This window comes from Aotus nancymaae, unplaced genomic scaffold, assembly GCF_030222135.1.
Source record: "Aotus nancymaae isolate 86718 unplaced genomic scaffold, 86718_ANA_hifiasm-v0.15.2.pri h1tg000020l, whole genome shotgun sequence".
Lineage (NCBI taxonomy): Eukaryota > Metazoa > Chordata > Mammalia > Primates > Aotidae > Aotus > Aotus nancymaae.
The window spans coordinates 41,767,857-41,912,035 of record NW_026988432.1 but is presented as its reverse complement, the minus strand read 5'-3'; the positions used below and the strand labels follow the sequence as shown (position 1 = coordinate 41,912,035).

General features: G+C 38.5%; 4 protein-coding genes across 11 annotated transcripts in view; 2 read left to right on the top strand and 2 right to left on the bottom strand.

The window, feature by feature from the left end:
• Positions 1-44,205: 44,205 nt before the first annotated feature.
• On the top strand, positions 44,206-52,442 carry ZNF397 (zinc finger protein 397). Of its 2 annotated transcripts, none has more exons than XM_012447250.3 (4): positions 44,206-44,263; positions 45,512-46,003; positions 46,276-46,417; positions 48,690-52,442. In XM_012447250.3, exons 2-4 carry the CDS (start codon positions 45,590-45,592, stop codon positions 49,733-49,735), a joined length of 1,602 nt encoding a protein of 533 aa, XP_012302673.1. In that variant the 5' UTR covers positions 44,206-44,263; positions 45,512-45,589; the 3' UTR covers positions 49,736-52,442. The 2 variants fall into 2 exon arrangements, with proteins under 2 accessions (XP_012302673.1, XP_012302671.2); XM_012447248.3 differs by lacking the exon at positions 44,206-44,263 and adding an exon at positions 44,423-44,838.
• Positions 52,443-53,990: 1,548 nt separating this feature from the next.
• Positions 53,991-83,262, bottom strand: ZSCAN30 (zinc finger and SCAN domain containing 30). 6 transcript variants are annotated; one of them, XM_064379271.1, is made up of 5 exons: positions 72,161-74,085; positions 69,304-69,426; positions 66,731-67,242; positions 66,315-66,453; positions 53,991-57,456 (listed from the first exon to the last, which is right to left on the bottom strand). In XM_064379271.1, exons 3-5 carry the CDS (start codon positions 67,136-67,138, stop codon positions 56,525-56,527), a joined length of 1,479 nt encoding a protein of 492 aa, XP_064235341.1. In that variant the 5' UTR covers positions 67,139-67,242; positions 69,304-69,426; positions 72,161-74,085; the 3' UTR covers positions 53,991-56,524. The 6 variants fall into 6 exon arrangements, with proteins under 6 accessions (XP_064235341.1, XP_012302674.2, XP_012302676.2 ...); XM_012447251.2 differs by lacking the exons at positions 69,304-69,426; positions 72,161-74,085 and adding an exon at positions 83,116-83,262; XM_012447253.3 differs by lacking the exons at positions 69,304-69,426; positions 72,161-74,085 and adding an exon at positions 83,163-83,262.
• Positions 83,263-83,365: 103 nt separating this feature from the next.
• On the top strand, positions 83,366-119,535 carry LOC105713492 (zinc finger protein 271-like). The gene is given in 9 exon segments (XM_064378941.1): positions 83,366-83,552; positions 84,073-84,270; positions 105,213-105,404; positions 105,407-105,823; positions 105,826-105,965; positions 105,967-106,753; positions 106,756-106,905; positions 115,625-115,682; positions 119,343-119,535. Coding segments are annotated over 8 exon segments (1,986 nt in total). The 5' UTR covers positions 83,366-83,552; positions 84,073-84,221.
• A 12,693-nt stretch (positions 119,536-132,228) lies between these two features.
• The window catches only part of ZNF24 (zinc finger protein 24), a 12,648-nt gene continuing 697 nt past the window's right edge, over positions 132,229-144,179 (bottom strand). For both annotated transcript variants that reach the window (XM_012447258.3, XM_012447259.3), the window contains exons 2-4: positions 140,586-141,087; positions 140,190-140,337; positions 132,229-137,805 (exon numbers count right to left, since the gene is read on the bottom strand). In XM_012447258.3, the coding sequence (XP_012302681.2) occupies positions 137,267-137,805; positions 140,190-140,337; positions 140,586-141,005 (1,107 nt within the window). In that variant the 5' untranslated portion in view covers positions 141,006-141,087 and the 3' untranslated portion in view covers positions 132,229-137,266. The remainder of the gene's footprint in view (positions 137,806-140,189; positions 140,338-140,585; positions 141,088-144,179) is intronic.

Genomic DNA, 144,179 nt, shown 5'->3' with positions numbered 1-144,179 from the left:
AATCCTCCCACCTCAACCTCCAGAGTAACAGGGACTACAGACATGTCCCACCATACCTGGCTGATTTTTTTTTTTTACTTGTTGGCAGAGACAGGGTCTCGTGATGTTGCCCAGGCCGATCTCAAACTCCTGGCCTCAAGTGATCTTCCCACCCCAGCTTACCAAAGTGCTGGGGTTACAGGAGTGAGCCACCACACGTGGTCATTTTCCAGGGGATTTTAAAAATCACATTCACAATATGCAAGCAATGTCAGATCCTTTTTAAACCTGCAGCTGAAATCAGTTTTTCTTCCAGACTCAGTAGGTTCCTTTTCATAGATAAACATTTCTTTCTAAAAAGATAGAGGTTAAAATCCATAAAGCTGTAGAGGAAAATTAAGTAAAAATATAGTTTATATTACCTAACTGAACACTTGTTCTTCAAATGTGGATTTTTTTTTTTTTTTTTTGGTATCTATTTCTTCTGTCTAAAGAGAAGTTTTGGGTTAATTCTAGCTAGGTTAATTCAATAAGGCATTATGTTAAATCCTTAACAAATGCCTAATTACATATAGGCATTCTGGCCTAATCCTCACAGCATTCTAATGAGTTCTAGTGTTCTATACCACTGTAGGGTGACTACAGTTAACAATAATATATTTTATAGATTCAATAGCTAGGAGGAAGGTATTGAATGTTCCCAATGCAAGGAAATGATAAATGCTTGAGATTATATATATGCTAATTACTCTGATCTGATCACGATATATGTATCAAAACACCACTAAGTACCCCATGAATACATACAATTATAATTTGTCAATTAAAAAAATTTTTCAAAAAAATCAACCATATGCCAGATGATCTATTAAAGATAATCTTTATGGGTAGGCAGTTTCTAAGGAAAAGCAACATGAACATACATACAACATATATACACATATGTGAACATACAAGCAATAAGCACATCTTACCCACTGCCATTATTTCAACCTCCTGCCATTGAGAACCACTAACTGCCAACCTCCCATTGTGATGCTGAAAACTACCCTAAGCAGTACAATAACCAGAGCCCTGGATCTTCACTCCCCAGGCCCTTTCCTTGTACCTTCTGCCCCATCAACACTGCAGCACCCCCCTTAGCATATCCCACCCATCTCCATGACTGACCCAGCCTCCCACCTGCCCAGCCAGCGCTGTTCCCTGCATAGGACACCCTGTGTGAAGCCCTGAGGACTGCACCACTGCAAAGGTCAGGGGTGGAGCTGACACTGGACTCAGACTCTGAAGAGCTGAGTTGGAGCCCCACTTATTAATTGTGTGGCAATTGATTTAACATCCTGAAGCTTCAGTGTCTTTATCTTTAAAATGGGGACAGGATGGATCTCCTCTACTGTCTTCATAGGATTGTAGTGAAGATTTTGTGAGCCTAGTATATGGGAAAGGATTTTCTAAGTGCTAAAGTGATATATACCTCCTTAGAAGTAACCTTTTTAGAGACATAAGGTGGTAAACAATGGTCCAGCTTTATAAATTACAATATAGTGGACAGGTCACTAGCCTGAAAGTCAGGAGATGTGGATCTGGTCTTGTTTCTGCTGGATAACCCTAAGCAAGTTCCTTAACCTCTCTGATCCTTTGTACAGCTTAATGGTGTTACTAAATTTGAAGATCTCTGAAGACCCCTCAAGTACCAATAATCTGTGAGTGTAGAGCAGCATTGTTCAACTGCACATGTGTTAAGTAAGCTTTTAGGAGCCAGCCTGGGAACTGAACTAAACATGTAACATTGCTTATATGGAAAAATGAGTTCTGGGCGCTGACAACTGGCTTACAAGTGAATTTTTGGAACAAAATCAATTCACAATTTGGAGATTGCTTGAGTCACTATGATAGATTTCCATTACAAACAAACAAAAAACTCTGGTGAAGTTAGGAAATATCTCCATGCTGTTCTGGAGTTGATTTTCCACAACATTTGTGCTCTGACACTGGATGAGATTCCGTTTTTAGTTAACCAAACCACCACCATTTCTAAGGATAAAGTGGATTTCCCCTTTGGCACATGATTGTGTGTGTGTGTGTGTGTATGTGTGTGTGTTTGCTCGTGCATGCGCACTGCAGGGGTAGGGGAGGGGACTGAAATAGGATTTTATTTAAAATGTGACATTATATGAAATTATGTTATAAAAAGTGTCCTGAATTTTTTAGAAAAAGAAATCTGCAATAGCGAAACACACTTTTATTGCTAATCTTCATATTTTTTCTTATATTATTCTGACATTACTGTATAAAGTGAAAAAAGAAAGTAGTAGTGTATCTTTTAAAAATTCTAATAAAGGTAATGGGATTATTACTACTCTCTGGAATTAAAAATTTTAATATAAAATTAAAAGACTTCCTTCCTCGATTGCCCTTCTCATAGCAGGGAAGATGCAGACTTACATTAACCCGAGGATCCTGAATGCAGCAGAGAATCTCTGGGCTGACTGCCCCTTCTACAGTGATGACCAGGTAAGAATGTGCTGATGGATGGAATCCGAAAACATAGAAAAGTTAAGTCTCCAATTTGGCTGGCCACATTGATCAAAATTTCAGTGGGGTTATTTTCTTACTACATGAGAGAATCAAACAGTTGTAGTAACCATTTGAGGGTATGAAGGAGGGTGGAGAGATCCTAGGATATTGTTGTCATAGAAGCTTAGGGATATAGAACAAGATCTTATCCTTGCCAAGTTCTGAATGGGGGACAAGCCAGATGGGGGAAGAGCCAACAGACCCAGAAACCTGATTTTAAAATCCCACATAGAGTGGCTCCCATCCAATTTCAGAACCCAGTTCAAGTGCAGCCTCCATTCTGCCAATGGGCCCTGTCTAACACAAGGAGATCTGGAAGAAAAAAAAAAGGCCCTTTTGTTCCTCCTCCAGAATCAAGAATCCAAGGAGCAATGAAAATGTCACAAAGGCAATATAAAGAAATCTCACTATTATGATACTGGAAAATAATTCATTTACCCTACTGTTGATCCATTCCCTTCAAGGTACTAAAGATCCCATGCTCTTCATGCTCCCTACCTCCATCATAAACTTCCATGGCACAAGCCAAGTCTCCCTTAATATTCATGGCAGAAAGCCATTCCATCATGGCCCAACTGATTACAGCTGCTTAAGGGCAGAGGCACCAAATTAGTTTGTTGACATACAGAGGGAAATAATGGATACTGGGGACTCCAAAGTGAGGGGTCATGTAGGAAGGGAGAAATGACTAAAAAGTTACCAATTGGATACAATGTTCACTATTTGGGTGATGGGTACACTAGGAGCCCACATCTCACCATTATACCATATATCCATGTAGCAAACCTGCATATGTAACCCTTGAATGTACAAACATTTTTAAATTTTAAAAAATAAAGGAAAGGTTGTAAGGAAGATCTCATAGCTGTTTTGTTACCTAAATTGATGTGAAGATAGCAAAATTTAAGTGGTAATTTTTAATTATTCTAGAAACAGAAAAACATTCTCCACAGAACACGACTGGAAATAAATCAATGCCTCACAGACACAAAGAAATTCTAACATTCTTTTTCTAAGGTATTAGTTTATTTCTCTATGCTGAATTTTATTCCAGAAAGGATTTGTGGTAATCAGAATGCCTTAAAATCATGTGTTAAAGGCTCTGTTCCTAAAATGGCATTGAATCGTAATTGTCTCTGTAATTTCCTCCTGAGTAGCAGTCATAACCACCCTGGTTTCTGCCATTATAGTCTCTGGAACTGGAACATCCATATCCATATCCATATACACGGCGCCTATAAGCCCAGCTACTTGTGAGGCTGAGGCAGGAGAATAGCTTGAACCCAGGAAGCAGAGGTTGCAAGTGAGCCAAGATTGCGCCACTGCACTCCAGCCTGGGCAGCAGAGTGAGACTCTGTCTCAAAAAAAAAAAAAAAATATATGCATCAAGAGCATGATTATCCAGGGTATTTTCTAATTCAGATCACCAAACTGATTATATTGAATAGTTGCTTTAAAATATTTGTAAATGTCTTCTAATACTGGAAGAAAAAAATATTCTGTTGTGTCTCATAGGATGTCCTTCACAGAGCTTATTAAAAAGATGAAACCTGAAAAAAAAATGACATTGAGTTTGTTCTTCAGGGTAAAACTACTTTGCTCTTGGCATTTCCTGGCACTTCTTATGGGAACTGAAGTCAGGCCAAAGTGTTGCCAAACCAGAGTTGAGAATCTATGGACTGACTGCCCCTCCTACAGTAATGAACAGGTAAGAATGTACTGATGAATGAAATCCCAAAACATAGAAAAGTAAGTCTCTAATTTGGCTGGCCATATTGATCAAATTTCAGTGGGGACATTTTGATATTATAAGAAGAGAGAATCAAACTAAAAGAAACACAGAAAGGGCCTGTTGTTTATCATGGAAAAATTGAGTGTGTATAATAAATAGCTAAAATGCAGTGTTCATCGGCTCATCTTACATGTTCCAAAATTAATGTTTTGGTGGATGGTTTTTAGGATAAAAATAACCACAACCTAAGAAATCACAATTATGAAAACATATTACTCTAAGACATTTTCTCACATATTTTCTTCCTATTGTGAATTAAGCTGTATACACTGTTGAGAAGTTAATGCTTTCCCATTCAACAAAATTTAATGTTCTACTCACTTTGTGGCTTATGATGAGACACACAGATGTTTTTTCCAAAGACATTTTTAAAACATCATATTTCTAAACAAAAATAAAATGAACTATCCATGGTTAGGCTCCAGAAATAGTCCACCACACAGTTTTTCAGAAACAGTGCCAAGAATCTTGGCAGCTAATGTATAAAAGTCATTGTCCTTTTCCCAACCATGGTGTTATTCTGTGTCTCATGTACTTTCCAGAAATTATTACCATCCAGTAGATATTAACATTGTCACCCTCTGACAATATAATGTATTTAGAAATGAAAAATCAAAAACAAAAAAGGTGGGTAATATCATTTTTTCAATTGTCAGACCTCCAATAGGAATCAAATTAGGCCTTCCAAGATTTAGCTGACCGGGCATAATGATAGGCCGGGGGACAGCACTAGATGCTGCTGACCCTCCACAGAAGATCAAAACAGCCCCTTAGGGGAATCTTCATCTTAGTCAATAGATCCTTCTGAGATTAAGACCAAAGCAGGCATTTGTTAAAAATATGATTGCTGGAGGATTTAATGAGCTGATTACAACAAAGATGACACTGAAGTGGCTAGCATGTATTGATCATTGCCATGAGTGAAGCATCATATCCAAGGCTTTATATAAATTAGCTCGTTTAATCCTTACAACAACCCCTTGGGATAGGATTATCAAAGCCATTTTACAAATGGGGAAATAAGCTTGTAATGACTGACTAACTTACCCAAACATACACAGCTAAGAATTAGCAAAGCTGTAATTCAAATTCAGATGGGTCTGTGTGCCAACCTCTTCATTTGCCAGATACACTCTCCACCTAACCTCGGTGCCAGGTGGTCGACCTCTATGAATTACATCTGTGGGTGTTGGTGTCCTGCCTTCTGGATTCCAGTTGATTCATCCAATGAGAGCCAATCAGGAGATCAGAGGCTGGGAGGCTTATCTGGGTTCCCCCACTGTGGCGTCACTTCAAGCTGTCTGTCCCTCAACTGAAGACCACTGTGCTTCCCAAGATGGTGGTCTCTACAAGATTCTCTCCCTCAGCTTCCAGGACCAGTCTCTCTACTCCTTCATCCCTTCAAGACAGAGGCAGTTAACAGCTATACTGTTGGTAGCTCTGAGGTTCTACATCATCCAATGTGATTTCACTCCATCCTTTTATAGTCCCTGAATTAAATCTCTCATAAATTTAAAATAATTTGAATGTATCTGTTGATTCCTGCTGGGACCCTAACTAATATAGTCTGACTCCAGAAATCATGTTCTCAACCACCAGGTTAAACTCCCCACTAAATTATTTGAGAGTCTCAGGTGTTTGTGCTCTAGGATAAACTTAACTAGTCTCCAGTATTACCTTATTATAGCCTTGAACGCCGTGAGGTCCCCTGGAATCAGGGTCTCTGTTAAATCATTTCCTTATATCTTCCCTTTATTACTTTATTTCTTTGTAAATCATATTACATTTTATATTATAGTATGGAATTATCAGTTTAAATATTAATAAATACTTATAAAATCAATAATTTATGATGAAATTCGATCTTTTGGGAAAAAATGGCATGTTTTTCCTTTCTAGGTCTCAATTGTCTAGGACTTAGTTTTCTTTCTTTTGTTAGAATCTAAGTAGTAAAATAAAGACCGCTGTGAATATTTATGTTCAAATTCTTTAGAATATTGAACGGCAAAGTGCCTTCTGCTGTCTCTTCCTCTTTTTTTTTAAGGATAGTGCTCATTGGATTAGGGCCTCATTCTTATAACCTCATTTAAGCCTAACTACCTCTTTAAAGGCCCTACCTCCAAATACAGTCACATTCTAAAGTATACACAGTTTACTCTACAACAGACACATTATAGATTTTGTTGGTTCCAGCTTTTTATTGTTATAACAACGCTGCAATGAATAGCCTTGTAAATATATCTTTGTACATATGTGAGTATATCCATATAACAAACTCCTAGAACTAGAACTGCTGAGTCAAAGGAATACATTTACATACATATTGCCAAATTGCCCCAAATCTGAACCTCCATCAGCAGTGTCTGTGAGCAGTCATTTCCCCTCACATCCAACACATGGCATATTATTGAGCTCTTTTTCATTTTATCCAATCTGTAAGTTAAAAAAAAATACCTCATTTTGATCTGCTGCTTTTAATTATAAGTGATGTTTTCTACAATATGATTTTGTAAGATGATACCATCCTTTTTTTATACACGTTATCATATTTACAGTGATTAAGTGCTTACAGTCTATATATTATTTTAGGGAATTAAGATTACTAAAATATATTTACTTGAGTCTTACAGGCCACTATTGGCACTTTGGTGCCAGTATATCTAATCCAATATAAGGAAGGCCACACATGCTTTCCATAGAGTCTGTTCTAAATTAGTACTTGCTGAACAAAACTGGTCACTGATGGCATTTACTATCAGTTCTTAGTGCTAACAAAACAAGTCCCTAATTATCAGTCCATTGCTGAGCGGTTACATGTCTCTCATTATCTTTAAATTAAGTCGAAGTCTTTTTTCCTCTAGGAATTATTTTCCAGTTGGTATGTAGGCATGACCTAACCTAGTGTTTTCAAATTGGGTTGAAAGAAAAAAAGAAAAACTTTAAACTTATCTGGAAAAGCTGAGCAATTAAATCAAATTTAATTTTTAGCCTAGGACTAGTGCATACTAAACTGTTCTTGTACATCACTATGCTTATAGAGCCTCTGTAAGACATGGTACCAGAGCAGCCTCAAGATAGGAGTCCCTATTGGAAATGGGCATTCAGTATGAACCAGGACAAGTTAAGATGAATAGGCAAGTTGTTGAGAGAAAGATGTTTACTATGGAACATAAAATTTTAAAAAGAAAAATTGTCTGCAAGACTTTAGCATGAGTATATTTATTGGGATGGGGCCCCATAGTGAGGGAGGGAGGAGGAGATCGTTTTTATATTTAATATAACTGTCTATGTTTCCCAAGTGCCTCTTAATAGCAGCAGTAATATTTATGAACAGATACACTAGTCAATTCTGTTTGCCACATGTAAATCTAAAAGTGCATGTTAAGTTTGCCATGTTCCAGGATTTCATCATGTTTTTGGCAAGCGTACGTACACATAAGGAGACCTTTTGTTAAACCACATAACTCTGATCTTGTTTATGAGCTCTAAAATTAAATTATCTTGCATAAATGCTCAGAAGGTAATTTTCATATTAGTCTCAATGATCCACAGTACCACCACAAAAGATTCAGTCACAATTCATTCTGTGACACTGGGCAGCCTGTCGGCTTCATTGGTGGTACAATGTGCTGCTTCATGGGAGTTTCATGACCTACAGACTCTCAGGCATTTGCAGAGGGAAAGAGTAGCTGGAAGCATTTTTGCCAGATCTGTGGCAAGCACATTTACTATCGAATAAAGAAAATATACCACATACCAATGCAATAGAAGGAAGACTATAGTTCAGAGCCTGCAAACTTTTGGGATAAAGGGCCAAATAGTAGCTATTTTAAGTTTTGCAGGCCATGCAGTCTCTGTCACAACTACTAAACTCTGCTTTTGTATCACAAAAACAACCGTAGATAATACATAAATGAACAGGCATAGCAGTGTTTCAGTAAAACTTTATTTACATAAAATGGATGGCAAGCCAGATTTGGCCTGTGTGCCACAGTTTAACAATTCCTGCTTGAGATTATATTGATCCCTCTCTTCTCTGGGATTTTCCTTTGTAAACATACACAGTTACTATGTGTCAGGCCTAACTGAGCTTTTTAAACATAATTCCATCCTCAAAACAACTCTGCTATTATTATCTCCCCAATTTCATAGGTAAGAAAACTAAGGCACAGAGATGTTGAGTAACTTTCATAAGGTTATACAGCCAGTAAGTGGCAGTGCTAGAATTCAAACTCAGGCAATCAGACCTCAGAGACCACAGCTTGCCACCCTCTCCTGTGAGGTTTTAAACTGCGTTACAGTTTGCAAAATTTAATCTACCCTTCCAGGCTCCCCAACTCTGGCTGGTACTCAGAGCAGATTGTTCTTAGGTTCCCAGGTTGACTCTAATGCCTTGTTAGACTTCTAGAAAAGAAATACAAGGAAATTCTGAGGTTTCCAAGTCTACACTGGTATTTGGAGGTTCTCAGGTACCTTGTAATGGACTCTAGAGCTTTATCCAGCACCTTTTCTCCATTTGCTATAAGCCAAGATGTTACTGTGTTCCCAAAGAAATAATTTGAGACAATAATATGCTATCAAAACATGCTATTTAAAAAACAACAGATGACACTAGAAACTTGCCATATTTCAGGTAAAATTAATGACTATAGAAATAAAAATGTAGGCCCTTTCACCACAGGAGGACATAGCGAGAAGGTGCCATCTGTGAACCAGAAAGCAGCTTTCGCCAGACCCAAATATGCAAACACCTTGATCTCAGACTTTCCAACATCCAGAACTGTGAGAAAAAAATATCTGTTGTTTATAAACTAGGAGAGAGAGAGATTTAGGCCAAAGTTCTCCTATAACACAAAAGTATAGTTCATCTGAAAGAAAACAGATGAACTTTGTCATCATAAGTAAGGGGATACTATGGTGAGGTTTGGAATTTATCTCTTGTCAATCTGAATAAACAAATCCTAACTATTGATGTTCTAATAGAACTGAGGACAGGAGTTCAATTTTCAATTGCTGCTTACCTAGCATTCTGCATGACTTGGTCTTCCCTCACCACCCTATTTTACCATCTGGATTTTTCTTTTAATTGACACCACTTTCAGTAGGATTAAAACCACCATCCCAGATAATTAAAGATGAAAGTAAACTGAACATTCCCTTTTGGAACTTGGGAACTCCCTGCGGTTGCCAAAAAAGAACTTGAAATGCTTTAAGATTGAGATTATACATTCAGTCAAATCAGCAATTATAAATTACTAGCTTTGTGCAAGGCTTTAGAACATGAGTAGAATGAGAAAAGAGGTTATTCTCTCAAACAGCCTCTGGGAAAGGGAAGTGGGTGTTTTCACGTCCCATTCATAAAACCTAAGGACAAGTCCATAAACTTCTCTCTGGCCTTTACTGCAGAGCAAAGAAAATCCACTGTTTTCTATTTGTTAAAAAGCTTCAGCTTTTATGTCTTGTGAGAACAGAGACTGCTTGACCCTAAGCGGCCCGCAAATCTTATGCAGGACCTTTTTTGTAAGTTAAAAAACAAAAAAAGATATTTTATCATGCAAATGTGACTTGTCGTTCATTAGAAAACAACACCGTGGTGTTGTGACCTGGGTTCCTAATAAGCTCTGAAGTTTTCATCTAATAGGAAAGATATGAAAGAGTGAAGGAGGAGAAAACATGTGAGGCCTACAATGTGGCAGATGCTGTGCTAGGAAATGTAATATGCATTGTTACACTAAGAAAATAGCTAGCTGTGGCCTGGAGCAGTGGCTCATACCTGTAATCCCAGCACTTTGGGAGACCGAGGTGGGCAGATAACAAGATCAGGGGTTCAAGACCAGCCTGGCCAACATGGTGAAACCCCGTCTCTACTAAAAAAAAATACAAAAATTAGCCGAGTGTGGTAGCAATTGTCTGTAATCCCAACTACTGGGGAGGCTGAGGCAGGAGACTCACTTGAACCCGGGAGGCAGAGGTTGCAGTGAGCCAAGATCGTGCCACTGCACTCCAGCCTGGGCAACAGAGCAAGATTCCATCTCAAAAAAATACACATATTTAAAAAAGAAAGGAAATAGTTGAAAATATTTTCTGCCTTCACTTGTTTTGTTTTGATTTTGAGATGGGGTCTTTTTTTGTTGCCCAGGCTGGTCTCGAACTGCTGGTTCAAAGGATCCTCCAGGCTAAGCCTCCAGAGTGGCAGGGACTGCAGGCATGCACCACCATGCCCCGATATGCCTTCAAGTGTTGAAGATTGCCGATGATAATTTAAAATACTTTCTCATTTAAACTGCTCTCTGGAACATTTTAATTTCATTGGGAAAGCATTTCTTTCTTTTACACTTAACACCCTCATTTAAAGCAGGTGGAGGAAGGCTTCACTTCGAAGTCTCTGTCTTGCTCCAGGTCAAGGATTGTACCTGCCCATTTTGTAACTGCTGTGAGAGCAATGGAAGCTCTGCAGCACTTTTAGTTATCAGGTCCTTCCTTTCCATCTCCCAATCCCCATTATAGACTAATATATTTTTCAATATGAAGGCTCTTGTGTGTTCATGACTGTGATAAATGAAGCATGGCTGAAGTGGCTTTGCAAGCAGCTGGAATATCCCCTGGAGAAGTCATTTACATAATTAAACCTTGGAGCATCTGAACATGGTTCAGACTGTGACCTACTCTTGCATCGGAGGTGCCTCAGAGCAGTGTCGTATCATACACGTTCTGCAGCTGCCTGATCAGCTTCGCTTCTCCATGAAGCCTTCTCATCGTGACCTGGAGAGCTTCTTCAAATACCACCTATGAGCTGCCTTTCCTTCCTATTTCCTACTTTGATTTTACTGAAAACTCACTCTCCTTAACTTAAACTCATTTAATCTTTTCGTTGTTTTCTATGTGCCCTGGATATCAGAGGGATTACTTTAGCTGCTTAATTTTTTAAATAAAGGATATGGGGCTCTGATTATAATCATTTACTGAATACCTAGGAACAAATGTCATACTCTTTGCTCTATTTGGACAATTTTTGTTTTCTTTATACAGATAATTCAGCTTCCTTATATAATCCCTACAGCAACCCAGAGAGGTACATATTACTATCCTTATCGTACAGAAGAGAAATCTGACACTTACAAGTTAAATTAGAAATGGGTTGGACAGTGATTATGATTGAAACCTAAGTTTTGACTCCTGAACCCCCGCTGCTCTTAACCTTTAGGCAATATTGCTCATCAGCTTCTCTTTATTCAAAGTGCCTAACCCAAAACCACACAAATGCATCCTCATAAATTATCTTCAACTATATGTTTAAACTGTATCTTTTTAAATTACTTTTGTAAGGCTACATGTAGATAAGCTAGTTCTCAACATTATTTTGGTTGTGGATGCCATAATTTGACAAACAGTATGAACCCTCCACCCAGACAAAAGCACACATGCCACACATACAACAGGTCTAGATGGCTGCCAAATTTAAGGGCCTCTTTCTGACAGATTAGAATCCTTCTCAGTCACAGGCTAATGTTGCCAGGTCATCTCTCTGCAGAGGTGAACAGCAGGCACTCCCATTGTTTGTTTTTATTTCTAGTGAAATGCAGTGTACCCTTTCCATTACTACACCGTGGCCCATGACACAGGGAGATGGCTCACGATAGACTTTCACGCTGCTGAGTCCCCATGTCTTTAACAATGACATTAAAAACAATGTGATCTTCTATCCCATCAACCTCAGGGAGGTGGTGGTGTTTCGCTATGCCAGTACATTTTTCTCTCCTGTTGAAATAGTATTGACTTGTATATTACAACACATATAATAATAAGGCACAATTTGTTTTCCTAACATAGAAACACTCAGAGAGAAAGGATTTGACAACAGGGCATCAAAAAAAAAAAACTGGAGAAGCCAGATATGAAAGGCAGTCTAGAATTGCATGGTAGTTAAGAGACCAAATTTTGGCTTAAGGTGGCTATGAATTCGAGTTTGGCTGCTACCACATACTTCCTATGTGACCTTGAGCAATTTACTTAACCTCTCTGAGTTTCTTAATCTGTGAAACGGGGACAATACTACGTTCTGCATGGCATGAGTTAATGTTAAATGAGATTTGATGAGAAATACATGGAGCATGTCATAGAGTAAGCACTGAATGATGGGTGCTATTATTATTTTATTGATAAGAACAATTTTCAATGCACTGGCTATCTGGCATGATTATAAAAAAGCTATTCTAGTCAGTAAACATTTTCCACATATATATTTATCATTATTAAAAGTAATATGTAAAATTAAACTGTGGACTTTTGCCTGTACCCAAAAGGAAATTCAATCAATTGAATTACTTCTTTTTATGGAATTAGAACATAATAAAAATGCTTAAAGATGAAATTATATGATTACCCTATCTTTTAATCATTTGGAAAGATTCTCTGGGCCTAGGGTTATAGTAAGAAATATTAATCATCATTATTATATAACAGATAGGAAGAGTACAGAGTAAGAGAGGCTACCTGATGATAAAATATCAATTATTCTTTTACCATAGTAAAATATTCTATGATGTATCCTTTCATTAAGAAGTCATCTGGAAGATTTACTTTTATTGAATTAAAGGTCAAATTGAAAACTAGAGATACCAGGCACTGCTTGAGCAACTTTATGTATTCTCTGTGATCATGTCTCACAACTCCCTAGCAGAATAAAGATTATTATAACTCCTCTATGTTTAAAGCAATTGTGCAGTACACTGTGTAAAGTAACTAGTACACTTATCCCTTTATATCAAAGTAACTAGCACAGTTCTCCTTGGATATTCATGGAGAATATCGCCTGAAAATAGTAAAATCCAAGGATGCTCAAGCCTCTTATAACAAGTGATGTAGTATTTTTTTTTTTTTTTTTTGAGATGGAGTTTTGCTCTTGTCACCCAGGCTGGAGTACAATGGTGCAATCTCAGCTCACTGCAACCTCGCCTTCCAGGGTGCAAGCAATTCTCCAGCCTCAGCCTCCCAAGTAGCTGGAATTATAGGTGGCCACCACCACACCTAGCTAATTTTTGTATTTTTAGTAAAGACAGAGTTTCACCATGGTGGCCAGGCTAGTCTCAAACTCCTGACCTCAGGTGATCCACCTACCTCTGCCTCCCAAAGTGCTCGGATTACAGACATTAGCCACCACGCCTGACCTAGTATTTGCACATAACACATGCATATATACACTTTGTTAAAATAAAATATAAAGAAGAATATCTAAGCAAAAGGTTTTATTTGAGAATATATATAAAAACAGAATTGCAATTCGGGGCATACTTACAGACCAAGGTGGTCATCAGTATGTCCAAAGAACAAAAGAAAAGATTGAGGTTTTATTGGGAAAGAGAAATGTAAAACATTTCGAGAGGAAGTTCATTGGTGCTAATGAGGTTTTTCTGAGCGGATAAGCTGTGATTGGTGAGTGATGGCAGTAAGTAAAGCTCTTAGAGTCAGGACAGGTCCATTCCGCAGCTACTAAAGCTGGTCTTAAGGTTACAGCAGTTCATTTCAGCAGCTGAACTTGCAAGACAGTTCCTGCAGCAGGTACTTTGTGCCCTCAGTGCTTTTTTTCTCTCTTCCATCAACTTCGGTTTAGTTGGATATGACAAGCGTAACTCCAATTTGTATAATCAATTTTCACAACTTTAAATACTCTCTATATTACTTATAATACCTAATACAATGTAAGTGCTATGTAAATAGTTGTCATACTATATGTTTTTTATTTGTATTCTTTTTTATTGTTGAATTTTTTTCCCCAAATATTTTCCATCAGCAATTGGTTAAATCCATGATGAGGAATCCACAGATACAGGAGGGTCAAGTGTAATTAGCACATCAAGATTCCAATCTTGGCCTAACTTCCAAAACCATGTTGTTTCTACCATTCTCTGCTGTCTGCCAAATTGTACAAAGAAAAATATAGAATTTTCAAACCCATGAGGAACTCTGCTAACAAAATGTCTTACTAGCTCCACTATCAATCTGATAAGCTCCTGAGGGGACAAATGACAAAATCTAAAGAATATGTATACAGAATCTGCTCTCTCTAGAATAAAGAGGGAGATTTCAAATTCAGAAAATAGAAGTTAGGAAGTTCAACAAAGGCTGGAGTGGTGGCTCACATCTGTAATCCTACCCCTTTGGTACACAGAGGGTGGAGGATTGCTGAGGCCAAGAGTTTGAGGCCAGCCTCAGCAACAAAGTGAGACCCCCTTCCCTGCAAAAAATACAAAATGAGCCTAGCATGATGATGCGCAGCTGTACTTCCAGCTACTCAGGAAGCTGAGACAGGAGGATTGTTTGAGCCAAAAATTCTAGGTTACAGTGAGCTGTGATCACGCCACTGCACTCAAGCCTGGGCAAAGAGTAAGAACCTGTTTCAAAAAAAGAAAAAGTTCAATAGAACTCTGATCTGAGACAACAATTCAATTCAAAAATACAACACTCCTTTTCTGGTTTATAATGTGGCTTCATATGAACGAGCTGCCATCCTGAACTAATTAAAACATCAGTTGCAAACCAAACTTGGCAATTTGATTACTTACTAATTTAAATAAAGCATTGCAAAGGGCACATGATAACTGTATGCATAAATCATGAGAATTTCTCCAATTTTAATAAATCATATTTTTAGCAGATAAGCCACAGTTAAAAGTTAGTTTATGTGCCAATTAAGGAAGCTATAATCATAAACAATTTGCCTATGCCTGGAATAAAATTTAATCAATTTAGAATCATTTCCTTTTCATCTGTGCAAAGAAAAGAGTAGCAAGTTATCTATGTAATTATGACCAAGTATTTGAAAAAATAAAAAGTATTAGAATTCAAGGACTAGAGTAGAACTCGGCATCAACTGGAAATCCAACATGCCCTAATAATTCAGGCACTTCCATAGGTGCTGCTTAGCCCTTGAAATGTCTCCTGCATAGCCAAGAAGGCTAATGAAAGATAAAGATTTATTACAACTTTTGCTAAGTGTCACAGAACACAGAGAATAATGAAATTCTGTAGATTTAATTGATTTTATTATCTTGATACCCATCTTCTCAAAATGGTACCAGGTCCTTCTGTTGTAGATGTTATCTGACTTAATTTTCCCATTAGAATCAAATTGTTATCAAGAGCCAGAAGTGTAGGTACAGAATGAGGTAAAATGTCTAAAATAATACAAGTTAAGGCTCAGTTAGAAAAGCCAAGAAAACACTTAGATGCTCTGTTTTATTCATGAGACTGTGCTAGAAATCATTGACAGAAATGAACCAGTCAGGAAATCTCAGCCAAAGCCAAAGATTTCTCTAGAATTCAGTCTTCTCTCTTGAGTGTAGCTATATCATGCAACCTAATAATAAAGTCCAGAAACCATATTTTTCATAATTTTATGACAATGCACAGACATGTTCAATGCTATAATGGCTGTATTAATAGAAATCAAAGCATAGCACTCTGTCTCTGAATATAACAGAGGCAATGAAAACTTGCAGCCTAGCCAACTATGCTTAACTTTAAGTAGCAGCAGAATTGAATAGCGTAGGAAACCTCCTCTCATGGTTGCTTAGGCACTCATTTTTCCAGCTCTTAATTTTTCCTTAATTTTCCTTTTTAAGCCACAGAAGCACTAAATAAAATTTGGGAAATAATCAAAAATCATCGCCCATATCCCTGCCATCTTAAAACAGTTACCATTTGTAATATTCTCATAGTAGGCACACAAGGCCTATGTCCAATAGGACATAACCTAGGAGTGGGAGAAGAAGCAGGAAGTAGTCCCTACCCCTCCATTTATACTCACTCATCCCAGGCCCCCTAAATGTTGGAATGGTTCTGCTATGACACCCTTACCTTCTTTTCCCAGATTCAATAGAGTTCTCTAAAGTAGACCACTGGGTTAAAAGTAAACTGACCAACTAATCAACAACAACAGAAAAAAAAAAAAAACCCAAAACTTCATTTTCCAAAGTTATTTGTAAACTAACCTCTTTTGCACACCTGTCATATACTGCCAAAAATTATCATTTGCCAAATTTAAAGTCCTGTGCCATAAGAGGTGATTTGAATTTGCAAAAAGGACAGTAGCATGGGGAGCAGCTGACTTCACTTCTAATCTATACCATCAAAACCCTGCTCTAGGGCCGGGTGCAGTGGCTCACACCTGTAATCTAGCACTTTGGGTGGCTGAGGTGGGCAGATCACCTGATGTCAGAAGTTCGAGACCAGCCTGGAGAACATGGTGAAACCCCCTATCTATTAAAAATATAAAAATTAGGTGGGCGTGGTGGCACACACCTGTAGTCCCAGCTACTGGGGAGGCTGAAGCACAAGAATGGTTTGAATCCAGGAGGCAGAGGTTGCAGTGAACCGAGATCATACCACTGCACTCCAGCTTAGGCTACAGAGCAAGACCCTGCTCTATGAATTAGAGATCATTTTTCTTGCCTGCATTTTGTTTCTTTTTTTTTTTTTTTTTTGAGACTTCATTAGATGAACTTCAATGTCCTTTTTATTTCTAATTTCTATTAACCAACGCAAACCTAACTTTTAAAATGCATTACTTTTTGTTCAAGTTCCTGGAGACTTTTACTGATCCCCCTATTTGGTATACAAATGTTTGGGTGTTGGGTGTTTGTTCTTGACTTTTCATAGTTTATTTGAACTTGAGTCCCTTTTAAGTGAAGAACATTATGGGGAAGAGAACAAAGAAAGAATGAATGGCTTCTCTCTCAAAATATTTATGAAACAAAATGAGACTCACAACCTGACACTTAGCTTTTCTACACCTAGGCAAACAGGGGTCAATATACATCTAGTGCTAATTAAATTAAATATCCAAATACTGGGTTTTCAACAAACACAAATTAAGAAGAGTGAACTATACTACTTACTTGGAATATCAACAACAGCCTAAGTAACAGAATAATAAACCTGGATAAGAAAAATGCTGTGCTTAAGGACTTTCCCTGGTTACATACTGATTACTATCGCAGTTGATGCTGATCAGTGGGGTTTTTCATCCCTAGGGAAAGAATATCTATTTCCATCCCAGGATGCAGACTTTTACTAATGACTACAATTAAAGCCACTGTTCAATTAAGGCTTGAACAGTAGATGGTAACTACATAGTATAACTATTAGCGAGAATTTGGAACATAATCAATGAAACAAAATCAATATTTACCATCCAAATTTTAAGTGACCTCCAAAAAAATGACATGATATTACATAATCTTTACATAATCCTTAATAAATTATGAGAAATTCTTAAATTGTGTTTTATGTAAATTGTTAGCAGAAACATGATTTTCCCTGAGTTTTGCTATTTGGTATAGATCATAACCCTAAGGAAAAACAAAGCCTTCAGTGTTGTTCTTCTCTGGTGGGAAGTTAAATAAGACAGTGCTCAGGAAGGGAACGTCGTATTTGCTCTCCCAACAGAGAACTAGACTGAGATATCCTCACATGCTTCTATCTATAAAATCTAGAATGACAAAGAATTTAAAAAGAAGTCAAACTCAAGAATGTTTAAAAAATTCTACTTAGTGGATTTTTATAGTCAATACAAAATAGTCTTACGGTTCTTTCAGCATATATACTTAAATTCAGCCTATTAAAATAGGATAATATGAATTAAATTTATTAACCAAAATTAGTAGTACATGGTGCTAAAACGATTGGTTGATTCAGTGGCAGTATTTATAAGTACACTATAAATAATCCCCAAACTGGCGATCATCTTCAGAAACTTTAAATTTTTAATGTAGCTCAAGTCTGACTCTAAGCTTTTGGATATTCCATCTTAAGAAGCTCCCATCCCTTATTCCCACTTTCCAGCCCACTATATTATAGAAATATTCTCATGTAGCTTTATTTGTTACATTTATATCTTTATTGCATCCCACTCATCTGCATTTGTACAAGCATTGCAAAAAGATACACAGCAAACTGTTAACATTGGTTATCTAGACTTTGCCTTTTTATCTGGACTGCACTTTTATACTGTATAACTGGATCTGTTATTTATTGCTTAATAAGGCTGGGCGCAGTGGCTCATGGCTGTAATCCCAGCACTTTGGGAGGCCGACGAGAGATCGCTTGAGCTCAGGAGTTCAAGACCAGCCTGGACAACATGGCGAAACCCCATCTCTACCAAAAATACAAAAAATAGTTGGGCATGGTGACATATACCTGTTGTCCCAGCTATTTTTTTTTTTTAATTGCATTTTAGGTTTTGGGGTACATGTGAAAAACATGCAAAGTTGTTGCATAGGTGCATTCATGGCAGTGTGATTTGCTGCCTCCCTCCCCCTCACCCATATCTGGCATTTCTCCCCATGCTATCCCTCCCCAACTCCCCCCTCCGCTGTCCCCCCACTCCCCCGCAACAGACCCCCGTGTATAGTGCTCCCCTCCCTGTGTCCATGTGTTCTCCTTGTTCAACACCCTCCTATGAGTGAGAACATGTGGTGTTTGGTTTTGTGTTCTTGTGTCAGTTTGCTGAGAATGATGGTTTCCAGGTTCATCCATGTCCCTACAAAGGACGCGAACTCCTCATTTTTAATGGCTGCATAATATTCCATGGTGTATATGTGACACATTTTTCCTGTCCAGTCTATCATCGATGGGCATTTGGGTTGGTTCCAGGTCTTTGCTATTGTAAACTGTGCTGCAATGAACATTCGTGTGCATGTGTCCTTAGAGTAGAACGATTTATAATCCTTTGGATATATGCCCAGTAACGGGATTGCTGGGTCAAATGGAATTTCTATTTCTAGGTCCTTGAGGAATCGCCACACTGTTTTCCACAGTGGTTGAACTAATTTACACTCCCACCAACAGTGTAAAAGTGTTCCTATTTCTCCACATCCTCTCCAGCATCTATTTTCTCCAGATTTTTTAATGATCGCCATCCTGACTGGCGTGAGATGGTATCTCAATGTAGTTTTGATTTGCATTTCTCTAATGACCAGTGATGATGAGCATTTTTTCATATGTTTGTTGGCCTCTTGTATGTCTTCTTTTGTAAAGTATCTGTTCATATCCTTCGCCCATTTTTGAATGGGCTTGTTTGTTTTTTTCTTGTAAATCTTTTTTAGCTCGTTGTAAATTCTGGATATCAGCCCTTTGTCAGATGGGTAGGCTGCAAAAATTTTTTCCCATTCTGTTGGTTGCCGATTCACTCTATTGACTGTTTCTTTTGCCGTGCAGAAGCTGTGGAGTTTGATTAGGTCCCATTTGTCTATTTTGGCTTTTGTTGCCAATGCTTTTGGTGTTTTGGTCATAAAGTCCTTGCCTACGCCTATGTCCTGAATGGTTTTGCCTAGGTTTCCTTCTAGTGTTTTTATGGTGTTAGGCCTTATGTTTAAGTCTTTAATCCATCTGGAGTCAATTTTAGTGTAAGGTGTCAGGAATGGATCGAGTTTCTGCTTTCTGCATATGGTTAGCCAGTTTTCCCAACACCACTTATTGAACAGGGAATCCTTTCCCCATTGCTTGTTTTTATCAGGTTTGTCAAAGATCGGGTGGTTGTAGATATGTTGTGTCGCCTCCGACGCCTCTGTTCTGTTCCATTGGTCTATATCTCTGTTTTGGTACCAGCCATGCTGTTTTGATTACCGTAGCCTTGTAGTAGAGTTTGAAGTCCGGTAGTGTGATGCCTCCTGCTTTGTTCTTTGTCCCAGCTATTAAGGAGGCTGAGGTGGGAGGTTCACTTGAGCCCAAGAGGCGGAGATTGCAGTGAGCTGCGATTACACTACTGTACTCTAGCCTGGGCAAGAAAGAGTGACCCAGTCAAAGAAAGAAAAGAGAAAGAGAAAGAGAAGAAAAAGAGAGAAAGAAAAAGAAAGAAAGAAAGAGAAAGAGAGACAGAAAGAAAAAACGGATGGAAAGAAAGGGGAAAAGAATAAACAAAGATTACTGTCTAGCTTTAAAAAACAGTAAATGTAAACATTACCATCTTCACTGCCAAACTGGGAAAAGGAATAACATAAAACAATCCATTGGGGAGTATTCAAATGTACTCGCAAAAGCCAAATATTCATCCAGATTCTAAATAACCAGTCCTTAAAAACTATAGAATAGCAACATTTTTTTTTCTTTTTCCTCAAATGATTTAACCAAATGGAACAATAAATAAACCCATATTCCATGCCAGATAAAATTAAACTGTCGTTCACCTAAAGATCAAGCTTAGGCTAATTAGTAAAAGGGGCCAGACCAGACGGTGATAACCAGCCCACCGGAAAGAGAAGCACATGATTAAGCAAGCAGATGGCCACTTGCAATTTAATGAGCAGACACTTTTTGATTTGGTTTGATGGCCCAGCTAGGGAAGGTCTTTAGCTTAAGCTTTTCCCTTGAGAAGCCTGGATGGCTGGACTCCAGTGATTTGTTCAGGTTAGAGCCCTTTTCCTCCCAGAAATGGCTTCCACAATTCATAAAAACCTTAATGTTTATATCAAACAAGCACAGATCAGGGCTCCATACTCCTTCAGATGGCATGCTAACTTACTCTTTACTTCTGGCCTCTGGAAAGCAGAGTGGAAGGAAAAAAAGTCTTTTTCATCTTCCAGCAATCTCGTTTAAAAAAAAATTAGACAAAATTATATCTTATTTAAATCATTTTAAGATCCACCTCAAGTCAATGTTAGCAATAATTTGTCGACAGCCATATGAAGGTAGAATCAGGCCACAGGATAAGGCCCAAGGATAGAAACAGATGAGCTCAGGAGACAGAAACAAGGTACGGATTTAAAAAGGGGCCATAAACATGCCTTCAAATATTTCTCAATTTTGTTTAAAATTAGCATGTCCTATATCATTTATGATCCGCTCCAAAAGGTCTTCCCTGGAGCGAACTGTCCATACAAATAAAAAAGTGTCTGTTTATTAAATTGCAAGTGGCTATCACATATAATAGAAAGAAATCCCAAATAAAATCATAGATATTTTTGACAAGGTATAAGCAGAATATATACACCTTTAAGTATTTTCTCTTTCATGTAAACATTTATAAAAACCAGGTGAAGAAACAAATGTGTAGAAAGGGAATTATGGTTCAGTCCAGCTATGAGTTTTTCAAGGGGTTGTTGCTCAAAAAGTAATGAAATAAATAAAAACTGGTGGCTTTTAAAGTCAGTCTGAGGTCTTGGGTTTTGTTTTTTGTTTCTTTTTCTAGCTTTATATATATATACAAAGCTAGAGAATGTAAAGAATATAATAATTATATAATATATTATATAATATATTATATATAGTATAAGATGTAATAAATATATATTATATAATGTGTATATTATATTCTTTTTCTAGCTTTATATATGTATGTATATATATGTGTTAAATATTTATATATAAACATATATAAAGCAAGAAAAAGAATGTTTTAAGTGTATAGAAAATACATAATATATGAAATAATATACTACACACATAATAAATATTTAAATATATATTTAATCATGCATATATTTATGGTTCTCTGTATTAATTCCCCTTAAAAATCGAAATTTTCCAAATTATTTCTCCCAGAGTCAATATCCTTTTCATTCACAGCAAGTTCTAAATTGAAGACTCACAAATTAAAACTCAAACCTTTTTTCCCAAATAACTTCACAAACATGTTGAACAGGAAAAGGAAGTTAGAGTTAGGAACTACGAGGCTATAAGAATTTTTCTTTTCTAAAGGATTTGATATGACTGCCAACAATTCCGTGGTTTTAGCTGCTTTCAAAAAAAGGAATGTGATAATAGCTCCTGGGTGGAATAATTTTGGCTGGACTTGATTAAATCTAAGCTTAAAACTTACAGAGAACAGCTTGGACTGCATTTTTTTTTTTTTTTTAAGAAACAGCATTACATTTCATTTTATTTTGTCTTTGCCAGATTTGGGGCCTTTGGGAGTCTGGCACTAGATTAGACACTAACAATGCGAGCTGTAATACCCTGGGTAATATGAGTTACATAACTCTAATCAACACTAATGAGGGTGTGTCTCTCTAAAACCCTGCACGTGTAATTTTGGAAAGGAGTCTTCAACAATTTTAAGGCCCTTTCCTTTCACAAAGGGCTGTCCTATTCAGCTCCCAGAAAGTAGTCATTCCACAAAAGCACTGGGCACACCCAGCTGGTATTTTTGTTTGTATTCTATTGTCTTTTTCTTTTGGTAAATAAATCATCTTACATTCTCTAGAAAAGCATCTACATTTTGCATCCAGTATCTTAAACTTTGTTCTTGACATTTTTCTGGTGACTTCAGGACACATGATTTTAATAACACAGGTGAGAATTTTAGAATACTAAAAAAAAACAACTATATGTTAGAAAGCCCCTCAATTCTTTGTTTTAAAAAATCTAATACAAATAATATTAAATATTAAATATTGTTCCATGAATTTCTGGTTCCAGGACAAGATGGATTTTTCCCCACTCCTTCTGCTAAGTTCAGTGAGAATCTCTGGATATTATATATTAAATACACATAAAAAGACTCTGAAAGGTAGAACAAAAAAAGCAGTCCATCTATGGACCTCATGATCCAAGAAGGATGCAGTGGTAAGTTTCCTGAGTTTTCTTTTTCTTCACATATTCCAGACTTAGAGCTGGAAAAGCCAGTAACTCAGAAATGCCAAACAGCCCAGAAACAAACAAACAAAATCTCTCAAGAAAAGCACACACTCTCTAGTCAAAAGACCTAGAAGAAGCAAACCAGAAGGAGAGAAAACTTTTTTAGACAGTAACTACTCTACTCCAACCAAATACCATGAAAAAAATGTGAACACCGTCAAGCCCCATTAGCAAAGGCCAAAGAGCAAATGAGAAGCCTACACTTCCACCCACATCCAACTGTAATAACGTATCACTCCCTCTGCCAAGCCTGTGTCAGAGAAGAATAAGAGGGGAGCTGGGACTTTCATCCCTGCTTGACAGTAACAAGATGCTCTTCTCCCTACTCAGGTAGTTTCAGAGAAGGCTGAGTGAAAAGCCTGGACTTTCACCACCACCCAGAGTTGATGACGCCCACTCCCTCCACAATACAGCATCAGTGGTGGCCACCTGGAGAACAGTAACAAGATGCCCCTCCCTGTCCCAGCCAGTGTGGTGTCAGCAGAGGTCCAGAAAGAAAACGGAACTCCCATCTCTATCCATTAGTAACAAGACAGACTCTCCAACCTGGGTGTCAGCAAATGCCAAGTGGGGAACCTGGACTCCAACTCCAATATGGCAGTAACGAGGTGGTACTACTCTTGCCCCACCAATGTGATTTCATAGGAGGCCTGCTGAAAATACAAGAGGTAAATAGGATCCAGAGTAGTCTCATAACAAAATACCTAAAATGTGCTGGATATAATTGAAAATCACTCATCATACCAAAAAATCACTCATCATACCCTCATCATACCAAGAACCAGGAAAATCTCAACTTGAATGGGAAAAGATAATCAAGTCACTGACACTGAAATGATACAAATGTTGGAATTATCTCACAAGAATTTTAAAACAGCCATCACAAAAATGGCTAACTACCGACTTGAAACAAATGAAAAATACAAATGAAATAAAGCAAGTCTCAGCAAAGAAACAGAAGATATAAAGAAGAACAAAATTGAAATTTTAGAACTGAAAAATACATAACAAAAATTTTAAAACTCACCAAATGGACTGAACAGCAGAATGGGGAGGACAGATTAAACAATCAGTGAATTTGAAGATAGAGCAATAGAAATTACCAATTTACCAATCTGAACAACAAAGAGAAAATAGACTGAAAAAAATACGAAGAGAATTTAAGAATTTGTGGGACTATAACAAAAGCTGTAACATTGATGTAACTTTGGTCTGAGAAGGAAAGAGAAAAAAGGGCAGAACTGAAAAGGTAGTTTTTAAATGTATGCCTAAAAATTTCCCAAAGTTGGCAAAAGACATAAACGTACAGATTCAAGAACATAAATAAACTGTAAACAGAATAAACACAGAGAAATCTACGCCATGACACAGAATGGTCAAACTAAAAACTAAAGATGAAGAAAGTCTTGAAAGCAACGACAGTAAAAAACATCTTACCTATTTTGGGTGGTGAGTGGAAGGCAGTGGAAGAAATAATTTCATTGTCAGCAGATTTATCCAGTAAAAATAACCTTCAAAAATGAACTGATACTCTCATTTTGCTCATGCATCATTTCTTGACTTACTCCACATCTTTCTTTTGTTGTTTGAGAATCTTTAAGACAGTTGTTCTTAAATCTTTGTCTAGTAGATCTGCCATCAGATCTTTTTCAGGGACAGTTTCTGTTTATTTTTTAAATGAGCAAAACTTTCCTGCTTCTTTGTTTTCCTTGTGATTTTGTTGTTGTCAAAAATTGGATGTTCAAATCAAATAACTCTGAAAATCATATTCTTCCTTTGCTATTTTTCTGCCATTGTTTCTGTTATTCTTTTTGTTTTTCTGATTGTTGTAGGCTCTTTCGGTGCCTTTTTCTAAGCATGTGTGGTCACTTTCTAATTGTGCTCATATATCCAGTTGCTTTTGAATGCTCCAGTCTTTAATATCTGGCTCCCAAAAGGGAAAAATGAGAAAAATGCAGGAGTAGGGAAAATAGAGAAATGGCCCCTTACATCCCCTGGATGTCACTTCAGTCAGAAGGCGAAAGGTTTGCAACAATGCGGGAGGTGTAGCAGAAGCAGCAACAATGGAGTGAGGTGATCAAAAGCAGCACTCAGCAATCAAGAGCACAGATCCCCCATATTTGGAGGACAGGGTCCTTTTTGTCCTCCCTGGCTTCCACAAGCTATGTGCAAGCTGCTCCAGGAATACATAACTATCATAGGACTGGAGGTGAAGGATAGGTAACTGTTACTGTCCTAAGAGCTGAAATTGATTTAACTTAACAGCAGTTTACTTGTGTAAGCCATTCTGTAGACATTGTAAGCCTTCAATAGATGCCAGAGTTCCAAAAATATTTACATCAGATTCTGCCAGTGCAGTTACTGTCAGATTCCTGACTTTTTACACTGCCATCTTCCCAGAATCCTCCTAGTCTTAAAATTGTACTCTTTAATGAGATCTAACTCTTTACCCAGTTTCCCCAATTGCTACAACTTATGGTTAAATAAGATGGTTATATAAAGTATATAGATGTTTACATCTTATGTGCATCTTCTCCAATGACAAAACCACTGGGGAAAACTTGATAAAGGGTACATAGGACTTCTCTACCATTTTTGCAGCTACCTATGAATCTTTAGTTATCTCAAAAATAAAACAAAAAACAAACAGAAAAAAAAAACTTGCCAAAATTGAAATTCAGGCTCTATCACTGTCTGTGTGAACTTGGGCTCATTAACCAATCTGTGCCTTGGTTTGGTCATCCATAAAATAACAATGTCTACCAAATTATGGTAATAAATAACTGAAATAACAGATCAAAAGAAAAACTGTTTAATTAGATCCCAGTTGTCACTTTTTGCTTTCGTTGCAATTGCTTTTGGCATCTTCATCATGAAATCTTTACCTGTGCCTATGTCTTGAATGATACTGTCTAGGTTGTCTTCCAGGGTTTTTATAGTTTTGGGTTTTACGTTTAAGTCTTTAATCCATTTCCAGTTAATTTTTGTAAATGGTGTAAGGAAGGGGTCCAGTTTCAATCTTCTGCATATGGCTAGCCAGTTTTCCCTGCACCATTCATTGAATAGGGAATCCTTTCCCCATTGCTTGTTTTTGTCTGGTTTGTCAAAGATCAGATACTTGTAGGTGTGTCTTGTTTCTGGGTTCTCTACTCTGTTCCATTGGTCTATGTGTCTGTTTTGTACTAGTACCATGCTGTTTCTGGTTGCTGTAGCCCTGTAGTATAGTTTCAAGTTGGATAGTGTGATGCCTCCAGCTTTTTTCTTTGTGCTTAAGATTGCCTTGGCTTGTTTGTTGTTCCATATGACTTTTAAAATAGTTTTCTCTAGATCTGTGAAGAATGCCAATAGTAGTTTAATAGTAATATCATTGAGTCTATAAATTGCTTTGGGCAATACGGTCATTTTAATAATACTGATTCTTCCTATCCTTACTGATATGACTTTTAAAATAGTTTTCTCTAGATCTGTGAAGAATGCCAATAGTAGTTTAATAGTAATATCATTGAGTCTATAAATTGCTCTGGGCAATAGGGCCATTTTAATAACACTGATTCTTCCTATCCATGAGCATGGGATGTTTTTCCATTTCTTTGTGTCTTCTCTGTTTTCTTTGAGCAGTGTTTTGTAGTTCTCCTTGTAGAGATCTTTCACCTCCCTAGTTAGCTGTATTATTATGTATTTTATTGCTTTTGTGGCAATTGTGAATGGGAGTTTATTCTTGATTTGTCTCATGGCTTGACTGTTGTTGGTATATAGGAATGCTAGTAGTTTTGGCACATTAATTTTATATGCTGAGACTTTGCTGAAGTTGTTATTATTAAAAAATCAAAAGATAACAGATACTAGTGAGATTGTGGAGAAAAGGGAAAGCTTATGAACTGTTGGCAGGACTGTAAATGTGGAAGACAGTGTGGTGATTCCTTAAAGACCTAAAGACAGAAATACCATTCAACCTAGCAATACCATTACTGGGATCCCACTATACCCAAAGGAATATAAGTCATTCTACCATAAAGACACATGCAATCGTATGCTTACTGCAGCACTATTCACAATAGCAAAGACATGGAAGCTACCCAAATGCCCATCAATGATAGACTGGATAAAGAAAATATGTAGTACATATACATCATGGAATACTATGCATCCATAAAAAAGAACAAGATCATGTCCTTTGCAGGGACATGGATGGAGCTGGAGATCATTATCCTTAGCAAACTAACAGAGGAACAAGAAACCAAATACCATATATTCTCACTTATAAGTGGAAGCTAAATGATGACAACACATGGACACATAGAGGGGGACAACACAAACTGGGGCCTTTTGGAGGGTGAAGGGTAGGAGGAGGGAGAAGATTAGGAAAAATAACTAATGGGTACTAGGCTTAATACCTGGGTGATAAAATAATCTGCATGACAAACCCCATGACAGAAGTTTACCTATGTAACAAATCTCCACTTGTACCCTTGAATTTAAAATAAAAGTTAAAAAATAAAATAAATAAAAAACAAAAAGAAAAAGAAAAGAAAAGAAAAGAAAAGTCATTCTGTGAGTACTAAGTGATTACTCTTATATCTGTGTTTTTCCTATGTTGTATAGTGGGCAGGATCAATCCTTCTTTCAATCTTTGATTCATGTGCAAATTATACAACTATTATCCAGCACCTATATGACTAATAAAATGTTTTCATCATCTCTCCAACACATCTTAGAAAACATTGTCCTTCAGGATAAACACAAAAGGACTGGACACTGAGTCTACCAAGGTGCAGGCACAGGCAGGCTTATCATCTGACTTTTTTCACACCTTACCTTAATGATAAAAATATGCCTACCAAAGCACAGGATGCTTACAACTCCATGTTATTCATCAAACAAAAGCAAACAAAAACCATATTAATGTTTAATAGATCAAAAGCTGATTAGGAAAACTGGCACATATATAGCCAGACAAATCCAGAGAAAAAGAATAAAATATGAAGCCAAGAAATAAGTCAAGCATATATGGGGAGTTAGTATATGAAAAGGATGTCATCTGAAATTAATGGGGGAAAGATAAACTATTTAATAAATGGCATTGTAATAATCAGATAGCCACCTAGAAAAATACAAATGTTACACCCACATTCTATATCAGGACAAATTCTAAATGGGTTTTACATCTAAGTCTTTAATCCATTTCCAGTTAATTTTCATGAAATTAATATCCATTTCCAGTTAATTTTTGTGAAATTAGACGTGAAAATATAACAATAAAAGTGCTAGAAGAATATAGAATTTTTTAAATAATCTTGAAGTAAGGAAGACTTTTCTAACCACGACACAAAATAAGAAGTCATAGAAGAAACAAATGATAAAATTCACTATATGAAAATCAAAAAGTTCTGCATGGTAAAAACAAAACAAACAAAAACAAATCCAAAAAACAAAAAATAAGTGAGGAAAAAAATACTCGTATAACACAGTAACAGAAGATCAATAATCTTATTTTTTTAAATGCATATTACTATTTCTTATAACATTGCTTATAATAGCAAAATATTAGAAACAACCTAAATTTTCATCACTAGGAGGCTGATTGAATGAATAAATTATGGTTTAATAAATTATATGTTATAGAATATTAGGCAATTGTAACAAAACTGAGAAAGCTCTTTAAGTAAATAATATGGAAAGATCTTTAGGTATATTATTAGCTTTCTAAAAAGCAAAGTGAAAATCGGGTGTATAGTATGCTACCTTTTGCGTAAAAGGGGTAAAATACAGAAACATATTTTTTGATTGCTTATGTAGACATAAAGAAACTCTAATATGATTTATAATAAACCAATTATGTTGGCTATCCAGAGGGTAGGCAGGTAAGTGGGAAATGAATAGGTAATTATAATTTTTCATCTTATACCTTTTGCAATTTTTTGAACCATTAAAAACTTATCTGTTCAAAAATTGGATTAAAAACAATATTTAAGCAGATGAGGAAAATATCATTTTATTCATTTTAACCTCCACTAAAAAACATCCCAAGAGATTCTTTTTTAAGACTGAAAATATTCTGGAAAACACCTTCTAATCAGGGACCAGGAGACTTAGGATACTACAATAAGCCCCTGGATTAAAATGCTGAAAGATGACTTCCCATTCAGCTGTCTGAGAAATTAGTTAAAATTTACTTTAAATATGAACAATGGGTTGGGTGCAGTATCTCATGCCTATAATCCCAGCACTTTGGGAGGCTGAGGTGGAAAGATTGTTTGAGCCCAGGAGTTCAAGACCAGTCTGGACAATATGACAAGACTCCGTATCTACAAAAAATACAAAAATTAGCTAAGTGTGGTGGCACATACCTCTGATCCCAGATACTTGGGAGGCTGAGGAAGAAGGATCCTTGAGCCCAGAAGGCGGAAGCTGCAGTGAGTCATGATTGTGCCACCGTACTCCTGCCTAGGTGACAGGGTGAGACCTTGTCTAAAAAAAAAGTAATGATAAAGTAACGTGAAACATGAACACCATGTAATGTTTTGCAAATCTTAAAGGCATTAACAATTGAACCATATAAAATTCTGAGACCTAGCAATGCCATACTCTATTAAAGGGACATAAAATATAAGAAAAAGATAACAATTAAGGTAGGCAATTGTCAGGGAGAGAAAAAGGCTTTGCAGTAGACAGGTGACTAGTAGAAAAATATCAAAGATCTGCAGTTCATTACAGGTGTAACTAAAGTTTGAGAAAAGTATTCCAGCAGTTCATTATATGTGTGAACTCTGTGTGTGTGTGCTTATTTGTTCATTTATTTATTTATTGTATTCATTTATTCATTCCAAATTGGCAACTTTTCCTTTCATTTTAAATACACAAATTAAAAGCAGAAGGAAATTATATTCCCAAAAGTTATAGACCTACAGATATAAAAATTGACTTAGAGGCTGGGAGCCCTGGCTCACACCTGTAATCTCAGTGTTACTGGTGGAGGGTGTCCAGGTTCTTGGTGTCTTGAACAAAGAATTGGACAAAATGCACAAACAAAGCAAGGAAACAATGAATCAACAAAAGCAGAGATTTATTGAAAACAAAAGTATACTCCACAGGGCAGGAATGGGCTCAAGCATAGGGACTCAACAGTCTGGTTACAGAATTTTCTGGGGTTTAAATACCCACTAGAAATTTCCTATTGGTTACTTGGTGTACACCCTATGTAAATGAATCAGTTCTAGTGGGTGCAGAAAGTGGCCAATCAGAGGCTGAAGTGAAGTTACAAAGTTACATCCTATGCAAATGTCTGATTGGTTGTGGAAAGCAACCAATCAGAGGCTTAAGTAAAATTACAAAGTTATACTCCTATGCAAATGACTTGGCCCATGACCAGCCTGATTGGTTGCAGGAGGGGACCAATCAGAGATACTTTCAATTTTTCATCTGCCAGGCAGAAAAGCAGCAGCAATGCAAAGGGAATAGCCTCTGGTCCTTTTATTACTTGGGCATGAAATTTGGGGTTTTCCTTTTGATTTACTTCTAAGAAGTCAGTGTGAATTGGCCTTAGGTTCCCCCGCTCCAGATCCTATTCTCCTGCCTCACCAGCACTTTGGGAGGCCAAGGCAGGCAGATCACTTGAGGTTAGGAGTTCAAGACCAACCTGGTCAACATGGCGGAATCCTGTCTCTACAAAAAGATACAAAAATTAGCCAGATGTGGTGGCACATGCCTGTAATCCCAGCTGCTCTGGAGGCTGAGGCATGAGAATCGCTTGAACCCAGGAGATGGAGGTTGCAGTGAGCCAAGATCACACCACTGCACTCCAGCCTAGGTTACAGAGTGAGACTGTCTCAAAATATATATATATACATTTAGAGCAGCAGTCTTTACAGAACATTAAACTAAATTATAAGATGGGAGACAGCATAATTATAATATTGATAAGTGACCACACAAAGCAAACATTATCATTCCTAAAACAATGAATATTAAGTCCAGAGAGGTTATAAACATACACTTTCTTAACAGTCATTTGTGCCTAAGCTTTAGTTATTAAGTTAAATTATTTACATCTAAACCATGGAAAGAATTAACAATTTTTTCTGAAATATTTTTCTTCAAAAGAAGCAAGAAAAGGAAATTTTACAATGAGTAACATAAGCTTTGGATGGAAATCTGACAATATAAAATTGGATTTTAAATTTTTTGTGGGGCTGGGCACGGTGGCTCACGCCTGAGGTCCTCAGCACTTTGGGAGGCTGAGGCAGGTGGATTATGAGGTTAGGAGATTGAGACCAGCTTGGCCAACATGGTGAAACTCCATCTCTACTAAAAATACACAAATTAGCCGGGCATGGTGGCACATGCACTTGTAATCCCAGCTGCTCAGGAAGCTGAGGCAGGAGAATCACTTGAACTTGGGAGGTGGAGGTGGCAGTGAGCCAAGATCACACCACTGCACTCCAGCCTGGGTGACGAGTAAGACTGTTTCAAAAAAAAAAAAGGTTTGTGGAAGTTGTAAATTTAAGTCTGTATTTGTCAGCTATAAAGTAGCCTACAAATTAAAAAATATTTACATTAATCTGGTGATATGGTTTGGCTGTATCTCCACTCAAATCTCATCTTGAATTGTAGTTCCAATAATCCCCACATGTCATGGGAGGGCCCCAGTGGGAGGTAATTGAATCATGGGGGCAGTTAACCCCACACAGTTCTCACAATAGAAATGAGTTCTCATGAGATCTGATGGCTTTACAAAGGGCTTTGCCCTCTTTGCTTGAAACCTCTCATTCCTGCCATCATGTGAAAAACATTGTGTTTGCTTTCCTTTCTTCAATGATTGTAAGTTTCCTGAGGTCTCCCCAGCCATGTAGAACTGTGAGTCAATTAGACCTCTTTCCTTTATAAATTAACCAGTCTTGGGCAGTTCTTTATAGCAGCATGAGAATGCACTAACATATCTGGTTTGTCTTTTATTTTCCATAATCCAAGTTGGGGTTCAGAGTTCTTCCTCAGTTCTCCCCAAGCACTCTACATATACTGTACCTTCTTTTGTTGTTCTAGAATACTCTTGATGTCTCTGTCTCAGCCTAGATGGATTCTAGAGGGCCAGACCCTGTATCTTTTATTTACAGTTGACCCTTAAATAAAAAAAAAAAAAAAATTTGAACTGTGTGAGTCTGTTTATATGTGGATTTCTTCAACCTTTTCCACCCCTGAGATAGCAAGACGAACCCCTCCACTTCTTTTTACTCCTCAGCCTACTCAACATGAAGATGAGAAGACTGAAGACCTTTATGATGATACCCTTCCACTTAATGGATACTAAATATATTTATCTTCCTTACGATTTTCTTTTTTTTTTTTTTTTTTTTTTTTTTTTTTTTTTGAGACGGAGTCTCGCTCTTGTTACCCAGGCTGGAGTGCAATGGCGCGATCTCGGCTCACTGCAACCTCCGCCTCCTGGGTTCAGGCAATTCTCCTGCCTCAGCCTCCTAAGTAGCTGGGATTACAGGCACGCGCCACCGTGCCCAGCTAATTTTTTTTGTATTAGTAGAGACGGGGTTTCACAATGTTGACCAGGATGGTCTCGATCTCTTGACCTCGTGATCCACCCGCCTCGGCCTCCCAAAGTGCTGGGATTACAGGCTTGAGCCACCGCGCCCGGCCACGATTTTCTTAATAACATTTTCTTTTCTCTAGCTTACTTTATTATAAGAATATAGTATGTAATCATATAACATACAAAATAGGTGTCAATCAACTGTTTATGTTATGGGCAAGGCTTGCGGTCAACAGTAGGCTATCCATAGTTAAGTTTGGGGGAAGTCAAAAGTTATATGTGGGCTGGGGCACAGTGGCTCATGCCTATAATCCCAGCACTTTGGGAGGCTGAGGTCAAGGCATGAGGAGCACTTGAAGCCAGGAGTCAAGCAAGACCAGCCTGAGCAACTTAGTGAGACTCCTCTACCACCACCCCACATAATATATATGTATATATGCTAGCCTGGCCTGGTGGTGCACACCTATAATCCAAATTACTCAGGAAGTTGAGGCAGGGGGATCATTTGAGCCTGGGAGTTCGAGGTTGCAGTGAGCTATGGTAATGCCACTGCACTCCAGCACTCCAGCCTGGATAACAGAGTGAGATCCTGTCTAAAAAAAAAAAAAAAAAAAAAAGATATGCAGATTTTTTTTTTTTTTGAAACAGGGTCTGTCTTTGTCACCCAGGCTGGAGTGTGGTGGCATGATCTCGGCTCACTGCAGCCTCTACCTCCCAGGCTCAGGTGATTCTCCCACCTCAGCTTCCTGAGTAGCTGGGACTACAGGCATGCGCCACCATGCCCAGATAATTTTTTGTATTTTTAGGAGAGATGGGGTGTTGCTATGTTGCCCTTGCTGGTCCTGAGCTCATGGACTTAAGCAATCCTCCCACTTCAGCCTCCCAGAGTGCTGGGATTACAGGTGTGAACCACCACGCCCAGCCTATATGCAGATTTTTTGCCTACATGCAATGCATGAGTTCCCCTAACCCCCAAGTTGTTCAAAGGTCAACTGGTACTGTAGTACTCACAGAACGTAGTAGAGTGCCTGGCTCATTGATGCTTAATAAAGATTTTTGTATTTAATTAAGTATTCAAAACTTAAGACATAGTAATACTTTGTATATAAATGACATTTTAAATAGCCAACATTTTCATTTAGGCCAAAGTTATTTTGTTTTCATACACACCATCACTTAAAAAGTGATACTGAATTTATAAGTCTAAATAAGCATAAGAGAAATTCAGCCTTAGGAGATTCACTTTAAAATTCTAGTAAACAAATTCTTCAGGGCTAATTTTCTTTCTCTATTCATATAACTCAAAAGCAGCTGTAATAAAATTTATTGTTTGTTTTGTTTGTTTGTTTGTTTGTTTTGAGATGAAGTTTCACTCTTGTTGCCCAAGCTGGTGCAATCTCGGCTTACTGCAACCATCACTTCCCAGGTTCAAGTGATTCTCCTGCCTCAGTCTCCCAAGTAGCTGGGATTACAGGTGCACGCCACCAGGCTCAACTAATTTTTTTGTATTTTTAGTATAAACGGGGTTTCACCATGTTAGCCAGGTTAGTCTCAAACTCCTGACCTCAGGTGATCGCCTGCCTCGGCCTCCCAAAGTGCTGGGCTTACAGGTGTGAGCTGCTACATCCGGCCATAAAACTTATTCTTTTACAGCATCTTTGTATTCAAGTATTTTGTAGAAAGTATTCGAGATTATTTGGTACCTTAGGATGTTATATAATTTTTATTTTTAATTAAAATATTTGATAAATCCTTTAGACATTTAAAATCCAAATTTCTATGTTTAGAAATTATGTGTTACTGGGAATGAGAAATTACACTGCAGACTTCACCAGGATCCTTCTGAACTTGCCCCACTTTAAATGGCCAACAGGTGGCAGCATGTTCTAGGGAAATATCTCAAGAATCCTGCAACAGTCTTTGTGACGAAAAACAGTCACAGAACTGCCACCAGAACTCTTGGACTGTGGAATGCAGGGTAAAGAAAAATCTATTTATTCTACTGGTTCCAGTCAAACTATTTCTAAAGCAGTAGAGGTCATTGTATGGTTTCAACCATTTTACAATTAGATTCAATATCACCACTAATTATCACCTGCTTGTTAATGCATAATAATGGGTGTAATATAACACAAAATAGCAAGTTTCCTGACAAGCTAGAGAGGACAGAAGAAAAAGCTAAAAGAATCTTGGGAATATGACATATTGAAAAATGCTTAAGTAATCTGGAACACTTATTATCTGCACATTTAATGACCTTTCAGTCTAATAAACATGATTAATATGTGATTATTTTTTACTGTTTATAATACTAACCCTTTATATATAACTACATTATTCACATAGATACTATTAATAGTAATACACTCAAATAACTATAAGAACTAGTGAGGATTTTTAGGCTAATTCATGTATTCATTCTTTGTACAAGTAAATTCTGTAAAAACTGAAAAATTTATCCTGTGAAATAGATTGACATTCAATATCATATATTTTACTATACCTGTAGGATGTTATTAGTATGGGGTCCTTTTGTAGACTAATATACACAAGTAAAAATTATGGTAAAATTGTAGGCAAGTTAGATTAGAAAGATACTCACTTGTTTATTTTATTCAGTTTGGTTAGATTTGTTCATTAGCAAAATGCATTCACTTGTGTATTTTCTTAATTTTACTCTGCTATGTTGTCATGCTTACCTACACAAACTGTTAATTAATTGTACCTTCAATTTTGAAGCTTTAAGAGATCTTGACATTGCCTGTATTTAAAGAGCCTTTGAGTCCCTACTTTTGATGCAGTTTCCTAGGATATTGAGAAATCAGTTGCTATTTAAACATTGACTAGACTTGTCTAACTTCAAATAATTTACTTGAGACTTGTTTAAAATTATATTAGCCTCTAAGCTTAGAAATGTGTCAAGTAGGAGTCAGGTTATGACCTCATACTTCAAATGAAACTTGAAGACTTTGTTGGCTCTCATCTTCTCATTTACAGCTTCAGCTAGTCCTCACTGGTGGCTCTCTGGCAGCGCAGCACTGGGAGATGTACAATCAGGAAACATCACTCTAGTTCTATTGTACAGTTCACTTAGATGATGAATGTTGAACCACTCATTAAATTTTTCTGTACCCCAATCGTACGTAAACAGTATAAACATTTGTTAAATGTTTGTCAAAGTGATGACAACGATGATATGACTTTGGTTTTTTAAGAAATCAAAAAAAGGATATTTACCAAATAAAGAGCTAAATGTTAATGAAAAGTTCCTTTTATGGATAATTTCTAAAAATGAGTAATTTTAATTTTAAAAAGAAATTAACAGTATGCTCAAAGTGCTTTGCCAGGTCCTGAGAAGACTAACACAAATATGTCAAGAGGAGCATGGGCTGGGCACAGTGGCTCACACCTGTAATCCCAGCACTTTGGGAGGCAGAGGTTGAGCCCAGGAGATCAACACCAGCCTGGGCAATATGGCAAAAACCCATTTCTACATATGTGTGTGTGTGTGTGTGTGTGTGTGTATGTGTGTATATATATGTGTATATATATATGTATAAGCTGGGTGTGGTGTCTCACGCCTATAGTCCCAGCTACTTCAGAGGCTGATGTGGGAGGATTGCTTGAGCTGGTGAGGTGGAAGTTGCAGTAAGCAGAGATCATGCCACTGTATGCAGCCTGGGCAACAGAGTAAGACCCTGTTTTAAATAAATAAATAAATAAGTCAAGAGGAGCACATCATAACAGAGCCCTTCCTATGGAGCTGAAGAAGGTTTCACGAGGAAGATAACATAATCTGGACTGAAGGATGCTGATAATTTCAATCAAAAGCAAAAAGATTATTAAAAATAATATTCAGAGCAAATCCAAGGAAGATGGACAAAATGGGATGAGAGAAATGGCATATCACCTTTGGTGCCTGAGTATGTGGGGTGGACAATGGGTACAGGTCAGGAGAAGGAAGATGTTGGATTGTACAGCAAGGGTATGTACCCTACGTTCAGTGGACATGGCAAAGCAGCAAATATTTATAAAATAGCATGATTACATAATCGAATTCATATTAAGACTCTGGTAGCGATCCGAAAGATGCATTGGAGTAAGAGAAGACCTAGGACTAAAAAGTTATTACAGGAAAGACAACAAAGACCAGAATTGAAACAGTAGGAAGAAAAAGAAGACAAATTTGAGCTATTTCAAATGATGCTTCAATAGGACCACAGTTAGAGAATGGCCAATTTTTCTGGTCCCCTACACTGTCTCTAAAATTTCTAGTTAGTCTTGAAATTTTAAGGCAAAAAGGAAAGTTAAGAAAGTAATGTAATTATTCAATATAATAATTCTTAATAACAGCTCATCATTAATAATAAAATTTAAGATAGAGGAAGGTAGTCAAATTGGATTTGGTCACATGAATGTTGAGGCATTGGTGAATTATTCAGAACAGATGCTCACACATATTGGATATTAAGATTTAGGACTTAGTAGACAAGTCAGGGTTGGAAGTACAAATTTGGGGATAGTTTATGCATAAGTAGAAGAATGAAATCACTGCCAGAGAATATATGGAGAAGAGAACAGTGTTGAAGAATACCTCAACAGAAGGAAGCAAGCAGAAAAGAGGAGGCAGTTGTAAGGCAAAGGTGTGGATGGAGAGGCAGAGAAAGAATAGTGCCCGAGAATCTGAAAAAACGGACAAGCTATCAACAGTGATAAATGCTAAAGGGCAGGAAGGCTAAGGACTGAGCTATCATTATGTTCAAGGATTCAACTTCAGTGGGCTGGTAAGAGGAAAGTGGATTGCCTCAGGTTGAATAGTAAATGAGAAGTGAGTTTGTATCGTTATTTCCATACTTCCATAATTTCCAAAAATCACACTTTGTGTGAAAGTAAATTATAGCCTTAAGAACACTCATTATATTAAGAGTGTTCAATATATTCTCTAAAGAGATGGAAATGTGTGACATAATTAGAATGTGCAAAAATGTGATAACTCTGGCTCTTGAAGAGGTAAGCTTCAGCTATCTAAAATGAACATCTCATTTCCTCAACAGCAATGTCCAAAATACATTTCTGTTTTTAATTTTTTTAATACTGTACTTAATGCATGAGCACCAACAGAAGAAATAGAAAACCACCATAGCCAGTGGGAGATATATCTAGAATCTGCAAATCAAAGGATAAAAACTGCAATACTCAAAAGATTCCAAGAAAATAGTATTTTATCTTAATGTCTATTTTTCACAGTACTAAATTAAACAGCACTCTTACATTAATCTTAACACTAGTGTTCTTTAATTCATTTGTTAAAAAACAAACCAAACAGGATTTCTGATCCTGTTTTGATCTTAGAAGTAGATAAGGACACTATCTATATTAAACTGAACTCAAATCCAAACTACTGTCAAATACTTTTTGGTATTCCAAATTTGGTAAACATTGGCCAGGCATGGTGGGTCACACCTGTAATCTCAACATTTTGGGAGGCTGAGGCAGGCTGATTTCTGAGCCCTTTTGGTATCTGCCTGATACCAGTTGGGTCAACATGGTGAGACCCCCATCTCTACAAAAAAAATTACAAAAATTATCCAGGCATGGAGGTATGCACCTGTCATCTCAACTATTCAGGAGCTGAGGTAGGGGATCAATTGAGCAGATTGACAGAGTAAGACTATGTCTCTAAAATAAAAAAATAAAAAATAAGTCCATTAAAGTCACTCAGTGAGGCCCTGGTTGGTGCCTTAGAGTGGGAATCACAATAAACTATAAGGATAAATGTAGAGATATTTTTATCAGATTTAGTCTCTGCTGTAGCCAAAGAATGGTACATGTAGACATTTACACATAATTGTTTAATGGATGGATCAGAATCCACATCTGTTTGACCCTAAAGCCTGTACTCTGTCTACCATATCACAGTTTCCTAAACTAATTGATACTAAGAATCATCTGGGGTATTTGCTAAAAAATAGATAGAACCCCCCTAGGTGTTCTGATTAAAGGCCTAGAAATGTTTATTTTTAATAACGACCCTAAATAATTATTACCATTGGGCATATCCAAACCTGCAGAAAGGTTCCTTCTTCTGCTCTCCACATTCTCCCCACCGACTCAATACCTCCTCCCACAAATACCAATACACATTTACTAGGCATTGTTCTAAATGTATTGATTCACTTGATGCTCACAACTACCTTATGAGGTAGACACGATAATTATCCTAATTTTTCAGAAGAAGAAACTGAGGTATACAGAGTTTATGAAACTTGTACAAGGTCACAGAGCTAAGAATTAAGAGAACAGAGATTTGAACCAGACTTTCTCCAGAACCTGAACTTTTAATCATTATATTATTCTGTCCATACTCACTTATCCCTTCCTCCCCAAGGTGCTAGCCCCAAAAGTTCCCTTTGGATAATAATTTCCGCCACTGGTGATGAAAGTTAATTTACTGTCTCTGTATACTTGTTTACAATTTCAAACTGATAGATTATAAATAAAGGAAGTCCCACAAGAAGGTATTCAATTGGATCTTTTAAATATAACCAAAAGAAGTAGCCATTTATAAGAAAAGTATTACTGCAGCAGTATAATCCCAGTCACAAAAATATAATATAAAATATGTAAAATAATTTTTAAAAGGTAGACATATCCAGAAAGATAAGCAAATTACGTCGTACCACCTGAAAGATAGTTTAAAATAAAACTATATTTGGCATTTAGGAGGCTTGAAGGTAATTTGGGGGAATATATAAATTAGTTATTCATTTACCACTATGTTGCCAAGCAAGATTAAAAGAAAGAAATTTCTTATTAGACACTGTCAAACAGAAGTCCAATGAATATTCAATAAATTCACAAGCCCAATGAATAATTCAATTAAAATCTAAATCTCCTTTTAATAATGATAGCTACACCAAAAGAATTTAGGCAAATAATACAAGCTCAAGGCAACCAGATTAGATTTTTAAACACATCCACCTTATCACATATAATAGGTATAATAAAATGAGGTGAATGTCTTTTATCACCCAATTCCTACAGCTTTTTTTTTAATGCTTTTTCTCCAGATGCTCAACTTTCCTACCCACAAAACTATGAGAACATGTATTTAGGCACTGCCTTTTTTTAAAAAAAAAGTTCTTAGAATATATCTATGTATCATTGTTGAATTCTCCCTAAGGCAGAACAGGATCCCATTGGAAGATCTTTCTGAAGTGGCTGACAGATTAAGAGCTGGGGTGGGAGCCCTGTCAAATGATTTATCATTGTGGCTAGCCTGTAAAAAGTAAAATAGTAATAACAACCTACCTGAAGCTTTAACTCTGTTCTATACATGATAGATACAAGAATGAATGTCGTGAGAAACCTCAAAGGCTTTCTTTGACATCAGCAGCAAACAGAAACAATTTAGTAACTAAGGCCTTTGTTTACTGTTTTGGACACTACAAATAAGCAGTGTCTTGCTCTGTTAATACATCCTATTATCTGTCTCTGAAAAATACAACTGCTAAATTAATGACATCATGGAAGAGCCATAGAATACAATAGTACAGTAACTGTTCTTGATATTCTGTAATTGATGATGTGGTAGCTTATAGTCACTGGCCAGTGCTGGAGGCTCCAAGTTGTTTACACCTCTACCATCCTGTGTTTTCTCAGGCACTCAGAAATCTTACTACAAACCCTCCAACCACTAGCCTCAATATGTGTGTTTTGCTTCCTGCCTGCACATCTCCACTTTGCAACTAACTGCTACTATAGCAATAAAGTCTTAGCTTCAGTTCCTTTCTCTCCCACTCATTCTCACTCTCCCTACTTCTCCCTGCAAGTGGTCCCATGACATACCATGCATCTAATCCTCTAGAACTGTGAGTAATAAATTATTCTTGTAAAGGCAATTGCCTCTGTGTTTGTCATATTACCATACCTGATAAAAACAAACCCTGGGTTCATATTAAAATAGTCTAGGCATATTAGTTAAAATGTTCCTATCTATATACTCCATTTCATTTAATGCTTCAAAAACTATCACTAGTTTTTGCATCAATAGTCTTTCTTGTATATATGTATTATATATTCATTCATTTATTTATCAAAATATTCACACAATGCTAGGCCATGCAGGAAAGACAGCCATGGAAGACAAAACCCTTGCCCTCGTGGAATTTATACTCTAGGAATTACAGTGATGAGTGAGGTGAAAGAGCATATATTTTACTTCATTTGAATCCCTACTTTTCTTCTCAGTGTTTCACATATACAAATGTTCCATAATATTTGCTGAATAAGAAAATGATTTGGCTAGGCATGGTAGCTCATATCTGTAATCCCAGCACTTTGGGAGGCTGAGATAACAAGATCACTTGAGCCCTGGAGTTTAAGACCATCCTGGGCAATATACTGAGATCTTGTCTCTATGAAAAAAAATTTTTTTCTATAAAAAATAAAAATAAAAGAAAGTGATTCATTTCCCTTGTGCATCAGAAGCCATTTTCTCTATCCTTTTTTTTTTTTTTTTTTTTTTGAGACGGAGTTTCGCTCTTGTTACCCAGGCTGGAGTGCAATGGCGCAATCTCGGCTCACCGCAACCTCCGCCCCCTGGGTTCAGGCAATTTTCCTGCCTCAGCCTCCTGAGTAGCTGGGATTACAGGCACACGCCACTATGCCCAGCTAATTTTTTGTATTTTTAGTAGAGACGGGGTTTCACCATGTTGACGAGGATGGTCTCGATCTCTTGACCTCGTGATCCACCCACCTCGGCCTCCCAATGTGCTGGAATTACAGGCGTGAGCCACCGCGCCCGGCCTTCTCTATCCTTTATTATTGAATAGTTATTTACAGTTAAGAGACTTCCAATGGGCTTATCTCACTTGTTGAATATCATGAAGTAGATCAATGTTATATGATACAGTAATTCAAGCAGTTGGACTTCACTGAATGAACAACCTTACTCACTAATCACTGATAATGGCTGGGGCCAACATTATTTAACACCTGTCATACATATCACTAAAAAAAAAAAGAAACAAAAATTAAGAACATCTGAAGGAGGAGAAAAACATTATACTTCTCTACCCTTCATTCAATAATTTAGCAAATATTTTCCTATTAAAGCAGACTGGGTACGTGTGAGATTGGAGGTAGGGGAAGATGAAGGGAATGATTTCTGGGGCATTGATATAATCAAGAACACTGAAAGTTATATAAGTCATGGAAATTGTTGGCTAAGGCCCTTAAGGGGCCCTAAGGAGGCTCTAAGGCCCTACAGCCCTATGGGGTAGTTACTATCTCAGTGGGAATTTAAACTATGTCCCAGAAATTAGCTCTAAATCTCTAGTCTACATCTTTTTGCAAGTAATTATTAATATTTTGTATTTTAAACATATGTAACATAAGGAAGGATAGGAGTCTGGATTTTTTCTCCGTGTCTCACTTTCTTACCTATACAAGGGAATCAGCTTACCTGCTGAAGTACACATTACTGTTGCACACTCAACATTCATCTATTTATCTCCCTTTTCCGCTTTTTTAACACAACCCTAATTTCATGCACTTTCCCCAGAGTGTCTGTGTCCTTTAGGAGAGAGTGGCCTTCTCCTTAGCCCTGGGATATAAATTTCAATTATCCTAATCCCACCATGGAGGCCTTTCTCCCCCCGCCACCCCACCTTCCAGCAGGCATGAGGGAGAAATCTGCTGGGGGAAAAGACTAAGGATAGTCTTATAAAGGGGCAGAAGATAAGGGTGTTCCCCTTCATTGTCTCTGAACATTATCTGTAATCTGGAACTGAGGGAATCACTTTAGGACCATAAAGGAAGCCAGACTAGAGAACAACACACTTAAAGATGGCAGAGCCAAAAGAAGGAAGAAACCTGTGTCCTTGACAATATTGTCCAGACACAGAGTAACCAACCCTGGTAATGACTTTATCTCTATGCATCTAGCTATTAGGATTTGTTTTAAAAAGACTTAAACAATAAGGACGTTTAGTAAGGTTCCTGTTACTGCAACCAAAAGCATTTCAACTGATAGGCCTTTTCTCTTTCAATACTTTCACCCTTACATAGTAGGTTTCTCGATATAACAAGGGGTGTTAGGTTGGATAACTGCCAAAATTTCCTCCCATGCTCAAGCTGCTTAATGTCTATTTTCCTTTTCCACCAATCTAGTCCTTCTGTCATGAATACTGCAGAAGTATGTAATGCCAGTTCCAGACTTAGGCTTTAAGAGAATTAGCATCTTTCCTCCTCCTTCACTCTCTTGCAAGCCAGTCACCATGTAAGAAAGCTTAGGCCAAACTCCTGAATGGAGCGAGTCCTTATGGAGAAGAATCAAGTTAGCTCTAGCTAAGAGGCAGCACCAAGACTTCAGCAATGTGAGTGAAGCCATCTTAGACCTTCCACCCCAGTTAAGTGAAGATAGCTACCTCATAAAGCAGAGACTAGCCATCTCTGCTAAGCCCTGCCTAAATTTCTGGCTACAGAACTGTGAGCAATAAAACATCTGCTGTTTTTAGTCACTAAGTCTAGAAGTAGTTCATTATGAAGCAATTGATAATTTATAAACAAATTAATATTATTTGGTTTTTTGCTTTGTAAAATTGCTATAGTCATTTCACAATGATAAAGAATTATTTAGTGAGTCACTAATAGCTTTGAATGCTAATAAATATTTTTCTCAAATATGTGTGTTTTAACAGCCTTGGCTCATAAAAGAGAATTTGTTTCTATGTATATAACGCCTTGTTATTATCCTATGCGCATTTTTAAAAAAATAACATTTTAAAAATATGTAACATTTAAACAAGTAAAATATAACATTTTAAAAATAAATACAAATAAATGGGAAACGATTTGCAACTGAGTTGTTATCCTAACAAGCAAAAAATTGTCACAAATAAAAAAAAAATTTTTAACCCCTTAATTTTTTAAATGGAAAAAGCCATCTCTGAAGAATCATAAATGGTAAATAAACATGAAGGGGGACCATCTTAAGCTCACAAAGTTAAAACATAAGGCATCATCTTTCACCGACTAAATGGCCAAAGAAAAATTTAAACAGTAAGACTTAATACCAGCAAGCTTCCATTGAAAGAATGGGAAGACCCTGCGATAGACTCCTGGAGTCAATGACACCAGTCTCCTTCAACTATGGGGACGTGGGCGTCCCTGGTCACAAGCTGCCTGACTTTGGGCGCTGTCTACAGCTGTAAATTGGGGATGATATAGCCACGCCACAGAGCGGCTGTAAAGACTCAAGTGATACTCACAGGCAAGAGCAATGTAAGTGACTGTTGAGCCTGTTCATCCTTGCGTTTACTTTTGTCAGAGATCCCGGAAAAGAACTGGAATTACAGGAAAATCTGAATATTTTAATGGTAAATTGGGAGTGGGATTCGGGAATGACTTGACACCAACAATGGTGGGTGGCGGCGGGAGAAGAATAGGGAGGGGACTGCCTAGGCGGGTTGCGGAGCCCTCCGGGTTCGGCCGCTCACAAGGACCCCGCCTCCTGGTTCATCCTCGCCTGGGCTTAGAGGTTCCGCGGGACTAGCTGCCGCCGGGAGTAGGCGGTGGGAACAATAGAGCCTGTGACTCTGATTGGCTACCTGAGGCTGAGGGGCGGGGCGGCGGAGGCTGCGGAGGGCGCGAGAGCGGAACACTGCGACAGGCACTTCCGGTCTTTGTGGCTTGCAGCTAGGGGTCGGCGGCTCATTCCCTGGCCGCTCCTGGGCTTCGCGGTGAGGGACGCGGGCCCCTAGGAGGAGGGAACGGTGGGAGGGAGCGCCGGCCGGACAGTGGAGGAGCCCAGCTCCTTGGCTTGCCCATCCCAAGGTCGCGGGCCCTTAGCCAGCGCAGCGTCTCCAAGGGACTGGGGGACTTAGAGGAGGCCAGCACTCAAACCCCTGCTTTCCAGGGGAAAACGCAGTTCCCCTGACTGCGTGACTTCGCAAATGCTCCGGGTTTAACCGAGGATATAAAAATAGAAGGGCTACTTAGGGCAGCCCGACTGGTTAATAAACCACAAATTTGTAGGCTACATATTCTAATTAATCTAAAGTTAACCATAGTGTGAGGAATGAATTTTATTCATCTGTCCTGACAAACTCAAGGGGATACACTCCTGTCGATATCTCACCATCCTAAAATCTGGTCAAGTTTGGTCTATGTCACAAAATTTAATACATCAATATTTGTTACCATATTTTGCTTTTGAACATTTTTACTCCTTGGATATTCTAAGCTTTTTCAGAGCTGATGTTGATCATTTTGCTTCTTTTGGGTATGTGATACCTATCGTGTTTTTGAACACATGGTAAGCATTTTACAGATACTTCTTGGTTCTTGGTCAATTCCTCAGTAGACTCTCATTCATAAGCAAAAACCTTAACCTAATGCTCAGTAAGTGCCTCAGTGTTGAAGTAATTCAGTAAACACCAAATGTGATCAAATACCCAATATTTGATACCTCAACTCATGTTCAATGTGAACTTAAAAATGTTACTACCTTAAATGAAAATTTAACATTACCTACTTTAGGTAGAAAGTAACTAAAAATAAACGTTTAAAATCAGTATTACTAAATTCTGCCTAAATATTGTTACCCTTGGAAGTCTGATTCTGAAGCCTGTATTTTATTTAAAAGAGAATTCTACAAGTTTTATTAATACATACATGTCAAAGATAGATTTTTCTCCTTGATACAATCAGAATCAAAAGATAATTGGAAATTTTCTCACTGTGACTGATGTTAATGTTGCCTTCACACTGGCATCTAAAATAGTTATGTCTATTAGTGGTAGGAATTCTTCATAATGGGAGACACTGATTGAGGTTAATGATTTTTAGTTTGTCATCTCATTATTGTTTTAATGATAGCCCCAAATCTGCTCCCTTTCAATATATTAGTAAAGTTACTCATCTTTATTATTGCAAGTTGTTAGAGATTTTTTTGATTGCTGTAAGTTAACTGCTTTTATATTCTTCAGGAAAGAAGAGATCACTCACACTCCTCAAGCACAGAATCCAGTTGTACTGAGCTTTTTCCTAAGCTCTTTCAGCCAAGAATGGCTGTGGAATCTGGAGTGATTTCAACCCTGATACCTCAGGATCCTCAGGAACAAGAACTAATACTAGTGAAAGTAGAAGATAACTTTTCCTGGGATGAGAAATTTAAGCAGAATGAGAGTACTCAATCCTGCCAAGAATTGTTTCGTCAGCAATTCAGAAAGTTTTGCTACCAGGAGACACCTGGGCCCCGGGAGGCTCTGAGCAGACTCCAGGAGCTTTGCTATCAGTGGCTAATGCCAGAGTTGCACACAAAGGAGCAGATCTTAGAATTGCTGGTACTAGAGCAGTTCCTGAGCATTCTGCCTGAGGAGCTGCAGATCTGGGTTCAGCAACATAATCCAAAAAGCGGCGAGGAAGCTGTGACCCTGTTGGAGGATTTGGAGAAGGAGTTTGATGACCCAGGGCAGCAGGTGGGAACAGAGAAAAGTGATGTATTGTGGGAAAGGGAGTTTACAGCCTGGAGCATGTAATGGTATCGTAACAGTAGGATAAAAAATTTTATGTCTCTACTGAACCCTAACCTGAAGTGACTAATAGAGCTATACCTGTCTGTACCCTTGAATGGTCTTTTCCCCCTGTCCTTCATCCCTGTAGATGTCCTCACTGACCTCTTTGAGATTTTTACTAAGCAAGTTTCCCTAGGAATTTTCTCACAAAACTAATCATATTTTACTGATTTCAGGTCCCAGGTAGTCCACAGGGACCAGCAGTGCCATGGAAGGATTTAACATGTCTCAGAGCATCCCAAGAATCAACAAACATCCACCTCCAGCCCTTACAGACACAGCTGAAATCCTGGAAACCGTGCCTTTCCCCTAAAAGTGGTGAGGAATAGGAAGTCATCTGGAAACTCTTGACACTTAGGCCTCTGTTTTTGAGAATACAGAATTAATTGCACGTGACAAACTCACCACATGTGAGCATCACCTTTATTATTCTAAACCAGAGGTGCTCACTTTAGCAGCTTGGTATTCAGCACCCTTCATGAATTGCTGTCAGTTCTCCTGTGTCAGTTTCCCTGTTATTCATTCACTTATTTCATTATTTTATAACTTTATAAAATGTTAATACACGTCTGGTACTGTGGTAGGCCCTGGGTCTCTGGTCTTAAAGAGGTTTCAGGTCTGGGTGGTGACAGACAAGTAAAAAGGCAATTGCAATGTAGTGCAGTAAATTATAGAATAAAAGTAGGCACTGGGTACTGTTGGAGTGCATCTAAAGGCACCTAACCCAATCTTAGAGGATCAAGGAATACTTCCTGAAGGAAGAAAATCTAAGCTAAGACTTGAAGAGTAGGAGAAAACTTATGAGTAAATAGGTGGGAGGAGGAGTAGCCCAAGTAAAGGCCATACCATCCCAAAGGTGGGAGAATACAACCCATTCTGGAAATTGCAGGTAGTTAAATTTGACTTGAATGGAGAATTGATGGGGGAAAGGTGGTAAGAGAAGAACCAGAGAGGAAAATAGGATCCAGGTCCCTCCTTTATGTCGTGCTAATTTGTTTGTTTAGTTTCTTAAGTGCAGTGCGGTGCAGTTGAAGGATTTTGGACAAGAGAGTGACATAGTTTGATTTGTAGTTTAGAACTTAGCTGCAAATGAAGAATCATATGAGGAAGGCAAGAGTGTAGTCCTGTTAGACTGCTGTAATCCAAGTGACCACAGTGTATTCAATCAATATGTGTTATGGTGAGGGGTGGAGAACATAAAAGCTGACTCCTGTTCATCAGCATTTGTTTTTTATTTTTTTTATTTTTTATTTTTTGAGACGGAGTCTCACTCTGTTGCCAGACACCAGGCTGGAGTGCAGTGACACGATCTCAGCTCACTGCAACCTCCGCTTCCTGGGTTCAAGCAATTCTCCTGCCTCAGCCTCCCGAGTGGCTGGGACTACAGGCATGCACCACCACGCCCAGCTAATTTTTGTATTTATTAGTAGAGACGGGGTTTCACCATGTTGGCTAGGATGGTCTCAATCTCTTGACCTCGTGATCCACCCAACTCGGCCTCCCAAAGTGCTGGGATTACACTGTGCCCGGCCTCATCAGCATTTAAATTGCATTGCAACATCTGGTAATTGTTAAAACTATAGTGTCACGGAGAGGAATTAAGGATGATACTGAGGTTTCAGTCTTTAACAATCTGGTTAATGGTAGTGCTGTTCATGTAAATGAGAAAACATAAGGAAAAACAAATACATCTGATGATGTGTTTAGGTTGGTACATTTTGTTGCTTGTTAAATATTCAAAAGTAAAATGCCCAATTAGCATAAGACTCTAGAGCCTAATAAAATAGGGATAAAATTGGGGATCTGGGCAGACATTAGCCAGATAATAGCTTACAATATAAGTTGTAATGGAAGCCAAGGGTAGAGAGTTTGTAAAATAAGGTTACCTGAGAGCCCAAAACAGAAGCTGGAGGAACGCTTGTGTTTGAATGATTTACCCTAGAATCTAAAAGTGAACAGCCACAGAAATCAGGCTAGTATCACTGAAAGAGAATGTCTCTAGAAGGAAGGTGTGATCCTCAGTGTCAGTGCTACAGAGAGATTAAGTAATAATCCAGAAAGTACCCATTGGATTGAAGAGCTATGAAGTTAGTGACCTTGATGACAGTAATATCAGTGGAAGTAGGGCACGGGGACACAGTAAGACAGAAACCAGATTGTAGAATGGGGATCCTTTCACTTGAAAGGCTGCAGACAACTCTTTGAAGAAACCACTATGAATGAGAGTGAGTGAGGTTGCTTAAGAGAGAGATGTAGGCAAGAAGGTTGATTTGAAAATGTGAGACACAAGCTTATTTAAAAGCTGATGAACAGGAGTCGGTTGAGAAAAAGGTTGTAAATAGAAAAATATTACAGGAAATTGATCAATTGATGTCTCAAAAGAGGCAAGAAAGGATGAAATTCAAAGTGTAGATGTAGACTATTATTAGATAAGAAGAGAGACTCTCTTTTGGCCAACTGAAAAAAAAAAAGAGATACTGGAGGACAGTAACATCTTTGTAGGTAGAAGCTTCTGTTTTCCCTCATGTAGAAAGTATTGAGAGTGACTAGAGAAATGTAATATCTATTTTTTTGCTATTTATTGTTTCAGATTGTGAGAACAATGAAACAGCAACAAAGGAGGACATCTCAGAAGAATCACAGGGACTCCCTCAAGAACCTTCATTTGGAGGAATTAGTGAGCATGAAAGCAGTTTAGAATGGAAGCAAGGAAGTGCTACAGGGGAGAAACTAAGATCTCCTTCCCAAGGGGGCAGTTTTAGTCAGGTGATCTTCACAAACACATCTCTAGGAAAGAGAGACCTTTATGATGAGGCTGAACGATGCTTGATTCTAACTACAAACTCTATAATGTGTCAGAAAGTTCCTCCTGAAGAGAGACCTTATAGATGTGATGTATGTGGGCACAGCTTCAAGCAGCATTCCTCTCTAACACAACATCAGAGAATCCATACTGGAGAAAAGCCCTATAAATGTAACCAGTGTGGGAAGGCATTTAGTTTGAGGTCCTATCTTATTATTCATCAGAGAATTCATAGCGGTGAGAAAGCATATGAATGTAGTGAATGTGGGAAAGCTTTCAATCAGAGCTCAGCCCTCATTCGACATCGGAAAATCCATACTGGTGAGAAAGCTTGTAAATGTAACGAGTGTGGCAAAGCATTCAGTCAAAGTTCATATCTCATTATACATCAAAGAATTCACACTGGTGAGAAACCTTATGAGTGTAATGAGTGTGGGAAAACCTTTAGCCAGAGCTCAAAGCTGATCAGACATCAGCGAATTCACACAGGGGAGAGACCCTATGAATGTAATGAATGTGGAAAAGCTTTCAGGCAGAGCTCAGAGCTGATTACTCATCAGAGAATACACAGTGGAGAGAAACCCTATGAATGTAATGAATGTGGAAAAGCCTTCAGTTTGAGCTCAAACCTTATCAGACATCAGAGAATTCATAGTGGAGAGGAACCTTATCAGTGTAATGAATGTGGCAAAACCTTCAAAAGGAGCTCAGCCCTCGTTCAGCATCAGAGAATTCATTCTGGGGATGAAGCTTATATATGTAATCAATGTGGGAAGGCTTTCAGGCACAGATCAGTCCTTATGCGCCATCAGAGAGTCCACACTATAAAGTAACTTGTGAATACTGTAAATAGTGTAAACAGTTAAATTTTTGTGTTTGTTAGTCAAAAGAGTTTACTTTAGAGCTAAATGCCATAAAAATTATAAAATACTAGGTCTTGAGTCTAGCTTGCTTTGTGTAGCATTTCCCAGTGCTAAAGTGTTCCTTGAAAGCTTTTCCTGTGACTAATCAGAAGACAGAAGAATCATTACTTTCAGCTCTTTTCTTATCATTAGGAATACTCAGGAAATATGAAAAATGGGAATGTAACATTGAAACCTCATTTTCTATGAAAATGTCATGAAAAGGATATAGCAACCCAAGCTCTGTCACTGCATCTGATTGTTAGTGTACCAGCTTAGGGCGCTGGTGTGGACCACGCGAGGCACTTTGTCTCAGGAACTAAAAAAAAAAAAAATTACTGACCTAATAAAGAACAATGACAAAGCAGCAAGAAAGTTGGGGAAATGGCTTCATCAATGATATGTTGAGCCCAAGGCAGTCCAGGAATTAGATAGGCATGAGAAGAAAGAATATAAATTAATTTACCCAAAGGTTATTTTTGAGTAGCTACTTTATGCCAGGGACTAGAAATACAGTGGAAAACAAGACTGTAATCTCTAGAGTCTAATGGGCAAGGCAGCCCAACAGGCAGTGATAGTGGAATGGTCAGTGCTATGAGACCTTTAGGGGCACCTGACTCAGCCTTGGATAAGGAAATGGGGGAAATGGCCTGAAGGATGAGGAGGAGTTAGCCAAGGTGGTAGGCCAGGGAAGAAGCTTCCCAGTAAAGAACAACAGCCAAAGGCCAGAAACAAAAGTGTGGAGCATTCCTTGAGCTCCTGTTGTAGTGATGTCTTATCTGTCAGAGAATTCTGAGTCTGGGTCTGGCCAGACTCTTAAGCAGTGCCAATGGAGAACTTCCTGTTAACAGACAAAACCTGGAGCCCTTGGACCACAGGGTAGTCAGGAGCTTTGTCTTGGTTTATGTGACCCCAGAGAAAGGGCAAGTATGTGGTTTCCTTTCCCAATCTGTAGGCGAGCCTAGAACTTCCATGACGGTAGTGGTGGGAATGAAGGTGGGAAAGAGCCCAGCCTATACCTCAAGAGTCTGTTAGTGTTAAGACTCCCTCTCCCAGCCTTAAGATTCTCCATTGATTCTAAAGACAGTATCAGATTTCTTCTAATTCCAAGGCTCTGGATCAGAAGCTGCCATATCATTTGTTTCTGGGGCTATATCCCCACAAATCCTAGTATATTCCCGAGAGAATATGGAAAAAAACAGATGGCATCATTTGGAAAAGATTTAAGATATTAAAATACATAGTAAGAGCTACTCAACTCTTATTTTCCTCCTTTTCCACAAAGACCTGAACAAACTGAAAAGGTAGGACATTAAGTAGGAATTGTATATTGCAAAAGGGAAATACTCTTTATGTAAGAAAGCTCTTCTGTATGTCAGTAAGAAATGTAATAAGTCAAGCACAGTGGCTCACATGTATAATCCCAGCACTTTGGGAGACCAAGGCTGGAGGATTGCTTGAGACCAGGAGTTCAAGACCAGCCTGGGCAGCATAGCGAAAACCCCATCTCTACAAAAAATAAATCTGCCAGGTATGGTTATGCATGCCTGTAGTCCCAACTACTTGGGAGGCTGAGGTGAGAGGTTTGCTTGAGCCCTGGATGTCAAGACTGCAGTGAGTTGAGATCACACCACTGCACTCCAGCCTGGGAGACAGAGCAAGGCCCTATTTCCAAACCAAAAAAAGGAAAAAAAGAAATGTAATAGATACTTGCTAAGGGCTTTGTATACACTTATTAATGTTATTTCTCATCACAGTGCATATGTAGCAGATGAGGAAAGGAAGGCTAAAGGTCATATATCTATAAAGTGGGGAAGTCAGAATTTGAACTCAGAACCTGACTGTCGAGCCACTTCAGTATACTGTCTCCCCATCAGAGAGTTCCAGTAGAAAAAAAATGCTACTTAAAAGTAGGAAAATCACAAAATAAGTGCCAATGAACAATATATAAATGTTCAACCTCACTACAGTTAAAATGTATATTAAAGCAAGAGTTGAGATGATACTTTTCTTTATAAAACTGACAGGGATTCAGGGACATTGGGACTCTAATGCTGTTGGTAAGACATGAATACATACTGTCTCTGGCAATCAATACCAGAAGCCTTAAGCATTGCCTTTTCACTTTGTACCTGGAGATGTATATTTCAGAAACCATCATGATTGTATGCAAAATCCTAAAAGCTGTTAAAACTAATTTCAACAGGCTGGGTGCAGTGGCTCACCCCTGTAATCCCAGCACTTTGGGAGGCCAAGGCAGGTGGATCACCTGAGGTCAGGAGTTCGAGACCAGCCTGACCAATATGGTGAAACTCTGTCTCTACTAAAAATACAAAAAAAATTAGCCGGGCGTGGTGGGATGCGCCTGTAGTCCTAGCTACTCGGGAGGCTGAGATGAGAATTGCTTGAATCCGGGAGGCGGAGGTTGCAGTAAGCCGAGATTGTACCACTGTACTCCAGCCTGGGTAACAGAGCAAGACTCTGTCTCAGAAAAAAACAAAACTGATGTCAATTAATATTAAATGAAGTATTCATGATATATTGTTAAGTAAAAATATTACAAGACAATATGTACAATATGATCCCATGTAAAATACATATTTATGCATTAAAAATACTGAAAATATGTAAACTCAAAGTACTATACTGGTTATCTCTGGGTGCTGAGGTTGTAGGTGATGTAATTTTTCTCTGGTGTTTTTCTGTGTGTTTTCCAAATTTTTCTATAGTAAATATCTAATACTCTTAAAATTAGGAGGAAAAGTGAATGGAAGCCCAGGATACTTGAGAAAATATTTTAAAAGGCACTTGCTGGCTGGCACAGTGGCTCACACCTGTAATCCCAATTCTTTGGGAGGCCAAGGCGGGCAGATCACCTGAGGCCAGGAGTTTGAGACCAGCCTGACCAACATGGAGAAACTCCATCTCTACTAAAAATACAACATTAGCTGGATGTAGTGGTGCATGCCTGTAATCCCAGCTACTCAGGAGGCTGAGGCAGGAGAATTGCTTGCACCTGGGGAGGCTGAGGTTGCAGTGAACTGAGATTGCACCATTGCACTCCAGCCTGGGCAACAAGAGCAAAACTCTGTCTAAAAAAAAAAAAAAAAACTTGCTTTTCATAGCATCTCTGTCTCTTCCAAGTCTCAGAAAATTAGCTAACTTGTTAACTCTAATCCTTTCATCATTGGTAAAATGACAATGGCAAACATATCCATCTCACACATAGTATATTAAAAAGACTACAAATTATAAATCCTGGTGCAAAAGCAATTACGTGCCTGAAAGATTTACAGTTCAGAAAAGCAATAGCTTTGAAGCGGAGATCTTTGAAGGTCTTTTATTATTAGAGCTTTTCCATGTATTCTGTAGCCATAAGCAAGTCACCTTCCAACTCTAGACCCTCACTTTAAAGGAGCTGATGTATTCAACATTCCATTTTTTATGAAATGGAAGGGGGACCAATATAAGGTGAATGTCAAAGGAAATTTTTTCTTCCTTCACCACTCATTCTTGGAAGAAAAGTAATTCATGCCTTTCCCTTCTGCTCAGGGCTGTCCTGTTTCTTTTGGTATAGAAGCAGCCTGGGGAGTAATAATGTCTACCTTAAATGAATCTTAAACAGATTTTAGAAGATAATGTGCAATTTAGGCAATAACATTGGTTTCCTGCCTTTCCCCTTCTTCCTCATTTCCATAGCCTGCAACTAACACATCCAGCTGAAAGGATTGGAAATTTAAAGCAAATCTGACCCTCATCTCTCTGAGCTCATTGAGAACCTGCTGAGGGAGAAGGAAGTCATGGCAGGTCCACAGGTCTAAGTTTGGTCTTTCTCAGCAATTAGTGTTGAAGATTCCAATCTGGTGCATATGGCCACCTCCTCTAAAGGGACGAGAGAGTCCTCATTCTGGTGGACATAGGATGTGTTTATGTTTAAAGAGGCCCTTTTTGCTCTCATTCCCATTGTCTTTCAACAACAACTAAATCTCAGATGCCCCCTCACTTTGGTTAACCGCAGTCCCAGAGACTGGCTATTTTAGTTTCCTGACATTTTTTGGCCCAGGAAATAGAAACTGAGAACACCAATTCCCTGTCTTCTTCCCACAACCTCTTCCCCATCCTCCTATCATTAGCTCCATTCATGTTATTGTGTTCCCTATTCCTGAGTGAATAATTTCAAAGCAAATTTTTAAAACTCAAGTTTTATTACATCTTGCATTACATTCTAATAATAAACAGTTGACATATACACTCAAAAGTGTAAATTTTTAAATTAGTTACCAAAAATTATTTAATAAAGTTTTACTAAAAATAACAGGATTGGGAAAAATAAACACAAATAGACAGTACTCCAAAATGTTAACGTTTCTATGGGCAGTGAGATTGGGGGTGATTTACACTTTCTCATTTTCTGTATTACCAACATTTAGAATTCACAATCAGGAGAGAAACCTATTAAATGATATTTAAAACATTAAATCTGATTGTCACCTATAGGGAAAGGCAACTCACTATCCATTTGAAGGATCCCTTTAGAATTCTGATCTACCTCACTTGATAACTGCACAACCTTTAGACACAAAGGGAGTGAACTGTCCCCCGAATTTCACCTCCCCTGTTAACCCACAACTGCAGTGATATGGTTTGGCTCTGTGTTCCCACACAAATCTAATCTTGAATTGTAATCCCCAGGTGTTGAGGGAGGGACTTGGTGGGAGACGATTGGATCACAGGGGCAGACTTCCCCCTTGCTGTTCTCATGATAGTAAGTGAATTCTCATGAGATGTGGTTTTTTGGTAAGTGCCTGGCATTTCCCCTGCACTCACTCTCTCTCTCTCGCCACCTTGTGAAGAAGGTGCCTGCTTCCCCTTCACCTTCAGCCATGATTTAAGTTTCCTGAGGCCTCCCCAGCCCTGCAGAACTATGAGCCAATTAAACTCTGTTGTTTATAAATTACTAAGTCTGAGGTAGTATCTTTATAGCAGTGTGAAAATGGAAGTGATCATTACTAATGGAAGTAATACAAGCAGTGATAACAAGTCTTCTTTAGAAATGACACCATCTAGAAGGACATCTTAGTAAAGGAATCAAACTTTCTGTTAGGTAATTAATTGCCCTCAGCAATTGTGGGCTAATTAAAAATGCCAAAATAAAAATTAGCAGAGAGACTTACAGGCAGAGGTTATAGCACATACAATGAAGATAAGATAGGATCTGGAGACACCCCTTCATCAGGACTCTTCTCTGCAGCAGGAATTAGTTACCATAAAGCCTGGCTCAGAATCCCCATGTGTTTGTTTCCCTCTTCCTACTTAGAATCACTGAGTTGGGGAGCCTATCCTAGACCTAACGTGACCTATGAGACCCTAAAGTGCTCATAATTAGTGTGGTGAGAGATTCCGGTGCATCTTATGGGAAAAGGCATGCACACAGGGAAAGAATGTGTATCAGAGGCCAGAGAGACAGTGGGGACTGGAGTGTGTCTCATGACTCTGGGACTCAGGAAGTGGGAAGCATAAAGGAACACAGTGATCTGCGGGCATGTATACACATAGGGAAAGAATGCATATCAGAGGCCAGAGAGACAGTGGGGACTAGAGTGTTTGTGTCTCATGACTCTGGGACTCAGGAAGTGGGAAGCATAAAGAAACACAGTGATCTGCCTTCCCAGGCTCCACTATTACCCATTCCCTGTCCCCTCCCCTCCTTACCAGGCTTGCAGACCCTGAGCTATTATACTTGAGGGCAGTAAATATTTGTTGAATTACTCCCTCAGATTCCTTAAAAAAAAATTAAGTCTATGACAATTTCTGCAGTAGAATCGTGATGAAGGGGTGTCTCTAGATCCTGTTCTTCTCTTTTCCCCTGCTCTTACTACCTTCTACCCACCTTTAGGTCTAACTGAGATGTCATCATATCCAGGAAGTCTTTAGTGATTCATAGACCAGGTTTAGGTATCTCTGCCATGTACTTTGACAGAACCCTGCATTTTTCCTACCAAAGCGTTTATCACACTTTACTGTAATTACTGTTCAGTATATATGCATATCCTTAGCCCTTAACTCTTGGAGGGCAATGACCATGTTCACCTCAATGCATAGCACATAGCAGGTGCTCAATAAACAAGTAGACCTGCATTGACCTCAGCAGGAAACTCAGGGTTGAGGAGAGAACTGGCAAGGGGCAGAATGAGGCAGCATTCCTTAGGTACTATTTAAGTGCCTCAGATACTATTAAACTAATAGCATAATTCAGTATTTCACAATCTCTCAATCCAACATTTCAGATAGTTGAATAACTCTCAACACATGCCTCCACCTGCCAAAATACAAATGCTCTTTCCAGGTATATTTGCCATCTTATAAGATGCTCTTTCAAGATCTCTGTCCCAATCCTGACACTACTGTGAAGGTACCCAGTGAAAATTGTATGAGTTGGCAGAGAGTGGAGTAAAGGGCATACTGATTAGTCTCATCTGGAAATGGGTTAGGCATTTCACAGAAATACCTACCATTCTTTTTGGAGAAGACCTGGGTAAAATTTTTCTTCCATTCGGCACGTCAATAATCATAACATCTTTGTGTGGATGTCCTCTTGGAGTACTGAACTGGGCTGGAAGGACAGAAGTCCTGCTCTCAGGAAACTTCTATTTTCTGTGGAGTCTCACCCCTACAGTGAATTCCTTGCATTTCACAATTGTACAACTCTTACCCACAGAGTTAAACTCTGGTGTGTGTTCTCTGATGCTGCATAAGGCCTGATCTATGCCTAAATGTTTTCCTACATTCACTACATTCATAAGGCTTCTCTCCAGTGTGAATTCTCTGGTGCTGGGTGAGGGCTGAGCTCTGATTGAAGGATTTTCCACATTCATTACATTCATAAGGTTTCTCTCCAGTGTGAATTCTTTGATGTTCAATAAGGATAGAGCTCCTACCAAAAGCCTTACCACACTCAATACATTCATAGCCTTTATCTCCTGTGTGAATTTTCTTATGCTGAATAAGGGCTGAGCTCCGGCTGAAGGCTTTCCCACATTCTCCACATTCATAAGGCTTCTCTCCAGTGTGGATTCTCCGGTGCCTGATGAGCTCTGAGCTGCCCCTGAAGGCTTTTCCACATTCACAACATTCATAAGGTTTTTCACCACTATGAATTCTCTTATGTCTAACAAGATCTGAGCTCAAACTGAAGGCTTTGCCACATTCTTTACATGCATAAGGTCTCTCTCCAGTATGAATTCTCTGATGTCTGATCAGCTTTGAGCTCTGGCAAAAAGCCTTCCCACAGTCAAAGCACTCATAGAACTTTTCCCCAGTGTGAACTCTCTGTTGTGTAATATCATTTGAATTCATACTGAAACTTACTTCACTCTCATGAGATTCAAGGACACTGTGTTCTGTGGGGATTCTTTTGTTAAAGGTTGCCAGAGTGAAATGTCTTTCCTGCGAAGGAAGCTGACTGATTTTGTTCCCTGCAGCATTTCCCTTTTGCTTCTTAGAGTTGTCCAGACCTCCCAAAGCTTCTTCAACTATCTGTTCGGAAGGTGTTTCCCCAGGAAGTTTTCCTGGAGATATCATAGCTGCTGAGGCTACACATTCAATAATTTCTTGCTTTGCCATCAACACTTTGCCAGCCACCATCTTGCCATCTACAAATGTGAATAGAAACCGCAGGTAGCATTTACTTCCCATGACAGAAGAAAGGAAACTATTGTAGCAGGAACAGAAAATAAACCTGATGAAATAGATATTTACCTATTAAAAGGACAATTCTCAAAACTAGATTCCCAATCTAGAATTCAGAGAAGTAGCCTGGGGTAGCAAAATATGGCCCCCTCGGACAGTAATGTAGACAAAGAAATGAATTAGTATTGGAGAAGAGGGATAGTGAACAAAATAACAGTTAGAGGAAACAGTGACAAACAGGAGTATTGGTGATAAACCAGGAAGCTAGGAGACAATCCTGGGTTAGAGAGGATGCATTTTTAGATAATGAGATAATGGGGGTAAAAAGTAAAAAGAAATGATCAGGATAAAGAAAGATATCTAAGAGGCTTAAATCTGTGGTCTCCCAGCAACATCGGAGAGCAGAAGATATGATTAAGAAACACTCTGAGAGTTAGCACTGAACAGAGGTAGTGGGCAGGAACTAGAAAGCATTAAGGCAATTTCAGATTCTGATAGGTTTCAAATAAATCAAATCATTATAAGCAAATAGAATAAGACACAGACCCAGAGAAAAGACATACAGGTTCCTGACTCATTATTGAGTCAAGTGGGAATTTTTTTTAACATTAAAAAATTTTTTCACTTAAATCATCCAGTGATTCTTTTGTAAGAATCTTATAGTTTTACTTCTTAAAATGTATAAGTGGCCAAAGAAAGGGATGGAGACAACTCCTTCTTTGAGCATTTATACATAAAAACATGACTGCCCAGAGCCAAATCTTCTGGCTCTCACACAACACGCCCCATCTCTAGTAGTCTCCTGTTATGAGTTACTGGAAATCTGTCTTGATAACTACAGTAACTCATAATAGGAGGCTACTAGAGATGGAGCATATTATATCAGCCATCTACTGGTTATATCTAGGGATTTCTAGTGACTAGAAATGGCTGATATAACTTGAATTATTTTATTCTGAAAAAACTGTTAAGTTGGTCTCATCTTCCCAAAAGTCCTCTAAATGTATATGCATTTTATAGATCACGAAACAAGCTCAGAGAAGCTAAGTGAGGCCATAGAATTAATAATTGTTGGATTTAGGATTCAAATAAACATTCTTAACATCAAAACTTGCAATCTTTATGCTATCTGCCTTCCCTATTGGAAGGATACAGGGCCATAGTTGCACTGAAATGAAATGTAACTTAAAAATCATTTAAATTTGGCTTTGTAAAAGCATTATATTTTTATATAAAAATGAATACCTATTTCTGATATTGAGTTCACAACACTTCAAACACAACAATAAAGCATCACAGTTGATACCTGACAAAAGGAGAGGACTGTCTGGCTTCCCATTTCCCCATTCCTTACCAGAAATTAAACACACACAACATCACCTCTAAAATTCATACTGCCCTTAAATTTTAGATAGAAATTTGAATTATTCAGTTTCACTTATTCAAAAAGAAAACATTTATGAAAAAATATGCTTGTATACAATAAAGGCATAAAAATTAAAAGTACCAAATAGGTTAAAGTCAGAGACCTGATAACCTAATGAGAAATTTTCTAAAAGTAATAAATAGGTAAAATTATTAAGAGTACCAAATATAGGGTATAAAGTGACAATATAATTGTGTAAGGACAAAATTAAAGGCAATGAAAATCAGAAAAGCAATGTAACTTATCTCACTTTAAATATATCTTCAAATTCTATAACTACATGAAGTCAAATTATGAGACCAGAGAAAAACTAACCTCAGATGTATACATCAGGAAGACATCAAGATTTTTATTTGTTCAACTATATATTTATTATTATATTAAAAAATCAGAATAGATAGCTAACTAGAGTAATTCTTAGAAAAGACAAATAGAGATTACAAGCAGAAGCTGGGTGTAGTGGCTCACACCTGTAATCCCAGCACTTTTGGAGGCTGAGGCAGGCAGATCACTTGAGGCCAGTGGAGTCCAAGATCAACCTGGCCAATTGGCAAAACGCTATCTCTACTAAAAATAGAAAAATTAGCTAGGCATGGTGGTGCATGCCTATATTCCCAGCTACTCAGGTGGCTGAGGCATGAGATTCACTTGAACCTGGGATGTGGAGGTTGCAGTGAGCCAAGATCATGCCACTGCATAACAGAAAGATACTGTCTCAAAAACAAAGAAAGAAAAAGAAAGATTACAATAAGAAATGATCACTTGATTATTTAGAAATACTGGCATAGAGATAACCCAACGAATCCAATTAATATATCCCAAGAATGAAAACTGATTCATAATCAAGCCCAAGTCTGGAGGCCGGAGGGTGGGGTACAAATGTATAGAAGGCTCTTTGGAGAAGAAATAAAGTACAGGTTTCTCTGTTAGAAGAGCTCTTCTGTTTTTGTTTGTTTGTTTGTTTTTAACAGTCTTACTCTGTCACTCAGGCTGGAGTTTAGGGTACAATTATGTCACTGCAGCCTTGAAATCCTGGACTCAAGGGATCCTCCCCCCTCAGACTCCCCAGTTAACTAGGAGTACAGGTGCACATCATTCCACCTAGTTAATTTTTTAAATTTTTTGTAGACATGGGGTCTTGCCAGGTTGCCCAGACTGGTCTCGAACTGCTGGGCTCAAGCAATCCTCCTGGCTCAGCCTCCCAAAGTGCTGGGACTACAGGCATGAGCCACCACACGCAGCTAGCTATTCTCTTTAACACACCTCCTGTTCTTCCCACTTGTTCTCTGGGGTGGCTCCTCAGTGAGTTCTGCCAGCTCAGCACTTCAGTGAGCAATTCCATCCTGTTTGGTTTAAAATCCTTTTAACTAGGGATGTGGTCTTCAATTGCACATTGAGGAGTATATGCTTTTAGCCTGAATGCTATGTCAGTGATGCCACTGCTCACCTAGTTCCCCTTTACCAATATGATGTCTCCTTCCCTCAGCCACTGTGAATTTTGGCTTCCTATGATCTGAATGTCTCTGTCCCCCAAAAATTCATATGTTGAAGTCCTAACCCCCAAGGTAATGGTATTAGGGAGTATGGCCTTTTGGAAGGTGACTGGGTCTTGAGGGCTTAGTGCCCATTTTATAAGGGCCTAGGGTGCTCATTTGCCCCTTCCACCATGTGAGGACACATGAAAAGGTGCCATCAATGAGAAAGTGGGACCTCACCAAATACCAAATCTGCTAGCACCTTGAACTTCTCAGCCTCCAGAACTGTAAGAAGTAAATCTGTGTTGTTACGAGCCACTTGGTTGACGGCATTTTGTTATAGCAATCCTAACGGACTAAAACAGCTCCTAACTACACAGAAGTGCTTCCTTCTGTAGAGAGTTACCCTGGCTGATGACAGCCACTTGGCCCAGGAAATACCTTCCTCCCTCATTGCCCCATCTCTGCCTCAAGAAGAGACAATTCTGCAGTGCAATTATGCTTCAGAGGACCATGAAACACTCCAAGGATTAGACCAAGGCTAGATTGTAACTGAGACCACATCATTGCTTGCTCTTTTCCCTTCCTAATGCTGCTTCTCTCCCTCCATTACAGATTTTTCCTGAAGAACACATCCTCAATAAATCGCCTGCACCCAAATCTCCATCTCAGGCTCTACTTCTGGCAAGGCAAACTATAAAGCTAGTGAAACACCTACAAGAAACTTATAACTCAAGGTTGTAAAAATGGCATGATGACTCTTACAATCATGTCACAGTGGGCCCCTCCAGCAACTTAAACCTCATGATCTAGGTGAAAGCTATAAAAGGATCCACATTAATTCTTCAGAGGTAGGGCTGACTAGGACTTTAAGACTGAAAAGAGACTAGCATAAGGGAGACTTAAGAGGAACCCAGTCAAGGCCATTCATGACCATGGGACCAGGCATAAACGGAGAATGAGTAAACCTTGCTAAGGCCAAGGACACTGGAAAGATAGAACCACTATTACTGATAAGGTGACTGAATCAACAACATACTGCCACTATGAAGTAATAAACAAATAAAAAGTTATAAAATATAACAGATAAGAGTTGGGGGGGTGAATATATTTTAAATCAATCAGATCCTCATTAGAGTATTTTATTTTGTCTTGATCCCCAAACTTCAAATGAATGTGGAGAAACTGAAGCATGTCCAGAGAAAAGCAGCAAGATATCCAGACAGACAGAACACAAACGGGATCAGAGGGAGTGAGAGACTTAGTTAAAACAAGATCAAAGTGCCATGTACTCACTCCATTCAAGTATAAATTGTGTTTTATGAGGACTCTGTAAACAAACAAAATAAAGTGGATTCTTAATAAATTAAAGCTGGGAGTATTTCATATGGAGATAAGAAAGAAGTTTAATACAGTAAGTTTGCTAGGGCTTCCATAACAAAATACCACAAAATGGGTGGTAAACAATAGAAATCTCTTTTCTCACAATTCTAGAGGCTAGAAGTCCAAGATCAAGGTGTTAGCAGGTTTGATTTCTTCTGAGGCCAATCTCTCTCCTTGGCTTGCAGATGATAGCCACTTTTTTTTGTTTTGTTTTGTTTTTTGTTTTTGAGACAGTCTCACTCTGTCACTCAGGCTGGAATGCAGTGGTGTAATCTTGGCTCACTGCAACCTCCATTTTCCGGGCTCAGGTGATCCTCCTGTCTCAGTCTTCCAAGTAGCTGGGACTATAGGCATGCACCACCACGCCCGGCTAATTTTTGTATTTTTAGTAAAGATGGGGTTTCACAGTGGTCTCGAACTCCTGACCTCAAGTGATCTGCCTGCCTCAACCTCCCAAAGTGCTGGGATTACAAGCATGAGCCACTGCACCCAGCCACAGATGGCCACTTTCTTTCTAGGTCCCACAAGATCAACCCTTGGTCTGTGTTGTGCCCTAATCTTTTCTTTTAAGGACATCAATTATTTTGGATTAAGCCTACCCTAATGATCTCATTTTAACCTTTATAAAGGTCCTATGTCTAAAAAAATACAGTCATACTCTAAGGTTCTGGGTGGGGGTTAGAGCTTCAATATACGAATTTTGGAGGGACACAACTCATCCAGTAATAACAATATGAAAAAGTCCAAGAGGCACTTAAGAAATTACCACAGTCTTTGTTCCTCAAGATCTTAAAAAAAGAAAGTAGAAATAATCTACCTAAATGATTTCAACATTTACCTGATTTAAGACAGGGGACTTCATGAGATGAATTTTCTTTTCTTTAAATTTAAGTTCCAGGATACATGTGCAGGACGTGCAGGTTTGTCACATAGGTAAATGTGTGCCATGGTGGTTTGCTGCACCTATCAACCCATCACCTAGGTATTAAGCCCACATGTATTAGCTATTTATCCTGATGCTTTATCTCCCACCCCCATTGGCCCAGTGTGTGTTGTTCCCCTCCCTGTTTCCATGTTCTCTCACTGTTCAGTTCCCACTTACAAGTGAGAACATGTGGTGTTTGGTTTTCTGTTCCTGTGTTAGTTCCCTGAGGATAATGGCTTCAAGCTCCATCTACGTCCCTGCAAAGGACGCAATCTCATTCCTGTTTATGGCTGCATAGTATTCCATGGCGTATACATACTACATTTTCTTTATCCAGTCTATCATTGATGGGCATTTGGGTTGATTCCATGTCTTTGCTATTGTGAATAATGCTGCAATGAACTATACATGCATGTATCTTTATAATAAGATAATTTATATTCCTTTGAATATATATCCAGTAATGGATCAAATGGTATTTCTGGATCAAATGGTATTTCTGGCTCTAGGTCTTTGAGGAATCGCCACATTGTCTTCCACAATTACTGAACTAATTTACATTCATACCAACACTGTAAAAGTGTTCCTACTTCTCCACAGCATTGCAAGCATCTGCTCTTTCTTGACTTTTTAATAATCGCCATTCTGAGTGCTGTGAGATTGTTTCTCATTATGGTCTTGATTTGCATTTCTCTAATGATCAGTGATGTTGAGCTATTTTTCATGTTTATTGGTGCATAAATGTCTTCTTTTGAGAAGTCTCTATTCATGTTCTTTGCCCACTTTTTAATGGGGTTGTTTGGTTTTGTCTTGTACATCTGTTTAAGTTTCTTGTAGATCCTGGATATTAGACCTTCGTTACATAGATTGCAAAAATATTTTCCCATTCTGTAGGTTATCTGTTCACTCTGATACTAGTTTCTTTTGCTGTGCAGAAGCTCTTTAGTATAATTACATCCCATTTGTCAATTTTTGCTTCTGTTAGAATTGTTTTTGACATTTTTATCATGAAATCTTTGCCCATGCCTATGCCCTGAATGGTATTACCTAGATTTTCTTCTAGGGATTTCATAGTTTTAGGTTTTATATTTAAGTCTTTAGTCCATCTTGAGTTAATTTTTGTATAAGGTGTAAAGGAGGGATCCAGTTTCAATTTTCTGTGTATTGCTAGTCAGTTTTCCTATCACCATTTATTAAATAGGGAATCCTTTCCCCACTGCTTTTGTCAGGTTTGCGAAATATCGACTGGTTGTAGATGTGCAGTCTTATTTCTCAGATTTCTACTCTGTTCTATTGGTCTGTGTCTGTTTTTGTACCAGTACCATGCCGTTTGGGTTATGGTAGCCTCATAATACAAATTGAAGGCAGGTGGCATGATGCCTCCAGCTTTGTTCTTTTGCTTAGGATTATCTTAGCTATAAGGGTTGTTTTTTGGTTCCATATAGATTTTAAAGTAGTTTTTTTTTTTTCCAATTCTGTGAAGAATGTTAATGGTAGTTTAATGGGAATGGCATTGAATCTACAAATTACTTTGGGCAGTATGGCCATTTTCATGATATGATTCTTCCTATCCATGAGCGTGGAATGTTTCTCCACTTGTTTGTGTCCTCTCTGGTTTCCTTGAGCAGCAGTTTGTAGTCTTCCTTAAAGAGGCCCTTCACCTCCCTTGTTAGCTGTATTCCTAGGTATTTTATTCTCTTTGTAGCAATTGTGATTGGGAGTTAATCATGATTTGGCTCTATACTTGTCTATTGTTGTACAGGTGTGCAGTATAGGCATAGAGATATAAGAATCTCTGTATATAGAAATGATTGTGATTTTTGTACATTGATTTTGTATACTGAGACTTTGCTGCAGTTGCTTATTGGCTTAAGAAGCTTTGGGGCTGAGACAATGGGGTTTTCTAGAAGACATAGAATCATGTTATCTGCAAAGAGAGACAGTCTGACTTCCTCCTTGGCCTCTTTTGAGATGAATTTTCAAAACCCATTTTAATGTAGCACCTGCTTGGTTCTGAAGATACTTAAGAAGGCCTGCTTGACTAATGGTAGTATCAGGGTACGATGCCTAGGGAAGATTGGGAGGGAGTTTACCAGAAGAATGCAGTGGATGGATGATAAGGATTCCTTTGATGAACTGCTGAGGTCCAGCATCTGGCCCTTGGGCTTATGTCCACATATACCTAATTTTATCATCATACAAAAAATAAATTTATCTTTTGGGGTAGATGCTCATTAACCAAGCCCACGAAACTCAGTAATAAAACCAGAATGAGAATTAATGAGTAATGTAACCATCACATGGACCACACTGAATGAGGGCATTTTCTTATTATAGCTAAGCTTATGGGAAGTTAATAAAATTGCTTAGTTAAGACAAAATCAGAAGCGTAGTCAGATGTAACAAAAGATTAATGAGAACAAGGTAATACGCCTAATTTATCTGCTGCCCATAAGGATGATTTTGCCAATAACATAATCAAAGTCTTTTCAGTTCTAATCCTTGGCATCTGTGACAGCTATCAATTTATTGCCTCAGTTTCAAATTTACGCTTCATTGTCCTGTATGTGATAGTGGAACATTTGCCAGATGGCATGATGTCAGCTTTATCAATAGAGGGGGTTGCAGACGAACTGGAAGAAAGGACCTTTCTTCCTGGTTCTGGCATGTTCTTTGTGTTTGTCTCTGTAGCACATGGGACACCTAGCAGTGGACACCCCAGTGATTTCCAAAGACACCATCCCTATGGGTAGCTTCCCAGTGAGTTCTATACCAGGTCACCTCCCTATGAGGAGCTTCTAGCACCCCAGAGTGTGGCTCCTCAATGAGTTCTACCAGCTTAGCACTGCAGTGGCATCTCCATCCACTGGGCTATAGCTGTGCCCTCTCCAGCAAGGCCTGGATCTCAGCCCTGACAGGGAAGGGGAAGTTGTGGCACCCTCCTGCAGATTTGTTCCTACCTTGTATGTTCTGCTTCAGTCCTAGAGACACTCTATATCTATTATTCCTATATTCTTTGGAATTTGACTTTCTGTTATAACACTTAGCAATTAATAATTCTTAATATTAAACTTTCCCTGTTCAAGTGATTATGTGGTTTCTATTACTGATACAGTATTCATGTCCATCTTAGGGACTGCCTTGCCAATTAAGCCAAAATTAAATAACAGAATATTGATCTTTGAATATTATGGATATTTAGCCAGGCATGGTGGTGTACAACTGTAGTCCTAGCTACTCTAGAGGCTGAAGCAGGAGGATCACTTGAACCCAGGGTTTCAAGGCTGCTGCTGCAATGAGCTGTGGTTGTACCACTGCACTCCAGCCTGAGTGACAGAGTGAGACTTCATCTCAAAAAAAAAAAAAAGAGAGAAAAAATTAATTATGGGTATTATAGAATTTTACTAAAGACTTTAATTGTTAACCCAAAGTTATAAATGATTCTTGAATTTCAGATTCTAAGCATAGACAAAGGAAGACTATTTCTAGGCAAAGAAGCTTTTCCACAATACTTGGTGATAACCACAAGTGGCTGTCATTAAGAATGAACCATGCCACAGACTGACAGTTCTCACCTCCATCCTCAACCCCAAATGGACTGGGGCTTCTCACCTCTCTCCTGGAAAGCCTCGGGCTCCTGAGTCTCACTCTTGCACTGCTTCTGTAAGGGCTTCAGCGGGCTATTCAGAGACTTCAGTGCTCCTGTGGATGTCATTTCCTGCCAGACCATTTCTTGGCCATGAGCCGTGTCCTAGGAGTAATCAAGTACCAGCACTATCATTCTGAGGATACACAAGTAGAAAACTCCTAGAGCAACAGGGCAGCATAAGAAGAATCAAAAACTCATTCAAATGATTACAGAAAAAAAAATAGGACTTAAGAACCCTAGTGACTTGAACCCAACGAGTGAATACTTAATAACCCAAAAGAAAGAAAATGTGTAATTACCTGAGAGCTGAGTCAATGCCCCAATCACAATGTATTACCCATTACTTACAATAAATCAAACAAAAATGTCTACTTCTTACCTGTTGCCTTGGCTCATCGAGTTCTTTTTCCAACTCCTCCAGCATAGTCACGGCTTCCTCTCCATTCTCTGGCCGATGCTCTCGCACCCAAGCTTTCAGCTCCTCAGGAAGGATGGTCAGGAACTGCTCCAGCACCAGCAGCTCCAGGATCTGTTCCTTGGAGTGCACCTCTGGCCTCAACCACTGACAGCAAAGGTCTCGGAGCCGGCTCAGAGCTTCCCGAGGGCCAGTGGAGTCAGAGTAACTAAACTGCCTGAACTGCTGCCGTAATATCTCTTGGCTCCAGGAGTTTCCCTGAAGGCCAAAGTCCTGGCCCCAAACATAATTTTCTTCTTCAACCTTGACAACTAGAAGTCCTTCCTGTTCTTCTGGGGCACGGTAGGCCAAGACCGTGGCCTCTCCTGACATTCTGCGCAGAGACAGTCTGAAAAGCCTGCCCAGGTGAGGCAGGGAGGAGATAAGAGATTTGCGTCTGAGAGATTTCTTCTGAATTCCAACTCTTCAGGATGCTCCTGAGGGTGGACAATGCTCCTGTTACACAGGGAAAATATGCACTTGGAATATAAATACAAGTTTTTGAAGGCCAGTTGCCAGGGAGCATAGCACTGTACAGAAAACTAACAGGGGGCTTCCACATAAATAATACATTTATAGATGATTCAGGATTTTTTCAGGATGTGAAAGAGAAAGTGTGAGTATGGATAAAATCAATTTGACCTTTAGTAATACTGTTAGGAACAACACTAGGGATAATAAAATAGTGCTTGTAGATTATAGAAAGCAAGAATAACACTATAGTATATGATTACATCTCAGAAATAACCACCATTTTATTGAGCACTAGCTAGATACTTAACATAAACTTTATATGCTTTTCCTAACTCTATAAGACAATCAAAATTATGCCCATTTTCCTAACGGGGCTACTGAAAGTCATAAGTTGACCAAAGACACACAGCCAGTGGACAGCAGAACTGGGCTGCAACCAAAGTCTTTAGCTGTTTCTATTATGTTATGGGGCATCCCAAAAGAAGGGAACTCACACTTAATAAGCACCTACTATGGACCAGGCACTTTATAAATACTGTTTTACTGGAGCTTAACAATAACACCATAAGGCATTATCATCTCAATTTTACAAATGAGGAAACTAAGTTTCCCGAAAGCCAAGTAATTTGTCCAAGCCTACAAACTGGTGAATAGCAAAGTCGAGGCATAAACCCAGGTTGCTCAACTCTACAGCACTTGCTCTTTTTATTTATTTTTATTACAGAATGGGTTGATGTCCAGGACAATCTTGGTGGATACTAAATTAGAAATGATGGTGAAATGTCAGGAAGGGACCACGGAGAATGGGCAAGGTCAATGTACAAACAAGGAAAAATTATTGAGTCACAAGGTTCTGAAACAGCACAAAGAAAAATGGATTCTTTCAACAAATACTTGAGCATTTACTGTGTGCTATGCAGTGTATTAAAGAGAAGTCTCAGAATTAAAATATCTGTCCCAAATGACTCTTAGTTTAGTATTGGAAAGCAATAGGTAAACACAGTGATAAATCCAAGGACAGAGGTAAGTAGTCAAGGTAGCAGAAGGGAAAGATGGCTGACCAAGACCAAGGAGAGAGGGATGGGAAGAGCCAGAAAGAGCTGCCTGGAGACATCTCAGCAGAGTCTGATAAGAGTGAGCTAAGTGAGATGGAGAGGAAGGTCACTCAGGCAAAGAGAACAGTAGGTATGAGAGAATGTGGCCCACTGAGAAAACTGAAGGTAGTTTGGGGAGACGAGACTAATGGTTGTCATTTCTGACTATGGCTCAAAATCAGCCATGGAACATAAACCCCAAGACAGACTTCCTGGATCAGAATCTCCATGAGTGGGGCTTTAATAAGTGCCACAAGAGCTTCTGATGAGCAGTCAGGTTAAGAACCCTGCACCAGAGCCTGAGCATAGTTAATGAATGGTGAGAGAGGAGGTCTAAAAGGTTGTGCTACAGAGTTTGCATTTGATTCCCACCGCCACAGTGATGGCTGGAAGGTCTGTGTGCCCACCCATAGAGTGGTGTGGAGAAGACATGGGAAGGGGTTTGTTTCAACCATTCAGGAGAAAGACAGTGAGAGACTGAGCCATAGGAGGCAAAAGATAAAAAGATGGGTGATTTGACTGGACTTGACACACTATATAAGGGTTGGAAGAGAGAGGGGTACAGGACTTAAGTTTGTGGCTGGCTCTGGTGGCTGGAGGATGATGGTGCTATTTGCTGAGCTATTCATTAAGAAAGTTAGATCAGAGATGCCTACAAAGCAGCGTCTCCTAAATGGTGCTTTGCCAAATATTAATAGATTTTTTCATACACATTGAACACAAGAAATCTGGGGATATTTTTCCTTTTAATTTTTTAGTGTAAAATACTAGAGACCAAGCATGGTGGCTCATGCCTGTAATCCCAGCACTTTAGGAGGCCAAAGGCAGGAGGATCACTTGAGTCCAGGAGATTGAGACCAGCCTGGGCAACATAGTGAGATCCCATCCCCACAAAACATTTACAAATTAGCCAGGTGTAGTGGTACTCACCTGTGGTCCCAGCTACTCAGGAGGCTGAAGTGAGAGGATTGCTTGAGCCTGTGAGGTCGAGGCTACAGTAAGCATGATTGCTTTACTGAACTACAGCCTGAGTGACAGTGTGAGACCCTGTCCCTATTGAAAAAAAAAAAAAAGAAAAATACTAAACACATTTTTTTAGTTCTTATTATGTGACAATAGACATTTAAGAAATTTCGTATCTTTTTTTTTTTTTAAATGGAGTCTCGCTCTGTCACCAGGCTGGAGTGCATTGGCTCAATCTTGGCTCACTGCAATCTCCACCTCCTGGGTTCGAGCCATTCTCCTGCTTCAGCCTCCAGAGTAGCTTGGATTACAGGTGTGCACCACCACACCCAGCTAATTTTTCTATTTTTAGTAGAGACAGAGTTTCACCATGTTGGCCAGGATGGTCTCGATCTCTTGACCTCATGATCCACCTGCCTCAACCTCCCAAAGTGCTGGGATGACAGGCATGAGCCACCATGCCCAGCCATTTCATGGTATCTTACTCTGAGTAGAGTAATAGGAAAACAAGTTTTTTTAAATAAAATTTTGTGATAATCAATGCATTGTCAGATCTGTGCATGGATGTGTACATAGCATTTCTCAAGAGCTACATCACATTAATGTGCATTCTTCACTTAGTGACCATTAGTCTATGTTATGTCCCTTGCCTTTTAATGTTTGTGATATTATTCAATTTTTAATGTAAATATTATGCCTCACCAACTAGTCCTCCATGGGTGTGTGGCTGAGGGAAGATCTTGGTCATAAAGACTCATCTCTGCTCCCTCCCCATCTCCTTCACAGGTTCACCCTCTGCCACATCAGTCCATCAGGTGAACCCTAAGTCTTCTATTTTCACTCTCTACTTTCCTCCTAGGCAACTTCATTCTAACCTTTGGTTACCATTCAGTCTAGACCTCCCATCTGAGCTCCTGATCTATTTACCCACGGTTTCTCACTCCCATCATAACTACTCTTGAATTTCTCAAAAGGACCTCAAACTTGGCACATGCATAACCAATTCATGATTCTTCCCTGCTCCTCTCCCAATGGTCTTTCTCAAGAAGTAGGAACATCCATCTGGCTGCATACCCAGAAACATGGAAGCATCCCTAACATGGTCCTTTCCCCCACCTCTTTCCTTCCTTTAAATCCTGTTGATTTTATTTCCTCTTCCAAAATCTGCCCTTCCCCATCTCTGCCACCATCTTCATCCCAGCAACTATCCTGTCACACTGCACAAAAACTCACCAACTGGCTTCCCACATTCACTCAGTCCCCATCAGTCTGTTATCTACATTGTAACCAGAGTGATCTTTACACATTGTAAACCTGATCACATTCTTCTCACCAGTTTTTTAAAAGTAAAAACAAAAACCTTCTAACCAAGGTGAGCTTAGGTACAGCCCTTCCCTTTGGGAGAAAGTGAGTCCCCAGTCCTCATCCAAGCAACCCAGATGGAACCTCCAGGGTACTTTTGGCCAATCCTGACTGCAGCAGCATCACTATTATTATAATGTACCTGTATTACAACGTCATGTAACAGATACATAATTTGTTCCAGGTCATGTGGCTTGTAAGTGATGCAGTCTGGAACGTTCTGAAACCAAATAATCTGACTCCAGAGTCCTTACTTAGACGCCTACTCTGCTAAAATGCTTTTTCACATTTGGACTCCCCACCAAATCAAAGAACCCTTCAGAAGAGGGCCTTTGTTTTCCTCACATTTGATATTTGAGTGCCTATTTGTGCCAGGTGCTGAGCGAAGAGTTATAAACAAGACAGTGTCTTTGCCATTACAGAACTTAAAAACAGTAGGGAGAGGCAGACGTTAAACAGAAAGCATACATAATTACGCCTGTAATCCCAGCACTTTGGGAGGCCGAGGCGGGTGGATCACGAGGTCAAGAGATCGAGATCATCCTGGCCAACATGTTGAAACTCCGTCTCTATTAAAAATACAAAAAAATTAGCTGGGCGTGGTGGCGCGCCTGTAGTCCCAGCTACTCGGGAGGCTGAGGCAGGAGAATTGCTTGAACCCGGGAGGCGGAGGTTGGAGTGAGCCGAGGTCGCGCCACCGCACTCCAGCCTGGCGCCTGGTTACAGAGTGAGACTCTGTCTCAAAAAAAAAAAAAAATTTCCTCACGGACTCTGCCCTTGAGCTGCGCCTGGCCGCGTGCTGAATGCTGACGCAGAAGGAGGAGAGCCACGGGTTTCCAGCGTAGGAAGCAGCAGGATCCAGGGCACAGCGGAGCAGGGTTCAGGGCACTTGGAATTGGCCCAGCATTTTGGCTGGCCAGAAACTAGGCTAAGGCGTTGGTTAGAGTGAGTTAGGTTGTGGAGAGTGTCAAATACCAGGCTCAGATGTTAGAAATGCATTGAATCATCAGTGCAGGCTATTCACATATAACATGGCTAGAACAGTGTTCAGGGCGGTGTCTATACCGTGTAGAGTGGATTAAAGGGCAAAAGAGATGAAAGAATACAGGTGACACGTGAATTTAGCAAAATGTAGTATCTGTTAAAATATGATTGAAAATAGGGCTGACATCGTAATAAAATCTGTGAAAATATGATTGAAAAAGGGATGACATCGCCATGGGAGGTCTTTTGGAAAATAAACGGGATTGTGAAATACTGTTTTGGAATAGGGGGAGGAAAAGGAGTTAGAAGAGGAGCTGCTCAGAAGGAGCACCCAGATGGTTCAAACATCATAAAAGCTACGATGTTTCAGGAGAGGGAACAGGTGACTAGCAGATGCTGCAGAAAGCCAAAAGAGGGTAAGAACTAAGCTGATGCTGGAATTAGGGGGAATGGCAGGAGGACAAGAGAGAGATGTTACCTGTGGACAGTCCTTTCCAGTGGTTCAGAAGAGTTGGTAGACTGAAAATAGACAATAATCTCTTTTAAGAATTGTGATACTGCAAGAAAGGAAAAAGGATACTGATTGAACTAAGCAAAAGGATTGAAAGTATTCTTTTTTAAAAGGGTAGTGGAGGCCTAATTAAATTTGTAGAAAAAAGGGTAAAGTTGAGTAGGGACAAGAAATTGAAGATGGGTGAAAAGAGAGCCAGCTGATGGGGAGGGAATGAGACCAGATAGGCTGGTGAAGTTGTCTCAGAAAAGAAGGGAGAGATTTGTTCCTGAATAGGAGGAAAATGGAAGGTGAGTGAGGACAGAAATACTGCAAGAGAGAAGTTGAAGATGTTTATGTCAGATGACTCTGACCACAAGGTGTTAATCAGATGTTACACTTGAGCCAGACCTTGAAGAATGTTACAACCAATGACTGAAAGAGACAACTAGGTATTTCAAGTTATGTTCTATATCTACTATCCAATATGGAAGCCATTAACCACATATGGCTATGTGTAGAAAACAGCCTGTTTTCTACATGGCATGACAACAGTAATGCCATCTTGAAGTGAAACCATCATAACAACCAATGTTTCACTCTTGTATAGCAAGGCATTCCCCCAGCAAGGTCAAGAAACAATGCCTCTAGGATAGATACCTCTCAAAAAGAAACAATACCTGTGGCATACAAAACCCCTCATAAAAATGCTTATCTAACTTTCTCACTGGTCAGAGTTTTGCAAGAGGATCTCAGACATGACCAGCTGTATATGTTTTACCAAAAAAAAAAGCTTGCTATAGGAAGAATACTTTCTGCAGGGCAGATATGGAGATCCATCATCTTAAGTCCCTACTAAATGTTTCTTTCTGAGAAGCTAAATTTGTCAACTCAGCTACCTAAACCTTTGGGGGCAGGTTTACATATACTTGCTTAATTGATATATGGCTGATAGGAACTGAGGAGTAAAATTTTCATTTCATTGAATTTTAATTAATTTACATTTAAATTGCCACATGGGATTAGTGGTTCCATAGTGGACAGTGAAGCTAGCCTATACTGGTTAAAAACCCAATGAGTGAAATGAACAAAGTAAACACAGCAGATTTCTAATGAAGCAGATCAAATAATGAGTGGACAAAAAAAAAGACTATAAAATTGTCTTCTATGTAAAAAGTCCATAAGGTTTATACACAGAGCATACTCAATTTGTTCATTTCCGTAAAGGATCTAGCAACACAGTTTTTTATGTAAGTACCCAATTTCCCCATTTTTAATGAACAAATAAATACCAATACCTGCTAACACTGTGGGGTGGGGAGAGGAGAGTGATACATACCTGAGAAAATTAGTGACTTCAATAATAAACACTTCTCTATGATTTATTTTCTTTTTAAAAATGTATTAACATCTGAATAATGCATGTACTTTAGATAATAAAGTATCAACTTTGGTCAATTAATTTTGACAAATATATCAATGAAAGATGTTAATTTAAAGAAATGCATGTGAAGGTATATGGGATGTCTCTGTACTATCTTTGCAATAATAGATAAATTGAATTTTAAAATATCTTAATAAAAAGAAGGCAGGAATGGGGTAACAGGGAACAAATACCTTTTCTATCCTTCTTTACTGTGGGGCTTCAATAAATTGTTAGATTTACACACTATATCCTCTCTATCTCTTATTTGCTTATTTTTATTTTTGTTTCTCATTTGCATATTTACCACCTATTTTCCAGATTACTAATTCTTTCTTCAGTGATAATGTGCTTTTAAATATATTTCTGTAATTGAATTTTAAATTCAGAATTTCTCTTTGGTTCAAATTCATATTCATTTTATTTTACTTTATTTATTTTTTGAGACTGGGTCTCACTCTCTTGCCCAGACTGGAGTGCAGTGGCATGGTGTCAGCCCACTGCAACCTCCACCTCCCAGGCTCAAGCCATTCTCCCGTCTCAGTCTCCTAAGTAGCTGGGATTACAGGCACAAGCCTCTGCTGCCTGGCTAATTTTTTGTATTTTTAGTAGAGACAGGTTTCACCATGTTGGCCAGGCTGGTCTTGAACTCCTCACCTCAAATGATTCATCCACCTCGGTCTCCCAAAGTGTTGGGATTACAGGCGCGAGCCATCGTGCCCAGCCCATAGCCATCATTTTAGAAAGGTTTTTTTTTTTTAGATGGAGTCTCACTCTGTGGCCCAGGCTGGAGTGCAGTGGTGTGATCTCGGCTCACTCCAATCTCAGCTTCCCGGGGTTCAAGTAATTCTCCTGCCTCAGCCTCCCAAGTAGCTGGTATTACAGGCGTGTGCCACTATGCCAAGTTAATTTTTGTATTTTTAGTAGAGATGGGGTGTCACCATGTTGGCCAGGCTGGTCTCAAACTCCTGACCTCAAATGATCTGCCCACTTCGGCCTCCCAAAGTGCTGGGATTACAGGTGTGAGCCACCGCACCCCGCCCATTTTAGAAATATTTTTATGGTAAAACACACATGCATTAAATTTCCCATTTTAACCATTTTTAAGTGTACACTTCTATATTAGTCCGTTTTCACACTGCTGATAAAGACATACTCGAGACTGGGCAATTTACAAAAGAAAGAGATTTAATTGGACTTACAGTTCCACATAGCTGGGAAGGTCTCACAAACATGGTGGAAGGTGAAAGACGTGTCTCACATGACAGCAGCAAGAGGGAGAACAAGAGCCAAGCAAAATGGGTTTCCCCTTCTCTAACCATCACATTTAGTGAGTGAATTTTACAAAAGGTTTGCTTTTCTGTCATGTATTTAATATACTTGGTATTTGTTTTGTGTGCAGTTATGAGGCAGGGATCTAAAATAACTATTTCTAGATCAATAACTAATTATCTGTGAATCACTTATTGAATTGTCCTTCTTATCCACACTGGTCTTCATGCCAGGTCACTCACCTACATTATTCACCTTTGAGCCCACACATAGTGTTGTGATGAAGATGGCTACAGGCTATTCCATCCATCTATAAAGTTAGCATATGAATGATAAAGAATACATAAAGACTACAGGTCACTCAATATTCTTACCAAGCTTATGCTTTTCTAGTAAGCTCACCTTTGCACAAAGTTTATTTCAAGCCATCTCCTCAAGCATTATTCTCCTCATCCCTCATTCTTAAATGATGATATAACCGCCTTCTTCCCAATGAACTGGAACAACCTCAGTTTCCCACTAACCTACCTGAGCTTGCAACCATTCTCTCCTACCATCTTAGTATAGAAGGGTCACTCATTCTTCCACTTGTACCTTGGATCCCATCTCCTTCCTCATCATTCATATGCTGTCAACTGTTCATTCTCTTCCTGTGTCATCTACTCTCTCTCATGGATTCTTCCTGCTATCGTTTACACATTTACACATTACATATCTTTCCTATCTTAAAAGTTATCAAGCCACCAACCAAGCAAATAAACCATACCTAAACTCCACTATTATCCTATTTCTCATTTTCTTTTATTCATAACTGACTTATTGAAGTTGGCCTATACATTCTCTATTTCCAGATATCCCATTTTCTTCTCATGCTGGTTCTCTTCAAAGTTTGTTTTTTGTCACAAAGAGGTGCTGGATTTTGTCAAATGCTGTCTCTGCATATTTTGTCCTTTTTTCTGTTGCTATGGATTTGGTTGATTTTTAAACTGATGCTCAGATACATTCCTGGAATAAATTTCACTTGGTCATGGTGTAAAATCATTTTTTATACTTTACTGAATTCAGTTTACTAGTATTTTGTCAAGAATAAGAGATATCCTGTAGTTTATGTTTCTTGTGATGTATTTGACTGATTTGGATATTTGGATATCAAAGTAATACTGGCCTCATGAAATAAGGTGTTCCTTCCTCTTGTTTTGGGGAGGGGGAGAATTTGTGAAGAACTGGTATTAGTTCATCATTAAATGTTGGGTAGAATTCACCTGTGAAGCCCATGGGCTTTTCCTGTGTTTTTTTTTTTTTTTTTTTTTTAATTACTAATCAATCTCTTTGTTATACATCTATTCTCATTTTCTATTTCTTCTTTAGTCAGTTTTCTGTCTCCATGGCATGTCAGAGACCTTCATGGCAGCCCCTCCCATCACAGGCCTGGAGGCCTAGGAGGAATAAATGGTTTTGTGGGTAGGGCCCAAGGATCCCCTGCTGTGTGCAGCCTAGGGACTTGTTGCCCTGCATCTTAGCTGCTCCAGCCATGGCTGAAAGGGGCCAACATAGAGTGCAATGGCTTTGGAGAGTGCAAGCTGCAAGCCTTGGCAGCTTCCATGTGGTGTTGAGCCTGTGGACACACAGAAGTCGAGAATTGAGGTTTGGGAACCTCCACCTAGATTTTAGAGGATGTATGAAATGCCTGGGTGTCCAGGCAAAAGTTTGCTTCAGAGGCAGAGCCCTCATGGAGAATCTCTGCTAGAGCAGCGTGGAAGGGAAATGTGGGGTCAGAGTCCCCAAACAGAGTCCCCACTGGGGCACTGCCTAGTGGAGCTGTGAGAAGAGGGCCATTGTCCTCCAGACTCCAGAATGTTAGATCCACTGCTTGCACCATGCACCTGGAAAAGCCACAGACAATCAACACTAGCCCATGAAAGCAGCCAGGAGGGGTGCTGTACCCTGCAAAGCCACAGGGGCAGAGCTGCCCATGGCCATGGAAGCCAACCTCTTACATCAGTGTGCCCTGGATGTGAGACATTAAGTCAAAGGAGATCATTCCAGAGCTTTAAGATTTGACTGCCCCACTGGATTTCAGACATGCATGGGGCCTGTAGCTTCTTTGTTTTGGCTAATTTCTCCCACTTGGAATAGGTGTATTTACCTGGTGTCTGTATCCCCATCATATCTAGGAAGTAACTAACTTGCTTTTGATTTTACAGGCTCATAGGCAGAAGGGATTTGCCTTGTTGCAGATAAGACTTCAGATTTGAACTTTTGGGTTCATGCTGGAATGAGCTAAGACTTCCGGGGACTGTTGGAAAGGCATGATCATGTTTTGAAATGTGAGGACATGAGATTTGGGAAGGGCCAGGGGCAAAATGATATGATTTGGCTGTGTCACCACCCAAATTTCATCTTGAATTGTAGGTGCCCATAATCCCCATATATTGTGGGAGGAACCTGGTAGGAGGTAACTGAATCACAAGGGCAGCTACCTCCATGCCATTCTTACGACAGTGAGTTCTCACAAGATTTGATGGTTTTATAAGGGGCTTTTCCCCTTTTGCTTGGCACTTCTCTTTCCTGCCACCATGTAAGTTTCTTGAAGTCTCCTCAGCCAAGCTGAACTGTGAGTCAATTAAACCTCCTTCCTTTATAAATTCCCCAGTCTCAGATAGTTCCTTTTTTTTTTTTTTTTTAACGGAGTCTCGCTCTGTCACCAGGCTGGTGCAGTGGCATGATCTCGGCTATGGCAACCTCCAACTCCCTGGTTCAAGTGATTCTCCTGCCTCAGCCTCCCAAGTAGCTGGCATTACAGGTGCATGCCACCACGACAGGCTAATTTTTGCATTTTTAGTAGACACGGGCTTTCACCATGTTGGCCAGGATGGTCTCAATCTCCTGATCTCATGATCTGCCCACCACAGCTTCCCAAAGTGCTAGGATTACAGGTGTGAGCCACCATGCCTGGCCCTCAGGTATGTCTTTATTAGCAGCATGAGAAGAGACCAATAAAGTAGGCTATACCATCTAGGTTTGTGTATGTACACTCTATGATGTTTGCACAAAAACAAAAGCACCTAATGATGCATTTCTCAGAATGTATCCTGATCATTAAGCAAAAGATGACTACTTCCTTCCTTCTGCTGTTTTGCTGTTGTTGTGTTTAAATTTGCTCTCATTTTTAAAGTTTCTTAAGGTGGAATCTTAGGTTTAGATTATTTTTCTTTTCTAATATAGACATATTAGAGCTATAAATTTTCCTCTAACCATTGCTTTTGCAGCATCCCATAAAATATTATATGTTGTATTTCACTTTTATTCAGTTTAAAGAATTTTCTAATTTCTCTTATGATTTCTTCTTTGGATCTTGGGTTATTTACATTATGTGATTTAATTTCCGAATATTTATGGAATTCTCAAATTATGCTGACTCAATATGCCCTCTGAGTCAGTGGAATCTTCACTCTCCTCAACCTCTTGGTCTAGACAAAACCACAATTATAGACAGAGAATTCAATACTCATCTTTCAATAATTACTTTTAAAATTAGAAGGAAATCAGCAAAGTATATACTAAACTTCTATAATACCATTAACCAACCAACAGTAATCAAATAGTCGACACAATAGCAGAATATGTTAATATATCCTTCTCAAATGTGCATGGAACGTTTATGAAGACAGACCATGTTTTGGGCCACTGAGTCTCAACAGAGTTGAAAGGATTCAACTTGTATACAGTATGTTCTTTGACCACAATAAAATTAATTTAGAAATTAATATCAAAAAATCTCTAGAAAACCCCCCAAATACTTAGAAACTGAAATAATCAAAGTTCAAAATATTCTTAATTGAATGAAAATAAAAACACATCAGAATTTGCGAGATGCTGCTAAGGCACTACTTAGGGGAAAATTTATAGCACTGAATTTCTATAATACAAAATAAGAAATATCACAAATCAGAGACCTCAACTTCCACTTAAAATAACCAGAAAAAGAAAAGCAAATTAAACCCAAAGCAAGGAGAAAAAAGGAAATAATAAGGGGCAAAGTGGAAATTAATGGACTAGAAGACGAAAGACAGTTTTAAAATATCAACAAATGAAAGCTGGTTCTTTGTAAAGATGAAACTGACAAACTAGCCTATCTGACAAGGGGAAATGGGAGAGGATACAAATTACTAATAGCAAGAATAAAAGAGGTAACATCACTGTCCTTTTTGTAACAGATACAAAAAGGACAAGCTAATATTATAAATAACTTTATACCAACTTATTCAAAATTGGCTGATTCTTTAAATGATACAATACTAAAGCCTACTCTAGAAGAAATATATAACCTAAATAGCCCCATATCTACTAAACTGAATTGTAATTTAAAACCTTCCCACAAAAAAAAAACTCTAGGTCCAGATAGGTTCATTGTGAATTCTGCCAAATATTTAAGGAAGAAATGATACCAATACTGTACAGATTCTACAACAATACTGAAAACAATGGGATGCTTTTTGAATTATTCTTTGAGGACCACATTATCCTGATCCCAAAACTAGACAAAGACATTACAAGAAAATTACAGGCCAATATTCTTCATGAAAAATTCAACAATATATAAAAAGAATAATACATCACAGTGAAGCAGAGTTTTTCACAGGAATGCAGGTTTGGTTTAACGTTCAAAAATCAATCATTGTAAATTACCACATTAAGAAACTGTCTTCTTATAAGATATAGAAAAGACATTTGACAAAATCCACCCACATCCTACATTCCTGATATAAATTCTCACCAAACTAGAATTAGAAAAAAACTTCCTCAATCTGATAAAGGGTATCAACCAAAAAAAAAACCACAGCTAACAGAGAAAGACAGGATACTTAACACTTTAAAAAAAGACAAAGATCTTCACTTAAGATTCGAAAAAAGACAAAGATTTCCACCTTCTTCATTTCTACTGAACATTGATATATAAAGATCAATTTTACTTCTTTTCCAATTTGAATGCCTTTCCTCACCTCCCTTTTCCTGCTTTATTGCACTGAAAATAAGAAAGGCATCCAAATTGGAAAGGAAGGAGTAAAATTGATCTTGTATGTAGAATATCTGATAGAATCTACAAAAAAAGCTACTAGAACTAATAAGCGAATTTAACAAAGTTGCAGGATACAAGATTAATATACAATAATCAATTGTATTTCTCTATATTGCCAAGAAACAATCAGAAATTAAAATAAAAGAAAAATATAATAGCATCAAAATATATTAAATACTTAGGAATAGATCTGTCAAAAGTTATGAAAGATCTGTACAATATTAAAAAGAACTATGAAATATTGGTGAGAGATATTAAGGAAGACCTAAAGAAATTGAGAAAAATATTGTGTTCACGGATCAGATGACTAAATATTGCTTTAACATGTCAATTCTCCCCAAATTAATCTGCAGATTCAATCCAATCCCAATCAAAATCTCAGCTAGCTTCTTGGTAGAAGTTGACAACTGATTCAAAATTGATATAGAAATGCAACGGACCTAGAATAACCAAAACAACAAAATTAGAGGTTTCACATTACCTAATTTCAAGCCTTATTATAAAGCTAGAGTAATCAAGCATGGTATTGGACTAAAGACAGACAAGTAGATTAATGAAAAATAGCCCAGAAGTAGACCCACACATATATGGATAATTGATTTTTGACAAATCTTAAAGAAAACCCAGAGAAGAAAGAAATGGCACAGAACAAGTGAATATCCATGTACCAAAAAATATAACAATAACAACTTTACCCTAAATCTCAGAGTTATATGGGTACAAAAAAATTAATTCAAGATGGATCAGGGACCAAAATGTAAAACCTAAAACTCCTGCAAGAAATCTTAGTGACCTTATTTTAGGCAAAGATTTCTCAAATATGATACCAAAAGCATGATCCATAAAAGAGCCAATTGATAAACTGTGCTTTATCAAAACTTAAAATTGATACTGTTCAAAAAATACTATTAACAGAAAGAAAACTGAAGGCACAATATAGTTGCAAAGAATTTTTTTTTTTTTTTTTTTTTTTTTGTGAGACAGGGTCCCACTCTGTTGCTGGAGTACAGTGGCATGATCACCACTCACTGCAAGCTCCACCTTCTGGGCTCAAGCGATCCTCCCACCTCAGCCTCCCCAGTAACTGGGACCACAGGCACCCACCACCACATCCAACAATTTTTGTATTCTGGGTAGAGAAAGGGTTTCCCCATGTTGCCCACATTGGTCTCCAACTCCTGGACACAGGACGTCCATCTGCATCAGCCTACCAAAGTGCGGGGATTACAGGCTTGAGCCACGGCGCCTGGCCACAAAGCATATATTTGAACAAAAGACTGGTGTCCAGAAGGGACAAAAGATTTGTACAGTTACTTTACCAAAGAATATATACAGATGGCATATAAGCACATTACAAAATGCTAAATATCATTAGTCAGTATGGAAATACAAATTGAAACCACAATGAGATAAACAGTGAGTTGGTAAGGATGTAAAGGAACAGGAACTCTCATGTACTCATATTATGAATGCAAAATGATACAGCTACTCTGAAAAATAGTGTGGCAGTTTCTTAAAGCATTAAATGTATAGCTGTCGTGAGAGAGGGGGAAAAAGCGTGTGTCTACATAAAGACATGTGTACAGGAACGTTCTTAGCTTTATTTGTAACAACAAAAACCTGGACTAACCAAAATGCCCATGAACTGGTGATTAGATTAACAAATTGCGGTATATACATACAATAGAATATTATTCAGGAACAAAAAGTAACTAATTGATACACACAGCAATATAGATAAATCTCAAAATAAATGCTTAGTTGATATAAGCCTGACAAAAAAAAAGAGAGTGCATTCTGTATGATTCCATTTAAATAAATCTCTAGAAGATGCAAACTAATCTCTAGTAACAGCTGACTAGCAGATGGGGTGTTGAGAGAGAGGCATTACCAAGAGGCAGTAGAAAATTTTGGGGGTTTAGATGTGTTTATTATTTTGATTGTAGTGATAACTTCACAGCTGTATCCGTTTAACAAAATTTATCAGATTATAGCTTTTAAATATTTGCTGTTTATGTCAGTTATACCTCAACAAATCTGTTTTGTTTTTGTTTTTTGGGGGTTTTTTTTGAGACAGAGTCTTGCTCTGTCGCCCAGGGTGGAGTGCAGTGGCACGATCTGAGCTCACTGCAACCTCTGCCTCCTGGATTCAAGTGATTCTCCTGCCTCAGCCTCCCAAGTAGCTGGAATTCGCACGCCACACACCAAACTAATTTTTGTATTTTTAGTAGAGACGGGGGTTTCACCATGTTGGCCAGCCTGGTCTCGAACTCCTGACCAGAGGTGATCTGCCTGCCTCAGCCTCCCAAAGTGCTGGGATTACAGGCGTGAGCCACCGCACCCGGCCAAAAATAAAGCTCGTTTGTTTGTTTTTGTTTTTTAAGTATCTGCACTCCCCACTTGGGAGGACTGGACTCAAGTTCCCACCTCTCTTTCCCCTTACGGTTATATTAAGGTCTCGTTCATACATCCCTAAACTTCATATATCCCAACAGGGACTTGGGCTGGGCCAGGAAGCCCTCTTCTTCCACCTCAACTACTACTTAGCCACCCACCATTTTCTCAAAGCTATTCCTTTCCCCACCCGACAGTTTAATCCAAGTCACATGTCACATTGGTCTCAAACCAGAAGTAAGGTCCCAACTCCTCATTTCCCAAAATATTTCCATGAACACAGCAATATCCTTTCCTACTCTGATTACCCCGCACCCTCCATTTCGAGTCCTTATCATCCTCATCAATGAGAATTGTACTAGCAAGCAAATCTTAAATAGACCTCATGCCCTTTCTAGATTGCAAAGTAGATAAAAATCCAGCTCTTCGTTAATTCAGGGATTAATTATTGAGGATCATTTATTTATTGGGCAGTGGTTCTCAATATGTGATCCCAGGACCAACAGCTTCAGGATCACCTGAGAACCTGGGCTCCCACCGCCGCCTCCCCCCACTACTAAATCAGCAACTCAGGAGTTGTAGCACTCAGTATTTTAACAAGGTCTCCAGGTAATTCTGATGCGCGCCACTCTTCTGGGGGTGCAAAAAAACAGAGAGTACAGGAAGAAAGTTAGAATGAAAGCACATCTACGAATCAGGTAAGCGATAGGGGGAGGGGTGGTTATTTTTTAAATGATAACTAATTAAGAACTCGTATGTAGTCAGAAAACCTACCCTGCCCCAGAGAGCTTTCCCGAAAGATAATGGATTCCGATATTCGCCTCAAGAACCGGCAGACAGAGCAGCAAGGGATCTGTCGCTGGCCAAGCACGTCCCTGGCTAAGGCACTGCTAGGGGCAGCTCCCGGCTGTTCAGGGTTAATTCTCGGCAACCCTCCCCCACCCGGTGCCCCAACACCGCCCTGCGCCTGCGCTAAGATGCGCCATAGAGCTGAGCACTCCTCCCAGATTCCTAGAGCGGACAGGGCAAAGGCGGGTTGGCCGGGTGTGAGGTTTCACAGCGGTCCGGAGACCACATCGAGGTACGATGACGTCGGCTCGCGGATAGCCCAGGAATTAGGGGTGATCTTGCCTAACAAGCGGCCTCACAGCCAGGAAACTGCGCCGTTTTTCGAGACCTTGGAAAGTGATGGCCGCCGGGATCGCTCCCAGGCACGTAGAGCCTATCGGTTCTCGGCCTAGTGTTCGGTTGGTCCCCAGTCAGCCTGCTGGCCTTGGATGCAACCAAACAATGCCGGAAACTCTGTGGGGTTGGTGGAGTCACCAAGCGTGGTGCATCCACGCGAATCAGCCGACCGTACTGGGAAAGAGCCACATGAATTTGTGAGTGTTGGAAAAAGCAAAAGAGGGGAAGAAAAATGATCAATAGTGTCATTTTTTGATAGGAAGGGCAGCGTATGTCTTAGTGTTAACCACTAGAATCCATTGTAAAATTCCCTCCTCTGCGCTATCTTTCCAGTTACACATTTGTGTTTGTAGTATTAACCCGTAATTTTGTTTGAACATCTCTAGACTTCGAATGGGGAATATGTGTCTTAAGTGGGGTAATCCCTGGCTCTTGGATTATAGGGAGGAAACCTAATATGTTCTGAGATAAAAGCAACTGGAAGTCAAATGAGATTTTGCTTTCTCCTTCTTTTATATCTTGAGGATTTTTGGTGGTCTGTTTCAGAGATTACATCTCTAGTCAGCACATTGATTCCCTTCCAAGCCCAGTGGTGCCCAGTTGCCTCCAGGTCCCAGACCTTTAAGCGGACAAGAAAAGCTTACAAAGGAAATGGTAATTCTCCACTTGCTCTCTGAGGTATCCAGTTGCAGCCCATGGAGATCCAGTTCAATTATGAATCTCAGGAACATCACCTTCTGTCAGGTGAGCGTCAGGGTATTATATCTTTCTTAGTGGTTTTGGCAGGGTGGGGAGGATGAGGGGGTGTCACCTGTGCTAGTGTCTTCGAATGATTCCCCTTAACTCGGTTAGGCAGTATTACCCCTTTAGTGCACCAGGCATAGTCACATGACTTTATTTCAAAATCTGGCAATCAAATTCTCATGCAGCTCCCTCCACTTTTTTGAGACCCCAAAGTCATTCGATTTCCCCTGTATAATGGCCTCATTACCTATCTGTTAGTTTTGGTCATTTTTCTTATCTACTGTAGGGGCATAGTTAAAAGTTCTGGAGTCTGACAACCTGGATTCAATAGTAGTTTTGTCACTTAACTAGCTACAGTAAGTTACTCGTATATTTTATGATTCTGTTTCCTCACTTTACAAGTGTATAGTAAGTCATACCTTGAAGTTATTTTGAGATTTGTATCTCTATATTACTCCAGAATAAAGAACCCCAGAATTTAGTGAGCTAAAACATCAGACTTTTTAAACCACATTATTTCTTATGGTTCTGTAGGTCATCAACTTGAGCTGGGTTCACCTGGGCAATTTTTTTTTTCTCTTGATCTTTTCTGGGGTTACTTATGCGGTCATTTCAGGACTGGCTATACTGGGGCCAGGGTCTAAGATGGTCTCAGTCACATTGTCACAATGTCTGACTGTTGGTGCTAGCTATGACTTGAGTCCACATGTCTTCAGCAGGCAACCCTGGACTTTTTCACAGAACAGCTTGTTTCCAGTCAAAGAGAAGGCAAGCTCTCCAATATATAGCACTTTTCATACCTATGTTTGTGTTTCATCTGTTAATGTCTCATTGGCCAAAGCAGGTCATATGACCAGTTCTAAAGTCATTGTAGAAGGAGACTACACAAGGATATATGTACTGGGAGATAGGATTCACTGGGGTACGTTAATACTACAACAGGCCAGTTGCAGTGGCTCATGCCTGTAATCCCAACACTTTGGGAGACTGAGGCAGGAGGAATACTTGAAGCCAGGAGTTAAGGGCAAGCCTGAGCAACAAAGTGAGACCCCATTTCTATAAAAATTTACGTAATAGCCAGGCATGGTGGTACCTCTAGTCCCAGCAATTTGGGAGGCTGAGGTGGGAGGACTGCTTGAGCCCAGGAGTTCAGAGACAGCAGTGCACCACTGCACTCCAGCCTGGGTGACAGAGTAAAATCCTGTCTCTAAAAAACACCAATAAAAAACTAAAGAAAATCCTAATGTAAAACTCTGAGCACAGACTTTGCTTACAGAAAATTCTTTATAATTGGTAGCCACTATTATTTTATGTAAGATAATTTTGATCTCAGCTTTGTTCAGATGTTCTGTAGGGTCTCATTTCCACATCATATGTTACTTCTTTTTGGTTTGTCCTCTCATTGCTGCTGTTTTTCCTGAGTCACCTTCCATTGTCCCTTTTTTCACTCTAGATATTCTGCTTCTTTTTAGTCTTAGAGCATCTTTATTTATTTTTTTTTTTAGTTTTTCTCTCCTGTATCTAGAACTTGTCCTTCCTTAATAATCTAAGACATCTAGCTCTTATCTTTCCTGAGAATCACTGCAGAATTGCACTTCCTCCTTGCAGTTTTACATAAATTGATATACTTAGTCCTTGTGTTTATGTCTCTTAGAGTATGTATAAAATAACATTTTATTATAGAGTAATACAGTTATACTGAAGTCAATTTGTAAAGTATAGGAGAACACAAAACAAAATTTAAATAGCCTTCAGCTCTACCCTCTAGAAATAGTCACTGCTAACATTCATATATCCTTAAAATCATTTTTCTAATGAATTCACCAAATATTTGTTATTGATAAATGTTTGCTAATTAATAAGATCATACCTTATTAATTACTAACCATATAATATGATGATTATTTATTAAGGTTTTGCCCTGTGCCAATAACTGTTCTAAGTGCTGGTGATATAGCAGTGAACTGAACACACAAGGCCTTTGCTGTCAAAGTGCTTACATGCTAGTGGAGGGAAGGAGAAAATAAATGAATGTTCATTATATTATCAGATAATGATAACGGTTATGGAGAAATTAAACCAGGGTATATCAGTCAGGATTCTAGCAGGAAACAGATGGCTCATTCTAGTGCAGTAATTCGAAATTTGATGAAGAGGATGGGGATGATTACAGAAAGCAAGGGATGCAGAACAGTCTTGGGTCAAACAACACTGGGAAGCAGTTACTACCTGTAGATCTTCAGGGACAAGGGGAAAGATTGATTACCAGGTCCTGGAGTATAGTTGTAGAATTTAGCCACCTGATAGGAGCTCTGGCCTTTGCTAAAAGGCTCAGCTACTGGCCCAGCAAGGAGATAGCCAGGATGTAGGGTGACCAGTTCATCCCAGTTTGCCTGGAATTTACCACTGAAAGCTGCAATAGCCCCTTCAGTTTTAGGCAAACCAGTACAGTTAGTCACTCTACTGTTTTCCCACTTGGGTCCAAATCTACTTGCATACCAGAGGGCATGGAACCCCAGGTGATGCAGTCCATCAATATCAATCTCCTGGGGCACAGAGCAGGGTGAAGAGTAGATCTGGAGGGGTGAAAGGAGGATATTCATTACAGTCTATCACTTTTATCCTGCAATATCCACCCCAACATAGCAGAAAAACAGAGTTCCTTAAGCTGTCATTTCATTTCAGGTTGACATAATTAAATCATATTCCCATCTGAAGCCTGGAATTTAACTGCCACTAGTGCTCTTCATATAAAATGGTGAGGGATAGGGGAAAAAGACATAATTACAGCTCCTGTTTTTGCTATTCACAAAGCCTAAGCTGATAATCCTAATTATCTTCTTTCATTATCCATTTTATATCTCCCTTACTCTCTGTCAGCACCTCAGTGCTTTCCTGGATGATCTGAGTCCTCAGTAATGCTGCTTCTTTCAGGCTGCTTCAGTGTGCTATTGACTAGGCCTATTAGACATGAGAGGACTAAGACGTATCCCAGTGAATCCTTGAGTTCCAGACATATTCTTTCTTGCCCTTCTATGTAGCAGCAATCAGTTCCCCCTTGGTAACTGGGATCAGTTATCCTGGCCAGTAAAGTGATCCCTTCTATGTTGGTTCAGCAGCATGAGGATCCCAAAATGACCAGGAGACAGTTTCATCTTTGAATTTAACAAAATCATGACTTCGTTCCATGGTGGAAACATTTCTCCTTTGAGCACTAGAACTTCAAACTCAGCATGCCCACAATTACAGGTATAGTAAGCAAAAATAATACAAGCAAATTATTAGGTCTCTAATAAGACGACCATTCTCACTCCTCCTCCACCCTTGGTTCCTGTACCTGTGTATGTATTCTGGCCATGGAGAAAAAAACAATATTTATTGTCCTTTGGTTTAAGGCATGTATTGCATCTATATGACCACACCCCAGATTTACAGGGTGTTGTGTTTTTGGCTAGGTGGCACCATAACTGAGCCTTAGCAGATCATTCTACGTATTTCTGGATGATGGGGCATATGGCAAGACCTGTGAATTACATGTATGTGAACTCACTGCTATACTTTCTTTCCTGAAAAATGAGTTATTTGGAGGCAGCTTGGTATCAAATACCTGGTAATAAACATAACCTTAAATAAATGCAAATTTGTATCTGGACTAAGTATTTAATATTTTGTAAACAAATTGCTGCTCTCTTTTTGATAGAAGTGGTTCAGTGTGGTGAATCTGCCCCCATTTCCAGGGAATGGTACCTTTTTTAGGGGCTTGGTTTTGCCCTTGGCTGTTAGCTGCTTGGGTACATAGCAGTTGTGTTAGGCATATCAGCCTTCATGAGGGGAGGTCGATATTGTTGAGCCCATGTAGAGTTTTCATTCCCACTGCCATGACTACTTTGTACATGAGCCTATTGGATAAGCATTGGAAAAGAAGCTCATTGAAATTCATAAAGTAGATTACCATGTCTGTCTGATGGAAAGGCTTTTCCACAGTGGATACCCTTTTGTGAGGATTCACATGGGACACAAATATATTCATATTCATTGCCCATTCTGGGAATTCCATCCTCATACTTTTCCCCCAGAATCTTTGCTTCTTGTCCTCCAATCTTGTTCTTTCCAGGTACCTAAATAATCAAATAACCCATTAGTCACTACCCATGAATCTATATAAACGTGTATCTTAGACTATGTTACCTTTGATGAAAAGTGGACAAGTAGGTACATACGTGAAATTCTGCCCACTGGGAGGATTTGCCTTCACCAGTGTGTCTGAGGCCACTTCTGAGTGGGGATGTAAGTGAAACCTATTTACTTTTGGCTAGTGCTCCCCCATCTGTAAACCAGTTCTATAATTTTTCCTCAGCTGTTAACTGGTAATAGGGAATTCCCATGAGACCATGAATATAAACTGAGGGGGAGAGGTAGTGAAGCAATAGGACCAGGTACTATGGAATCCTAGTCACTTGTGTATGGAATTTACTTGTCTTCTAGACTTTTTTTTTGTAATGGAATGTTGACTTGTGTGTGATTTGGTGGAATAACTAACAACCAATACACAATGAGCAGTCTGTAATGTGTAGTCATTTGGTGCTCTGTGTTCAAGTGTGAAATCTCTATCAGTGCCCAATAGTAAGCCAGGATCTGCTTTTCTTATAGAAAAGTGTTGCTGACAGAAGAAGATGTAGCCTTCCTCCAGGGTGGTCCTCTATGGAGGCTTGTGAGAGGCTCTATACAGCATCCATGACTGCCACCGGCACTTCCAATACCACTAGTTATCCTGGGTAATAAGAGTCTCACTCAAAAGTAGCAACTTTACAGGTTAATTAAATTGGTCATTTCAGCTCACTGAGCTGTGATGTCTGTTACCTCAAAAATGCAGAGGCGCTGCAGGTCTTGCATCTCCCTGCAATGGTAACATTTGGGTAGAGCTATAAATGAAGTGAGAAAACAAGCAATATGACTATCTGAGAGTGTTCCAAGAAGAGGGAGTAGTAAATGCCAGAGGCTCCTATATATATCAGGAACAGAGGGAACCCAGGGTGGACAGGTATTAGGGGTGGCAGTGGAATGAAATGAGGGCAGAGAGAAAGAAAGGGACCAGATCATATGGAACATTATAAACCATAGTAAGGACTTAGAATTTTATTCACAGTATAATAGGAAGCCATTGGGGTTCTTTATACAGGATGATGAGGAAGGTAAGTTAGAAGTGTTTCAAGAAGAAAATAATCAACTATTCAAAACAATCCAGAATAAGATTGAGAATTGACCATTGGATTTGTCAAGATAGAGCCTTTTAGGGACTTTACAGTTTTGATGGAGTTTCAGAGATAAAAGCCCGATGACAATCGACTAAAAAGAGAATAGACTAAATGATGGTTACTGCATAGAACAATGAACTCTTCATACATACTCCTGATGGAAGTCTAAATTGGTTCAACTACTTTGGAAATACCTAGTTGAAACCCAAACAAGTCAAAACTATATAAATTTGATATAACTTATAGTTTATATAACCTAGAGGAACATTTGCATATGTGTACCAAGATAGCTATACAAGCATATTCATAACAGCATTGTTAATAATAGCAAAATGTTGTTTATTGAAGGAGATTAGGTAAATAAGTTGTGGTATATGTTACACTGTAGTGGTGTGAACATGAATGGACTACAGCTACACACATTAACATGGGTGGATCTTCCAGGCATAATATTGAGCAAACAAAGCAAGCCACAGAATGCATGTATAATTCCATAAATATATAAATTTCAAAAACATCCTATGTAAGTCTGTTAGTGCTACCATAACAAAACATCATTTACTGGGTGGCTAAAACAACAGAAATTTGTTTTCTCACAGTCCTGGAGGCTGAAAGTCCAAAATCAAGGGACCAGCAGAGTTGGTTTCTCCTGAGGCCTCTCTCCATGGCTTGCACATGACTTTTCTCTGCATGTGGGAAGTGGCTTTTGTCCACAGACATGCCTCCTGGTGTCACCATGTCCACTACCCTCACAAGCAAAACATAGAATCTTTATATCAACACCCTTCTCCCAATTTCCTTCCAGTCCCTCCCCATCCCTAGGCTACCATTGATATGCTTTCTGTCACTACATATTTAATTTGGCTTCTCTAACATTTCATATAAATGGAATCATACTTGCCTGCCTTCTTTAGTTCAGCATAATGTTTTTGAGATTCATCCATATTGTTGCTTTATCAGTAATTCTTTTTTATTGCCAAATACTCCATTGTATGTCTATATCACAATTTGTTTATTGATTCACTTGATGATGAACATTTGTATTGTTTACATATCTGGCTGTTTTATTAATAAAGCTGCTCTAAACATTTGTGTATAAGTCCTTGTGTGGATATACATTTTCATTTCTCTTGAGTAAATATTAATATCTAGAAGTAGAATTGCTGGGTTGCATGATAAGAATATGTTTAACTTTATTAAAAGCTGCCAGAATTTTCTAAAATAGCTACACCATCTTGTATTTTCACCAGCAATGTTTGAGAGTGTCAGTTGGTCCACAGACTAGTCAGTATTTGGCCATTACTATGTTAGATGTATTGTTAGTAATGGGTATTTACCAGTAGCTCCTTGAGGTTGAATTTCTATTTCCCTGATAACTAGTGATGCTGAACATTTTGTCATATGCTTACTAACTATTCATATAACTTATTTTGTGAACTATCTATTCTAATATTTTGTTCTTTTGAGTTGTATTATTTTTGAGGTGTAAAAGTTCTTTGTATATTGTAGATATACAATCATCAAATATATGCTTTGTGAATATTTTCTCCCAATCTGTAGCTTGACTTTTTTCTTAGTAATGTCTTTTGAAGAATAGAAGTTTATAACTTTCATGAAGTTTAACTTTTTTTTTTTTTTTTTTTTTTTTTTTTTTATTGCATTTTAGGTTTTGGGGTACATGTGAAAAACATGCAAGGTTGTTGCCTAGGTGCATACGTGGCAGTGTGATTTGCTGCCTTCCTCCCCTTCACCCATATCTGGCATTTCTCCCCATGCTATCCCTCCCCAATTCCCCACCCCCCCGCTGTCCCCCCCACTCCCCCACAACAGACCCCCATGTATAGTGCTCCCCTCCCTGTGTCCATGTGTTCTCCTTGTTCAACACCCGCCTATGAGTGAGAACATGTGGTGTTTGATTTTGTGTTCTTGTGTCAGTTTGCTGAGAATGATGTTTTCCAGGTTCATCCATGTCCCTGCAAAAGACCTGGAACCAACCCAAATGCCCATCGATGATAGACTGGACAGGAAAAATGTGGCACATATACACCATGGAATATTATGCAGCCATTAACTTTTATTTTATGATTCATGCTTTTGGTGTCCTAATACCCTTGTCTGTCCCCAAATTATGGTCATCTGTGCTTTCTTCTAGAAATTGTATACGTTTAGCTTTAATGTTTGGATTTATGTTACATTTCTAATTAATTTTTGTGTATAGTGTGAGGAAAAAGTTGGGGTTCATTTTTGTCATTAAGATAGCAATTTTTGGATTCAAGATGGCCGCTTAGGAGGAACTCGGGAATGCAGCTCCGAGAGAAAGCACAGAGGGTGAGTGGACGCCGTATTTCCAGACTGATTTTTACTGCCCACAGACCAGGAGATTCACACGCAGAGAAGCCACAAGGGTCGCCAGCGCCGCTGGCGCCGCTGGCTTGAACGGCGCAGCCGCTGGGCCGGCACCCTGAGGCAACGGCTCACTGTACAAAGTGAGAGAGTCTGAGTCCCCTATAAGCCAGCAAGGGGAGCTGAAACGGGGAGCCAGGCCAGCGCCACGAATCTCAGAGCCGCGGCTTTAGCCAACGCAGCGGCTCCGGAGGCAGATCAGATGAGACGGTGTCCCCTCTTACCCAGCAAGAAGACCTGAAACACAACTGAAACCGGGACGGTCCAGCTCTGTGGAGGAGGGGCGTTCTCCATAGGCACCCTGCTGTTCTCTACCAAAGCAATCCGCCACTACAGAGACTCCGTCACTACAGGGGCGGGCCAACATATCGGAAGCAGTTCTAACTACACCCAGAAGTTCACACGGAAGCTGGGTGGAGCCCACAGCAGCTTAGCGAAGCCTCTGCAACCTGAGTGTGACTAGGCTGCCACCTTGTGGGCAGCGAAAACAGCAACCGCACAGGGGAACATCATAAAACCGTAACTCCCTGGGACAGAACACCTGGGGGGAAGAGCAGGGGGTTTATGAGTTCAGCCACAGCAGACTTAAAATTACCAAAATCAGAAAGACAACAACTACAAAGTCAACAGGTGGATAAATCCACAAAGATGGGAAGAAACCAGCGCAAAAAGGATGAAAACACCCAAAACCAGAACACTTCTCCTCCTACAAGGGATCACAACTTCTCACCAGCAAGGGAACAAGACTGGATGGAGAATGAGTGTGATGAAATGACAGAATCAGCTTTCAGAAAGTGGATAATAAGAAACTTCCGTGAGCTAAAAGAACATGTTCTAACCCAATGCAAAGAAACTAAGAACCTTGAAAAAAGACTTGACGAAATGCTAACAAGAATGGACAACTTAGAGAGGAATATGAGCGAATTGATGGAGCTGAAAAACACAACACGAGAACTTCGTGAAGCATGCACAAGTTTCAACAGCCGAATTGACCAAGCAGAAGAAAGGATATCAGAGGTCGAAGATCAACTCAATGAAATAAAACGAGAAGGCAAGATTAGAGAAAACAGGGTAAAAAGGAATGAACAAAGTCAACAAGAAATATGGGACTATGTGAAAAGACCTAATCTACGTTTGATAGGTGTACCTGAATGTGACGAAGAGAATGCATCCAAGCTGGAAAATACTCTTCAGGATATTATCCAGGAAAACTTCCCCAACCTAACAAGGCAGGCCGAGATTCAAGTCCAGGAAATACAGAGAACACCACAAAGATACTCCTCTAGAAGAGCAACCCCAAGACACATAATCATCAGATTCACCAGGGTTGAAATGAAGGAGAAAATACTAAGGGCAGCCAGAGAGAAAGGTCGGGTTACCCACAAAGGGAAGCCCATCAGACTCACTGCAGATCTCTCAGCAGAAACCCTACAGGCCAGAAGAGAGTGGGGCCCGATATTCAACATCCTTAAGGAAAAGAACTTTCAACCCAGAATTTCGTATCCAGCCAAACTAAGCTTCATAAGTGAAGGAAAAATAAAATCCTTTGTGAACAAGCAAGAACTCAGAGAGTTCATCACCACCAGACCAGCTCTACAAGAGCTCCTGAAGGAGGCACTACACATAGAAAAGAACAACCAGTACCAGCCACTCCAAAAACACACGAAAAGGTAAAGAGCATCAACACAATGAAGAATCTGCATCAACCAAAGGGCAAAACAGCCACCTAGCACCAAAATGACAGGATTGAATTCACACATAACAATATTAACCCTAAATGTAAACGGACTAAATGCCCCAATCAAAAGACACAGACTGGCAAATTGGATAAAAAGCCAAAACCCATCAGTGTGCTGTATCCAGGAAACCCATCTCGCATGCAAGGATACACAAAGGCTCAAAATAAAGGGATGGAGGAAGATTTACCAAGCAAATGGAGAGCAGAAAAAAGCAGGAGTTGCAATTCTCATCTCTGATAAAATAGACTTTAAAGCAACAAAGATCAAAAGAGACAAAGAAGGACATTACATAATGGTAAAAGGATCAATGCAGCAAGAAGAGCTAACGATCCTAAATATATATGCACCTAATACAGGAGCACCCAGATACATAAGGCAAGTTCTTAAAGACTTACAAAGAGACTTAGACTCCCACACAATAATAGTGGGAGACTTCAACACACCATTGTCAATATTAGACAGATCAACGAGACAGAAAATTAACAAGGATATCCAGGACTTGAACTCAGACCTGGAACAAGCAAACCTAATAGACATTTACAGAACTCTCCACCCCAAATCCACAGAATATACATTCTTCTCAGCACCACATCACACCTACTCTAAAATTGACCACATAATCGGAAGTAAATCACTCCTCAGCAAATGCAAAAGAACGGAAACCATAACAAACAGTCTCTCAGACCACAGTGCAATCAAGTTAGAACTCAGAATTCAGAAACCAACCCAGAACCGCACAGCCTCATGGAAAATGAACAACTTTCTCCTGAATGTTGACTGGATAAACAATGAAATGAAGGCAGAAATAAAGACGTTCTTCGAAACCAATGAGAATGAAGACACCACATACCAGAATCTCTGGGACACATTTAAAGCAGTCTCTAGAGGAAAATATATAGCAATAAGTGCCCACATGAGAAGAAAGGAGAGATCTAAAATTGACACCCTATCGTCAAAATTGAAAGAGCTAGAGGAGCAAGATCAAAAAAACTCAAAACCTAGCAGAAGACAAGAAATAACTAAGATCAAAGCAGAATTGAAGGAGATAGAGACACGAAAAACCCTTCAAAAAATCAATAAATCCAGGAGCTGGTTTTTTGAAAAGATCAACAAAATAGACAGACCACTAGCCAGACTAATAAAAAAGAAAAGAGAGAATAATCAAATAGATGCAATAAAAAACGACAAAGGGGATATCACCACAGATTCCACAAAAATTCAAACCATCATCAGAGATTATTACAAACAACTCTTTGCACATAAATTAGAAAACCTGGAGGAAATGGATAAATTCCTGGACAGCTGCCTCCTGCCAAGCCTAAACCAGGAAGAAGTCGAAACCCTGAATAGACCAATAACAAGGTCTGAAGTCGAGGCAGCAATTAAGAGCCTACCACCCAAAAAAAGCCCAGGTCCAGATGGGTTCACAGCCGAATTCTACCAGACATACAAAGAGGAACTGATACCATTCCTACTGAAACTATTCCAAATAATCCAAAAAGAGGGAATCCTTCCCAAATCATTTTATGAGACCAACATCATCCTGATACCAAAACCTGGCAGAGACTCAACAAGAAAAGAAAACTACAGGCCAATATCCATGATGAACATAGATGCAAAAATCTTCAATAAAATAATGGCAAGCCGATTACAACAGCACATCAAAAAGCTTATCCACCATGATCAAGTAGGATTCATCCCGGGGATGCAAGGCTGGTTCAATATACGCAAGTCTATAAATGTAATTCACCACATAAACAGAACCAAAGACAAAAACCACATGATTATCTCAATTGATGCAGAGAAGGCCTTCGACAAAATTCAACAGCCCTTTATGCTAAAAACCCTCAATAAACTAGGTATCGATGGAACGTATCTCAAAATAATAAAAGCTATTTACGACAAACCGACAGCCAATATCATACTGAACGGGCAAAAACTGGAAGCATTCCCTTTGAAATCTGGCACTAGACAAGGATGCCCTCTCTCACCACTCCTATTCAATATAGTACTGGAAATTCTAGCCAGAGCAATCAGGCAAGAAAAAGAAATAAAGGGTATTCAATTAGGAAAGGAGGAAGTCAAATTGTCTCTATTTGCAGACGACATGATTGTATATCTAGAAGACCCCCTCATCTCAGCCCAAAAGCTCCTGAAACTGATAAGCAACTTCAGCAAAGTCTCAGGATACAAAATCAATGTGCAAAAATCACAAGCGTTCCTATACACCAATAACAGACTTAAAGAGAGCCAAATCAAGAACGAACTGCCATTCACAATCGCTACAAAGAGAATAAAATACCTAGGAATACAACTAACAAGGAATGTAAAGGACCTCTTCAAGGAGAACTACAAATCACTGCTCAACGAAATAAGAGAGGACACAAACAGATGGAGAAACATTCCATGTTCATGGTTAGGAAGAATTAATATCGTGAAAATGGCCATACTGCCCAAAGTAATATACAGATTCAATGCTATCCCCATCAAGTTACCAATGACCTTCTTCACAGAACTGGAAAAAACCACCTTAAACTTCATATGGAACCAAAAGAGAGCCCGCATAGCCAAGTCAATTCTAAGCAAAAAGAACAAAGCAGGAGGCATCACACTACCAGACATCAAACTCTACTACAAGGCTACAGTAATCAAAACAGCATGGTACTGGTACCAAAACAGAGATATAGACCAATGGAACAGAACAGAGGCGTCGGAGGCAACACAACATATTTACAACCACCTGATCTTTGACAAACCTGATAAAAACAAGCAATGGGGAAAGGATTCCCTGTTCAATAAGTGGTGTTGGGAAAACTGGCTAGCCATATGCAGAAAGCAGAAACTGGACCCCTTCCTGACACCTTACACTAAAATTGACTCCAGATGGATTAAAGACTTAAACATAAGACCTAACACCATAAAAACACTAGAAGGAAACCTAGGCAAAACCATTCAGGACATAGGCGTAGGCAAGGACTTCATGACCAAAACACCAAAAGCATTGGCAACAAAAGCCAAAATAGACAAATGGGACCTAATCAAACTCCACAGCTTCTGCACAGCAAAAGAAACAGTCAATAGAGTGAATCGGCAACCAACAGAATGGGAAAAAATTTTTGCAGCCTACCCATCTGACAAAGGGCTGATATCCAGAATTTACAACGAGCTAAAAAAGATTTACAAGAAAAAAACAAACAAGCCCATTCAAAAGTGGGCGAAGGACATGAACAGATACTTTACAAAAGAAGACATACATGAGGCCAACAAGCATATGAAAAAATGCTCATCATCACTGGCCATTAGAGAAATGCAAATCAAAACTACATTGAGATACCATCTCACACCAGTTAGAATGGCAATCATTAAAAAATCTGGAGACAACAGATGCTGGAGAGGATGTGGAGAAATAGGAACACTTTTACACTGTTGGTGGGAGTGTAAATTAGTTCAACCATTGTGGAAAACAGTGTGGCGATTCCTCAAGGACCTAGAAATAGAAATTCCATTTGACCCAGCAATCCCATTACTGGGCATATATCCAAAGGATTATAAATCGTTCTACTATAAGGACACATGCACACGAATGTTCATTGCAGCACAGTTTACAATAGCAAAGACCTGGAACCAACCCAAATGCCCATCGATGATAGAATGGACAGGAAAAATGTGGCACATATACACCATAGAATACTATGCAGCCATTAAAAACGAGGAGTTCGCGTCCTTTGTAGGGACATGGATGAACCTGGAAACCATCATTCTCAGCAAACTGACACAAGAACACAAAATCAAACACCACATGTTCTCACTCATAGGCGGGTGTTGAACAAGGAGAACACATGGACACAGGGAGGGGAGCACTATACATGGGGGTCTGTTGTGGGGGAGTGGGGGGGACAGCGGGGGGTGGGGAATTGGGGAGGGATAGCATGGGGAGAAATGCCAGATATGGGTGAAGGGGAGGAAGGCAGCAAATCACACTGCCACGTATGCACCTAAGCAACAACCTTGCATGTTTTTCACATGTACCCCAAAACCTAAAATGCAATAAAAAAATAAATAAATAAATAAATAAATAAATAAATAAATAAAAAAAAGATAGCAATTTTTTTTTTGAGATGGAGTCCCACTCTGTCACCAGGCTGGAGTGCAATGGAGTGATCTCAGCTCACTGCAACCTCCGCCTCCTGGGTTCAAGTGATTCTCCTGCCTTGTCTCCCAAGTAACTGGGACTATAGGCATGCACCACCACGCCCAGCTAATTTTTTTGTTTTTAGTAGAGATGGGGTTTCACCATCTTGGCCAGGATGGTCTCCATCTCTTGACCTTGTGATCTGCCCACCTCATTCTCCTAATGTGCTGGAATTACAGATGTAAGCCACTGCACCTGGCCTGTGATATCTACTTCAAACACTTTTGTTTTGCTTGTTTGTTCATTTGTTTTTGGAGACAGCCTGGAGTGCCGTGGTGAGATCACGGCTCACCACAGCCTCAACCTCCTAGGCTCAAGAGATTCTCCTACCTCAGCTTCCCAAGTAGCTAGGACTACAGGGGTGTGCCGCCACACCCGGCTAATCTTTATATTTTTGTAAAGACAGGGTTTCACCATGTTGCCCAAGCTGATCTTGAACTCTTGTACTCAAGCGATCTACCTGTCTCAGCCTCCCAAAGGGCTGGGATTACAGGCATGAGCCACTATGCCTGGCTTAATTTCAGCACTTTTTGTTGAAAAGAGGTTATCCTTTCGATATTGAATTACCTTGCCACCTTTGTTGAAGATCAGTTGTATATACCGTTTTGGATCTATTTCTGCAATCTGTTCTGTTCCATTAATAAGATGTCTGTACTTACGCCATTGCCACCCTGCCTTGATTATTGTAGCTTTAGAGTAAAGCTTGAAATCTGGTAGTGTCACTACGCCAGTTTTGTTCTTCTTTCTCAAAATTGTTTAGCATCTTCTGTGCCTTTCTACATAAAGTTTAAAATCAATTTCTGTTCCCCCAGTGGGCAGGTGGATGCATACCTGCCTCCAAAGGCCAAGGGAGCTGAGAGGCCACATAAAGAGGCTAACAAATCCAGTTTCCTAGAAAGAATCATTTACTAGAGATGAAGAGAAGTCGTGTCTGAGGCGGCCACAAGATCGTGGATCCCCACCCTCATCCTCTAGAAAGCCCTGTTTATGTAGCAAGCTTTTTTTTTTGATAAAACATGTAGCTCCTCATGTCTCAGACGCTCTTAAAAACTCTGGCCACTGGGGAAGTTAGATAAGCATCTTTATGAGGGGTTATCCATGCCACAGGCAATGTTTCTTTATGAGGGGTTATCTATGCTTCAGGAATACCTTGGTATACAGGAGTCAAACAGGTCATTATGGTGGTTCCACTTCAAGATAGTATTACTCTTACCATGTAACAAGCTGTTTTCTTTGAGTTTGTCAGTTTGTACAAAAACAGGCCTGCTGGGATTTTGATTGGCATTGCTTTGAATCTATAGATCAGTTTAGGGAGAATTACCATCTAACAATATTAAATCTTCATATTTATAAGTAATTGTATATTCATGTTCTTTTTTAGTTTCTTTGAGCAGTTTTTTAGTTTTCATTATGCAAATGTACATATTTTGTTAAATTTCTAAGTATTTCATTTTGGAGTGCAAATAAAAAATGTTTTAGACTGTTAATTGCTTGCATATATAAATACAGTTGGATTTTGTATTCTGTTCTAATAAACTCATTTAAAAGTTCTCATTGCTTTTTTGTGATAGTTAGGGATTTTTCTTTGTATGTGGTGTGTAGTCTCTAAAGACAGTATAACTGTTTTCTTTCCTATTTGTGTGTGTCAGTTATTTTTCATGTCTTATTTCATCGGCTAGGAATGTTGAGTAAAAGTGGTACAATATTGAAGAGGAGTGATTAAGAGTGGGTATCCTTGCTTTATGCCCTAATTTCTAGGAGAAAGGCATTTAGTATTCAGCCATTAACTATGTTCACTGTAGGTTTTTCTTTGCTTTTTATTGAAATAGTCAATTTGAACATAATAGATATGCTTCGAATTAAATGTACCAGCTTCTTATTTTGTTTTCTTTGTTTTTTATTCCATCTATTTCATTTTTTCCTTTTTGTCCAATTTTAGATTATCAGGTTTTTGCACTTTTTCTTATTATTTATACATTCTTCTATTATTTTAATGGTTACCTCATCCCAACCTTCCTCACATGTGATTCTGTGAAAGAATTAAGGCCCAATGCGATCAGGCTCTTATACATCTAATATGGTATTAACTGTGTACCATCATTGGAGAATTAAGAAAATAGTCACTCATTTCATCTTCTGTTTCATTATCTTTTGGAACTCTGGTTGAAAAAGGCTGCCTTAGATATTAGAACATATACATTGGATTTATTACAGTTTAACTTACTACTTCTAAGACAATGCAGAGACCCTATAATATTGTAGTTCTACTTATCCTCCTCCTCTTGTGCTGTTTTGCCAAATATTTTAATTTTATGGATTTTATAAACTCCACAAAGTATTCATATTGCTTTAATCAGTAAGTACACATTTAGATTGACCCACATACTTTACTTTTTCCAGTGCTCTTCATTCCTGCTTTACCTTACTTGCATCTGGGATATTTTTTCTTCTTGAAGAATTCCCTTTAGTATTTATTTTAGTGCAGGTATATTTTTTAAAACCTTTCTTGGTTTTTGTTTAACTGAAAATAACTTTAACTTTTCTTTCAGGCATTTTATCTTATTATGCAAGTCTAGGTTGGCACTTCTTTTCATTCAGCACTTGGCAGATGACATTCCATTATCTTCTGGTTTTCATCATTTCTATTGAAGTTAGTATTGAGAGAGAATTCTCCATGGGCTCTTTTACGTCTGCACCTATTAGAAGCAAAGGAATTGCCTGCATTTGTTCTGTACTGTTTTTTAAGAATGTTGTATGGCAAGCAACCTTTGAATATAGGGATAGTGTCTCCCTCTGAAGCGGAGGACAGGTGCCCTTTTAAAAATTTGGATGTCCTTACCTCAGGGTTCCTATCCTGCAACACAACTTACTACATGTGTCACCTTGTGGTATTTAGGGTCAGGAAGGCAAATACTGCTTTTCTGTCTAATGCTGTTGCTGTGAGTAATAAACTGTCCTTTGTTTCTTATCTAGGATTCTCATGTCTTCTGCCAAGGGCTGTGAAACTGCAGTAGATTGAGTTGTTAGCTTGCAAGTAGGGTAAAATCCCAGATTTTTCAGTTTTTGATAGTGTTGGTAATAAGGATGGGATGCCAACAGAGACATGACTTTCTGGAAGAGGAAGTATAAGGCCCTGAAAGACTCTTTAACAGATTTTGAGGGAAGTCCATGAGAATTAGTAGTGAACATATTTACCAAATTGTATGGTCAACAGAGCAATAAATGTTTTTTCATTTTATTGCCTATTAATGAGTAGGAATTCAGGAGGTGGTTGTAAACTAAATCGAGGAAGCATGTTCAAAGACAGGTATCTAAATGGTGCCCTGATTGTTGCTAACTCTCCTCCAGGGGACCTTCAATTTAGTGGTCAGCCTCAGGTGTGTGCCATTGTAATAAATAGCAATTAAGATTCATATTGGGTGGACAAAAGTTTCCACCCACTTTTAGACAGTTACGAGATATGTAGCTACACTGAACATGAAAGGAGGAAAATTGATGAACACTATGGACAGAAACCAGGCGGATTGTTAGAACTTTGGCTCGGTTAGTTGCTTAAAGATTAAGGAAGAACGGAAATAGCTGAGCCATCTTACTACTTAGCCCCTCCTGTAGTCTGTTATGCCAACCTTAGATCCCTTTGAGGATGACAGTAAAAGTGATTTCACAGTTCTTTTGCAGTGGTTCTAAGGTGTGGTAGAGGAACTTTGGCACCTTAGAACTGAGGAGGCTTTCCCTCAGACAGACAAAACTCCCGTGATATGACAAGATATTAGCTCATATCCAGGCTCTTAGAGCTTCAGACTGGAATTACATTGCTGATGAAAATGGCCAACTTGATATGAAGAATTAGATAAATTCTCAAGAGTAATTTGAAAAACTCTATTAACCCCTATGTTAAAGCCAAGCAAGAATTTAAGAGGTGTTATCTTGTCAGTAGGGTAGCCAATGCTACCTTTAAAAAGATTCACCACTATGCAGGTCAAGCTTGAGTCAACAAGAGTCATAAACCCTGAAGCTCCAACCAGAAACAGTATGGCTGTGGTTTTTAAATCAAGAGGCCATAAAGCAGAAACAAATAGTGTCAGTAATGAATGATACCTTGCCACCTACTACAGGCTTTGGTTAACCAATAACATTAGATAAGTTCATTTGGTTTACCTGCAAGCAGCCATCACCTCACTTGAAACCAAAAGTAAAATATGCCTTATATACTGATTCAGAATCTTTTTTCCTTTTGTGCTCTCTGATTCTGTCCAATTCCTTATCCTGAACTCAGATGCTTTGAGGAGAAATACGACTGGGATGGCACTGAGGTCTTCCTGTCTCTAAGGGGCACTGGAAGCCATAACCTACCTATTCAAATACTGTGGGAAGCTTCAGGAAGAGGAAGGAATGAAACTTAGTCTCTATTAAATACAGGATCCCAAGTTGCCATTCTGGTCAGTCCACTGTATGGTGGAAGCATCTGAATTCACCTAATGGGATTTGTGCAGGGTTCAGCAGAGGGGAGGCTAAGACGGTTTGTCAGTGGGGCTTTTTAGGCCAATTCAGTGTCCTGTTGTTACTGCTTCTACATCTGAATGTTTAGTAGGTACTGGTTCTTGTATTTCAGTATCACTTAAGTACCAGAGAGTATCCTCCCTATTGGGAAGAACTGCATATAGAAAAGTGCTAGAAGTCCTTTGGGACCCCTCACAAACCTAATGACTCCTTTGAGCTAGTATTTATTTATGAGTAATGATTCTGCTAATTGGAGCCACTGGCAAAAGGGGAAGAAGCCTTCACTTAGAAGTACCCCTTTAGGTTTTAGACTTTTCACCCTAATTGAATGTGTTTTCAGCTCTCCAGACCATTTTTAGTCTGACAGTGATAAGCTTTTTGTAATAAACACCACTCAACAATGGACTGATAGTCAAGAAATTCAATGGAAACTGGTGCTGTGGCATAGGCCTGTAATACTAGCTACTCAGAAGGCTAAGGTGGGAGGATTGTTTGAGCTCAGGAGTTTGAGATCAGCCTGGGCAACCGAAAGAGACTGCATCTCAAAAAAAAGAAGAAAAAGAAATTCAGTAAAACTTTCATGTGCCCTGCCATCATAGATATCTGGTATTGTTGAATATAGGAGTGGTTCCTCAAATGTCAACTCAAAGATATCTGACTTTTTCTGGTTCACACTCCTTAGTAAGGAAGTTTGTTCACTGAATATGGCTGTTGCCAGATAGGGATTATGTCTTCTTGGTCACTTCTGTAGAAATAACCAGGAGGAAAGAGGTAGAAATTTATTATAGACCTGATTTTGAAAATTTAAGATTCTATTCTGACCATTCTTGTGCATGATGTTTCTTTCTTTCCCCTAATGGCAGTCCCTGGCTAGCCTGGTTGGTAGGTAACCCCTCCCAGTTACCTAGCCAAAATGGAGCTTATAAGGTTCAAATTTAATTCTGGTCCAGCTATCTGGATTCTTTTGTTGGATAGCATGTCCTAAATCATAAAGATAATGATGACTCAGTTGAGTGCACTGCTTGTCAAGTACACTTACAGTGGCTCATATAGACCATAGCAAAATATATTTTCTTAAACTAATTTTCAGAGTGATTTATATTCTCACTTTGTAGTCTGTGTTTAATACTACAAATTATCGTATACAAATATAGATCTCTTTTTTTTCCATAATTCAACAATTTTATTTACATTGGTATGTGAAAGGAAAATAAATCTCTGGACCCCAAAATCACTAAGCTAGGAGGAAAAGTCAAGCTGTGAACTCCTTAGGACAAACCTGCCTCCCATCATACCTCTGCTCACTGAAAGAAATGCATATCTGACTGCTTCCTTTGGAAAGGCTAATCAGAATCTCAAAAGAATGCAACCCTTTATCTCATATCTGCCTATGATCTGGAAGCCCCCCTCCCTGCTTTGAGTTGTCCCTCCTTTTAGATAGAACCAGTGTATATTTGACATATATTGATTGATGTCTCAGGTCTTCCTAAAATGTATAAAACCAAACTGTGCCCTGACTACCTTGGGCACATGTCATCAGGACCTTCTGAGGCTATGTCATGGGTATGTCCTTAGCCTTGGCAAAATAAAATTTCTAAATTTACTGAGACCCATCTCAGATATTTGAGGTTCACAGGTATATTAATTTTTAAAAATAACTAATACATGGAAGTGATAAAAGAGTCAAGCATTGGCTGGGCGTGGTGGCTCATGCCTGTAATTCCAGCACCTTGGGAGGTCGAGGTGGGTAGATCACTTGAGGTCAGAGATCGAGACCAGCCTCGCCAACATGGTGAAACCCTGTCTCTACTAAAAATACAAAAATTAGCCAGGTATGGTGGTGCATGCCTGTAGTACCAGCTACCTGGGAGGCTGAGGCCGGAGAACCACTTGAACCTGGGAAATGGAGGTTGCAGTGAGTTGAGACCACACCACTGCACTCCCACCTGAGTGACAGAGACTCTGTCTAAAGAAAGAAAAGTCAAGCATTCTAAAAGTGTATGCAATAGAAAGTTTCTCTGAATTCCTCATACCCCTGACCATAAGACTCCCAGTTTTCTTCAGGTGTAATTGTGGTTATCATTTTCCTGAGTATTCTTTTTAAAGACATTCATATGGGCAGAACTAGGATGGCCCTCCATTTGGGTGAAAATATAAACCATAAATTTCATAGTAAGATGGAAGGTATGCAACATTATCCCATTTGGAAAGCTATAGATGTTTTCACATAGTAATTTCAAGTAGTTGTATGAAAACTCAGTATCGAACCGATTACTGTACTTAAGGACTAGGATCATTCTTGTTTGTGGCTTTGTTATGTAAGGTATTGAGAACATAGTACATGCTCCACTGGTGTGTTAACAGTCAATCTTGTACCATTTCCAAAAATTGATAGAGAAGATGCAAACAGAGTAATTGAAGGATTTTCTTTTTTTTTTTGTTTTTCTTTTTCTCTTTTTTGTTAATATACTTTTAGCCCAGATTGCTGGGTAGTGTTAGATAAAGCCCAACCAACTTATCTTTTTCAAGATTCACACTGCCTGCCTTATATATGTTAATAAAATGCTTATGTATTAGCTCTAATTTAGTCACAATTTACTAATCACTAATTAGGTTTCAGTATTCCCAGATCTCCTGTGACAAACATACAGAGCATATCTGGTATATCACTTGTATAAATGTTTAATGTGATCCATTACTTGCTGAATCTTTCTAGGTTTCCTCTCAGAGGGTAAATTTCATTTTTTGGAACACTCATACTGTGATAATATAGGTAAATACTGATCTGTGTCCCCTGAAACTTTCTTACAGTATAGAGAACACATTCCATTTGGATTTTGTTTATTGTTCCAGATGGTGAGACCAAGACCAAGATTGGAAAGCCAGCTTCAGAGGAGGAAATTACAGCAAAAATTGAACCATTGACAGAAGAGTCTAGCAGTCTCAGAGAGAATGTTCTCCAGGATTCTGAAGGCAGAGAATTCTGTGAATTTGGGTATAAATTAAATGAAAAATATCAGAACATCTTTAAAGAAAAACCACAAAACGTGACAAATGTGGGCAAAGCTTTGTTTTTAGTACAAGCCTTTTTAGGCATCAGAGAACCCACTGTGAGAAACCTTATGAATGTGATAAGTGTGGAAAAGCCTTTAGTGTGAGCTCAGCCCTGGTTCTGCATCAGAGAAGTCATACTGGGGAGAAACCCTATCCTTGTAATTTGTGTATTAAAAGTTTCCGTCGGAGCTCAGACCTTATTAAACACCAAAGAGTCCACACCAGTGAGAAACCTTATAAATGTGATGAGTGTAGGAAAGCCTTCAGTCAGAGTTCAGATCTCATACATCAGAGAATCCACACAGAAGAAAAACCCAATCAATGCAGTCATTGTAGTAAAAGTTTTAGCCAGTGCTCGGGTCTGGTGAAACATCAGAGAATCCATACTGGAGAGACGCCTTATGCTTGTAACCATGTAACAAATATTTTGGTCAGAGTTCTAATGTGATAAAACATCAAAGAATCCACACTGTGGAGAAACCATATAAATGTGATGTGTGTGGGAAAGCCTTCAGTCAGAGCTCAGATCTTATTCTGCATCAGAGAATCTACAACTGGGGAGAAACCATATCCATGTAATCAGTGTGGCAAAAGTTTCAGTCAGAATTCAGACTTTATTAAACATCGAAGGGTCCACACTGGAGAGAAACCCTATAAATGTCATGAATATGGGAAAGCTTTTAATCAGAGCTCAGTCCTTATTTTACATGAGAGAATTCATATTGGAGAGAAACCCTATCCCTGTGATCAATGTAGCAAAATCTTCAGAAGACTTTCAGATCTTATTAATCATCAACGAATTCACACTGGAGAGAGGCCTTACCCATGTAATCAGTGCAATGAAATGTTTTGTCGAAGATCAGATCTTGTTAAACATCACAGAATTCATACAGGTGAGAAACCCTATGAATGTGATGAATGTGGGAAAGCCTTTAGTCAGAGCTCCAACCTCATTCTTCATCAGAGAATCCACACTGGAGAGAAACCTTATCCCTGTAGTGATTGTACTAAAAGCTTTAGTCACGGCCCAGATCTTGTTAAGCATCAAAGAATACACACTGGAGAGAAACCATATGCATGTAATGAGTGTGATAAAAGATATAGTCAAAACTCAGACCTCACTAAACATCAGAGAGTACACTCTGGTGAAAAGCCTTATCATTGTAATAGTTGTGAGAAAGCCTTCAGTAAGAGTTTTGACCTTATTCTTCATCAGAGACTCCACACTGGAGAAAAACCATATCCGTGCACACAGTGCAGCAAAAGGTTCAGTCACAACTCATACCTCATTAAACATCAGAGAATCCACACTAGGGAAAAACCATATAAATGTAATGAGTGCAGGAGCCTTTCAGCCAGTGCTCAGCTCTTACCCTACACCAGAGAATCCACACTGGTGAGAAACCAAATCCATGTGATGAATGTAGCAAAAGCTTTAGTCGGCACTCTGATCTCATTAACCATTGAAAAATACACACTGGTGAAAAGCCGTGTAAGTGTGATGCATGTGGGAAAGCCTTTAGCACATGCACAGATCTAACTGAATACTAGAAAATCCATGGTAGGGAGAAACACTAGTATATTCAGTACAGAAGTTTTAGCCAACTCTTTGAACTTACTAATCATGAGGATGACCATTGTGGGGAATACCGTCAAAATGTGATGAATGTGAGAAAACCTTTAGTGTATTTGTCACCTCTATTCAGTACCAGAGATACCATACCAAGAAAAAATCTAATGAATGCTGTTGATTATTGATGAGTATGAAAAAGGTTTTAATCAGTGTTGAACCCTTACACTACATTAAAACCACACTGGAGCCAGACATGGTGGCTCACTACTGTAATCCCAGCACTTTGGGAGGAAGAGGTGGAAGCATCACTTGAGCCCAGGATTTTGAGGCTGCAGTGAGCTATGATCACACCATTGCACTCCAGCCTGAGCAACAGAGAAAGACTCTATTTTTTAAAAACACTAATACCACACTGGGGAGAAAACTTTAATTCAGTTTTTATAATGAAAGTTTAACTCAGAGCTCAGACATTACTAAAATTAAAAATTCTCCAGCTTGGCCAATATGTTGAAACCCTGTCTCTACCAAAAAATACAAAAATTAGCTGGGCATGGTAGCATGTGCCTGTAGTCCCAGCTATTCCAGGGGCTGAGGCATAAGAATCACTTGAACCTAGGAGGTGGAGGTTGCAATGAGCCAAGATCCACCACTGTACTCCAGCCTAGGCGACAGAGTGTGACTCTATCTCAAAAAAAAAAAGAAAAAGAAAAACTCTTGAGTCCTGTTAGTTGTGGAAAAACCTTCAATGTAAGTAAAATTTTTACTGAATGTCAGTATACAACAATAAAAACAAACTTTTATCTTTTCTATAATATTGTAAAAGCTCTAGTCTTATTCAGACATAGCCTACAGGAGGAGAGTTGTATTATTGTAAGATATCTGTAACAATATTAATGCAGAACTTATCAAATATTGTAAAAATCAGTGTGGGGAGGTAGTCAGAACTCAGAAGGAAAGCATTATTGTTACAATCTCAAACGTTTAGAGAGCCTAAATCAATTGCATATCAGAAATTATTTTAGATAATGTAGGGAAAACTTAAATCACCTCTATATCCGAACTGGCATTTATCATAATATGACACCCCTGACAGCTAGAGCCTTACTATATGCTAATGCTAGATATCTATTTTTAAATTCCCTGTGTGTAAACATGCTATACTATTCTGATATTAAACTTGCTAAATACATAATTGCAGTGCCCCTTGTTCTCAGAAGTTTTTTTTTTTTTTTGCTTTTAGTTTTGGGGGATCTAGTTTTCCAAGTGCACATTAGTTTGTTCGAGTTCTTGTAATGTGCACAGCAAATTTAGATTTATTTTGCTTTGAATAATGCAGCCCATAAGCTTTATTGGTTTGAAAGTTCTTCACTACCATTTAGTCACAGCTTCTAAACATATAAAACAGGATCTTTAAAAATTATTTCCATATGTCAAAGTGTAGAGATTTTTCTATCAGGATTTATCTTGTCATCTATAGATTGAACAAAAAGTGGTGGATGTGATATTGTGATTTATAATAAGAAACATATATTTGGTTTTCATCCCCTGGTACAGAGCTCCTAAAACACTTGAAATTTCCTGAGTAGTAAGAGTAATTAAGATGACAAGCCCCTTTAGCCACATCTGAGTTTATATTAATGAGATGACTTTTGGAAAGAGAAAACCACAGGATGGGGGTTAGTTACCAGGGGAACTAACCATGTAATTAGAGGTTTGGAACTTTCAGATCAACTCCACCCTACCTTGCCCTCTAGGTGGAGAGAGGCTGGAGACTGAATTCAGTCACCAATGGCCAGTGATTTAATCATTTATGCCTACATGATGTGGCCTTCATAAAAACCTAAAGGACAGGATTTAGAGAACTTCCAGGTTGAACCTGTGGAGGTACTAGGAGGGTGACATACGTAAGGAGGGCGTGGAAGGAAGCTCAATGTTCTTCCCACACACCTTGCCTTATGCATCTCTTTCTTCTGACTGATCCTTGGTTGTATTCTTTTACAAAGATCTAGTAAATAAACTTTTCCTACATTCTATAAGTCATTCTAGCTAATGTTGGGGACCAGCCCAGACACAACCTAGGAAGTAACGAGGGTCGGCAGAGACAAATTAAGAGACAAGAGTAAGAGTGCATAAAGTTGGGCTCCCAGGGGGCAGACGCAAGTAGGAGGATGCAAAGGCCCTGAGCACTAGTGACTCACACTACTGAGTATTTAACCAAAGAAGCATGTGCTCAGGGATGTGGGGGATGAAAAGGAAGCGAAGCATCAAACTGATGATCTATAGCTGTAGCGGTTTGGCATTTCCTTTGAAGGTATAAAGCATACTCTACTTTAGATACAATCAGTAAACAGATGGGGAAAAGGCTGCAGCTAGAGCCAGCAAGTCTGACCACATTCTGGTGCTTCAAATAGGTCTTCCTTGCTTTGAGAATGGAGAATGGTCTTCCATTAACTCCCATCCTGTGCCAGATAAGCAGGTCATGCGTCAGCCATTTTTTCCCAACAGCTAATGCTCACACTCAAAGGGGATTGTAGGAACCTTGGATTATATTATAGCCAGTTGGTCAGAAGTACCAGTGAAAACATGGACATGAGATTGGTGTCTGAAATGAAGATTAGTGTCCAAAACTGACACAATTGGTATCAGTTGTGGAACTGAGCCCTTAACCTGAAGCATCTATGCTGATCTGATTCCAGGTAGATAGTGTCAAAATTTAATTATGGGCACTTGGAGAATTGCTTGGTATGGGGGAACCTCATACACATGTGGTATCAGAAATGTTGTGAGTATAGAGAAGATAATAAGTTTTTCCTACACAGTAGTTACAGTACCTACATGATTAATTTGTATGGTATATTCTGTTTTAAAATAAAAAGACTTTGATATTTTTTCAAGTGGCAACATTAGATTTTTTTATTTCTGACATACATACTGAAAACAGGCAACATACATGCAAAGTTTTCCAGTGAAAAATAGAAATAGTTTGAAAAAATAATTCAAATTGTCTTTCTGATAAGTTCTGCTATTAAATAATACTACAATGTTGTTTACTTTGTCCCCCATAATTGTCCAATTAATATTTAATTTAATAGACATTGTTAAATTCTATTATTTTCTTAGGAGTGTGATGCTAAGGCAAGGCATTTTGGGAGGTTTTATAGTACATAAAAAGAATATACTATCTCTTCCAATAAAGTGTATATTCTATAGTGATAGAGACTAAAATGTATAGAAAACACATGGCTTGATGTAATCATAAAGGTAGGACATGCTTGTAAGAGCTCAGAGAAGTCGGGGTTCAATTCTGATTAGAAAAAAAAAAGAAAGCTTTGTGGAACTCCTGAAATTTGAGCTTTGAAGGATGAGAATAGAGGCATAAAGTCAGGGAGGGAATAATCAACAAAGGCACAGAAAGAAGTGCAAGAAATGTGGAGTATGGTGGTTATCATTTATTCAATAAATATTCAGTATCAGGCACTGTACTGGGTCGTGCTGAAGAAGGGTAGCGGAAGGGCCTCTGCCCTCAAGAAGCTCACAGAAATTATGATGCATTATGAAAATGTTTATTGAAACATACATTTCAAAGGGTAATAAGGTAGAAATGAAAATCAAGTGAGAAAAAGACTAAAATTGTGATGCTAAACCAGCATGCACTTTAATTTTCTAGGCTGTAGCTCATCTCTAAAACAAAAGTACTTGGTGTGGTTGGACTAGATTTCATGTTTCTGCATTTTATTCTCAAAGTAATGAAAAGTCATTAAGGTCTTTGAATGATCTTCCTGCTTTAAAAAGAGTCTCAGATTAAAAGGGGGAGAGAAACAGCAGAAAGGAAACCTATTTTTAAAGTCTAGAAGTAAAATCATGAGGTCCAGAAGTAGAAAAGCTAGAAGTTATTGACATGATGATAGGTTGAGAAGTAGGTAAGAGAAAGGTAAAATTTATTATCTGTTCTTTGGAGAATTTAAAAAGCAAGAAAAATAGGATGGTTTCTAAATCTCTTTTTGAAGTTTAGCTATCTCTCCTGAGAATACATTTTAAGAGCTTACTACACAGTTCTCTTTTCAATGTCCTACAGGTAAACTCAGATTCATGAACTTAACACACACATCCATGATTTCTTCCTCCTGAATTCCCTATCTTTATGAATTACACTACTAAACACCTTGTCATCCATGTAAAATAACTGATAATCAACCTACACTCCTGACCTTCAGTTTTCCAAATCTAGTTGCTTACTAGGTCTTAGAAATGAGTTGCAAATTGCAAAAATTGAACAACTGTATATATATATATATATTCTTATATATTGTGGAAGGGAAATGCAGAGAATTGGGCGTGACACTTTATGCCAGTTGATTCCTCCAGGCATTTGCTGATTCTTGAACTGACAGGGCAAAGGGCCAAGAAATCTATTCAAAGAATGCTGGAAGGTTAAATGAAACTCAGCCAACTCATACTAGGGAGGAAAAATTAGAGTATAAATTGTGCCAAGTAGGTGGTGTCCTTGTAAACACTCCACATTCTCAATGTAAACATTATATGGCTACACCCCAAGAGAGGATAAAACCTGTGTGACGAAGTCTTAAAAAGACTGAATGCAATGTCAAGTAAGGTCAGCCTTTTAGTGAAGTAAGTTATCTTCCCCTAATCTGCCTACCAGCTAGAAAAGAGGAAAGGGTGAATTCTCTCTGGAGGATGGCTATCCAGATTCTGCAATTTTTCATGCACAGTGTGATCAATCAAAAATTACCAAAGCCATTAGAGTCAGAGACATCAATATGAACTCATATATACATTTTATGTACACACACAGATGTATATGCAGAAACAATTATAGAACATAGATCTATATGTATGTTAGTATATATACATACACTACCTAGCTCTTGGAGAGGATCTAGAAGCAATGACACCCTAGTATCAATGAGCATAACCAGACCTTGGTTTCTAAATATTCTCCAAATAAAAGGAACCAGGGCTCCATTGAGAAATGGCTGGTTCTAGGGCTAGGGCAGGGAAAATGCAAGATGAGCCTAGAGCATCTGGTAGTAAAGAAAGTAGGTAAGAGCTCAAAAAACAAAAGGATAGGGGCATGTCAAAGGAACGTAGGAGCTAAACTGAAGGAGTTCTCAAGGCCAAATAAGTATACATGCGTCCATACTGATAAATAGTTATGAGAGAAGAGACAACTCTTCCTTATGGAAAAATTCCAAATTGTATATTTAGATCTCTCCTTCTCCAGAGGAAGCTGGACCTGTTGACTTACTTCCAAAAAAAAGAAAGTATGTAAAAGGAAAAACTAACTACAGTGAAGAAATCTGACAAAAACTACCTTAAGGCAGGGCTTATCAACATTAGCACTGTTTATATTTTGGGTCAGATAATTCTTTGCTGTGGGGAGCGCTGTCCTGTGGATTTATTCGATATCTGATACTATCTCTGGCATCTATGCATTAGATACCAGTAGCAACCCTCCTCCAGTTAGGACACTCAGCCAAAAACATCTACAGCCACTGCCGAACATCCCCTAATGGGCTTCTCACCTGCCTAAGATGCACTACCTAGAGGATAATAGCACCAGTGAGTGATGTTATGTGAATATTATGTACCACTTGGTATGATGTTACAAGAAAGTCACTTCAAACTGTAGTCTTCTTTTTAAAAACCTATAATCCCCAAATTAACTAAAATCAGATATAAAAGAGGGCATGTTACTTCTGTAATTTCAAAAATAAAAAGGATTAGAAGAAACTGCTAAGAATAATTGTACACCACAAACTGGAATAACCTATAAATAGACAAAATCCTAGAAACACATAGCCTTCCAATGAATTGTGAAAAAGTAGAAAATCTGAATAGAACTATGACTAGTAAGATTAAATCAGTAATCAAATGCCTATGACCCAAAAATAGCCCATGACCAGGTGGCTTCACTGGTGAATTCTATAAAATAAAGAAGTAACACCAACTTTATTAAACTCCTACAAAATATTACAAAGGAGGAACAATTCCAAATTCATTTTATGAAGCCAGCATTAAACTGATACCACACCAGACAAAGACACCACTACAAGAAAACTACAGATCAATATCCCCCATCAACAAAATGCTAGAAAACACAATCCAATAACATTTTAAAATAATTATACAGCATGTTCAAGTAAGAGTTATTTTTGAAATTCAGAATGGTTCAACATACAAAAATCAATCAAGGTAATACATCACAGTAACAGAATAAAGGGAAAAAGTATGATTAACTCAACTGATGCAGAAAAAGCTGACAAAATTCAACACCTTTATGATACAGTCAACAAACAAGGAATAGAAGAAGACTACCTCATATAGTAAAGGCCATATTAAAAAAAAAAACCCTACAGTAAACATCATAATGGTGAAAGACTGAAAGCTTTTTCTCTAAGAGAAACCATATGAGAATGCCTGCTTTCACCACTTCAACATAATACTTAAAGTCCTAGGCAGATCAATTTAGCAAATAAAAGAAATAAAAGGCATCCAAATTGGAAAGGAGGATGTAAAATTATCTCTATTTGCAGGTGACATAATCTTACATGCAGAAAACCCTTAAGATTACGCACACACACACACGAACTAATAAGTGAATTCAGCAGGATACAAAATCAACACCTAAAAATCAGTTACATTTCTATATACTGACAATGAACAATCTAAAAAGGAAATGAAGCCAACAATTTCATTTACAATACCATCAAAAAGACTAAAATACTTAGCAATAAACTTAACCAAGTAAATTAATGACTTGTTCCCTGAAAACTACAAAAGATTGCTGAAAAACATTAAAGAAGGCACATATAGATGGGAAGACATCCTATGTTCAAAGTACCCAAAGAAATCTACAGCTTCTATGCAGTCCCTATCAAAATTCCAATGACAATTTTTGCTTAAATAGAAAAACTAAAATTCATGTGGAACTTAAAGGGATCTCGAATAGCCAAAACAATCTTGAGAAGCAATAAAGTTGGAGGTCTCACACTGCTGATTTCAAAACATACTATAGCCAGGCATGGTGATGCATACATATAGTCCAAGGTACTCAGGAGGCTGAGGTAGGATGATCCCTTGAGGCTGGGAGTTTGAGAATAGCCTGGTCAACAGAGTGAGACCCCAGTCTTTGGGAAAAAAAAAATACAAAGCCACAGTAATCAAAATAGTGTGATACTGGCATAAAGACAGACACTTGAGGAAGACAAGAAACTTTTAATCTGAGGAATGTTAACCTTGTTTAAATTATCAGGCTCAAATAGGCATTGAAATGTGAAAGTAGTCACCTTTTACTCTACCCTTGACCTAACTCATTATTTAAAAGTTGCCTGCTATCGGGACTCTAGACTGTCAGCACCAAGTAGCCATAAATTAAGCTAACAATGCTGTATGCTGGACACCATAGCTCATACCCTGTAGTTCAACAATGTATAGCCAATTTCTGTAAACCAATGAGAATTCCTGAAACACAACTTTTGTTAAGTTGCTTTCTCTTTTGATTCATCCTTTTTTTTTTTTTCTTTTAAAGACTTGAGTCTCTCCTTTGCTCTCTGAAGCACTTCCCAGTGGTTCCCAAATTCCAGTCCTCAACCTTGGCCCAAATAAACTCTCTACATTATTAATTTTGCCCACTTTCTTCCTTCAGGTCAATACACATAGACCAATGAAATAGAATAGAGAGCCTAGAAATAAACCCTCCCATACATGATGAAATTATTTTTGGCAAGGGTGTTAAAACCATCCAATGAGGAAAGGACCATCTTCTCAACAAATAGAATTGGGAAGACTGCATAGTCACATGTAAAAGAATGAAGTTGGACCCTTACGATATGCTATATACAAAAATTAACAACAACAAAAAATGGATCAAAGACCTAAACATGAGAGCTACAAATATAAAGCTCTTACAAGAAAATGGGGAAACCTTCATGACATTGGATTTGGCAGTAATTCATTGGGTATGACAGTAAAAGTACAGGCAACAACAAAACCCAATTTAAAAAATGGGCAAATGGCTTGAATTGCAAAGAAGGTATATAAATGGTCAATAATCACATGACAAGATGCTCAACATCCTTAATCATTAGGAAAGTGCATCTTCCATAATTTTTTTTTTTTTGATACAGAATATCACTCTGCTACCCAGGCTGGAGTGCAATGGTGCAATCTCGGCTCACTGCAACCTCTGCCTCATGGGTTCAAGCGATTCTCATGCCTCAGCCTCCCAAATAGCTGGGATTGCAGATCTGCACCACCATGCCTAGCTCATTTTTGTATTTTTTAGTAAAGAAAAGGTTTGCTATGTTGGCTGGTCTAGTCTTGAAATCCTGGCCTCATGTGATCCACCTGCCTTGGGCCCCCAAAGTACTAGAATTACCAGTGTGAGCCATTGTGCTTGGCCGTTTTAGTCTTATTATACTTGGTGTGATTATTTACATAAAGTACAGCAAGAATAATTATTTGCCATATAGAATCCTTTCTTTAAAAAAATTGGTTTGGCTGGAACTTTATTCCATAGGAATCTCTGGTTAGGCTTTTTAAAGCCTTGAGCCCCATCTTGGATGTATTTGAACCTACAAATACTTGTATGAATTGGGTGAACTCCTTTTCTTTCAAGGTCTTATAATAATTTGGTGTCTCCTGGACCTGTTGGAAAGTGACATTCTTTTCCACAGGTCAGAAGCCCTGCACAGGGACTACACAGACAAAATATGAGACCAGTTTCTCCAAGGAGCTTTTATTAGTTCTCTAAGTAAACCCCAATTTTTAAAAGCAATCTGAAAGCATGCTATTCCAGTCAAAGCCTTAATAAAACAAAATAAAAAGTGTCTCTAATTGTGCCTGTTACAAAAGAAGACAGATTCTTATTGCACTTAGGCAAACAACTGTATTGCCACAAATTAAGAATACTCACAAATAGTTTTCAAATTCTAGAGAAATCAGCTAGAGAGAAAGAAATATGTTCCAAATTTTGCTTACAGAAGTATACTCAATTATTAAAAGCTGTAAATAGCTCAAAAGAGAAAAGTTTTCTTGATTCTGAAAAACAACAAAAAGGATCAGCAATATTTTAAATGAAAAGGTCAAAGAAAGATTATTTCAGTGTTTTTGTTGTTTTGAAACAGGACCTGGCTGTGTCACTCAGACCAGAGTGCAGTGGTGTGATCACAGCTCACTGTAGCCTCAACCTCTTGGGCTCAAACAATACTCCTCCTTTAGCCTCTCAAGTAGCTGGGACCACAGGCATACACCACTATGCCCAGATTTTTGATTGATTGATTGTAGAGACAGGGTCTCCCTATATTGCTCAGGCTGGTCTTGAACTACTGGTCTCAAACTCCAGTGATCCTCTGGCCTCAGCCTCCCAAAGTGCTGGGATTACAGGCATGAGCCACTGTGCCCAGCCTATTTTGATCTTCTACTAGGTAAATCCAGACATTTAACTCTTGTTCTGCCCAATATTGGGCCAACAGTCCTCATGAACACATCAGCTCTCTATGCAGTCCTGGAAGTTCTTTGTTTTTGTTTTTTTTCTATTTCAATGGCACAATCTCTAAAGTTATGAGAAACCTTCATTCAAGAGCACCCAGGAGAATTTTAAAGCTGATTATAAACCACCTCTTGAAAAGGATCAAGACAATTATCTGTGGATGACAAAAGTATTAGGACAGCCACAGTTAAAGACACAATTAACAAGGAAATCTGGCCATCTCTGTGGCACACAAAAATTTCACATCGCCGTAATTATTACTGATAATGAGTATTGAGACATATCAGAATTATAGGACTCACCACAATTTTGGAACACATATTATTAACATATTTATATGAATATGACCCAAAGAAAGTTAAATACCATTTTATATTTGACAGTGTTTTCTATATGATCTTAATATACCAACTAAGCTCAATATGTCTTTTTTTGGACTTCAGAGGACCTAATACTTAATTAGGAACAAAAAAAACAGACTTAATTTAGAAATTGATCTTGGAAAGTGTCTTCCAGGCTTCAACCTTCCCCAGTCAAGCTGACGATGGAAAACCCATACTATACAAGGAGAATCTAAGTCCCTATAAGTCATTAAATCAGTCAGCAAGAGATTTTACAACCTCCAGCATTAGGCAAGGACAACAGTCCAGAGGAAGCAGCTCTAGGAGACAAGACCTCCAGCCCCTTCTCCTTAAGAATAAGGAGGGTAAAATCTCTCAGGGGGAATGAAACAGAGTAGGGGTGGGATTCAGCCAACCCCCACCAATGTATTTTTTCACGTATACCTGCTGACCAGACCTTACAAGTATTGTGAAGAAACTAAGATAGGCAGCATTCCACCATAAATCTTACTCAAGGTATCATATCTGCTGATTGTGGGACCTTGAAAAAACAAAATAAGCAGCATCCCAACATAAATCTCACTCAAAGGAGTTAACCTTATCACCCACATGTGCACAAAACCAGAAGAATAACCAATCTTTGACCCATGCTTCATTATAATACTAAAATTCCTGTCCAAGGAGGGGCTTATCTGCCCTTTTATGATCATATGTGTTACCAAGATTTCTTACTGTATCTGCACACACTGCCTTCTACCCTGCACATATAGTGACACTCACCTACCTCATGGATTCTGCATGCCACTCTCCTTAAGACACCACAATGCACTCCCCTAGGGGAGTCAGCCCAAGAACATTTTCCTGTTCTGTCACTCTTATGCCCAACCTTTCTGGGGATAAGTCTTAATAAACCTTATCTAAGAAAAGTTTGCCTAGCCTCATCTTCATTTCTATTACTAATTTTTATTGAGAGCCAAGAACCCCATGTTTGTAACAATAATTTCACTCCAAAATACATAAAGTTTAAATTGACAAAACTAAAAGAAGAAATAATTCTATAATCCTAGCGGGAGACTTTCACAATTCTCACATTTGTCTATTTTATATATTTATTATCATGACCTCTACACACTGAAACAGCTCTCACATTTGTAAAAGATAGAACAAACAGAAAAAAAATTCTAAGGAATTACAGTTTAAGTGGACAATTTGGTTAACAAAATGGCATCATTGATGTATAGATAATAGTGCAACCAACAATTGCAGAAAACTTTTTCTTTTTAGGTGCACAGAGAAAATTTACCAAAACTTAGCATGTACTGGTTCATAAAGCAAGCTACAATAAATCTCATCAGATGGAAATCATTTAGAGTAGTGCTGTCCAGTAGGCTTTTTTTTTCTTGGTCCTATTTATATTGTTGAATACAGTAGTCACTGTAGTCAACACAGTAATCACTAGCCAGATGTGGTTATTGAACACTAATATATGACTAGTGTGGCTTATGAACTAAATTTCATTTCTAATTAGTTCAAATAGCCACATGTGGTTAGTGGCTATCCTATTAGACAGCACAGACTCAGCATATATTTAGGCAATCACACAAACTCTCACACATATGCAATGTAAATAATCCACAGGTCAAAGAAGTAAGCACGATAGAAATTAGACTATATTTTATCAGAATGATAGTAAAAATTGTGGTATACAACTAAAGTCCTGATTAAAGATAAATGTATAGTATTTAGCGTATGTATTAGGGAAAAAAGGAAGATTTCCTCTCTCAAGACCAGAAGAAGCCTGGTTTTCCCTAGAATTCTCCTCACCAGGGCAAGTACACCTCAGGACATCCTCCAGGCCTTTGTCAGGTAGTTACTGCTGAGCCTTTCAGTATCATTAAAAGGAATCTCTCTCCAACAGTTAGCATTCACTTCTCTGGCAAATTGAATCTAACTATCTACAATATGATAAAATATATATTTATCACTTACATTGCACTCCTTTACACAAGGTACTTGTTATTTGTAAAGATGGTTTTCATTTAATTTCATTTGGTCTGCTTACCCAATAATATAACTAATTACACAGGATCAGTCAAAATTCCAGACTGCCAGTTAGTCTAGGTGGCCCCACAGGAAGCTCCAAAGTCATGAGAACTTTCCTTCCCAGTAAGCCATGCTATAGGGAAATAAGTGGCTATATAAACCAGGGGTTAACAAACTATTTAGGAAGGCCAGATAGCCAATTGTTTTGTAAATAAAAAGTTTTAATGGAACATAGTCATGCCCGTTTGTTTATATATCATCTAAGGCTGATTTCTGCTACAATGGCAGAGTTAAATACTTGGAACAGAAACTATATGGCCCTCAAAGTTGAAAATATTTACTATCGAGAGAGATCCAAGATGGCTGATCACTAGCAGCTCGGGCACCTAGCTCCCAGTGAAAGCGCAGAGAACGAGAGGACACCACATTTTCAGACGAATATTTGTTGCTCACGGACCAAGAGATTCCCAGCAGAAGAGCCCCACGGGTCGCCAGGGCAACTCTTGTGGCCGGTGCGGCAGTTTAACTGGTGCCTTAGAGCGGCAGTTCTTGGTGCAGAGTCTGGAGATTCCCGGGCAGAAAAGCACCATCAATCTTAACACCGCTGTTTTGGCCGGCGCAGTGGATTGCTCAGATTTCGGCGCTGGGAATTAAAAAGTTGGACGGCCGCTTGGAGACCTAGTTAGAAAGTCGGTAATTACAAAGACGACAGAGGGATAAATATATAATGAAGGGAAGAAAGCAGCCTAAAAAGGCAGAGAATACTCAAAATCAGAGTGCCTCTGCCTCTACAGGGGATCGCAATTCCTCATCAGTAACGGAACAAGGCTTAATGGAGAACGAGTGTGTTCCAATAACAGAAGCAGGTTTCAAAATGTGGGTGATAAGAAACTTCCGTGAATTAAAAGAACTTGTTCTAACCCAATGCAAAGAAACTAAGAACCTTGAAAAAAGGTTTGATGAAATGCTAACGAGAATGGACAATTTAGAGAGGAACATAAGTGAATTGATGGAGCTGAAAAACACAACACGAGAACTTCGTGAAGTATGCACAAGTTTAAACAGTCGAATTGATCAAGCAGAAGAAAGGATATCAGAAGTCGAGGACCAGCTCAGTGAAATGAAACGAGAAGACAAGATTGGAGAAAAAAGGATAAAAAGGAATGAGCAAAGCCTCCAGGAAATATGAGACTATGTGAAAAGACCTAATTTAAGTTTGATAGGTGTACCTGAATGTGATGAAGAGAATGAATCCAAGTTGGAAAATACTCTTCAGGATATCATTCAGGAAAACTTTCCCAAGCTAGCAAGGCAGGGTAATATTCAACTCCAGGTAATACAGAGAACACCACAAAGATATTCTTCAAGAAGACCAACCCCAAGGCACATAATTGCCAGATTTATTAGGGTTGAAATGAAGGAGAAAATACTAAGGGCAGCCAGAGAGAAAGGTCAGGTTACCCATAAAGGGAAACCTATCAGACTTACAGCAGATCTCTCAGCAGAAACCCTACAAGCTAGAAAAGAGTGGGGACCAATATTTAACATCCTTAAAGAAAAGAACTTTCAACCCAGAATTTCCTATCCAGCCAAACTAAGCTTTATGAGCGAAGGAAAAATTAAATCTTTTGCGAACAAACAGGTACTTAGAGAGTTCACCACCACCAGGCCTGCTTTACAAGAGCTTCTGAAAGAAGCACTATACATATAAAGGAACAACCAATATCAGCCTTTCCAAAAATATATCAAAAAGCAAGAACATTAACACAATGAAAAATTTACATCAACTAATGGGCAAAACAGCCAGCTAGCATCAAATACCAGTATTAAACTTATATATATTCTAATTGGATAAAAAGCCAAAACCCATCGGTATGCTGCATCCAGACTCATCTTACATGCAACAATACACAAAGACTCAAAACAAAGAGAAGGAGGAAGATTTACCAACCAAACAGAGAGTAAAAATAAATAAACAAAAAGCAGGAAATGCAATTCTCGCCTCTGATAAAGTAGACTTTAAAGCAACAAAGATCAAAAGAGGCAAAGAAGGACATTACATAATGGCAAAAGGATTAATGTAACAAGAAGAGCTAACGATTCTGTAGATCAACGAGACAGAAAATTAACAAGGACATTCAGGACTTGAACTCAGACCCGGAACAAGTAAACTTAATAAACATTTATAGAACTCTCCACTTCAAATACACAAAACATACATTACCACCTCACACTTATTCCAAAAGTGACTACATAATTGGAAGTAAATCACTCCTCAGTAATCGCATAGCATATCATAGGTTTAAATGAAATATTGGTTGGCTGTTTATTTGTTATTTTCTTCCCTTATTTTTTCCTGACTACATCATTAAGTATAATTATCGGTATAAAAGAGGTTTTCAAAACTCATTACTAAATTGCATTCTAGCCTGGGCAAGAAAGCAATACTCCCATTCTCTCTCTCTTTTTCTCTTTCTTTTTCCTCCTCTTCTTCATTCTTTTTTTTCTTTCTTTCTTTCTTAAAAAAAAAAAAATCTATCATGTCCTCTTCCATCTCATCTCTTTTCTGCCTTCCTCCTCTGCTGCATCTCTCTAACTGTTCTTTCTTTTCTGCAAAAAAAAAAAAAAAAAAAAAAGCTGTTTCCAACCTAGCATTTCAGTAACTCTTCTTGGAAGTGGTTGAGATAATGCCTTATATTACTCAAGAATTAATTATAATCAGTACTATAACTGAATGGACTTCCAGACTTCCAAGTCAGTCTTTGAGATATATATATATATATATATATATATATATATATATATATATATACACACACACACATATATATATGAACTTAAACAAAAAAAAAAGAAAATATTTACTATCATGTCCTTTAGAGAAAATGTTTGCTGATCCCTGATCTAAATGAGAATTTCCTTCTTTTTAAGATGTTTTACTGATTTCCTGCTGTATTAATGATAGCTTATTGTAAAAAAAAAAAAAGAAAGAAAGAAAAAATAACATGTAAAAGAATAAAGATAAAAGTCACTTATTGCCAGAAGCCTACTTAGCAAATTGTATCTATAATGGTAAACTAATTTTTTTCCTATCATTATGTTACATTTTACATGTCCATAACATAGCTCTATAACATCATTTTAAATTATTTCTATAATGAGTGGATGTTAGTAATTACTTTCCTGGTATTCCTCTTTCCCCTTCCCTGACCCAAGCTTTCTCAATAATCACACCTGCCCTGATTTTCCTTTAAATAATTTTCTCTCTTCCTTTTTGAGGCATTAAGTTTTGTTAACTTTGAATTTTGTTTGACAATTTCAAAATTATATAAAAATTTAAAGAATAATATCCTTTACCCAGAGTCCTCAAATGTTAACATTTTACCATATTTACTTTATAATTCTCTACCAACTCACTCTAATGTGTGGGGATCCCCCACCAGCGTAGAGGCCCCTCCGTGTCTCCGCCATGACGGGGTTTGAGCCCAGACACGTCTCTCTCCACTGGGTGCAGTCGAGTGAGGTGGCTACAGGAAGACGTGGGAAATGTTAAGCTTGCAGAGAGTCACTCTCAGTTCACTGCTTCTAAGGCATGACTGAAGTAATGCCAGATTATTGTTTTTCTCCTGAAGTCAATGTTCTGGGCTAGTTCTATGACTCTATTTACCCGTAGCCACAGAAACATTGAGATCATTCACTGAATCACTACAAAATTGTTCCCCTCCTGATTTATTGCTTGCCCACCTGTCTTAACGTCATTTTCTGTAACAATGGATAAGAGGACAAGAATCTTTTGTGACCTTTAGGTAAACTTGTATGTTGCTGCCTTCCTTGGTTATTTTGTACTTTCTTCGGTTACTTTGTAACTTTCTGTTCTTTCCCCCTGATAATGATTCTGTAAGAAGACTGACGTCAGTCACTGTATGTAAAATCATATATAAGAACATGTGCACAAAGAATAAATCGCTGATCTGAGCATATCTCTTATCAGACCTCCAGACCCATTTCTCTATCTCTCTTCTCTTCCGCGCACTCTCTCTTCCAGGTATTAGGACCCTCTTGCTGGTCAAGAGATCCTTGGCAGAAGTGCCGATCTCACGGCCAACAACACTAATGTACTTACCTATCTAGACATATATCTATATATAATACATCTAGACATATTACTATACCTATTACTCTTGCATATACCTATCTAGGCATATTATATATATAATATGTACATATATATACATCATATATGTATAATTTTGGAGGGGAGAAAATGCATACACATTTATTTAACATGTATACATGGGGAGAATCACAGAGTGATTGCCCCACATATATAGTATCTTTGTCTGAATTATTTAAGAGTAAGTTGCAGACACTATGCCCCTTTGACATTTAAGTAGAATAAGATGGGAGAGCATTTTGAGCAGAGAAGTGACATGGTCTAACTATGTGATCTGGGGGCTGTTTTGAGAACTGAGTGAAGTAGGGCAGCTAGGGAAGCAGGGAGGCTATTAGCCTGAGCAACTGGAAAGACAAATTTACCATTTTCTAAGCTGATGAAGACTAAAGGAGGGCATGTTTGGGGAGGAAATTTGCTTCTGGGTATATTAGGTTTAATATGCCTAGTTAGTCATGGTGCCAAAGCCAGTTTATAAGGCTCCTTATGTTTTCAGGGCCAGAGTTTTCTGCTCTTATGACACTGATGATTCTCTAAGATTACACCTTCCACCCCTGAGGTTGCTGACTCCCACTTGATTGCTGGTCTGCCACTCATCCTGTGCTGTTTTCTTGGAGCCTGACCTCCTCAGTGATTGCTGCTGGAGAGGCTGAATGGTGCAACCTGGAAGTGCAGAGTAGTTGATGCTCTGTGGTGTAAACCGACCAAATGAAGAGGGGAGTCTGCCGAGAAGTGTTCTTTTTCTTCCTCACCCCATAGTAAGGTAAGATGCAGTACTATTGTTCACACAGCTTGTGTCTTGAAAATGATCAGTGAGACTAAGCAAACAACCGTGACTTTAGAAGTTGCAGACAGCTCAGTAACACTAATATTTGCTCTCTCTCCTTCCCTGCTTCACCTCCCATTGCTTTTCTTGAATTGCATCACCTCAATAATGTCTTAGTAATAAGATTTTGTCTTAGGCCCTATTTTCTTAGAAATCTAGACTAACGCAGGTATTGTAACCGGGTGTCCCAGTTTCTTGGCCTCCCCTGCCCCAGGAATTGGGGGAGAGGCCCTGGAGGTGCGATGGGCTTACCGTTCCTATAAATATCACAGACCTAAAGAGTTTTGCCCAGAGCGATTTATTAGGCAGAGAGAGAGAGAGAAATCGAGATCACAGACCCAAAGAGTTTTGCAGAGAGCGATTTATTAAGCAGAGAGAGAGAGACCCACCCTGTTGTGGGAGGGGATCCCAGAGAAGGAAATCCACGCAGGTAAGGTGCAGTGGAGTTTTAGCTTTGAAGTTATTCCTGCCCCATTCATGTTCTTGTTCAATGAGAGGAGTTCTTTCAGACTTCCTCTGGAGTGATTGATCTTTGAGTCTAATCCTAGATTGGTTGCTTGGGCTCACAATAGAGCCCCTCCTTCCAGGGCTTTTGGAGGTCTTTTTAAACAAAGAAGCACGCCTGAAACTTTACGTAGCCCGGGCGGGAAAGTTAGACAAAGAACTCTAGGTTCCTGGATGTGGAGGTGGATGGAGTCATGGCCCTGGGAAGTTCTTGCCATTGAAACCACGCCCCTTGTGGACCCGGGAAGAAAAGTTAATGTAGTACCTCAGTATCATAGTGGAGGTGTTTAGTAGTCAAAGGGATATGTAAGTCTGAAGCTCAGAGATGTCTCTAGGCTGGGGATATAGATTTTGGAGTTGTGGATAGTATTTAACAACATAAGACTAGATGAGATCAACTAGGAGGCGGATATAGATAGAAAAGAGATCTGAACACTGAGCCCTCAAGCACCCCAATATGTAGAAAGAAGTCCAGAGAGATGAGGAAATACCAGCATTGAGATTGAGAAGAAACAGCTCATGAGGTAGAGGGAAATCAAGAGTGTTATTCTGGAAGCCGAACTAAAATATGTCAATTATACAAAATACTCTTGATTGCTAAGCAATATAAGTCTGAGAAATGACAATTGGAATCATCAACACTGAGGTTATCAAACTTGGCTAGAACTCTATGTTGAGAAAAAATTGTATAATATATAGTAATGTCACACCTCTCATTCCTGATATAATTTGTATCTTCTTTTTCTCCTGATCAATTTGGCTAGAAGTTTATCAATTTATTTTTACAAGATAGCTTTTGGTTTAGAGTATAGAAATTCATTTTTTGCTCTTCTTTTTCTGTTTCCTATTTTACTGATTTCCAATCTAATCTTTATTTCCGTCCCTCTCTTTACCTTGGGTTTGGGTTTAATTTATACTTATTCTATCTTATTAAGGTGGAAGCTGAGGTAATTGAGAACTTTTTTGCTTTACTGCTATAAATTTCCCTTTCAGTAATACTTTAGCTGTACCCCATAGATGATTATGAAGTTAATGATGATGATAATGATTTTAATATATATTTTGTTAAGAACTGTTTTAGGTTCACAGCAAAATTGAGCAGAAGGTACAGATATTTCCCACATATGCCCTACCCCCACACATTCGTAGCCTCCTCCATTGTCAACATCCCCCACCAGAGTGGTATAGTTGTTACAACTGATGAACCTACATTAACACTACATTATCACCCCAAATCCATAATTTACATTAGGGTTCACCTTTGGTGTTGTACACTACAAGGGTTTGGACAAATTTATAATGACATATATCTGAGTATAGATGAATCCACAAAGCACAGAGAATTTTTAGGACAGTAAAACTACTGTATATAGTATCATGGTAGATAGATGAATCCGCAAAGCACAGATAATTTTTAGGATGGAATTCATGTGCATTGTGTATTCATCTCCCTCCCCTCTACCAAGCCCTGCAACCACTGATCTTTTAGATGTCTCCAGAGTTTTGATTTTCCTGAATGTTATATAATTGGAATCATACAGTATGTATCCCTTTCATACTGGCTTCTTTCACTTAATAATATGCATTTACATTTCCTCTGTGTTTTTTCATGGCTTGATAGCCTATTTCTTTTTAGCACTAAATAATATCCCACTGTCTAGATATGCCATAGTTTATTTACCCATTCACTTACCAAAGGACATTTTGGTTGCTTCCAAGTTTTGATCATTATGAATAAAACTGCTGTAACATCCATGTGTAGGTTTTTGTGTAAACATGGTTTTCAACTCCTTTGGGTAAATACCAAGAATCACAATTGCTTAATTGTATGCTAAGAGTTTATTGAAAGTTATTTTTTTTTAACCATGAATGGCTGTTGGATTTTGTAAAATGTTTTTTCTGCATCTGCTGATACGTACGTGTGATTTTTCTTTTTCAGTCTGACAAAGTGCTTTACATTAATCTGTTTTTGAATACTGAACCTGTTTTGCATACCTGGGATAAATCCCACTTGGTTGTGTATAATTATACATTGTTGAAGATTTTTGCAGCTATGCTCATGAGAGATATTGGTTTGCAGTTTTTTTGTAATGTCTTTAGTTTTGTTATTAGGGTGATGCTGGCCTCGTGGAATGAGTTAGGAAGTTTCTCTTTTCTTCTGTCTTCTGAAAGAGATAGTAAAGAATTGTTATAATTTATTTCCTAAATATTTGACAGAATTTTCCAGTGCACTCATGTGAGCCTAATGCTTTCTGTTTTAGAAGGTTTTAAGTATTGATTCAATATCTTTAATAGATATAGGCTTGTTCAAGTTGTTTATTTCTTCTTGTGTGAGTTTTAGCAGATTGTGTCTTTCAAGGAATTGGTCCATTTCAGTTTGGTTATCAAATTTTGGGGCACAGAGTTCTTCACAGTATTCATTTATTATCCTTTTAATGTCTGTGAGATCTGTAGTCATAACCCCTCTTTTATTTCTGACAATAGTAATTTATGCCCTCTCTTTTTTCCCTAGTTAGCCTGCCTAGAGAGGCTTATTGATTTTGGCTTTTTCAAGAAAACTTTTGGTTTCATTGACTTTCTCTGTTGATTTATTGCTTTCAATTTCATTGATTTCTGCTCTAATTTTTATTATTTCTTTTCTTCTGCTTACTTCGGATTTAAATTCCTCTAGTTTCCGAAGTTGGAAGCTTAGATGATTGATTTTAGATTGTTCTTCTTTTCTAATATTCATTCAATGCTATAAATTCCCCTCTACGTCCTGGTTTGACTGCATCCCACACATTTTTGGTAAGTTCTGTGTTCATTTTTATTTAGTTCAAAATATATTTTGAGATTTCTTCTTTGACCCATGTGTTATTTAAAAATGTATTGTTTAATCGCCAAGTATTTTGAGATTTCCTAACTATATTTATTACTGATTTCTAGTTTAATTCCATTGTGGTCTGAGAGCAGACATTGTATGATTTCTACTCTTGTAAACTTGTTAACGTGTTTTGTGGCCTAGAAAGTGGTCTATCTTGGTGAATATTCCATGTGAACTTGAGAAGAATGTGTATTCTGCCATGTTAGGTGAAATGGTATATAGATGTTCATTGTATCCAGTTGTTGATGGTGTTGTTGAGTTCAACTATATCCTTACCTATTTTCTGCCTGCTGGATCTGTTCATGTCTGATGTAGGGACATTGAAGTCTCTAACTATCATGGTGGATTCATCTATTTCTCCTTGCAGTGTCATCAGTTTTTGCTTCATGTATTTTGACACTGTTGTCAGACACATACATGTTAAGAATTGTTATGTCTTCTAGGATAATTAATCCATCTATCATTATGTAATACTCCTGTTATCCCTGATACTTTTCCTTGTTTTGATGTCTGCATTGTCTGAAATTAATATAGATGCTTCCACTTTTATTTGATTAATAATAATATGATATATATCTCTCTATCCATTTACTTTTAATCTGTTTTGGGAGTTCTATTTTAATCTATTTGGGAGGTGGTAGGAAAAATTTTAGAGGAAAAATTAAAAAGATAGTTATAGGAAATAGTTACCAAACTTCTTGGAAGGCTGGGGGGTTGCATAGCTTCATTAAAAGGTTTGGCTGAAGGCAGCTGAATTCTCTTAAAAGCTTAGGACATAAATACATAGTAATATAGAGGAGTTTATCTAAATAGCTTGTTTACTCAGGTGGTCCTAATATCAACCTTTGATCTTACGCGCACAAAAGGTGGGGGCTGCTCTGGGGGGGAGGGGGGAGTGGTGTTGGCAAAGTTAATTAACCAAAGTTAATTACTCAAGACCTTTGTCATTTAATCTGTACTAAATCAATGTGAACTTTGCCAGCTGGTCAGGGCCATGGCTTCTAACTCTTTACTAGACCCTTCTCAGTATTGGTGAGTGGCCTGGAACCTTAGCTGGGCTGATGGGACAAATATCTGTGTCAGTGTACATTATTCATTCATCGTGCAAGCCTGGGTCTGTGGGTCGGACCCTGGCAATCTATTTTTGTTTTTATATTTAAGGTGGGTTGCATTGCTTGCAGACAATATGTACTTGGATATTGTTTTTTGATCCACTCTGACAATCTCTTTCAGTTGATGCATTTCAACCATTGATATTTCAAAGTGATTATTGAAATACTTGAATTACTATATTTGTTATTGTTTTCTATTTGTTACCCCTTTTTTGGTTACTATTTTTGTCTTCTACTCTTTCTATGCCTCTTGTGATTTTTTTTTTTTTTTTTTTTTTTTTTTTTAATGTGTGGTCTCACTATCTTGCCTGGCTGGTCTCAAACTCCTGTATCTAAGTGATCCTGCTACCTCAGCCACCTGAGTAGCTGGCTCATGGGTCTTGTGATTTTATTTTATTTATTTATTTTTTGAGACAGAGTCTCACTCTGTTACCCAAGCTGGAGTGCACTGGCACGATCTCGGCTCACTGCCACCTCCACCTCCTAGGTTCAAGCAATTCTCCTGTCTCAGCTGGGTCTACAGACATAAGCCACCATGCCCAGCTAATTTTTTGTATTTTTAGTAGAGACGGGGTTTCACCATTTTGGCCAAGCTGGTCTTGAACTCCTAACCTTGTGATCTGCCCACCTCGGCCTCCCAAAGTGCTGGGATTACAGGCATGAGCCACCGCACCCAGCTGGGTCTTGTAATTTTAACTGAGCATTTCATATGATGCCATTTACTCTTTCGTTGTGTATTTTAACTTTATTTAGTGTTTGCCCTTAAGTTTGCAATGTACATTCACAATTAATCCAAGTTCACTTTCAAATAACACTGTATCACTTTATAAGCAGTACAAGTACCTTATAAAAACAAAGTAATCCTAATTCCTCCCTCCCATCCCTTTTATCACTGGTGTCATGAATTTCACTTATATATAAGCATTCTAATGTAGGTGTTTTATTGCAATAAATTTCCATCTAAGTAGTTTTAGCTGCATCCCATAGATTAAAATATTTTTCCATGTCTCCACTCTCTCCTCTTCTTTGGGTACTCCAGTTACTATTATGCATAGGCTTCTGAAAGTTGTAACACAGATTTTTGATGCTATATTTTTTTCATTTTGGATAGTTTCTATTGCTACATCATAATTTTTTCTTATGTTTACTCTATTAATCTAATCCTGTGCATTTTTTTAAAAAAATCTCAGACATTGTAGTTTTCATCTCTAGAAGTTTAATTTGGTTACTTTTTATGCCTTCTCTACTTAACATGCTTAATATTGTCCCTAGTTTCTTGATCATAGGAAATACAGTTGTAATTGTTTTAACATGTTCTCTACTAATTATTTGTCTTTTTCTGGGTCAGTTTTGATTATCTTTCATATTATTTTGAGTTATTTTCCTGCTTCTTTGCATGACCGATTTTGAATTGGATACCAAACATGTGTATTGTGTCTTGTTGTGTGTTGGGTATTTTAAAAATACACACATGTACACATGTTCATGTCCAATTTAGGGGCATTGTACTCTTGAGCTTTCTTCTGGGATGTGTTTATCTTCTCAGGTCTTGCTTTTAAGTTTTTACGCGGTGTTTAGCATTTATTTTTCTCCACAAAGTAGGCAAGATCCTTCCCTAATACTCTAACCCAGAGTTTCTCAACCTTAGCACTACTGCCATTTGGGGCTCTTTGTTATAAACTGTAGGCTACTTAGTAACATTTCTGGTCTCTACCTACTAGATGCCAGTAGTGCCCATCTTCCCTGGTTGTGAAAACCAAAAATTTCTCCTGGGGGACAAAATTGCCCTTGAGAATCACTGCCCTGATGCTCTATGAATTGTGAGGTTTTCTACTCTGGCTGATGTTACCATTCCTGTCCCTTCGTGAGTTCCAGTGATTTTTCCCTCTAATCCTTTTGGATAGTTCTTTCCCCAAACTCAGGTAGTCTTACATATATGTGCTTGTTAAGTACTCAACTGAATACTTGAGAGGGACTCTGCAGATCTCCACTGTTCTCTTTCTGTGCACTTATCTCCTCTCTGGTACTCTGCCTTGCAAAAGCTGGTCACTTGGCCTCCAGAACTCCTTGCTCCACCTTCTCAACTTAAGAAAATTGCCAGTATCTGCCTGAGTCCTCTCTCTCCATGCTGTAGCCTGGAACCTCTCCCCAGGCAAGTAAATGGGCAATTCAAGTTTGCTTCTTTTTTTCTCTCTCATGAATCGTATCTTCCCATTCTTTGTCTATGTCTGCTATATTTTGTATATTTGTTCAGGCAGATCTGATCCCTATACTCCATCTTGGCCTGTAGGTTTTTGTGTGAGTGATAAAAACAGCGTATCTATATGTTAATTAGACAAGTTCATAAGACAGAAAAAACTGATAATGTGAAAAAGGTGAGGATTATTGAGTATGTCTTTGAGTAGGTGTGAGAAGACAGCTTGGATCCAGTGGAGAGATTAGCCTTAGGCAGCAGATGTAAAGTTCAGAGGAAAGAAGGAAGCCATAAGGTTAACAAACCAACATATAGACACAGATTTTTTATTTTCTAAATATATATTTGTTGTAAATAATGGTGTGATATAGATGGGGAGAGGTATATAGATGTTAGAACACTTATATAGGTGTGTAGAGAACAGAAAATGTTAATGGGATGTTATTAGGATTATGGACTCGGGTGACTTTTTGGGTGATTTTTATTTCTAAACAACTTTTCCTATTACCTTTATAAGAAAATATGCAAAGTAACATTTTAAGAATTTAGATAAACTAGATGGAGATTTTGTTTTGTTCAGCTGTTCTCAGCACCTTGTGACATTACTCATTTGCTCAAAACCTCTAATGGTCTCCCATTACATTAAAAGAAAAGTTCTATCAATAGCTAACCAGATCCTCCATGATCCAGCTTTTCCCTGCCACTGTCACATTTATCTTTTTGGCTTCACCTACTCCCCCTCACGTTCATTCTGCTCTAGCCATACTTGCCTCTTTGCTTTCTTGAACAAATGAGGCATCGCTCCCACATCAAGTTGCTTTGCAATTGTTGTTTCCATACCTGGAACATTCTCCAGTCTCATGGCTTGCTTCCTTATACTATCTTTTCTCCAATGTCACTTTCTCAGTGAAACCTTCCCTGGCCAATCTATCTAAATTGCAGTATCTTTCCTTCTTGACATTTTGAATCCCTTTCCTGATTTATTTTCTCCTTAACTACTTGCCATCATATGACATACAATATGCTCTTTTAAAAAACTGTTTCTCATTTACTGCTGGTTTTCCACTGCCATGTAGTTTTTCACACACACAAGCAACAGATATAAATCCCAGAACAGTGCCTGACCCAGAGTAGGCATTTAAATGTATTGATAAAAGCTTGCAAAATGTTTTGCTCAATTTTGAAAGACATGTCTTTGAAAACTCCATCTTGGGAGATGTGATTAATCAGAGGTGCCAGGAGACATAGAACATTGCTACATTTCCTGCCATAGACAAGAGCCCACAGGGTGAGGCTGCTCTGATCCGTGTTCATTCAGGTCTTGAGTCCACAGGTCTGAGAATGAAACAAAGAGCCAGAGAACCATGGAGTGGGGATGGAGGTCACTGGAATGGCTCCAAGGGTTGCATACAGGGGATGCTTGAGGGACATGCCCCAAGAACAATGGTAGGAGATGGGTTCGGCACTCAGTAGTATAACACCTAGTCTTAAGTTGCAGTTTAATGAGTCTAGAGGAAGAAAGAAAAGAACAGCCAAAGAGGCAATTGTGTAAAAAGCTGTTCATCCAGACATTCCCAACATCAATATTGAGTTACGATTGGAATGTAAAGTGTATGTGTGTGGTATGTGTTATAGGGAGAGTAGAGTAACAAATGGCAAAAGTTGACAGAGGCCAGATCATGGAAGGCCATGCTAATTTTATTAACTTATATAGTGCATAAAGTCTAAAATTTAAAATTACAAAGGTTTTCTACAAATCAATAAGAAAATACAAATAACCTATATTAATTAGAACAGAAACCCAATTCAATTATCTTAAACAAGAAAGGGACTTTATTGGCTCACAAAACTTTAAAGTCCGGAGGTAGGGCAGGCTTTAGGCACAGCTGGATCTAGGGCCTCCAGAAAAATGACATCGGAACTTAGTTCTCTTTACATTTCTGCTAGCATCCAAGTTTCTCCTCAGACAGACTCTCTCCACATGGCACAAATTCAGGCTTACATGGTCCTTGGTTCCTGGGATCACTATAAAGCCTTCTTTCCAGTAGTTCCAGCAGAAGTTCTGTTGAGGGCTCTCCTTAGCCTGGCTTAAGTTATATACCCATTCTTTAATCACTGTGGCTAGGAAGCTGTGGGACTCAGGAGGCCAGGCCTGGTCATGTGCTCACCTAAACCACAGGGAATGGGTTCCCCACAAATAAATAAGGGTTGTGTTACCAGAAGATGGAGAAAGAGATGCTGAACAAACAAAGATATCCACACATAACCTAATAGAAAGCAGGTAAAAGATACAAACAATCCACAGTAAAACTATAAATGGCCAATAATCATGAAAAGAACCCCAATCTCACCATTTTTGGTAACAGGGAAATGCAAAATAAGAAAGGATTCTTTTTTCTTTTTAGCCCAACAGATAAAAACTATCAACTAGAGGTATGGTTATATGAGGAAATGAATACTTTCCATACAGTTGGTGAATATACAGTTATGAAGGCCTTTGGGAAGACTAAAGGTGGTTAGAGAACAAACTCTTTGACCCAACAATCCACCTTACTGGGGACTCCAGCCTCAAGAAATATTCACATGCATGCACAAAGACACCTGAATAGGATGTTTACTTTGGCAATGTAATAGTGAGAGGAAAAAAAATTTAAGGGAATAAATAACGGCATTTTCATAATATCCAATCCTATTCAACCATTAAAGAAATTTAAAGATCTGTTATCTGTGTTTTTGAGACCAAAATTTAAAAATGCAAGCTACGGAACATGAGATCCTATTTATGTAAAAAGTGTTTTTATGTGTATATATATTTGTATGGAAAGGTGACTAGAGGATGTATGTTAAACTGTAAGTGGAATGTGATCGGCAGCACTGGAGAAAAGGGTCTCTCTATTCAAAGTTGTGTTATGTTTTATACAACGAGAGGATAGTCATTAGACTTTCATAATTAAAAAAGAAAAATGGGCAAAAGCAATTCATAATAGGAAATGCAAATGGCCAGGAAACATGAAAAGATGTTCCTCCTCATTAATATTCAGAGAAAAGAAAGAAATTTTGCCTTTCAGATTGGCAAAAATTTTTAAGGATTCAGGGTTGGCAGGACAGTAGGCAAACAGGCACTCTTAACTAATGATGGAGTTGTAAATTGATAAAATCTTTTTGGTAGTATTCCTCAAAATTGCAAATGTGCATTCTGATCCAATAAATTTCTAGTTACTCATCCTATAGAAATACCCACACAAGTAGCAAAATACATGTACAGGAATGTTAACTATATCTTTATCTATAATGAACCTAATTATCAAACCATAGGGGAATTAAAGGATATTCGTGCAACATAAATAGTATATAGTTATGAAAAAAGAATGTCTTCATCAATGTAGAGGGAGAGGAGGCATGTCTCAGTGTAGTGCATGTGAAATGAGGTTATTCCTACTTTGTATGGTAGCTGAGAATTAAGAGTTAATCCATGATAAAGCATGTCAAACAGTGCCTGCACAGCAACCACAGGTGTCAGCTATTAACACATTTTTGATTAAATAAGTATATGCCTAAATCTGGAAGAACAACAAACCAAATTATTATGAGTTCTGTGTAACACTGTGAAAGGAAATATCCTTTTTTCATTTTACATTTCTGTACTGTAAAAAATTCAAACCAGCAACGTTTAATAGCTTTCACATTTGTTAACCATAAACACAAATTTATAAAGGTTTAATAGTCACCACCCATGGCATGGTGCATATGTCCCTGGAGTCTACCAAACCAGCCAGATCTGAGTTTTATCTCTAATCAGTGACATGCAAGCCACATGATCTCTGAATCTTGCTTTCCTAGCCTACAAATGTAACTGAGACAGGTATAGTGTCTAATCCAATGCCTAGCATGCAGATTATTTCAATACATGTAACCCTCCCTTCAATTTCCATGAATATGAGACATATTGCTAAAGATCAAGTACCAACTGGGTATGACTATAGGGAGCTTAACCTCCACCAAAGACAGAAGAAAAAAACCAGCAAATGCTCAGTAGCTACTGGGCAGATATCAGCAGTGTGCATGACCTAAAATGACTGCTCATTCGCAAACCAAACAGATGTTCTGGCTATGCCACTGCTTGGCAATTGTCACATCACCACTTCATCAGAAACTAGGCACTCCCCCAAATTTCTGTGACTATCTGTGTGGGTGTAAATGAATGTGTGGATGGAATTTAAAAATTACTACATAGTTATTTAAAATCTATTTGTCTAGTGGGGACTAAGCCTAACCAGAGATAGAAAGTACACATCTTATTTCCTCCTCTTGTGTGCCACCATCCAGTTTTTGTTTTTGTTTTTGGTCCAGTCCCTTTTCCCCACAGAGCTTTACCTTAGCCTCAGAATCCTTTCTGAACAATGTACAGATATTAGAGTTGGCAAGACAAAAACAGTATGTGCCAACCCTAATACTACTTTTTCTACACTCACATTACCAAGTATCTTTGGCATTTATGATAAATCTATCACAGGGAAGCTTCCTTGTATAAACGATCTTAAAAAGCATGACATAACAGCCATTGAGAAGTTGCTCCCTTCTTACCTACTCTGATACAAGAATTCTGTCATCCCAGCTGTCTTCCAAATATGCCACCTCAAAACCTACTTGGAAAGAAGCCAGTTATAAATAAATAAATCAACTCATCACTTATCTTAGAGCAGAGGAGTTTATAGCTTTATTGGACATTGACTTGTTTCCCCTCAGCCACAAAAAGACCCAAACAAAAGTCCCTACATTTTCTTGTATAACTTAAAATACATTATATCATTACTACATATTTATACTTCAATAAATCTTAATCTATAAAGCACATTTCTTATAATTGTTATCAGAAAATCTATAAACAAGCTCCATTCTGCCTCACTTCTCCACCAGCTGGCCTTGCATTTATTACTATGCTTTTTAATAGGCTCATGCAAAATCTCACCTTCCATTTTTAAACTTGATCCTAGCACCAGATATAACCAAAATCTCTGAACTAGGAAGTATTTATATTCACATGGGTCATTTTCCAAAGAGTGATGCCCATTATGGAAAAGCCTTCTCTCATATTCTATATTTTAACTTCCAGAGTTTTCTACTAAACAGTAGAACCACAGTACTTGGGATTCTCAGCCAAGGAGTATATAATCCTACTACTACAATGTATTACTTTAATACATTTTAAAAAATGTGTTAAGACTGAAAATTAAAAAAAATAATTCAATTCTGATAGGATAGTTAATAAACTAGTTGTTAATAGTCTAGTTGTTTATTTTTTTAAATAGAATGGTCCATTCAACTTAACATGTACGTACAACCTCAATGCTATTAGAGATTGATTAGTTCTTTAAAATGATTTACAAACTTCCAAATTGTGATAGAGTATTGTGGACTCACCTCTGAAGAACACTGGAGAGTCGGCTAGCTCTTTGAGCCAAGTTCTCCTCCCCCTCCAAATACAACACCCTGGTAAGAGAACTACAGTTCTGGGAACCTTACAGGTGACCTCCCCGGGGGAATGCTCAGACAAGGGGAAGAGGCTAACTTACATAAAACAGCTTTGTACCAAACCCCTATGATTTACAGTGGAAGAAATACCTACCTATTTATGGTAGGAGTACAGTACCTAACACAGTGCCTTGTCGGTAGAAAATGTTTAATAATAAATGCATGGCTGCTTTTTTAGCCTGGTGTTCAACCCTTTTGTACCAAAGGAATAAAAAATAGGTAACCTGATACTTGTCCACCTGTTAGGGAATTTTCTGTCCTTAACAAAGATGAAGGCAAAATAATGATGAATTCAATCTTCATCTCTTTTTCTAAAAGCCATGACAGACCATCACCCTTATGTTTACATCTGCCCTTTAACCCTGCCATCCACTACAAAATTTTCCCTAGTGCTACAATTTCTACCTTCATTATTTTAAAATTGTTTAGACTGTATACTTTTTAATAATATATGGAAAAACATTATTTTCATTAGTAAAATAACTCCAAATTATAGAGGATGAGTAGCTTTTGAATTTTCCTGCAGGCAGAATACATTTAGATAAATTCTTGATACACTTCAATTCTAAGATCAAAGTATTTGTATATCTTCCCCAATCTAGATGTCCTATTCACTTTTTGATGTTTTATTACCAACACTTCTTATCTGAGATCTTATGGCTCATTTTGAGGCGTTTAGCCATCCTTTATCCTCCGTTTTCTCAAATGCATATTCAAATTAGGTAAAAGCAAACAAGGGTAAATTTTTAAAAGATGGTTTAAAATAGTTTTCAGATTTTGTAATTCCTATGTTGCCTTTTAATATATAAGGTAATGTATTCTTATAAAGAACATTTCAATGATCAATGCAGAAATAATGTTATTTGTCTTAAAGGAAACTTTCAAGAAAGGGACAAAGAATCAGGTAGTTCATTATTTGGAAAAGTAATAGAGACTATAAACATCACATGGAAAATTTAGGCATTAAGACCTGAATTAAGTTTAAAATTTCAGTTTCTAGGCAGATATGACACCATTTCTTTCAAGATAAAATCGTAATGGTGAGTGAAGATTTTTACATTTCCCAGTGGATTTTCTGACAGTCAATTGGGAAAAAAACTATTCTTTATCATTTCATATTTTAAATTTTGTCTTCATTTCTGAAGAAAAAGACCTGAGTGCTGATTCTTTTTTTTTCAATTCCTTAAACTTTCACAACATTCAGAAGTTTTTCTGCATTGTGTCTTCTCTGATGTCTAAAAAGATTTGAGCTTTGACTATATGATTTCCCACACTGAATGCATTCATAAGGTTTCTCCCCAGTATGGATTCTCTGATGATTAATAAGCCCCGAATTCTGGCTAAAGGCTTTCCCACATTCAAGACATTTGTAAGGTTTTTCTCCAGTGTGGACTCTCTGGTGTTGCACAAGAATGGAACTTCGGCTGAATGCTTTCCCACACTCAACACATCCATAAGGTTTCTCCCCACTGTGAATTCTTTGATGAAGAATAAGGGCTGAGCCCTGACTGAAGTGTTTTCCACATTCATCGCATATATGTTGTTTCTTTCGAGAGGGATTTCTCTTTCTTTCAAACCTGCCTTTGGGGAAACAGGTTTCTCCATATTTAAAAATTTGAGGAACACCCATATTGACAGTGCCAGGAACTTCATGGGATTCTACTGCTGAAGGAAGCTCCTGCTTTGGAGCTAGTGCTCCATTTTCAGTCCTACCATCATCATCTGAAATAAACAGAAAATGTAAATATCACTCATTATTCAGGGAAAAAGGAACCTAAAAAAATTTTTTTTAGTGAACTAAAATAGCTTGCTTGCACACATCTATAAATCACTCTAAAACTGGTGTTAAGGCCTATTCTCAAAAGAGAAAAAAATGAAATTACTCTGAAATAACAGTATAACATCATGATATGAGATTCTATCAGAATAAAACATAGACAAGTGGTTTATAAATAGTAGTCAGAAAATAAAGGGCAGAAAGATGGTAGATTATAAGATGTTAGGGAGACAAAGTAATGTGGCTAGGTATGGATAAAATTTTGTACAAATAAAATCAAATAAAATTGGTTATTAGAAAATCATTATAATGTTCTTTTGCTTTGAGAAAATGAGAAATCACATCAAAATATGAAGATGTACATTAAAAAAATATGTCAGAAAGTGGCTATTTCTGAAATGAACAAGACAAGTCAAGTCACAGTCAATATTAGATTAAAAGCAGAACACAGGAGTCTTGACAAGAAGGGCCAATGATAAGCTGGGGGCAACCTATGTTAACTAAAGACATGACATAAAAATTCAGTGTGCCCCTAATAAATGAAAGTTTTCCAATAAAAGAAGCTTGCCCTGTGTGGTATTTGTCATGGTACTTAGAAAAACGGTTATTACTAAGCCTCAGTGAAATGTGTCCAATGAAAGGAAAGCCTGAATTACCAACATGTGGTACCATCGCTCCCATTCAGGCAGAGATAACACAAGTGTCATTTAAGACTTTTCTGAAACTTCATGCCTTAAGGAGTTAAGATACAGTTCATACAGGGTGAGGAACTGCTTTCAGCAAAGAGGAAAATAATAATTAACAAAAAGATAAAGTCAGGAGATAAGGCTAAGAGAAAGAGACTGAAAGATTAGAGGGGGCTACTGAGGCTTGGAGACTTGAAAAACAAAGGAGTGAGTGTGAAGATTAAGTGGAGACAAACAGCACAGAGGAAACAGAAATGCCCAAGTGTGGAAGAGACTTATGGGTGAAAAGCCATTCTAAAATTCAGATGATGAGAAGTTGAAAATATCAGCCCCATATATCAAGGATGATGCTTCTCAAACTTTATTGCACAGAATGGCCCATGAAACATGTAAAACTGCAGATTTTCAGCAGACTTAAGACAAATCCCCAAAGCTCTGATTGGCTGGCACTGTCCCCTCAGATGTGAAGAAAACCTACTCAGATCTCATTCAGTGGCATCCCAGCATCATCTCCAACTACCTCAAGGAATGATTACCAAAGCAAAGTCAAACAAAATTTCATCTTAGTTCACATAAACATAAGAAAGCAATCCAGCAGTTTTAGGAATATACTGGGCTATATCAAAGGATACATATAAGTTTATGGTGTTAATTGCCAATATATTGGGAAAGACTGGTCTCAGTGAATTAATACAACTATGAGCTTTTAAAAAAGCTTTTTCTGGCCGGGCGCGGTGGCTCAAGCCTGTAATCCCAGCACTTTGGGAGGCCGAGGCGGGTGGATCACGAGGTCAAGAGATCGAGACCATCCTGGTCAACATGGTGAAACCCCGTCTCTACTAATACAAAAAATTAGCTGGGCACGGTGGCGCGTGCCTGTAATCCCAGCTACTCAGGAGGCTGAGGCAGGAGAATTGCCTGAACCCAGGAGGCGGAGGTTGCGGTGAGCCGAGATCGCGCCATTGCACTCCAGCCTGGGTATCAAGAGCGAAACTCCGCCTCAAAAAAAAAAAAAAAAAAAAAAAAAAAAAAAAAAAAAGTTTTTTCTGCATTTAGAGCATACTATAGCCAAGGAGTCTTTTTTTTTTTTTTTTGCATAAATACTTAGACAAAGGAAAAAAATTACTCCAAGTATCATTTCTACAAAAGAAGCTTCTTAGAAGAAAATGACTCTAGGTAGGAGTTGAAGAAAATCAAAATAGTTAAATATTTAGAAAGACTTCAGTGATGCACAACAAAGAAATTAGAAGAGGCTTCAGGTAAGCTTACTGTACCAATAGAATTAGGAAGAAGATTGAAAGTAAAAGGATGGAAAACAGATGACAAGTAATACTGAATGCAAAATAGAGGGACTTGGTCTATGGGTGGGTGCTTGCTCAAAGTAAGGCAAATGCTAGCCTGACATGGGCAAGTCTTTTTAGGAAGGAGACTGAAAGGGAAGAAAAGGTTGAAGATGTTAATGTCTAGGAATAAAAGGTCTGAGGCCAGCAAAATCAACTTAATTAGAAATAAATCAAGATCTTGTATCAGGTTGAGAGTGATCTGATTCCCCCACATCCCCACCAGTGAGAGCAAGCAAAGTTCTGAACAAAAGGCCTACACTCTATTTCACCCTCTGGCCCACACAGAGTTCTGGTCCTCACCACAGTGCCTTAAGGAATGGAGCTCCCAGGATGCCCACTTGAGCTGGTTCTCCACAGCATCAAGCTCAGAACTTGGTAATCCCTGAGCTTCTTCTTGAGATACCATGTCTTCTACTAGCACTTCTCGTTTTCGTCGACGGAGAGAAACCTGGAAACAGAAAGATTTGATTCAGAGAAGGAATTTTAATGAGAATCAGAACTAAAAACATGTAAGAGAAACTCCATAAAACATATATTGCAGAGGCCTAGATGGCAAAGAAGCACAGATAACAGGGAGTGGTAGGGGAATGGGGGAGAAGGCATAAACATCAACTTAGTTGAGTGGAATTAATTCAGCAGCTTTGCCTACTGCGATGGCAGTGCTTCTCACCCAGGAAATGACAGAAGCAAGCTCACCGGTTGTCCAGGGTCATCAAGTTCACTCTCCAAATCCTCCAGCACTGTCACTGCCTCCTCTCCATTCTCTGGATGATGATCTCGAACCCAAGTCTGTAGCTCTTTGGGAAGGATGGCAACAAACTGCTCCAGCACTACCAGCTCCAAGATTTGTTCTTTTGTGTGTGTCTCTGGCCTGAGCCATAGACGGCAAAGTTCTCGGAGCTGGCTCACAGCCTCACGAGGCCCAGGTGAATCCTGGTATCCAAACTGCCTGAATCGCTGTCGGAAAATCTCTGGGTCAGGGAGATGGTTCCAGGGGATACTTGATCCCTCTTCACCATCAGGATCCTCCTCCAACTTCACTCTCAGAATTTTTTCCTCTTCATCTGGAGTTGGAATGATAAGTATTGAATCTTCTTCCACTGACTGTGCAGACATTCTGATTTATAATACTTCAGGAAAGGACAACTGAGGCAGAATATAAGCCTCAGGGCAACACCCCGTTTTCTTCACGGTACTCCTGAGGTACAAGAAATATAAAATACATAAATGAGCAAAAATATCCTAAGAATTTGGACTTACACTGATAAAAGAAGTAAAAGATACTTGTTCTTTGACTGAAGTACAAACTTCAACCAATAACCTACACCAGGAGTTGGCAAACTACAGCTTCATGGCCAAATCTAGCCTGCCACCCATTTCTGTACAACACTTGCATGAAGAACAATTTTCACATTTTTAAATGGCTGTGGTCTTCACCACAGTGCCTTAGAGAATGGAGCTCCCTAAAATTAAATGAATCCCTAATGATATTTTAGGGAATGGAGCTCCCCAAAATCAAATGAATACTTCATGACATGTGGAAATGATATGAAATTAACATGACTGTTTCCATAAATAATTGTATTTATTCATACTTCACACTACAATAGCAGAGTTGAGTAGTTTTGACAGACTAGATGGACTAAAAACACCTAACACAGTCATGTACTACATAATGACATTGGGGTCAATGAAGGACCACATAGATGACAGTGGTCCCATAAGATTATAATGGAGCTGAAAAATTCAAGATTCACCTAGTGACACTGTAGCTGTTGTAAGGTCAAATTACTCACATGTTTGTGGTGATGCTTGTGTAAACAAACCTGCTGTTTTGCCAGTTTAGCACATACAGTTATATATGGTACATAAAACTTGGTAACTAAGCAGAGAAGAATGATGAAAGAAAAAAAACAGTAACAATAACAAACAACTATGTTACTGGTTTATGTATTTACTATACTATACTTTTTTATACTACACTATTTTAGAGTGTGCTCCTCCTACTTATTAAAAAAAAAAAAAGGTTAACTGCAAAATGGCTTCAGGCAGGTCCTTCAGGAGGTATTACAGAAGGCACTGTTATCATGGAGATGACAGTTCCATGCACGTTACTGCTCCTGAAAACCTTCCAGTGGGACAAGATGTGAAGGTAGAAAACAATGTTATTGATAATTCAGACCCTGTGTAAGCCTAGGTATGTGTTTGTCTTAGCCTTTAACAAAAAAGTTCCAAAAGCAAAAAAAAAAAAAAAAAAAAAAAATTGGCCAGGTGCAATGGCTCATGCCTGTAATCCCAGCATTTTAGGAGGCTAAGGCAGGAAGATCACTAAAGTCCAGGAGTTCAAGGCTCCAGTGAGCTATGACTGCACCACTGCATTCCAGCGTGGGCAACAGAGATGCTGTCTCTAAAAATTAAATTTAAAAATAGCAAAAAGCTTACAGAATAAGGATATAAATATATTTGTACAGCTGTACAATGTGTTTGTATTTTAAGCAAAGTATTATTACAAAAGAGTAAAAAAGTTTAAAAAAAAAAAAAAAACCTAAAAGTTGGCTGGGTGTGGTGGCTCACACCTGTAATCCCAGTACTTTGGAGGCCAAGGCAGGTGGATCATGTGGTCAGGAGTTCGAGACCAGCCTTACCAACATGGTGAAACCCCGTCTCTACTAAAAATACAATAATTAGCTGGGCATGGTGCTGTACACCTGTAATTCCAGCTACTCAGGAGGCTGAGGCAGAACTGCTTGAACCTGAGAAGCAGAGGTTGCGTTGATCCGAGATCGGGCCACTGCACTCAAGCCTGGGTGATGGAGCAAGACTCCATCTCAAAAGAAAAAAAAAAGTAAAAGTTTGCAAGTGAAAAAGTTCCAGTAAGCTAAGGTTAATTATTGAAGAAAAAAATGTTTTCTTAATAAATGTAGTGTAGCCTAAGGGTTCAGTGTTTATACGGTCTATTGGAGTGTACAATAATGTCCTAGGCCTCCAAATTCACCACTCACTCACTGACTTCTCAGAGCAACTTCCAATCCAGCAAGCTCCATTCATAGTAAGTGCCCTATACAGGCATATCTTTTTTTAAAACCTTTTATACCATATTTTATTCTATCCTTTCTATGTTTTGATACACAAATACTCAGCATTGTGTTACAATTCTCTACAGCATTCAGTACAGTAACATGCTGTACAAGTTTGTAGCCTAGGCGTAACAGGCTATACCAGATAGCCTAAATGTGTACTAGGCTACACCATCTAGGTTTGTGTAAGTACATTCTATGATGTTCACACAAGGATGAAATAGCCTAACATATTTCTCAGACTGTAGCACTATCGGTAAGTTATTCATGACCTTATTTACTACATGACCACTTAAAGAAAAAGTTTGCCAATCATAACCTACTAAGACAACGAATACTATGTCAATAATCAGAAGAATCCAATTAAGAACCAGACTACTTCAGTGCTTTCTAAATGTGCCTGACCGTGGAACCCATTATTTGCAATTCAGAACTGGTGTTTCCTGACACACACAGATCAACTCAAAAGGAAGATTCGCTTTATTATTACGTGCTTAAAAAATTTTTCTTTACAAAATGTTTTTTAAAAACTTAAATATTTTTAAGGTGTTTAAGAACTCCTTGGACTCAAAATATATGTGAAAAAATGTTCACTTGCTAAGTAACAGATCACGTAATATTGAAAAGATCATATGTGAAAAACAGATCACATACTTTTGAAAAATTATCTTGCACATAATATGTAAATATTCAGTCTTCCATCACACCACAAGTACATTTATATTTATAATGATAGGCATTAATCGCAGAAAATTCTATTAAGAAAAGGCACTCACATAAGCACCTTAACTTCCTGCAGTGGTCCAGTGTCTTGTCCTTACACTGGATGACTCACTCCCCAGCTTCTACCTTCAGGAAAACTGTATGCTGTTCCTGGACCTTTATTATTTGCACTATCATGCCCGTGCTGTTGTTTACGTCACATACTAGCAATGAGCAATTCAGCCTACTCTTTTTATTTACTCAGGGCCCAGAATCTGAACAATAACAACTTAAAAAAATTTATTGTAACTCAAGCAAGATGAAGACTGAATCAGAAAAGGCCTTATCAGACAATACATACTGGTTTAATTAAATATTCTGGAGTGTGGTGGCCTTATAAATAAGGTCTAGCCAACACTCATTCGTTTCTCTTCCAAGACCTGCTTATCAATGGTTCAAGTATTTCTACACAAATTTCTCTTCCTTTTACGTTGTAGAGCACTTGTGGGAC

Coding starts and splice junctions, on each gene's coding strand:
- ZNF397 (XM_012447248.3), top strand. Junction 46,004..46,275: donor TTGATGACCCAGGGCAGCAG/GTGGGAACAGAG, acceptor TACTGATTTCAG/GTCCCAGGTAGTCCACAGGG. Junction 46,418..48,689: donor GTGCCTTTCCCCTAAAAGTG/GTGAGGAATAGG, acceptor TTATTGTTTCAG/ATTGTGAGAACAATGAAACA.
- ZSCAN30 (XM_012447251.2), bottom strand. CDS start 67,138: ATGTCAGGAGAGGCCACGGTCTTGGCCTACCGTGCCCCAGAAGAACAG. Junction 66,454..66,730: donor TCGATGAGCCAAGGCAACAG/GTAAGAAGTAGA, acceptor GATTACTCCTAG/GACACGGCTCATGGCCAAGA. Junction 57,457..66,314: donor CGAGGCTTTCCAGGAGAGAG/GTGAGAAGCCCC, acceptor TCACATTTGTAG/ATGGCAAGATGGTGGCTGGC.